The following is a 144,179-nucleotide window of genomic DNA, read 5'->3' on the forward strand; positions in this document are numbered from 1 at the left end:
ACAATAACATAAACCCATGTCACACCCTGGCCTGACCAACTAATTAACTAAAACACAAAATACTAAGACCAAGGCGTGACAGAACCCCCCCCTAAGGTGCGGACTCCCGGACGCACCTCAAAACCATAGGGAGGGTCCGGGTGGGCGTCTGTCCATGGTGGCGGTTCCGGCTCGGGACGTGGACCCCACTCCATTAATGTCATAGTTCCTCCCCTACGCGTCCTGGGATAATCCACCCTCGCCGCCGACCATGGCCTAGTAGTCCTCACCCAAAACCCCACTGGACTGAGGGGCAGCTCGAGACAGAGGGGCAGCTCGGGACAGAAGGGCAGCTCGAGACAGAGGGGCAGCTCGGGACAGAGGGGCAGCTTGGAACAGAGGAAGCCCAGCACTGAAAGGAAGCCCAGCACTGAAAGGATGCCCAGCACTGAGAGGAAGCCCAGCCAGATTGAATCCGGCAGATCCTGGCTGGCTGGCAGTTCTGGCAGATCCTGGCTGACTGGCGGATCTGGAAGAGTCTGGTTGACTGGCGGATCTGGAAGGGTCTGGTTGACTGGCAGATCTGGAAGAGTCTGGTTGACTGGCAGAACTGGAAGAGTTTGGTTGACTGGCAGATCTGGAAGACTAAACACACCCCTAATCAACCACAATCCCAATGCCTACAAAAACCCCAATACGACAACACAATAACATAAACCCATGTCACACCCTGGCCTGACCAACTAATTAACTAAAACACAAAATACTAAGACCAAGGCGTGACACTGTGTGTGCACCATTGCTGTGACTTCTGTTGCACATACAGATTCTCCCACTCATTTGCAGCAGAATTTAGTAGTAAAAGTTGCTAAATGCTATCAAAACCATAGAAACCCTCAGTGTCAAAACTCCCCAAAGGCAACCTGAAAAGTATCTCAATTTGTTGCTAATATCTCTTACCAATGGAGGGGTCTGAACTCACTAAATATAGCAACAAAGTCACAAAGAATTGGCAACACTGGTTGCATTTTTTTTCTCACGCTGTTGCTCCTACTGCACTAATCTGGTGAACACAGTTGGAGCTCTGCCCAAGCAAGACATTTGATTGTTTCCGATCGTGTTCTGATCCCTCTTTAACTGATTTCTGCCATGGCACTTCCCCAGGCTTCCTGTTTTAGGGAAGGACATGACCCCCCCACTTTCTGAAATTGTATATTTATCCCCCCCCCCCATTTTTATCATTCCACTGTGATACAAAATGTTGCGCCAGTGTGCTTTAGGACCATACAGATGCCTCAGAGTGGTCGGGTAGGCTGTTTTCTGGTTTCAGCCAAGTGGATTTAGGACCACACAGATCATGCTGACAGGCTGGCTATGTGAAGGCAAAGCCTCTGAAAGGCTGGCAAATAGGACAAGCACAGGATAGATGAACAGAAGCAGCTGCTGTCTGTGTTGTGCTTTTTCTCAGAGTTGTAAAAGCAAGCTGAGCAGAAACTGGCTACTCTTTAGTTGACTGATCTAGCTGGCAATGTAACTGCTGTTTAACTGAAAAAAAGTATGTATTCCCAGTGCTAGTACTAACTGACATGTTACGTGAACTACTAGCAGCTAGTAGCTACCACACCAGTTCAGCTCTAGCTAGCCTCTAGCTATCTGTCAGGTATAGCATTATCTAACAGCTGTTGTATGAATGGGAATGACTTGTAGCATTAAATGTATTTTTTAAAATTCCCTTATCAATCTACACACAATATCCCATAATGACAAAGCAAAAACAGGTTTTTAGAATACATTTTTTTTTAAACAAAAATAACTTATTGAGCTCAGGTGCATCCTGTTTCCATTGATCATCCTTGAGAAGTATCTACAACCATCTCTGCAGCACTCCACCAATCAGGCCTTTAAGGTAGAGTGATGGGACGGAAGCCGCCACACAGTAAAAGGCACATGATAGCCCACTTGGAGTTTGCCAAAAGGCACCTAAAGGACTCTCAGACCATTGTTTTATTTATAGGGGACAATGCACATTAATCAACATCAATATTACAATAATGCCACATCCATGTACAGTAAATGTGCCAGGGTTAGCCAAAAGCTCATTTGCACCCGTAGTCCCAGGGCAAGTAAGGGCAATTACACAGCCACAAGACAAATACTTACTAAAACAATACAAAATACAAATACATTACATCCAATAATATATAATTCTAACTTATTCATAATAGCACACTTATCAACTGTTGTCTTACATATGAGGAACCACAGATAGAGTTGAGCTATGTTTTCAATTATAATTTCAATGATCAGTGCAGCTTCTCAATGTAATGAACACAATGGGAGACAGGGAGCTGGTTTCAACCGCAGGGCGCAGCAGGTGTTTATTGTAAAGGACCACAGGAGGAGGCAGGTAGCTGGATCCAGGGGCAGGCAGAAGGTCATACACAAAGGGTCCAAAAAGGCAGCAGTACAGGCAAGGAAAAGTCTGGTAACGTCGTCCGGGAGACCAGGAAATACATTGATAACAGGAAATCCGATAAAGTACAGGCAGGGAATAGGCAAAAACTATCATACACAAGAGGCGTAAGTTACAGGGCAACCCCAGTGCTCCGACTAGCCGTGTGTCACAAAACAAACAATACCTCACAATGATGGGGTGCAAAGAACTGAACTAAATAGTATGTGATAATGACATACAGGTGTGTGAACAGGTGATCAGAATTCAGGTGATTGGGATCTGGAAAGTGGGCTGCGTTCAGGGTATCTAAGTGTTTGAGAGTGTGAGTTGGAAGCAGACGTTACACTCAAATCCATGGGTATTGCATTTCAGTATATTGTAGCTCTAACAGAGAAGGCCGATTGACCGAATTTACTGTGTTATCCTTGTTATCCTGGAGGTACTTTCCTTGAGAATGATATTCCGGCATAGGGGTGGAGGTGCAAGACCATGCAGGACCTTAAAGACAAGGCTTTCGTTTACATACTGCTTAAAGCTATCCAGACTGAATAAATTATGTTTGTGAATGATGTGACAATGGTGGTAACGGTTTGGTTTGTTATCAAAAATCTTAAGTGTTTGTTTGTAGAGTGATTCAATTGGTTTCAGACTAGTAGCTTCCGCTTGTGACCAGCATGTCAGACAATATCTCAGATGTGAGAAGATAATGGCATGCATATATAGTTTGGCGGCCTCCAGAGGAAGGTAAGGTCTTATAAACCTCAAGTTGAATAATCCAAACTTGACCGTGTTAACCACCTTCTTCACATGTTTCTTAAATGTCAAGTTGGAGTCCAAAATGCAGAGATGCATGAAATTAGACACAAAGTTTTAGGTTCTCCCCATTAACAAGAACAGCTTGTTGGGAAGAATCGATGGATTTCTTAGAGAAGTACATACAAACAGTCTTGTTGATAATTAAATGCAGGAAAGAATCAGTCATCCATACCTCGACTAGTCTCCCAGTCCCTGCCTAGTCTCCCTGCCACTGAAAAACATCCCCACAGCATGATGTTGCTACCACCATGCTTCACCGTAGGGATGGTGCCAGATTTCCCCCAGACATGACACTTGGCATTCAGGCCAAATAGTTCAATCTTGATTTCATCAGACCAGAGAATATTGTTTCTCATGGTCCGAGAGTCCTTTAGGTGCCTTTTGGCAAACTCCAAGCGGGCTGTCATGTGCTTTTTACCGAGGAGTGGCTTCCGTCTGGCCACTCTACCATAAAGGCCTGATTGGTGGAGTGCTGTAGAGATTGTTGTTCTCCCATCTCAAAAGAGACATTTTATTTATTTATACCCCTTTTTCTCCCCAATTTCGTGGTATCCAATTGGTAGTTAGTCTTATCTCATCACAGCAACTCCTGTACGGACTCGGGAAAGGCAAAGGTTGAGAACTGTGCATCCTCCGAAACACAACCCAGCCGAGCCGCACTGCTTCTTGACACAATGCCCGCCCAACCCGGAAGCCAGCCGCACCAATGTGTCGGAGGAAACACTGTACACCTGGCAACGTGTTAGCGTGCATTGCGCCCAGCCCGCTACAGGAGTCGCCAGAGCGCGAAGGTACAAGAACATCCCTGCCGGCCAAACCCTCCCCTAACCCGGATGATGCTGGGCCAATTGTGCGCCGCCCCATTGGTCTTCTGGTCGCGACCGGCTGGGACAGAGCCTGGACTCAAACCAGGATCTCTGGTGGCACAGCTAGCAGTGCGATGCAGTGCCTTAGACCACTGCGCCACTCAGGAGGCCCCCACAGAGGAACTCTTGAGCTCTGTCAGAGTGATCATTGGGTTCTTGGTCACCTCCTTGACCAAGGCCCTTCTCCCCTGATTGCTCTGTTTGGCCGGGGGCGGCCAGCTCTAGGAAGAATCTTGGTGGTTTCAAACTTCTTCCATTTAAGAATGATAGAGGCCGCTGTGTTCTTGTGGACCGTTTTCCAGATCTGTGCCTCGACATCCTGTCTCTGAGCTCTATGGACAATTCCTTCAACCTCATGGCTTGTTTTTTGCTCTGACATGCACTGTCAACTGTGGGACCTTATATAGGCAGGTGTGTGCCTTTCCATCTGACCAATCAACTGAATGTACCACAGGTAAAGTTGTAGAAACATCTTAAGGATGATCAATGAAACAGGATTTACCTGAGCTCAATTTTGAGTCGCATAGTAAAGGGCCTGAATACTTATGTAAATAAGATATTTCTGTTTTATATTTGTTATAAATGGCTGGATGGTCTGGCTGAAATTTTATATAAAGAATGTCTTAATAAAGCAAATCAAAAGTTAAGTCTTTGTATTTTTTTGTATTTTAAGAGTTATTCATTTGTTAGGCTATTTAAAGGTGCAACACAATATTGATTATTGAATTATCATTGATCTAGTTCAGTCTTATTAATCGCTTAGACATATTTAATAATCCCTCACCTTGCTTTATGACTGGGCAATTTTGCTTACTTTTTGTTGTTCTAAAAAAAGAGACTGCTTGAATGGCCATGGGTCATATTAGATTGTGTAGAAATGCAGGAAATGAGCTTTATATGCCCCAAAAATGGGAGGACCCCCAGACCCCTGCCAAGTTATGTCCCCCCCACTTCTAAAACTAAAGTTGCGCCCCTGCATTTCACCCTTGGATTTATTTGTGGTAATAGTAGGAGTGTCCTCTCTTCCAGTGTCGTACCACCCGTACCCCTTCTTCTCCTCTGTGTGCACTGATCCATAGTCCCGCCATCCATCGCTCATACAGTGCCTTGCGAAAGTATTCGGCCCCCTTGAACTTTGCGACCTTTTGCCACATTTCAGGCTTCAAACATAAAGATATAAAACTGTATTTTTTTGTGAAGAATCAACAACAAGTGGGACACAATCATGAAGTGGAATTTCCATGGACATTTATTGGATATTTCAAACTTTTTTAACAAATCAAAAACTGAAAAATTGGGCGTGCAAAATTATTCAGCCCCTTTACTTTCAGTGCAGCAAACTCTCTCCAGAAGTTCAGTGAGGATCTCTGAACGATCCAATGTTGACCTAAATGACTAATGATGATAAATACAATCCACCTGTGTGTAATAAAGTCTCCGTATAAATGCACCTGCACTGTGATAGTCTCAGAGGTCCGTTAAAAGCTCAGAGAGCATCATGAAGAACAAGGAACACACCAGGCAGGTCCGAGATACTGTTGTGAAGAAGCTTAAAGCCGGATTTGGATACAAAAAGATTTCCCAAGGTTTAAACATCCCAAGGAGCACTGTGCAAGTGATAATATTGAAATGGAAGGAGTATCAGACCACTGCAAATCTACCAAGACCTGGCCGTCCCTCTAAACTTTCAGCTCATACAAGGAGAAGACTGATCAGAGATGCAGCCAAGAGGCCCATGATCACTCTGGATGAACTGCAGAGATCTACAGCTGAGGTGGGAGACTCTGTCCATAGGACAACAATCAGTCGTATATTGCACAAATCTGGCCTTTATGGAAGAGTGGCAAGAAGAAAGCCATTTCTTAAAGATATCCATAAAAAGTGTTGTTTAAAGTTTGCCACAAGCCACCTGGGAGACACACCAAACATGTGGAAGAAGGTGCTCTGGTCAGATGAAACCAAAATTGAACTTTTTGGCAACAATGCAAAACGTTATGTTTGGCGTAAAAGCAACACAGCTCATCACGCTGAACACACCATCCCCACTGTCAAACATGGTGGTGGCAGCATCATGGTTTGGGCCTGCTTTTCTTCAGCAGGGACAGGGAAGATGGTTAAAATTGATGGGAAGATGGATGGAGCCAAATACAGGACCATTCTGGAAGAAAACCTGATGGAGTCTGCAAAAGACCTGAGACTGGGACGGAGATTTGTCTTCCAACAAGACAATGATCCAAAACATAAAGCAAAATCTACAATGGAATGGTTCAAAAATAAACATATCCAGGTGTTAGAATGGCCAAGTCAAAGTCCAGACCTGAATCCAATCGAGAATCTGTGGAAAGAACGGAAAACTGCTGTTCTCAAATGCTCTCCATCCAACCTCACTGAGCTCGAGCTGTTTTGCAAGGAGGAATGGGAAAAAATTTCAGTCTCTCGATGTGCAAAACTGATAGAGACATACCCCAAGCGACTTACAGCTGTAATCGCAGCAAAAGGTGGCGCTACAAAGTATTAATTTAAGGGGGCTGAATAATTTTGCACACCCAATTTTTCAGTTTTTGATTTGTTAAAAAAGTTTGAAATATCCAATAAATGTCGTTCCACATCATGATTGTGTCCCACTTGTTGTTGATTCTTCACAAAAAAATACAGTTTTATATCTTTATGTTTGAAGCCTGAAATGTGGCAAAAGGTCGCAAAGTTCAAGGGGGCCGAATACTTTCGCAAGGCATTGTACATGTGAACAATGACACTGAGAGAACAGGGACTCTCCTGTGACCAGCCTGCCATAATCTTGCCCTCTGCTGCCTTCCCCTAAACAATGGATCCTCTCTCTCTCTAATCCAACCATAATCTCCCAGTGATTAATGGTGATAAGCTTCACTATCCTCTCAAACACACACATACACCACAAAGACTCCTGAAGCCCGGAGGCATTTTTTCTACTGATGTATGTGTGTGCGCTTCCATAATTCTGTTATAGACAAGGGATCTACTGCATTACTGACCAGAGCGGGGGAACAAAGCACACAGTAAGCAGGCAGGCAGGCATCTCACAACTCAGATGCCACCAGCCTTGAACCTCTACAGGGAGATTCTTACACAAGATTATCCTGGCTCCATCTCACCATGCCAGCCAACAGCATTCACTTAGAGAAGAGAGAGAAAAGAGGAGAAAGCGAGAAAGAAAGGGGCTAATAAAGCTATGCATGTGCTTTTCCTGATGGCTTTAATGGTGAATGCAGGTCATAATTCACTTGCGGACACACACTGGCCCCAGAGCAATGTTTTAGTGCCTTTATGCCTGTCCTGACCCTCCATTGCGGCCAGCAATGGAGAGATATATGGACGTGCAGAGTGCTACAGTATGACCATAACATTGCCTTGCGTGCAGCAGGGTAGTGCATCATTATTATCATCACCTCTCTTAATGATTTTACCTTCCTACCATCCCCCTCTCTTTCCTTTCTTTGTCACCCTTTCTCTCCCAGGTTATCCTCTTTCTGTTTCACCTATGCTCTTTGTATCTCTCTATCTCCCTTTCCATTCCTTATCTCCCCCTCGCTCGCTCTCCCTCCCTCCTTCCCCCGCTCTCGACCCCCCCCCCTCCTCCTCTCTCTGGGGCACAGTAACTCACCTCAGATAGACATTTACACTATCTCTGCTTGGTGGATGGAGGCTGACAAATTGGGGATTGGAGCTGTGTTAAATTACTCCCTTGTCCTCCATAAGCGTGTGTCACAGGGTCAGAGCAGGGTGAGTTACTGCTTTAGAGTAATAACACACACGTGAGTGCTGGTCACACACATGCATGCTCACACACCACAGATCTGACACACACAAACACCCGCAACTCGCAGGTCAGACTCACACACGCACATATACACATAACTACAGTTCAAATGTCTGTACTACATATACACATCCATGCTGCAGGGAGTTAGATGTTTGTAGGCCGTGCAGAGTGCAGCGGGGGATGGGGAGATGATAAAGGAGGAGAGGGAGTGATGGAGATGTGATGACACCTACATTTCCAGTCAGATTATTCCACCTCCTCTCCCTCTCAAGCAGTATCAGTCTCTCCGTCTATGTGACCAGGCTAGTTAGGGAGAAGAGCGAGAATGACAGAGAGATGTGAGAAAGAGATGGAGAAGAGATGAAAATGACAGAAAGGGGGTAGAGGGAAAGGGGAGAAAACACTGAAGAGTTATGAGAATGACAGAGGGAGAGAGGATAATAGAGAGCTGAATGAATGACCAAGAAGAGTGGTAGAGAGGAAAATAGAGACAGAGATAAAAGTCCTTCATACTCTTTTGACTACCTTGTTTTATGCAGCACTGGTTATCAGGTTCATTCATTCCAATGGTTCAAATATCATTAATTTCAGTGACTGTATGAAATCATTTCTAATACATCGCTAAAGACTGACCATAGGGGAGGAGGACATTCATCAGCCCCTCCTCCTGCTTCTCCTCTGTTGTTTTCCTCCTCCTCCACCATCCCTAGCTCCACACGACCCTTCTGGTGTTGTCATTCACATATTTCCTTTTTGCCTCCCTAGTTTATTTCCTAAAGATCCCTTTACTGAGTAAGAGAAAGAAAGATTTTTTTTTTCCTTAAGTCTCTGTTGTCTTTCATCTAACAGACTATGAGACGGGAGGAAGAGAGAGAGAAAAAGTGGTGCAATGCACAGCATCACCATCGTGAACAAAAACAACAACAAAATCAAAAAGGAAACAAAAAGAGAGAAGCCAAAATAGGGGAGAGGGGCCATGATGACACATAACCTGCCAATGCAGGGCTGTTGTTGTTGTTGTTTTGATGTGATAAACCATTGTGTGAAGTTGTGTTCAGGTCAATCTCTGCCTGGGGTAATGCGCCACCCCTCTTTCTCGCTCCAACCCTCTCTATTTCTGTCTCCTCTTCACACTCTTATCATCACCTGTGAGTCAGGTGTTTAGTCGCAACGATAATATGTGATAGTGTGTTGAATGGACGTAGGTAGGGGGAAGGAAATTGCGCACACAAATACAGTGCCAGTCAAAAGTTTGGACATACCTACTCCTTCAAGGGTTTTTCTTTTTTTGTACTATTTTGTACATTGTAGAATAATAGTGAAGACATCAAAAACTATGAAATATGGAATCATGTAGTAATCAAAAAAGTGTTACAAAATTAAAAATATATTTGAGATTTGAGATTTTTCAAAGTAGACACCCTTTGCCTTGATGACAGCTTTGCACACTCTTGGCATTCTCTCAAACAGCTTCATGAGGTAGTCACCTGGAATGCATTTCAATTAACAGGTGTGCCTTATTAAAATTTAATTCGTGGAATTTTAGTCAATCAGTTGTGTTGTGAGAAAGTAGGGGTGGTATACACAAATCAAACTTTATTTGTCACATGCGCCAAATACAACAAGTGTAGACCTTACCGTGAAATGCTTATTTACAAGTAGATAGCTCTATTTTGTAAAAGACCAAGTCCATATTATGGCAAGAACAGCTCAACTAAGAAAAGAGAATCGAGAGTCCATCACTACTATAAAACTTCTTATGGCTGCAGGGGCAGTATTGAGTAGCTTGGATGAAAGGTGCCCAGAGTAAACGGCCTGCTCCTCAGTCCCAGTTGCTAATATATGCATATTATTATTAGTATTGGATAGCAAACACTCCGAAGTTTCTAAAACTGTTTGAATGATGTCTGTGAGTATAACAGAACTCATATGGCAGGCAAAAACCTGAGAAGAAATCCAAACAGGAAGTGGGAAATCTGAGGTTGGTCGATTTTCAACCCAGCCCCTATTGAATACACAGTGGGATATGGATCAAGTTGCACTTCCTACTTACTAGATGTCAACCGTCTTTAGAAACTTGAATGAGGCTGTTCTGGAGCCGGATGGGAGCTGTTTGAGTCAGTGGTCTGGCAGAGAGCCAGGGCCTGGTAACACGCATTTCACATGATAGCGATCTGCGTTCCATTGCTTCTCTACAGACAGGAATTCTCCGGGTGGAACGTTATTGAAGATTTATGATAAAAGCATTCCTAAAGATTGATTCTGTACTTAGTTTGACAAGTTTCTTGGACCTGTAATATAACTTTTTAAAGTTTTTGTCCGACATTCGGCTGGACCTGCACATGCGTTTGGATTTGTGTACTAAACGCGCTAACTCGCTTTTTCCGTAAAGTTTTTTGGAAATCTGACACAGCGGTTGCATTAAGGAGAGGTATATCTATATTTCCATGTCTAACAATTGTATTTATCAACATTTATAATGAGTATTTCTGTAAAATTATGTGGCTCTCTGCAATATCACCGGATGTTTTTGGAACTAGTGAACGTAACGCGCCAAGGATACTGAAATTTTGTTATATAACTATGAACTTTATCAAACAAAACATGCATGTATTGTATAACATAAAGTCCTATGAGTGTCATCTGATGAAGATCATCAAGGGTTAGTGATTCGTTTTATCTCTATTTGTGCTTTTTGTGACTCCTCTCTTTGGCTGGAAAAATGGCAGAATTTTTCTGTGAGTTGGTGGTGATCGTTTGGGGTGCTTTCACTGTAAAGCCTATTTGAAATCGGACACTGTGGTGGGATAAACAACAAGATTACCTTTAAAACGGTGTAAGATACATGTATGTTTGAGGAATTTTAATTTTGAGATGTCTGTTGTTTTGAATTTGGCGCCCTGCACTTTCACTGGCTGTTGTCATATCGTTCCCGTTAATGGGATTGCAGCCCTAAGAAGTTAAGACATGAAGGTCAGTCAATCCGGAAAATTTCAAGAACTTTGTGCAGTCGCAAAAACCATCAAGCACTATGATGAAACTGGCTCTCATAAGGACCGCCACAGGAAAGGAAGACCCAGAGTTACCTTCGCTTCAGAGGATGAGTTCATTAGAGTTAACTGCACCTCAGATTGCAGTCCAAATAAATGATTCAAGGAGTTCAAGTACATCTCAACATCAACTGTTCAGAGGAGGCTGCGTGAAACAGGCCCTCGTGGTCAAATTGCTGCAAGGAAACCACTACTAAAGGACACCAATAAGAAGTAGAGACTTGTTTGGGCCAAGAAACACGAGCAATGAACATTAGACTGGTGGAAATCTGTTCTTTGATCTGATTAGTCCAAATTTGAGATTTTTGGTTCCAACCACCATGACTTTGTGAGACGCAGAGTGGGTGAACGGATGATCTTCGCATGTATGGTTTCCACCATGAAGCATGGAAGAGGAGGTGTGATGGTGTGGAGTTGCTTTTCTGGTGCCACTGTCAGTGATTTATTTAGAATTCATGGCACACTTAACCAGCATGGCTACTACAGGATTCTGCAGCGATAAACCATCCCATCTGGTTTGTGCTTAGTGGGACTATCATTTGTTTTTCAACAGGACCCAAAACACACTTCCAGGCTGTGTATGGGCTATTTGACAAAGAAGGAGGGTGATGGAGTGATGCATCAGATGACCTGGCCCCCACAATCACCTGACCTCAACCCAATTGAGATGGTTTGGGATGAGTGAAGGAAAAGCAGCCAACAAGTGCTCAGCATATGTGGGAACTCCTTCAAGACTGTTGGAAAAGCATTCCTCATGAAGCTGGTAGTGAGAATGCCAAGAGTGTGCAAAGCTGTCATCAAGGCTAAGGGTGGCTACTTTAAAGAATATAAAATATATTTGGATTTGTTTAACACCTTTTTGTTTACTACATGATTCCATGTGAGTTATTTTATAGTGTTGATGTATTCACTAGTATTCTACAATGTAGAAAATTGTTTAAAAAATAAATAAATAAAAACCCTTGAATGAGTTGGCGTGTCCAAACTTTTGACTGGTACTGTACATTCGATCACATATGAATGTACAGAGCATTCGGAAGGTAATCAAACCCCTTCACTTTTTCCACATTTTGTTACGTTACAGCCTTGTTCTAAAATGGATTAAATACATGTTTTTCATTATCAATCTACACACAATACCCCATAAGGTCTATTATTATTTTCTTGATAATTTATTTAAAATAAATAACAGAAATACTTTATTTACATAAGTATTCAGACCCATTGCTATGAGACTTGAAATTGAGCTCAGGTGCATTCTGTTTCCATTGATCATCCTTGAGATGTTTTTAAAACTTGATTGGAGTCTACCTGTGGTAAATTCAATTGATTGGACATGATTTGGAAAGGCACGCAGCTGTCTATATAAGTTCCCACAGAAGGGTACCAATAAATGTATGCAGCATTGAAGGTTCCCAAGAACACAGTGGCCTCGTTCATTTTTAAACGGAAGAAGTTTGGAACCACCAAGACTCTTCCCAGAGTTGGCCGCCTGGCCAAACTGAGCAATTGGAGGAGAAGGGTCTTTGTCAGGGAGGTGACCAAGAACCCGATGGTCACACTGACAGAGCTCCAGAGTTCCTCTGTGGAGATGGGAGAACCTTACAAAAGGACAACCATCTCTGCAGCACTCCACTAATCAGGCCTTTATTGTAGAAATGCCAGACGGAAGCTCCTCCTCAGTAAAAGGCACATGAATGTCCTTGAGTGGACCAGCCAGATCCCGTACTTGAACCCGATTGAACATCTCTGGAGAGACATGAAAATAGCTGTGCAGCAACACTCCCCATCCAACCTGACAGAGCTTGAGAGGATCTGCAGAGAAGAATGGGAAACTTCCGAAATACAGGTGTGCCAAGCTTGTAGTGTCATAACCAAGAAGACTTGAGGTTGTAATCGCTGCAACAAAGACTGCAACAAAGACTTGGTGCTGCAACAAAGACTTGAGTAGAGGTTCTGAATATTTATGTAAATGTGATATTTCCGTTTTTGGGGGGCAAAAATGTGCAAAACCTGTTTTTGCTTTGTCATTATGGGGTACTGTAGGTAGATTGAGGGGGGGAAACTATTTAATCCATTTTAGAATAAGGCTGTAACATAACAAAATGTGGAAAAGTCAAGGGGTCTGAATACTTTCCGAATGCACTGCATATATGTGGCGTGCAATGCTGGTACGCTACCACAGTTGTGGGTCTGCACTGTAATTTGCCTTAATGATGTTGATAAAAGGAAATTAATAGGAGAGCTGCAGGAAAACACAACCACTCTGTGCCAGTGTGCTATTACAGCCATGACATCACCTCACGGCAGTAGTCACACACAAACACACAGAGGTATCATTTCACAGCCACTCAGTTATCTGGTCTCTCTGTCACGGATCCATCCCCACGAACCCAACTTCAATTAGTGTGGAGCAGAGGCAGGCATGTGTGTGTGCATGCCTCTCTGTCTGTCTGTCTGTCTGTCTGTCTGTCTGTCTGTCTGTCTGTCTGTCTGTCTGTCTGTCTGTCTGTCTGTCTGTCTGTCTGTCTGTCTGTCTGTCTGCGTGCGTATGTAAAGCAGAGCAGTCAATTTGCGGCAGCAGGAAAATAATCCTGCAGCAACAGGAAATTAAGTTTATAATGTGGATACAATTCATGGACATTTTTGTATGGTTTGATAAAAAAAATGTGAAAGAGACAGAGAGTCTATGCACATTTCTTGAAATTAATTGTTTGTGCTGTAGCAAGAGAAAATACACGTTTCCTATTCACATCTCATATGTTGCCTGACTACAATAATTTATCTTGATACGTTAATAAATACATGCTGTGTTCATTTGGGCATTGTTTACTTGCCTACACAACGTAGATGACAAACCCATAGTAAGTCAATGGGGCTAACTGGCAAGCTACTAGTACTGTTAGCTAGCCAGATAGCCACGAATAATTGACATTATCTTTCATAATATTAATGTTATGTAATTTTTGCCTGTTCAACTATCTGGTTAGCCTTATTATTACAATTTACATATAGCTAGCTGATAGTTAAAGTAAGTAAAAAATGTTGCTTTGTGTATATCTTGTTTTGTTAGCCCCTCTACATTGCCATTGTTGTCCTCCTGGCTGGAAGACGGTTTAGTGAATGGGTAAATCCATAGTAAGTCAATAGGGCTAGCCACGAAGAGTTGGTAGCTACCCACAAAACATGTACACCTACCTTGCATAACATCCGTTTTTAGGTTATTTTTGCCTGTTAATAACTTGCGAGCTCGCTAAATTATTACGATTTGCATATCTAGCTAATAATTATGTAGTAAAACTTTTGCTTTGTTGCCATTGTCCTGGCTAGAAGAGGGTTCAGTGAATGGGAGGTGAAGTGTGAGGTAATGCAGTAGGGGGAGTCGGAGTGGTTCTCAAATGTTATTTTATGCATTCTCCACACTCTCGTCCTCACAAGAATTTACTCAAGAGAACGTGGTCATAGAATGCACTCCGAGAGTGAGAGTGTAGTGCACGACAGTATGCACATTGAGAAATACCTAATGTTTGCAGTGGTTTGATGTAATGAGAGAGAGGAAAGACAGAGAAATAGAGAGTGGGATAAAGAAAAAATGCAAGAGATTAAGGGTTTATTCAGAAAGACGTAGTCTGAGCAGCTGACTGGCAAAGAGATTTCTACTTTTCAATTACATTCTAGCCTTACCTGTCGTTGTGGCTGGCGACATGATATTCTTGCTCTTCAGCTCCAAATTTACCATAACCATCGCAGTAGCCACCAGTTAGTAAGCATGCAAACTATTCAACAATGCAAGCAACTTTTCATCTAAAACATATTACACTTTTGTATAATGCAAGTGCAACCAAACCATATTACACTCTTTAATAATGCAACATTTTACATGCATGTGCCGACAAGTATAAGGTTTATTTTCTTGTTCGTACACACATTAAATTAGCTTGTAAGACAATAGCACAGGTAGCTACTGCTAGCTAGTAATGTTAGCATATCAAACATGAATGTTTGTCTCTCATACGAATATATGTCAGGAGTCCGACCGAGGGTGGCTTCCCTTCCCGGTCGGGTGGCGCTCGGTGCTCGTCGTCACCGGCCTATTAGCTGCCACTGATTGTCTTTCCTCCCCCTCCTTGTATGTTTATTGTTAGCACCTGTTCGTGAATCATTAGTTGGGCTTTATTAGACAGCCGGCCCGCCTGTTTCTTTGTGCGGGATTAATTATTGTGACCTTCGGTTATGGAGAAGAGGAACGTGTTTGTTCCTGATCGTGTATTCTGCTGTACTATTTTCGTCCCCCGTGTTTGGGGCATTTTGGTTTTGCGCACCCAGTGTTGCGTTAGTGCATTAAAGAGCACAGCTTTGCACTCTCTGTGTCCTGCGTCTGACTCCACAACCACGACACCCGGAGCGTTACAATATAAAAGTACAATGAAGTTATAATAGTGTCGTTCAGCTTAAAGTTACCTTGGAACAAACCAGGCTTCATTTCATCAACATCATGGAAGTAATTTATGAGGTATAGGCATATTGCAACTGAAAACGTTGATAATTCCCTGTGGAGTTGATCAACTTCTTGCTTGCATAGGTAGGTCGTATGGCTTTGTTTATGTGTATATTTCACATTATGTTGAGGTAAGAATCGGAGTATAATGATTGTATGGATATCAACCCCAAAACATGTTCATGTCATCCTCACCAATCAACTGCATATGCTGTTTAATATGACATGTAGCTTATTTGAAATAATGTGCACTTCTTACATTCATCTTTACATAATAAAAAACACTTTTCATTCAAATCCATATGGTTTGGTTTCAATACTTCAAAACCAAATGTTTAATTTTATTTAACATTTATTTAACTAGGCAAGTCAGTTAAGAACAATTCTTATTTACAATGACGGCCTACCGAAAAGCAAAAAGAATCCTACAAATCAAATCAAATTTTATTTGTCACATACACATGGTTAGCAGATGTTAATGCGAGTGTAGCGAAATGCTTGTGCTTCTAGTTCCGACAATGCAGTAATAACCAACAAGTAATCTAACTAACAATTCCTAATCTACTGTCTTATACCCAGTGTAAGGGGATAAAGAATATGTACATAAGGATATATGAATGAGTGATGGTACAGAGCAGCATAGGCAAGATACAGTAGATGGTATCGAGTACAGTATATACATGTGAGATGAGTATGTAAACAAAGTGGCATAGTTAAAGTGGCTAGTGATACATGTATTACATAAGGATGCAGTCGATGATATAGAGTACAGTATATAGGTATGCATATGAGATGAATAATGTAGGGTAAGTAACATGATATAAGGTAGCATTGTTTAAAGTGGCTAGTGATATATTTACAACATTTCCCATCAATTCCCATTATTAAAGTGGCTGGAGTTGAGTCAGTGTCAGTGTGTAGGCAGCAGCCACTCAATGTTAGTGGTGGCTGTTTAACAGTCTGATGGCCTTGAGATAGAAGCTGTTTTTCAGTCTCTCGGTCCCAGCTTTGATGCACCTGTACTGACCTCGCCTTCTGGATGATAGCGGGGTGAACAGGCAGTGGCTCGGTTGGTAGATGTCCTTGATGATCTTTATGGCCTTCCTGTAACATCGGGTGGTGTAGGTGTCCTGGAGGGCAGGTAGTTTGCCCCCGATGATGCGTTGTGCAGACCTCACTACCCTCTGGAGAGCCTTACGGTTGAGGGCGGAGCAGTTGCCGTACCAGGCGGTGATACAGCCCGCCAGGATGCTCTCGATTGTGCCTCTGTAGAAGTTTGTGAGTGCTTTTGGTGACAAGCCGAATTTCTTCAGCCTCCTGAGGTTGAAGAGGCGCTGCTGCGCCTTCTTCACGATGCTGTCTGTGTGAGTGGTTCAATTCAGTTTGTCTGTGATGTGTATGCCGAGGAACTTAAAACTTGCTACTCTCTCCACTACTGTTCCATCGATGTGGATAGGGGGGTGTTCCCTCTGCTGCTTCCTGAAGTCCACAATCATCTCCTTAGTTTTGTTGACGTTGAGTGTGAGGTTATTTTCCTGACACCACACTCCGAGGGTCTCGTCGTTGTTGGTAATCAAGCCTACCACTGTTGTGTCGTCCGCAAACTTGATGATTGAGTTGGAGGCGTGCGTGGCCACGCAGTCGTGGGTGAACAGGGAGTACAGGAGAGGGCTCAGAACGCACCCTTGTGGGGCCCCAGTGTTGAGGATCAGCGGGGAGGAGATGTTGTTACCTACCCTCACCACCTGGGGGCGGCCCGTCAGGAAGTCCAGTACCCAGTTGCACAGGGCGGGGTCGAGACCCAGGGTCTCGAGCTTGATGACGAGCTTGGAGGGTACTATGGTGTTGAATGCCGAGCTGTAGTCGATGAACAGCATTCTCACATAGGTATTCTTCTTGTCCAGATGGGTTAGGGCAGTGTGCAGTGTGGTTGAGATTGCATCGTCTGTGGACCTATTTGAGTGGTAAGCAAATTGGAGTGGGTCTAGGGAGTCAGGTAGGGTGGAGGTGATATGGTCCTTGACTAGTCTCTCAAAGAACTTCATGATGACAGAAGTGAGTGCTACGGGGCGGTAGTCATTTAGCTCAGTTACCTTAGCTTTCTTGGGAACAGGAACGATGGTGGCCCTCTTGAAGCATGTGGGAACAGCAGACTGGTATAGGGATTGATTGAATATGTCCGTAAAGACACCAGCCAGCTGGTCTGCGCATGCTCTGAGGGCGCGGCTGGGGATGCCGTCTGGGCCTGCAGCCTTGCGAGGGTTAACACGTTTAAATGTTTTACTCACCTCGGCTGCAGTGAAGGAGAGACCGCATTTTTCCGTTGCAGGCAGTGTCAGTGGCACTGTATTGTCCTCAAAGCGGGCAAAAAAGTTATTTAGTCTGCCTGGGAGCAAGACATCCTGGTCCGTGACTGGGCTGGATTTCTTCCTGTAGTCCGTGATTGACTGTAGACCCTGCCACATGCCTCTTGTGTCTGAGCCGTTGAATTGGGATTCTACTTTGTCTCTGTACTGACGCTTAGCTTGTTTGATAGCCTTACGGAGGGAATAGCTGCATTGTTTGTATTCAGTCATGTTACCAGACACCTTGCCCTGATTGAAAGCAGTGGTTCGCGCTTTCAGTTTCACACGAATGCTGCCATCAATCCAAGGTTTCTGGTTAGGGAATGTTTTAATCGTTGCTATGGGAACGACATCTTCAACGCATGTTCTAATGAACTCGCACACCGAATCAGCGTATTCGTCAATGTTGTTATTTGACGCAATACGAAACATGTCCCAGTCCACGTGATGGAAGCAGTCTTGGAGTGTGGAGTCAGCTTGGTCGGACCAGCGTTGGACAGACCTCAGCATGGGAGCTTCTTTTTTTTAGCTTTTGTCTGTAGGCGGGTATCAGCAAAATGGAGTTGTGGTCAGCTTTTCCGAAAGGGGGGCGGGGCAGGGCCTTATATGCGTCGCGGAAGTTAGAGTAACAGTGATCCAAGGTTTTTCCGCCCCTGGTTGCGCAATCGATATGCTGATAAAATTTAGGGAGTCTTGTTTTCAGATTAGCCTTGTTAAAATCCCCAACAACGATGAATGCAGCCTCTGGATAAATGGTTTCCAGTTTGCAAAGAGTTAAATAAAGTTCGTTCAGAGCCATCGATGTGTCTGCTTGGGGGGGGATATATACGGCTGTGATTATAATCAAAGAGAATTCTCTTGGTAGGTAATGCGGTCTACATTTGATTGAGAGGAATTCTAAATCAGGTGAACAGAAGGATTTGAGTTCCTGTATGTTTCTTTCATCGCACCATGCCTCGTTAGCCATAAGGCACACACCCCCACCCCTCTTCTTACCAGAAAGGTGTTTGTTTCTGTCGGCGCGATGCGTGGAGAAACCCGTTGGCTGCACCGCATCGGATAATAGCGTCTCTCCAGTGAGCCATGTTTCCGTGAAGCACAGAACGTTACAGTCTCTGATGTCCCTCTGGAATGCTACCCTTGCTCGGATTTCATCAACCTTGTTGTCAAGAGACTGGACATTGGCAAGAAGAATGCTGGGAAGTGGGGCACGATGTGCCCGTCTCCGTAGTCTGACCAGAAGACCGCTACGTTTCCCTCTTTTTCGGAGTTGTTTTTTGGGGTCGCTGCATGCGATCCATTCCGTTGTCCTGTTTGTAAGGCAGAACACAGGATCCGCGTCGCGAAAAACATATTCTTGGTCGTACTGATGGTGAGTTAACGCTGATCTTATATACAGTAGTTCTTCTCGGCTGTATGTAATGAAACCTAAGATGACCTGAGGTACTAATGTAAGAAATAACACGTAAAAAAACAAAAAACTGCATAGTTTCCTAGGAACGCGAAGCGAGGCGGCCATCTCTGTCGGCGCCGGAAGTACATAGGGAGGGATGGGGGCTGGGATTAAAAATATAGGACAAAGCACACATCAATACAAGAGAGACAACACAACACAATGTAAAGAGACCTAAGATGACAACGTAGCATGGCAGCAACACATGACAACACAGCATGGCAGCAACACATGACAACACAGCATGGTAGCAACACAATATGACAACAACATGGTAGTAACACAACATGGTAGCAGCACAAAACAGGGTACAAACATTGTTGGGCACAGACATCACACAAAGCAGCCACAACTGTCAGTAAGAGTGTCCATGATTGAGTCTTTGAATGAAGATATTTGAGATAAAACTGTCCAGTTTGAGTGTTTGTTGCAGCTCGTTCCAGTCGCTAGCTGCATCAAACTGAAAATATGAGCGACCCAGGGATGTGTGTGCTTTGGGGACATTTAACAGAATGTGACTGGCAGAACGGGTGTTGTATGTGGAGGATGCAGTAGATATCTCAGATAGGGGGGAGTGAGACCTAAGAGGGTTTTATAAATAAGCAACAATCAGTGGGTCTTGCGACGGGTATACAGAATTGACCAGTTTACAGAAAAATATAGAGTGCAGAGATGTGTCCTATAAGGAGCATTGGTGGCAAATCTGATGGCCAAATGGTTAAGAACATCTAGCTACTCGAGAGCACCCTTACCTGCCAATCTATAAATTACATCTCCATTAATCTAGCATGTGTAGGATGGTCATCTGAATCAGGATTAGTTTGGCAGCTGGGGTGAAAGAGGAGCGATTACGATAGAGGACACCAAGTCCAGATTGAACTTTAGCCTGCAGCTTTGATATGTGCTGAGAGAAGGACAGTGCACCGTCTAGCCATACTCCCAAGTACTTGTATGAGGTGACTTCCTCAAGCTCTAAACCCTCAGAGGTAGTAATCACACCTGTGGGGAGAGGGGCATTCTTCTTACCAAAACACATGACCTTTGTTTAGGAGGTGTTCAGAACAAGGTTAAGGGTAGAGAAAGCTTGTTGGACACTAAGAAAGCTTTGTTGTAGAGCGTTTTACACAAAATCCTGAGAGAGGCCAATTGAGTATAAGATGGTTTCATTTGCATATACCTGGATGAGAGAGCTTCCTACTCCTTGAGCTTTGTTGTTGATGTAAATTGAGAAGATCATGGGGCCTAGGATCGAACCTTGGGGTACACCCTTGGTGACAGGAAGTGGCTGAGACAGCAGATGTTCTGACTTTATACACTGCACTCTTTGAGAGAGGTAGTTAGCAAACCAGGCTAAAGACCCCTCAGAGACACCAATACTCCTTAGCCGGCCCACAAGAATGGAACGGTCAAGCATATCAAATTCTTTGGCCAAGTCAATGAAATAGCAGCACAACATTGCTTAGAATCAAGGGCAATGGTGACATCATTGAGGACCTTTAAGGTTGCAGTGACACATCCATAACCTGAACGGAAACTAGATTGCATACCAGAAGGAATCCTATAGACATCAAGAAATCAGTTGATTATTGACAAGTTTTTCCAACACTTTTGATAAACAGGGCAAAATAGAAATAGGCCTATAACAGTTAAGGACTAACCATGGCTGCTTTTCAAGCAATGGTAACCTCCCCAGAGAGGAGAGAGAGGTTAAAAAAGGTCAGAGATGGGCTTGGCGATTAAGTGGATTTCTAAAATATTCACCCACCGTGGTATTTTTGTTGCCTTACAACCTTGGGGATTGTATCATTTGATTTACACAACATGCCTACCACTTTGAAGATGCAAAATATTTCTTATTGTGAAACAAACAAGAATAAGACAAACTACTCACCCCCCCAAAGGCAATACTTTGTAGAGCCTGTTCACGCCTGACCGTGGAGAGCCCTTGGTTCTCTATGGTGTAGCAGGTCAGGGCGTGACGAGGGGGTGTTCTAGCTCAATATTTATATGTTGGTGTTTTGTATGGTTCCCAATTAGAGGCAGCTGGTAATCGTTGCCTCTAATTGGGGATCATATTTAGGTAGCCATTTTTCCCACCTTTGTTTGTGGGATATTGTTTTGTGTTTGTGCATGTGCATGTGCAGCACTACTTTCACGTTTAGTTATTGGGTCATTGTTTTTGTTTAAAGTTTCACCGTAATAAAGATGTGGACCCTCAATCACGCTGCGCCTTGTTCCGCTCATTAAGACGATCGTGACAGAATATCCCACCAAGCAAGGACCAAGCAGTGTGTGATGGAGGTAAAGGAGTTTTGGACCTGGAAAGAAGTTATGGGAGGTTGTGAGACCCTTCCTTAGAAGGAGACACCAGCTACAGGGCCGGAGTCCTCTGCGCCGGTGCCCGGTCCAGGCATGGTGTTCAGCCCGACGCCATGGCCGGAGCCTTCCTCTGCACCGGTGCCCAGTCCAGGCACGGCATCCAACCCTGCTCCAGGGCCGGACCCCTCCTCTTGGTCGGATCCGGGGTCTGGGGGGGATATGACCCGCACCGGAGCCGCCACCGACACTAGTCACCTCCCCTAAACCCCCCATTTGGGTTCAGGTTTTGCGTCCGGAGTCCGCACCTTTGGGGGGGTTACTGTCACGCCCTGACCATAGAGAGCCCTTGGTTCTCTATGGTGTTGTAGGTCAGGACGTGACTAGGTTCTCGCTCAATATTTCTATGTTGGTGTTTTGTATGGTTCCCAATTAGAGGCAGCTGATAATCGTTGCCTCTAATTGGGGATCATATTTAGGTAGCCATTTTTCACACCTGTGTTTGTGGGATATGGTTTTGTGTTTGTGCATCACTACATTCACAGTTCGTTATTGGTTTATTGTTTTTGTTTAAAGATTCACCGTAATAAAGATGTGGAACTTCAATCACGCTGCGCCTTGGTCCGCTCATTACGACGATCGTGACAGAGCCACCTTTTGCAGCAATTACAGCTGCAAGTCTCTTAGGGTATGTCTCTATAAGTTTGGCACATCTAGCCACTGGGATTTTTGCCCATTCTTCTGGGCAAAACTGCTCCAGCTCCTCCAATTTGGATGGGTTCCACTGGTGTACAGCAATCTTTAAGTCATACCACAGATTCTCAATTGGATTGAGGTCTGGGCTTTGACTAGGCCATTCCAAGACATTTAAATATTTCCCCTTAAACCACTCAAGTGTTGCTTTAGCAGTATGCTTAGGGTCATTGTCCTGCTGGAAGGTAAAACCTCCGTCAGAGTCTCAAATCTCCATTCAGGTGGACTTTATTTAATTAATTATGTGACTTCTGAAGGTAATTGGTTGTACCAGATCTCATTTTTGGAACAAGTAATGTTTTTCATTTCACTTCACCAATTTGGACTATTTTGTGTATGTCCATTACATCCAAATAAAAATAATTTTAAATTACAGGTTGTAATGCAACAAAATAGATAAAACGCCAAGGGGGGTGAATACTTTTGCAAGGTACTGTATAGGGGCAGCAACCTTAAAGACAAAAGGGTCTAAACCATCTGGGTCAGATTATCAAGTTTTGGGGTCAATTTTAAGGAGCTCCTTTAGCACCTCAGACTCAGTGACCGCTTGCAGGGAGAGACTTTGTAGCAGGGGAAAAAAAGGGAGGAGCATCGGAGATGGTCACATTAAAATGGGTGGGAGATGAGGAAATTAAGGCCGGGCAAGGAGGCATGGCTGAGTCAAATAGGAATACTGACTTAATGAAGTGGTGATTAAAGAGCTCAGCCATGTGCGTCTTGTCAAGAACAACCACATCATCAACTTTAAGGGACATGGGCAGCTGTGAGGAGGAGGGTTTATTCCCCAGGTCTTTTACCGTTTTCCAGAACTTATTGGGGTTAGACCCACAGAGAGAGAACTTAGGTTTTCCGGATCGCCTGAGTGCACTTATTTCTAATTTGCCTGAATGAGAGCCAGTCAGCCTGAGTATGAGTGTGCCGAGCCTTTCGCCAAATGCAAATCTTGAGATGAAGTAACTCTGCCAGATCACTCCAATGTGTTTGTTAACAATATCACTGAAGATATCAAAAAAGAAAGTTCAAGCTTCTTCGACAGAGTGTAGGGATCGCCCATGTCCCTCAAGCTGATTCTTTACCAATTTACAGAGGCCAGTTCATGAAGGAAGGCTTGCTCATCAAAGTTTTTTAGCAAGTATCTATGACAAATCAGGACAGGATATTTCACTGAGCAGCATTATGAACACAGGCTGTAAAACAGTTATCACTATGGTCATTACAGAAAACACCAGACTGATACCTATCAGGATTATTTGTGACAATAACATCGAGGAGAGTAGCCTTTTCTGGGTGTTTGGAGTCATACCTTGTAGGATTGGTAATAATCTGAGAAAGATTTAGGAAGTCCCATTGCTTTAGGACTTGGTCAGGTGGTTTAAGCATGTCCCAGTTTAGGTCACCAAATTCAGACTTAGTGTAAGGGGCCAGGAGAGAGCTTAGGGCAGGTAGGGTACAGGCCAGGGCTGATGGAGGACGATAACACCCCTCAACAGTCAATGAAAAGCTATTTGAAAGTTTTAATGCTTCAAACCATCAAATCAAATTGCTTGTGGACAGACTTTGTGGAGACAACAGAGCACTGTAGCTGATAAAGGTTATAGCCAGAAAGGTTGACATCAGTATTCAAAACACTTTTTCTTAATTAACCACATCTTAGTAATGACCAACACGTCTGGAATGGAGCTGTGAACCCACACTTTTAATTTATCAACTTTAGGTAATAAGCTTCTAGTGTGAACTTGCAGAAACCCCAGGCTTTTACGAGAGCAGAAATCAGTGAAACAGATATCAGAGCACAAGTCCGAATTGGGGCTAGCAACTGTAGATGGGCCAGGGTGTACATGCACATTTCCAGATATAATCAACAGTAATACAATCAAGGCACAGCAGAGGACAGGGAGAGCACTGCAGTGTTGATTTATGACATTTGAATGTGCATTAGATGGCAACAGGATCATATTATAGGGCAATTTCAACAGGTACCATGAATACCAAGCCAGCGAGAGGTGGTTAGAATAGGATGGTGGGCCAAAAGTCTGTGTAACCAATAGAGAGTCAGAGTCCCGAGTATGGGAACAGTAGGGTAAACAAGAACGTTCATAGCCAACAAGGTATGCAGGAGTCATGAGGCAAATAGCAAAATGCACAAAAAAAAAATAAAGACTTGGGGCTAGCCATTGTTCAGAGTCACTCGCCCCAACAGTGTCTGTGTGCTGGAAGCGATCGAAAGCTCGGTAGAAAGGGGGGAGGGTGGTGTTGGGGGTACCTGTACCAGACGGGGAGGGAGACAAGCCAGGGCAGACGGTGAACAGATCGCCAGGTGGAATCCAAGCAGCAGTGCAGCAGGCTGCAGAAGTGGGTGTCACACCCACTTGGGAGAAGCTTTATTTCTGGAGGCAGATTTCTTGTAGAAAATGCAAGTGGGTGGGCCTGAACAGCAGGAGGGTGCCTCAAGGCCTCTGGATTTGTGCCTCCTCCCATGTGTTGGGCTCAAAGGCTTCGACGCCTTTCACTTCACGCCACAGTGCTAAGTGAAGGTTATGCTGTGGGGGGTAGCATCTTGTATATATCCCTGCTGAAACGGTAGGTCCAGATAGTGACAAAAACAGATTGGTGTTGGTTAAATTGTGATTTTAATGAATGGAGTGAATTTAGAGCGGCAGTTTTTTTTCCTGTGAGTGTTGAGCATTTTTTTGCGGAGTGAACTGCTCCATGAGAGATGAGCGGGATTTCCAACTGCTCAACTCTGCTCACATGCTCTGTTCTAGACTAGAGTAACCAAATGTGACAAAGGCCTACATATTTTTAGCAGCTCTAGTATTGTATGGGTTTACTGTCATCTAGGATAAACTTGGGCCTGAAATGTAAATGGGGTCCCCTGAGAAACTGTAATTGTATCAAACAAATGAAGTGGTTATCAGTGGCGGTCGGTGCCGTTTAAGATGAGGGAGGATGATTATTTTTTTTATGAGCATGGCCTCGTTTCTATTACAGTATATTGGATGACTGTTATTCATATTCCATTCACCCTGTTCAATGTAACATCAATAGGTTTAGGCTACTACACGATACTCACATTTTCCCTATACTATTGTTTCTGTTGGACAAAATCAGGTATGTTTATCCACATTTTGTTCAGTTTGCTTCCATTTAAGAAATGTTTTTCAACAGAAATGGCGGAATGAATACACCCCTGATCGCATGCAAACATAGTTCACTTTCATAGCAGCCACATCCAAACAGCTCGTTGGATTCCTTCTTGCGTCTACACGCTCTCCTCCTCTCACCTTTTCCCTTCACTTGTGGACTTCAATGCACAACACATCAGCTGTCTGTGACCAGGCGAAAAAACGTTTCCAAGCCAACCTCATAAACGTTAGCCACTACACACAGCCTACATTGTTGTCACAGAATTAGCTAAAGTCTCATCATAGTCAACATATAAAATAGAATTAACACGTTAGTAAACCTGCTACAATCATGCAGTGCACTGTACAGTCAGTAAGCAGTTTACCAGTTACACCAGTGGACCCCGGTGGAAATACATTTGTAAAACCAAAAGCTTACGTTGACTTGGAAGTGTTCCTGTGTTGGATAGTCATAGCCAGCTAGCTAACATATAATGACTCTGTTTGAACCGGGTGTTTGAGTAGGCTAAACTCGCTAGCTGTTTTCGCCAGCTAAGTGAGTGGGCTCCCGAGTGGCAAATCAAATTTTATTTGTCACATACACATGGTTAGCAGATGTTAATGCGAGTGTAGTGAAATGCTTGTGCATCCAGTTCCGACAATGCAGTAATAGCCAACGAGTAATCTAACCTAACAATTCCACAACTACTACCTTATACACACAAGCGTAAAGGGATAAAGAATATGTACATAAGGATACATGAATGAGTGATGGTACAAAACGGCATAGGCAAGATGCAGTAGATGGTATAGAGTACAGTATATACATATGAGATGAGTAATGTAGGGTATATAAACATGAAGTGACATAGTTTAAAGTGGCTAGTGATACATGTATTCCATAAAGATGGCAAGATGCAGTAGATGATATAGAGTACAGTATATACATATACATATGAGATCAGTAATGTAGGGTATGTAAACATTATATTAAGTGGCATTGTTTAACTTCTTGAAACTCCCCATCCCGGATCCGGGTTTGTGACTAAAGCCTCAGGCTCATTAGCATAACGCAACGTTAACGAAATAAAATGAAAATAATGCGTCTGCTCTCAAGCTTAGCCTTTTCTTAACAACACTGTCATCTCAGATTTTCAAAATATGCTTTTGAACCATAGAAATTGACTAATTTGTGTAAGAGTATGCAAAGCTAGCATAGCATTTTGAGTAGCATTTAGCACGCAACATTTTCACAAAAACCAGATAACCAAATAAATAAAATCATTTACCTTTGAAGAGCTTCTGATGTTTTCAATGAGGAGACTCTCAGTTACATACCAAATGCGCAGTTTTTCCTGAAAGCGTCTGTGTGTAGGAGAAATCGTTCCGTTTTCTACATTGCGTCTGGCTACCGAAACGAACCGAAAATTCAGTCACCTACAACGTAAAACGTTTTCCGGATTAACTACATAATATCGACCGAAACATGGCAAACGTTGTTTGGAATCAATCCTCAAGGTGTTTTTTCACATATCTCTTCATTGATATGCAGTTCGTGGAAGCTTGCTTTCCTCTCTGTATCCCATGGAAAAATACTGGCAGGTGACTTTTGCGCACCAATTTCGGCGCAGGACACCGGGCGGACACCTGGTAAATGTGGTCTCTTATGGTCAATCTTCCAATGATCTGCCTACAAATACGTCACAATGCTGCAGACACCTTGGGGAAACGACAGAAAGGGCAGGCTCATTCCTCTCGCATTCACAGCCATATAAGGAGACAATGGAAAACAGAGCCTCAAAAATCCTTGTCATTTCCTGGATGCCATCTCATCTTGGTTTTGCCTGAAGCTCACGTTCTAGGGCACGCACAGAGAATATCTTGGTATTTCTGGACACGTCAGAGTGTTTTCTTTCGAATGCTATCAATTATATGCATAGTCGAGCATCTTTTTGTGACAAAATATCTTGTTTAAAACGGGAACGTTTTTCATCCAAAAATGAAATAGCGCCCCCATAGATGTAAGAGGTTAAAGTGGCCAGTGATACATTTTTTCCCATGAATTTCCATGGATTTCCATTATTAAAGTGGCTGGAGTTGAGTCAGTATGTTGACAGCAGCCACTCAATGTTAGTGGTGGTTGTTCAAACTTTTTTAACAAATCAAAAACTGAAAAATTGGGCGTGCAAAATTATTCAGCCCCTTTACTTTCAGTGCAGCAAACTCTCTCCAGAAATTCAGTGAGGATCTCTGAATGATCCAATGTTGACCTAAATGACTAATGATGATAAATACAATCCACCTGTGTGTAATCAAGTCTCTGTATAAATGCACCTGCACTGTGATAGTCTCAGAGGTCCGTTAAAAGCGCAGAGAGCATCATGAAGAACAAGGAACACACCAGGCAGGTCCGAGATACTGTTGTGAAGAAGTTTAAAGCCAGATTTGGATACAAAAAGATTTCCCAAGCTTTAAACATCCCAAGGAGCACTGTGCAAGCGATAATATTGAAATGGAAGGAGTATCAGACCACTGCAAATCTACCAAGACCTGGCCGTCCCTCTAAACTTTCAGCTCATACAAGGAGAAGACTGATCAGAGTTGCAGCCAAGAGGCCCATGATCACTCTGGATGAACTGCAGAGATCTACAGCTGAGGTGGGAGACTCTGTCCATAGGACAACAATCAGTCGTATATTGCACAAATCTGGCCTTTATGGAAGAGTGGCAAGAAGAAAGCCATTTCTTAAAGATAACCATAAAAAGTGTAGTTTAAAGTTTGCCACAAGCCACCTGGGAGACACACCAAACATGTGGAAGAAGGTGCTCTGGTCAGATGAAACCAAAATTGAACTTTTTGGCAACAATGCAAAACGTTATGTTTGGCGTAAAAGCAACACAGCTCATCACCCTGACCACACCATCCCCACTGTCAAACATGGTGGTGGCAGCATCATGGTCTGGGCCTGCTTTTCTTCAGCAGGGACAGGGAAGATGGTTAAAATTGATGGGAAGATGGATGGAGCCAAATACAGGACCATTCTGGAAGAAAACCTGATGGAGTCTGCAAAAGACCTGAGACTGGGACGGAGATTTGTCTTCCAACAAGACAATGATCCAAAACATAAAGCAAAATCTACAATGGAATGGTTCAAAAATAAACATATCCAGGTGTTAGAATGGCCAAGTCAAAGTCCAGACCTGAATCCAATCGAGAATCTGTGGAAAGAACTGAAAACTGCTGTTCACAAATGCTCTCCATTCAACCTCACTGAGCTCGAGCTGTTTTGCAAGGAGGAATGGGAAAAAATGTCAGTCTCTCGATGTGCAAAACTGATAGAGACATACCCCAAGCGACTTACAGCTGTAATCGCAGCAAAAGGTGCCGCTACAAAGTATTAACTTAAGGGGGCTGAATAATTTTGCACGCCCAATTTTTCAGTTTTTGATATGTTAAAAAAGTTTGAAATATCCAATAAATGTCGTTCCACTTCATGATTGTGTCCCACTTGTTGTTGATTCTTCACAAAAAAATACAGTTTTATATCTTTATGTTTGAAGCCTGAAATGTGGCAAAACGTCGTAAAGTTCAAGGGAGCCGAATAATTTCGCAAGGCACTGTACAGTGCTCAAAAAATTTAAGGGAACACTAAAATAACACATCCTAGATCTGAATGAAAGAAATATTCTTATTCAATACTTTTTTCTTTACATGAATGTGCTGACAACAAAATCACACAAAATGTATCAATGGAAATCAAATTTATCAACCCATGGAGGTCTGGATTTGGAGTCACACTCAAGATTAAAGTGGAAACCACACTACAGGCTGATCCAACTTTGATGTAATATCCTTAAAACAAGTCAAAATGAGGCTCAGTAGTGTGTGTGGCCTCCACGTGCCTGTATGACCTCCCTACAACGCCTTTTTTGAGCAGTGTATATAAGGCAATTCACTAGGGAGTTACGACAAGCAGTGAGCTGTTTTATATGGAAGCTTAAACCCGCCACCCCCCAAAAATTATACAATGAAATGCCTCATGATTTGTCAAATCGTGCACATTTAATCTGCGCTTCAGTTTGATCTACTGCAGCCTATAACAACCACAGCTGCCTGGTCAGGAGAAACTAAGAGGTAATTTAATGTATTTATAGCCTTAGCTATGCATGTAGTTATAGCCTAATATAGGCCCATTTATTTGTGTTCTGAGTAAATGTGAATGGGATCAAATTTGGTTTATATTCAAACTTCAGGTGGCTAACTTTTGATTTTGTTAATCCAAAATAATTATTAACTGGAATATATCAATCAACACGGTAGTGATGACATACTCTCTGAATACCCATACTTATGTCCTAAATAGTAGTATATTTGAGTATGTGGGGAAAAAATAAAGTTTAATAGTATGTGAAATTTTGAAAATCAATTATACTTTAAATGCCCGGATGTCATACGCATTTTGACTTTGACAACAGCTGATGTCGGGATGTGCTACCGAAATCAACGAATAGCGGGGAAAATGCAATCGCGAGTGATGCATTCTCAGTATGCGTTAAATGCCAATATGTTATACTAATTTTGGCTTTTCATTCATTAGAATTCGCTGCACACTTTTCGGGAATTTCACAGCCGCAATGCATTGGTAGGGGGGGGCTGCTAGTTGTGATAGATCTCTTCAATGAAACAACTTGAAAGATGGCGAATAGCGAAGATTCTGCGGTCGTGTTCAAATGTAAGTCATTTTTGTTCTCCTTAAAATGATCACTACCATTTATTCATAACGTTACAGCTTTGAAAACAGGTCTACAGCCTCCTGCTTTTAGCTAGTTATGTGCTTTAGAAGGACTAAAAGTTAGAACTGTTTGAACAGTAATGTTAGATACAAAGTTACTTGCACGCTGTTGAGCGACAACTTAATGTACTGAACAAAAATATAAACGCAACATGTAAAGTGCTGGTGCTGTGTTTCATGAACTGAAATAAAAGATCTCAGAAATATTCCGTAAGCACAAAAAGCTTATTGCTCTCCAATTTTGTGCACACATTTGTGTGCAAGATAATCCATCCACCTGACTGGTGTGGCATATCAAAAAGCTGATTAAGCAGCATGATCATTACACAGGTGCACCTTGTGTTGGGGACAATAAAAGGACACACAACACATTGCCTCAGATGTCTCAAGTTTTGAGGGAGCTTGCTATTGGCATGCTGACTGCAGGAATGTCCACCAGAGCTGTTGCCAGATTATTTAATGTTAATTACTCTACCATAAGCCATTTTAGAGAATTTGGCAGTACGTCCAACCGGCCTCAAATCCGCACACCTCGTGTAACCACGCCAGCCCAGGACCTCCACACCTCCACCTATGGGATTGTCTGAGACCAGCCACTCGAACGGCTTCCCGAGAACCCTGCTTACCTCCTCCGGAACGCTTCGCTGGAGAGTCAGGAACCTGTCGAGCATTTCTCTCCCTGATCTTTGTGCTGCTGCCCTCGTCCTTTTCCTCATACCATCTGTAAATAGTCCACCCAACTACCTCATCCCCATATTGTTATTTATGTTTTGCTCTTTTGCACCCCAGTATCTCTACTTGCACATTCATCTTCTGCACATCAATCACTCCAGTGTTTAATTGCTAAATTGTAATTATTTTGCAATTATGGCCTATTTATTGCCTTTACCTCCCTAATCTTACTAGATTTGCACACACTGTATATAGACTTTTCTATTTTCTCATTGACTGTACGTTTGTTTATCCCATGTGTAACTCAGTGTTGTTTGTGTTGCACTGCTTTGCTTTTGTGTTGCACTGCTCGCAGTTGTAATTGAGAACTTGTTCTCAACTGGCCTACCTGGTTAAATAAAGGTTAAATAAAAACATTATAAAAAGACCAGGTTCATCAGTAGGTACGAGTACTCTGGTGGGCCATATGGATAATTTTTCTTCTCCCCTTTCCTTCTCCCTTTCTCCGCTATCCCTCTCCTTGCCATCCTGCAGTGGAACGACCAGTCAAAATCTCTCCGTGTACTCATTGACTCTGGGGCCGATGAGAGTTTCATGGACACTACCCTGGTGTCAAAGCCGGGAATCCCCACTCAACCCCTCTCCATTCCCATGGACATTAGAGCACTGGATGGGCACTCTATAGGCAGAGTCACCCAAGATACAACTCCTATCAACCTGAGTGTCAGGGAACCAAAGTCAGACTATGCAGTTCATGCTCATCAAGTCTCCTCAGTTACCCGTGGTATTGGGGTTTTCATGGCTCCAGCATCACAATCCCCTCATTGACTGGACTGCTGGTGCTATCATGGACTGGAGCCCGTTCTGCCATGCTCATTGCGTGAAGTCCGCAGCCTGCCCCAGGACGTCTTCCTGTGGGCTCAGAAGAAGCCTTGAACCTCTCCACCATTCCCATGCAGTACCAGGACCTCCGGGAGGTTTTCAGCAAGGCCCGGGCCACTTCGCTTCCTCCACATCGACCCTATGACTGCGTGATCGACCTTCTCCCGGGCACCACACCTCCCCGGGGAATGCTGTATTCACTGTCGGGTCCGGAGACCAAGACTATGGACATGCACATTGAGGACTCCCTGGCTGCAGGGTGTATCCATTCTTCTGCCTCCCCTGCTGGGTTCTTCTTTGTGGAGAAGAGAGACAAAAGCCTCCGCCCGTGCATCGACTACTGGGGCCTCAATGACATCACTGTTAAGAACCGCTACCTGCTACCACTCCTCGCCTTGGCTTGCGAGCCACTCCAGGGGGCCACCATTTTCTTTAAGTTGGACCTCTGAATTGCTTACACTCTGGTGCGGATACGGGAAGGTGACAAATGGAAGACAGCCTTCAACACGGCTAGCAGACACAACGAATACCTGATGATGCCATTCAGTCTGACCAACGCTCCTGCTGCATTCCAGGCCCTGGTTAACTTGTTATGGCTGGGGGCAGTATTAGTAGTTGGATGAATAAGGTGCCCAGAGTAAACTCAGGTCCAGTTGCTAATATATGGATATTATTAGTAAATTTGGATAGAAAACAGTCTGAAGTTTCTAAAACTGTTTGAATGAGTATAACATAACTCATATGGCAGTCAAAAACCTGAGAAAAAATCCAACCAGGAAGTGGGAAATTTGAGGTTGTAGTTTTTCAACTCTTTGCAGTGTCTATGGGGTCAAGTTGCACTTCCTAAGGCTTCCACTAGATGTCAACAGACTTTAGAACCTTGTTTTATGCTTCTACTGTGAAGTGGGGGCGAATGAGAGGGGAATGAGTCAGAGGTCTGCCAGAGAGGCATGAGCTGACCACGCGCTTTCACGTGATAGTTAGCTTGCGTTTCATTGCAATTCTTCAGAAAAAGGAATTCTCCTGTTGGAACATTATTGAAGATTTATGTTAAAAACATCCTAAAGATTGATTCTATACATCGTTTGACATGTTTCTATGGACTGTAACGGATCTTTTTTACTTTTTGTCTGCACCTAGTGATCGCGCGTCATGAATTTGGATTACTGGGCTAAACGCGTGAACAAAAAGGAGATATTTGGACAAATGATGGACTTTACCGAACAAATTACACATTTATTGTCGAACTGGGATTCCTGGGAGTGCATTCTGATGAAGAATATCAAAAGTAAGTGAATATTTATAATGCTATTTCTGACTTCTGACTACACAACATGGTTGATATCTGTTTGGGTTGTTTTGGTCTCTGAGCGCTGTACTCAGATTATTGCATGGTGTGCATTTTCGGTAAAGCTTTTTTGAAATCTGACACAGCGGTTGCATTAAACTTCTTCTTATCTAAAGTTCCACGCATAACACTTTATCTTTTATCAATGTTTATTATGAGTATATCTGTAAATTAATGTGGCTCTCTGCAAAATCACCGGATGTTTTGGAACTACTGAACATAACGCGCCAATGTATTTTGAGATTTTTTATTGAACAAAACATACATGTATTGTGTAACATGAATTCCTATGAGTGTCATCTGATGTGGATCATAAAAGGTTATTGATTATTTTATCTTTCTGCTTTTTGTGACTTGGCTGGAAAAATGGCTGTGTTTTTCTGTGACTGGGCACTCACCTAACATAATCGTTTGGTGTGCTTTGGTCGTTACGCCTCTTTAAAATCGGACACTGTGGTGGGATTAACAAGAAGTGTATCTTGAAAATGGTGTAAAATACTTGTATGTTTGAGGAATTTCTAATTGAGATTTCTGTTGTTTTGAATTTGGCGCCCTGTACTTTCACTGGCTGTTGGTCCCCACACTTCTCTTTTCTTCTAGTACTCCTGATTTGTCAATTTGGTTTATCTGTGTTGTAATGTTCATACTATGCAATATTAGTTTCTATCTCAACGGTTACAGGGTCTAGTCTAGCTAGCTTACAGTGCACATAACCTGTTGGTGAAAGTAATGGTAAGCTCCACCCGTTACTGTTTCACTTTGGCACTCCAAGGTGAAATAAAGGATGTGACAGTCTAGCTCTCTAGAGAAAGTTTGCACAACTCTACTTTGCTCATGTTTTGGTGAATGCTCATGTAATGTTGAATTTGTTATGTTTTTTCAGGATCTACTTGATGGAGTGTGAGCTGGAGGGGCAGCTATCACCTGCATGGGTGGAAAATAAGTGGGAGAACCATAAGCAAAAATAGACGGTACGCTACTGTATGTTATCTTGACATTTATTGCTGTGCTATACTTGGCTAATAAAGTTACCCTTTTCTCTGAGAGCAACACTACTTTCCCATCTATTTCCTATGCTTCATTGGCACATTCAAGTGTGAAGATATACATGTTAGAACGGTGCAAGTATTCCAGAGAAATATACTGCAATTGGCATAACACCTTTTAACAGGCCTTTACATGTAGCTAGTATGTTTGATGCTGAAAGCTATCCTTTTCCATATTTTTCAGGAGTTGAAAGCTCCCCCCACCGGAGTCAGCACAGAGGGAGGGGAGGCCACAGCCACTCCATCACCCCACCGGTCATCTCCTCCCTCCCAGAAGGGTCCAGATGTGGATGTGGGAGAAGAGGTGATTGCCAGGGAGACACGCCTTATGTCCATTTTAGAGGCCCTGATTAAGAAGTAGTACTATGTATTTTGTATGTAGCTATTGATTTATTTTTATACTGTTTTCAATGAAGTCTTTTTTTTATCCCAAAGTGGATTTCTGTTTTCTCATTGAAAAGTGTTTGTTTGTAATAAACATTTATTGTTGTTGTGTTTTGCTTTCAATATTTCAACATTCAAAAATGTACTCGCAAATCTGAGCTATTGTTGCAAGTGCATGGTAACAATGAGATAAGTTGAAAGAAAAAATGAACCTGCACACTGCTCTTGCTAGTATCACTTTTTTATTGAAGCTTAAAGTTCCGGCTTCTTGGCCTTCGTCAGAGCTTTTTGCTCTACTAATATAAATAAACCATCTTTTTATAATAATAATTGATTACATTTCTATAGCGCTTTTGATAACAATCTCAAAGTGCATCAAAAGCAAAAAATAAACAAGCAATACATCATCAGTAGCCTAGTTGACTAGGGCAACCAAGAGAGGCCAGGTCTTTTGAGTGGATGCACTTTCCATAGATGCGTGGCTCCCGAGTGGCACAGTGGTCTAAGGCACTGCATCTCTGAGCAAGAGAAGTCACTACAGATACCGGGCTGTATCACAACCGGCCGTGATCGGGAGTCCCATAGGGCGGCGCACAATTGTCCCAGCGTCGTCCGGGTTAGGGGAGGGGAAGGCCGTCATTGTAAATAAGAATTTGATCTTAACCTCTTACACTTATGGTGGCGCTATTTCATTTTTGGAAGAAAAACGTTCCCGTTTTAAACAAGATATTTTGTCACAAAAAGATGCTCGACTATGCATATAATTGCTACTGTTCGAAAGAAAACACTCTGACGTGTCCAGAAATACAAATATCTTCTCTGTGCGTGCCCTTTAACGTGAGCTTCAGGCAAAACCAAGATGACTTGGCATCCAGGAAATGACAAGGATTTTTGAGGCTCTGTCTTTCATGATCTCCTTATAAGGCTGTGAACGCAAGAGGAATGAGTCTGCCCTTTCTGTCGTTTCCCCAAGGTGTCTGCAGCATTGTGACGTATTTGTAGGCAGATCGTTGGAAGATTGACCATAAGAGACCACATTTACCACGTGTCCGCCCGGTGTCCTGCGCCGAAATTGGTGCGCAAAAGTCACCTGCCAGTATTTTTCCATGGGGCACAGAGAGAGAAGCAAGCTTCCATGAACTGCATGTCAATGAAGAGATATGTGAAAAAACACCTTGAGGATTGATTCCAAACAACGTTTGCCATGTTTCGGTCGATATTATGTAGTTAATCCGGAAAAAGTTTCACGTTGTAGGTGACTGCATTTTCGGTTCGTTTCGGTAGCCAGGCGCAATGTAGAAAACGGAACGATTTCTCCTACACACAGACGCTTTCAGGAAACACTGCGCATTTGGTATGTGGCTGGGAGTCTCCTCATTGAAAACATCAGAAGCTCTTCAAAGGTAAATGATTTTATTTATTTGGTTATCTGGCTTTTGTGAAAATGTTGCGTGCTACATGCTACACAAAATGCTATGCTAGCTTTGCATACTCTTACACAAATTAGTCAATTTCTATGGTTCAAAAGCATATTTTGAAAATCTGAGATGACAGTGTTGTTAAGAAAAGGCTAAGCTTGAGAGCAAACGCATTATTTTAATTTTATTTGCGATTTTCAGAAATCGTTAACATTGCGTTATGCTAATGAGCCTGAGGCTTAGTCACAATCCCGGATCCGGGATGGGGAGTTTCAAGAGGTTGACTTGCCTAATTAAATAAAGGTTTAAAAAAAAGATGGAGAGGGACAGTTCATGGCTTGATCAGAGGAAGGTGGTTGTCACGATGTACCAAGGTGGGTGGAATCAGGCGCAGAGTGCAGGTTTCGGTGATTTGACAGTTTATTCTCCGATGCACAAAAGACGACGGTCAACCCAACACACAGGGTGAATAATCCAACACAGGATCATAATAGACCGGAGAATAAAATACAAGTACTCCACCAAACGACACGAAGACAAAACCAATCCCGCACAAAACAAGGGCGGGACAACCTACTACATATAAGGACACTAGTTAACTAAAATACACACAGGTGAAACCAATCAGACAAACGAAAAAGGGAGCGGTAGTGGCTTGTAGGACGGTGACGACGACCGCCGAGCACTGCCCAAACAGGCAGGAGAGCCAACCTCGGCGGAAGTCGTGACAGTGGTTGGGGAAATGGTTGATGAAGATCAAGTCTGGTGACCTTGTAGAGAGATAGCTACTCTGGGGACCAGCCCGAATTATGTAGCCACTGGACTTTTCAGTGGCTGATTCAAATCATCTGAAAAAAACATGCTCCAACTCGAAATTACAAGTCTAGAAATTTGGGCATCATCCTAGAGCTCCAATTTCTTTGATTTGAAGATTACAGACATTAAGATTTTTCCCAATCTGAGCTCATTTTGTTTCCAAATTCCCAGTTGTAATGTTAAAAACATTTGTTTTGTATGATCTACTATCAACATTGTACATTTTGGTGGTGGGGATGGGCTACCATAGTTTTACTTTTTTATTTTTTATATTTCACCTTTATTTAACCAGGCAGGCTAGTTGAGAACAAGTTCTCATTTGCAACTGTGACCTGGCCAAAATAAAGCATAGCAGTGTGAACAGACAACACAGTTACACATGGAGTAAACAATTAACAAGTCAATAACACAGTAGAAAAAAAAAAAAAGAGTCTATATACATTGTGTGCAAAAGGCATGCGGAGGTAGGTGAATAATTACAATTTTGCAGATTAACACTGGAGTGATAAATGATCAGATGGTCATGTACAGGTAGAGATATAGGTGTGCAAAAGAGCAGAAAAGTAAATAAAAACAGTATGGGGATGAGGTAGGTAAAAATGGGTGGGCTATTTACTTGGCTCAGTGCAGCCGGCAATTTCAGAATGTAACAGGCTGTTACTGCAACTTCAAGTAAAAACTCAATAAAACAAGTCTCAAATATTAGGAAAATGTCTGCACAAAATCTTATCTCTGCTATTACCATACTGTCGGAGAGTTGGGCCTAATGAGACAACTCTGTTCTCACTGCCCTGCTCGGAGGGGGGCAACTGTCGGGAGCATGTCAAGCATGCCACACAGAAGAAATATCAGCACGTGCAGAGAAGCATGAGATTGAACTTCACTCAACTTTATTGCTTTTCCCCCATTAGTTAACACTATCAACATTTCCCTTTACTGTGGGAATTGTGATCGAATCAACGCAATATTAGCCACTTTCAAGATGTCATGCCCTGTTCGAAATATATTATGTTTATTCTTCATTTATTTGGTCAGGCCAGGGTGTGACATGGGTTATTGTGGTGTGTTTTTGTCTTGGGGTTTTGTGGGATGTCTAGCATTAGTCTATGGCTGCCTGAGGCGGTTCTTAATCAGAGTCAGGTGATTATCGTTGTCTCTGATTGGGAACCATATTTAGGCAGCCATATTGTTTTGTGGGTGATTGTCCTTAGTGTCCTTGTTCCTATCTCTATGTTAGTTTACACTAGTATAGGCTGTTTCGGTTTTCGTTACGTTCTTTTTGTTTTTTGTAGTATTTGTATTGATTCGTGTTTTCAGTTTTTTCATTAAACATGGATCGCAATCTACACGCTGCATTTTGGTCCGACTCTCCTTCGCCTACAGAAAACCGTTACAGAATCACCCACCACAAACGGACCAAGCAACGTGTCAACAGGCATGAGCCACAGGAGAAACAGCGTAAAAAAGGACTTTTGGACTTGGGAGGAAATTCTCGACGGGAGAGGACCCTGGGCTAAACCCGGAGAATATTGCCGCCCAAAGAAGAACTGGAGGCGGAGAGAGCTGAGAGGCTTTGGTATGAGGAGAAGCAACAGCAGCAGCAGGAGCAACAATATCAGGACTACACTACTTGGGAGGAAATAGACAGGTGGGCGGTCGACCCAGGGAGAGTGCCGGAGCCCGCCTGGGATTCACTGGAGCAGTGCGAAGAGGGTTATAGGAGAATGGAGATGGCGAAGCAAGCACGGCGGCGTGGAAGGAAGCCTGAGAGTCAGCCCCAAAACTTTCTTGGGGGGGAACTCACAGGGAGTATGGCTACGCCAGGTAGGAGACCTGCGCAAACTTCCTGTGCTTACCGGGGGGCTAAAGAGCCCGGGCCGGCACCGTGTTATGCTATGGAGCGCACGGTGTCTCCAGTGCGGGTGCATAGCCCGGTGCGGTATATACCAGCTCCTCGTATTGGCGGGCTAGAGTGGGCATCGAGCCAGGTAAAGTTGGGCAGGCTCGGTCAGTGCGCCTGCACGGTCCGGTCTACCCAGTACCACCTCCACACCCCAGCCCTCCGGTGGCAGCTCCCCGCACCAGGCTTCCTGTGCGTGTCCTCGGCCAAGTACCACCAGTGCCAGCACCACGCATCAGACCTACTGTGCGCCTCGCCTCTCCTGCGCTGCCGGAGCCTCCCGCCTGTTCAGCGCTACCGGAGCCTTTCTCCTCTCCTGCGCTGCCGGAGCCTCCCGCCTGTTCAGCGCTGTCGGAGCCTTTCTCCTATCCTGCGCTGCTGGAGTCTCCCGCCTGTTTAGCGCAGCCCGAGCTGTCAGTCTGCATGGAGCAGCCACAGCTGTCAGTCTGCATGGAGCAGCTAGAGCTGTCAGTCTGCATGGAGCGGCCAGAGCTGTCAGTCTACATGGAGCAGCCAGAGCTGTCAGTTTGCATGGAGCAGCCTGAGCTGTCAGTCTGCAAGGAGCTGTCAGTCTGCAAGGAGCTGTCAGTCTGCATGGAGCTGCCAGTCTGCATGGAGCAGCCAGAGCTGTCAGTCTGCAAGAAGCCGCCAGAGCCGTCAGTCTACATGGAGCAGCCAGAGCCGCCAGTCTGCATGGAGCAGCCAGATCTGCCAGTCAGCCAGACTCTTCCAGATCCGCCAGTCAGCCAGACTCTTCCAGATCCGCCAGTCAGCCAGACTCTTCCAGATCCGCCAGTCAGCCAGACTCTTCCAGATCCGCCAGTCAGCCAGACTCTTCCAGATCCGCCAGTCAGCCAGACTCTTCCAGATCCGCCAGTCAGCCAGACTCTTCCAGATCCTCCAGTCAGCCAGACTCTTCCAGATCCGCCAGGATCTGCCAGAACCGTCAACCAGCCATGATCTGCCGGATCCAACTACCTGGCTGAGCTTCCTCTCAGTCCCGAGCTTCCCCTCTGTCCCGAGCTGCCCCTCTGTCCCGAGCTGCCCCTCTGTCCCGAGCTGACCCTCTGTCCCGAGCTGACCCTCTGTCCCGAGCTGACACTCAGTCCAGTGGGGTTCTGGGTGAGGACTACTAGGCCATGGTCGGTGGCGAAGGTGGACTATCCTAGGACGCGAGGAGGGGGGATTAAGACATTTATAGAGTGGGTTCCACGTCCCGCGCCGGAGCCGGAGCCGCCACCATGGACAGACGCCCACCTGGAGCCTCCCTATTGTTTTGATGTGCGCCCGGGAGTCCACACCTTAGGGGGGAGGTTCTGTCACGCCCTGGTCGAAATATATTATGTTTATTCTTCATTTATTCGGTCAGGCCAGGGTGTGACATGGGTTATTGTGGTGTGTTTTTGTCTTGGGGTTTTGTGGGATGTCTAGCGTTAGTCTATGGCTGCCTGAGGCGGTTCTTAATCAGAGTCAGGTGATTATCGTTGTCTCTGATTGGGAACCATATTTAGGCAGCCATATTTTTTGTGTGTTTCGTGGGTGATTGTCCTTAGTGTCCTTGTTCCTATCTCTGTGTTAGTTTACACTAGTATAGGCTGTTTCGGTTTTCGTTACGTTCTTTTTGTTTTTTGTAGTATTTGTATTGATTCGTGTTTTCCGTTTTTTCATTAAACATGGATCGCAATCTACACGCTGCATTTTGGTCCGACTCTCCTTCGCCTACAGAAAACCGTTACACAACATACTGAAACAAAATTAACTATGCAAGACTTAGTATTCAAAAAAATTATAAGAGATTTTGTTGTAGGCAGAACGCATCGGAATAGGATTCTATTGCATTGACATGCACGACTCAAGCACCTACTCTACAAAGACTGGTGCACCATAACCAATCAGTGCTACAGTAGGCCTATACGCAAATAGACCATTGTATGGATATGCCATTCACTTTGAGCTGGACTGTTTTTACAGCATCAGCGGTCGTGAGTAGATGCGCTTGTTTTGAGATCAAAGCGACAGCTACATGTAGCCCCATGTGCACATTTGTACATTTGTTCATATCCTTTGCTAGTTAGTGAGTTATTAGCCCAGTTATACACAATTTGTAGTCAGCAATGGGGGAGTGATTGATTCCTACAAGAGAACAAAACGTGTGCATTTCCAGACAGCAAGTCAGGTAAAGAGCTTTTTTTTTTTCTTAAATGGGAAGTGTTGTATTTTGAGACCGGCTTGAATAAGCTTAAGTAGCCAGCATGCAGAGGGTAGTATGCTCTGTCTGATTCTCTGTAATAATGGTATGGGAATTATAATGCATTTTATTTTGTAAAGTATTTATTTTGCATCAAACAACACAACATTTTCAGTCACCTCGTTGTCTGAAGGACAGGTGGAAAAACAGGTTCATGTAAAGCCCTGCATGCTTTTGGAATGTAGGCCTATATTGAACATTAAACATTTGGCTGCTACTGTAGGCTGAAAAATAGAACAGCTATTTCCATGTTAAAATGTTATTGGATGCATTTTCTCCATTGTTTTTGATGGAAGGCCACTCTGATTGGCCTACATTACAATAAAATTGCCACAGTGGCCTACTTGACCACTGTTAAAACTAACTTAAAGCAGGTACAGCCTCAGTGTTCACAGTGAACGTGTGCTGTAAGTTTGCACTCATCAGACCTGGAATTTGCTCAGTGATGAAAACAATTACAGGGAACACAGTTTAGTTCAATAGAAATGCCCTGAAGCTAACTCACCTCTGGCCTCATAGCTGAAAATACTGGCCTTTCTTAGTTAGCCAGCTGGAAACTTGACACCATAGAGATAAAAGTTTATATCCGACCGAAACCTTACCTTGAGGAGGTGGCAGGCATTGTGTGAGGGGTGGTCGGGGGGCTGCGTGATGGAGATTTGGGCTGACAAAGTGTTTAACATTACTACACCAAATATGTTCTCTACTTCCTCTTCTCCCCGTGATGCAATAATTATGGAAAAGTACCCATCCCAAGTCTCAGATGTCCGAGTGTACTTAAGGTTTTATTAATAGTAATTATTAATAACCAATATATTCCCTATTCATTCTGCTTTTCTAATTTCTAATAACCAATAAATGGCACATTCACGTATAGTTGTACATTTGAATACATTTTATAATCCTATGTGCATTTTCAGTAAACCCAAAACATGTCACTTCTGGAACCAGTAGAGTGTGGAGCTTCACCAAGGTTTATTTACATGCGCACCTTTTGTTATACAAACTAGATTACAATTCAAAATGGAATACACAGGAAAAATACCCACTAACATCAACATCGTCGAGAATAAGCGAGTGTACTACAGGGGTCAAAGAGCAGAGATCATAGGTGACAGCATGGAAGGTGAGGGGCGGGGCAAACAATGTGCAGAAGGTTCTAGGATCAAGAAGAGCTTTGAAGAACGGGGGGCTCGTGTCAAGACTAAAAGAGTAACTAGTGGCACTTCTGTCTTTTTATTCTGGACATGGAGGTAATTATTATTATTATATTTAACCTTTATTTAACTAGGCAAGTCAGTTAAGAACAAATTCTTATTTACAATGATGGCCTACCCCGGCCAAACGCGGTGCTAATTGTGCACCTTTCCATGCGACTCCCAATCACGGCCAGATGTGATACAGCCTGATAATACTGTGTGTGGATGGCATGCGCCATCATTATGGGGCTAAACGCAGTAGCAAAGAATGCATTTGTGGAATATCTGTTCCGGGCTGACTGGGTTCTTTCTCCCCTTCTCTGTCTGTCTGTACACTATAATACAGGGGTATTTCTAAAAGGGTTAAGGTGCAGTGAAGAGTCAGAAGTTCTAGGTTTGTTGGAAGTCACAGATTCCAGAAAACAATGGGGTTAGAAGATTTCAAGTTTAGGGGATCTACTGGGACTCAGGGATTCTCCCCATATTGAGAGAGCTGAGTGCACCACTGGTGTAGAACTTCAGTGAAGGGGTGGGGGCTGAAAAGAAGCAGTTAGGGGTCATGCACTACATTTCGGGTAGCACTGCTACAGTAGATCACCTACCCAGCCATACACAAGCACTCCTCTGCCTCAGCCTCCGGGTGACGGATATACATACACACGTTTGTTTGTACACTGTTTTACAGGACAGCCAGGCCAGGGCAACCCTCTGATTAACTACCCCAGACACAGAAGGGGTACCAGCGGCCCAGATGCTGCTACAATGATGGTTTCCTGGTTCAACAAAAGCATTGCTAACACTATTTTTTTATTTTATCTTTATTTTACTAGGCAAAGTCAGTTAAGAACAAATTCTTATTTTCAATGACGGCCTAGGAATAGTGGGTTAACTGCCTGTTCAGGGGCAGAACGACAGATTTGTACCTTGTCAGCTCGGGGATTTGAATTTGCAACCTTGCGGTTACTAGTCCAACGCTCTAACCACTAGGCTACCCTGCCGCCCCAGGGTAGCCTAGTGGTAGTGTCTTCCCTCCCACCCGGCAAGTAATGTAAAGTTTTTTCTTCAACTCTACCTTTCCGAGGCATCACAAAAAACCAAGGGTCAAGTACTACATGAGTATATAAGGACATAGACTGAGTATATATATATGCATTTCACACAATTCATTATGCATAAATACAGTACATGCATACAGAGGGGTGCTGTATGCGCCATGAAGGATAACGAAGGATAACATATCCTTGTGAGATAAACATCAATAATTGAGATAAAAGTCCAGTCACACACACATGAACACAGATACAGGAGAGACCTGTAGGAGCACCAGGTGTGTCTGTGAGGGGTGTGGGTGTGCGCGCATCATGAATTCCACATGAGAAGAAAAAACTACGATGACAAAAAATTAAACGACAGGACCAAGTGAAGATTTTCCTCTTGAAAGGTCATAGTTCACAGGTTACAGGTTCACAACACAAGCATTATTTTTTTTGCCAACAAAGGACATGTTGTTGCGTGTCCTACCATGGAGATGTGACCTGGGGTAATGTTAGGTATGGGCTAGCTCCCTCTTCCCCCTGAGTGATGGTATATGCAGATACTAACATGCCCCTCAAGCCCACAGTGAAACAACAAGCAGAGCAAAAACATATATCCCTGCTCTTATTTTTTTATTTTTCGCTATATGTGTGTGTTGTGAATTTGGCTGCCAGTATCACCTACATGTACATGTTTCAAGTAATTTGGCAATATACACAGATAGCTTATGGTTTTGCTCAAGAAAAACAAAATGGTTGCCAGGGGGGGTGGAGCCTGACTGTACAACCTCCTGGCCTCTCAGCGCCACCCTGCTGTTGCTACTTCTAAGGCTACGGCTCAGCAGGCCGCGTAGGTAAAACGCACAGATTGCTAGAGCCTGGACTCAAACACTGTTTACATCATAGCACCTGTTATGGTGTGTAAATGTACACAACGCAAGAACATAGGTATTCATTTTGGCTACATATGCTGTCTACACGTCCTGGATACAACCTTCCAATTAGCTAAGAAATAACGGCTAAACTCCCCCCTCCTCCTCGGCTCTTCCTTCAACTTGAAGCTTCCACTACAGTGTACTTTACATAGATCCATGACAGATTATTTATTCAATTTTCCTTTTTTTTACAGTTACAAAGTCTGAAGTTTACATACACTTCGGTTGGAGTCATTAAAACTTGTTTTTCAGCTACTCCACAAATTTCTTGTTAACAAACTATAGCTTTGGCAAGTCGGTCAGGACATCTACTTTGTGCATGACACAAGTAATTTTTCTAACAATTGTTTACAGACAAATTATTCCACTTATAATTCACTGTATCACAATACCAGTGGGTCAGAAGTTTACATACACTAATTTGACTGTGCCTTAAACAGCTTGGAAAATTCCAGAAAATTATGTCATGGCTTTAGAAGCTTCTGATAGGCTAATTTACATCAATTGGAGGTGTACCTGTGGATGTATTGGAAGGCATACCTTCAAACTCAGTGCCTCTTTGCTTGACATTATGGGAAAATCAAAATAAATCAGCCAAGACCTCAGAATTTGTTTTTTGTAGACCTCCACATCTCTGGTTCATCCTTAGGAGTAATTCCCAAATGCCTAAAGGTACCACGCTCATCGGTACAAACAATAGTGCGCAAGTATAAACACCAGGGGACCACGCAGCCGTCATACCGCTCAGGAAGGAGATTACGTCTCCTAGATGAGCGTAATTTGGTGCGGAAAATGCAAATCAATCTCAGAGCAACAGCAAACCTTGTGAAGATACTGGAGGAAACAGGTACAAAAGTATCTATATCCACAGTAAAACAAGTCCTATATCGACTTAACCTAAAAGCCCGCTCAGAAAGGAAGAAGCCACTGCTCCAAAAGCGCCATAAAAAAGCCAGACTACGGTTTGCAACTGCACATGGGGACAAAGTTCATACTTTTTGGAGAGATGTCCTCAGGTCTGATGAAACAAATATAGAACTGTTTAGCCATAATGACCATCGTTATGTTTGGAGGAAAAGGGGGAGGCTTGCAAGCCGAAGAACAACATCCCAACCGTGAACGACGGGGGTGGCAGCATCATGTTGTGGGGGTGCTTTGCTGCAGGAGGGACTGGGGCACTTCACAAAATGGATGGCATCATGAGGAAGTAAAATTATGTGGATATATTGAAGCAACATCTCAAAACATCAGTCAGGAAGTTAAAGCTTGGTCGCAAATGGGTCTTCCAAATGGACAGTGACCCCAAGCATACTTCCAAAGTTGTGGCAAAATGGCTTAAGGACAACAAGTCAAGGTATTGGAATGGCCATCACAAAGCCCTGACCTCAATCCCATAGAACAGTTAAAAAAACATTTATTTTTTAACCTTTATTTAACTAGGTAAGTCAGTTAATAAAATATTCTTATTTTAAATGACGGCCTAGGAACAGTTTGTGGGCAGAACTGAAAAAACGTGTGATAGCAAGGAGGCCCACAAACCTGACTCAGTTACACAAGATCTGTCAGGAGGAATGGGCCAAAATTCACCCAACTTATTGTGAGAAGCTTGTGGAAGGCTGCCTGAAACATTTGACCCAAGTTAAACAATTTAAAGGCAATGCTACCAAATACTAATTGAGTGTATGTAAATTTCTGACCCACTGGGAATGTGATGAAAGAAATAAAAGCTGAAATAAATCATTCTCTCTACTATTATTCTGACATTTCACATTCTTAAAATTAAGTGGTGATCCTAACTGATCCTAACAATCAGGAATTGTGAAAAACTGAGTTTAAATGTATTTGCCTAAGGCGTATTTAAACTTCCGACTTCAACTGTAGATACACACAAACAATTACCAATCTATCTGTATAGTATTTGGCTAAGGATAATTGTACATCATTATAATTTGTATTATAAGTCATTTTAAAACTGGAACTAATCAATCAAACTCATGTAAAACAACAAAACCTGAAGTGCATGGCGTTATGTTTATGTCAACATCGTTCCTAAGGGGCTATGGAGTCTTGTCATTTTGGGAGGTGTGTGTGTGTGTGTACCGTGTGTGTGTTGTCGCTATTTTAAATGCAGATATTGTCTCCTTCCTTCAATTGAATCAATACTTTTTTATACAAACAGGTGTGGTGCAGATACAGTGATGATGATAAAACAGGAATTTAAAACAAAAATTAAAAAAATCACTGAGTGAAAACAGAGGGAAGATGTTCAAGGTAACTCACCCCAGAAACCACTATTAGATTTCACACAACATTACTTTTGTTTTTGTTTAACTATTTTCATCTTTCAAACAGGAATTACTTCACTGTACATTACAACCTTGCTTGCCACATTTCCTGTTTTCCCATCCCAAAATCCCTTCAAATCATAAACAAAACAGTCTCTCTCTCTCTGAAATCTTTCCAATTAATTTTGTCCCGACTGGTATTTTCTCAAAAGAAGATTGCATAATTCTGAGATGAGCTTGTTGTGAAGATTTTACATAGTTTATTTTTTATTTGTTTGTTTTGCAGAAGGCTTTGAGTAACTGACAGTAGCATCTTGTGAGTCTGTGTCTTTGAAATCATTCATGGTTGGTCAGAGTGGGAGCAAAAGTAGGTTTCTCTAGAGGAGGTCTTGTGTAAACAGAGGGTTTTTATTCCACGTTGTGCTGATGGCAGGTTTGGCAAAAAGGACATTTTGTGTCTGATCTTCTCATGCTTTACAGTTGGGACCTGGAGAGAGGGAGATATGGGAAATGACATCAGATCTGAGTGAATGGGATGAATTTATAATCATAATTCAAAATCAGATTATTACCCAGCAAAAAATGTCCACATTGGCACTACAGTGCCTTGCGAAAGTATTTGGCCCCCTTGAACTTTGCGACCTTTCGCCACATTTCAGGCTTCAAACATAAAGATATAAAACTGTATTTTTTTGTGAAGAATCAACAACAAGTGGGACACAATCATGAAGTGGAACGACATTTATTGGATATTTCAAACTTTAACAATTCAAAAACTGAAAAATTGGGCGTGCAAAATTATTCAGCCCCCTTAAGTTAATACTTTGTAGCGCCACCTTTTGCTGCGATTAGAGCTGCAAGTCGCTTGGGGTATGTCTCTATCAGTTTTGCACATTGAGAGACTGAAAATTTTTCCCATTGCTCCTTGCAAAACAGCTCGAGCTCAGTGAGGTTGGATGGAGAGCATTTGTGAACAGCAGTTTTCAGTTCTTTCCACAGATTCTCGATTGGATTCAGGTCTGGACTTTGACTTGGCCATTCTAACACCTGGATATGTTTATTTTTGAACCATTCCATTGTAGATTTTGCTTTATGTTTTGGATCATTGTCTTGTTGGAAGACAAATCTCCGTCCCAGTCTCAGGTCTTTTGCAGACTCCATCAGGTTTTCTTCCAGAATGGTCCTGTATTTGGCTCCATCCATCTTCCCATCAATTTTAACCATCTTCCCTGTCCCTGCTGAAAAAAAGCAGGCCCAAACCATGATGCTGCCACCACCATGTTTGACACTGGGTATGGTGTGTTCAGGGTGATGAGCTGTTTTGCTTTTACGCCAAACATAACGTTTTGCAATGTTGCCAAAAAGTTCAATTTTGATTTCATCTGACCAGAGCACCTTCTTCCACATGTTTGGTGTGTCTCCCAGGTGGCTTGTGGCAAACTTTAAATGACACTTTTTATGGATATCTTTAAGAAATGGCTTTCTTCTTGCCACTCTTCCATAAAGGCCAGATTTGTGCAATATACGACTGATTGTTGTCCTATGGACAGAGTCTCCCACCTCAGCTGTAGATCTCTGCAGTTCATCCAGAGTGATCATGGGCCTCTTGGCTGCACCTCTGATCAGTCTTCTCCTTGTATGAGCTGATAGTTTAGAGGGACGGCCAGGTCTTGGTAGATTTGCAGTGGTCTTATACTCCTTCCATTTCAATATTATCGCTTGCACAGTGTTCCTTGGGATGTTTAAAGCTTGGGAAATCTTTTTGTATCCAAATCCGGCTTTAAACTTCTTCACAACAGTTTCTCGGACCTGCCTGGTGTGTTCCTTGTTCTTCATGATGCTCTCTGCGCTTTTAACGGACCTCTGAGACTATCACAGTGCAGGTGCATTTATACGGAGACTTGATTACACACAGGTGGATTGTATTTATCATCATTAGTCATTTAGGTCAACATTGGATCATTCAGAGATCCTCACTGAACTTCTGGAGAGAGTTTGCTGCACTGAAAGTAAAGGGGCTGAATAATTTTGCACGCCCAATTTTTCAGTTTTTGATTTGTTAAAAAAGTTTGAAATATCCAATAAATGTCGTTCCACTTCATGATTGTGTCCCACTTGTTGTTGATTCTTCACAAAAAAATGCAGTTTTATATCTTTATGTTTGAAGCCTGAAATGTGGCAAAAGGTCGCAAAGTTCAAGGGGGCCGAATACTTTCGCAAGGCACTGTATGTGGGCCCAAATATTGGCCCCATGTACATTTCTTGTGGACAGACTATGTAAACATAAATGGTACCGTAGATAAAGGGTGTTGTAAAGAGAGCGAATGGAGCTTTTCGTTCCAGTTCCGATACTTGTTCTACCTCTTCTCTTAACACGTATGGACCCAGAACTTAATTCAGTGTCTGACCAATTACGCAAGACTTCCCAAATTGGGCCAATGCGCCTTTGCTCATTGGCTCCATGTTGGCCCCCAAGGCATTTGCCCAGTGTGGCCCAGTGTGGATGGCCCATATCTGGTGAAGGCACCCCTCACTTTACCTGAAGTAAGCCCATCTGTTCCCAGAAAACATGTCTAAATTGGCACAATGTGGGCCCAAAACAGGCATAAATATTGGCCTGCCGATGCACTTGTTCTATTTAAAAGGAATTTATTAAATTATAATTTATTTATTACAATTTAATAACTGTGTGGGCTAGCCTGTGTTGGGCTGGTGTGGTCTAGCCTGTTCCCACCACCGAATACCCTGGGCCAATGGGGTGGTTTTTGCTGACTAACTGTAATCCAAGTGACACAGTCCAAAATTACTTTCAAGCAACATGACAAATCGATATACATGCTTTCACTATTCTCTGCTAGACAGCTAGACAGCTAGAGACAGACAGAAAATCACATATTCTCTCTCTCTGGCACTAATGGCAGTCCCAGATGTACACAGACAGTGACATGGACTCTGACCTACTCCGCCACCTCCAGAGCGAACCCCCCTCTCAGCCAGGGACCCAGTTCTGAGGTCCCTGCTTGGTACTGGTGAAGCTGCTAAGGTTGGTTCCGTTCAGGTTGGCCAGAGACTCAAAGTTAAAGTCCAGGCCATCTGCGTCCATCAGCTCATTTCTGATGATGGACTCCATGTCACACTCCAGGCTCCCGTTAAACATGTCCAAGTCCAGGTCAGTGGGAAAGCGGTCGGGGCCTAGCGAGCAGATCCCACCACTGCCACCAGCGCTCCTGTTCAGGAAGAGAGACGAATCAATCTGCATCATAGAGGATCCGTTTGATCCAAGTCTCAGTGGAGAGTGCAGGAGCTGCTGCTTGGCGTTAGCCTCGTTGTTCAGGCTCAGACCCCCGTTCAGGGTCCTGAGGGAGCCCTGGTTGTGGTTGTGAGGGTGCAAGAGACCTCCCTGCCCTCCCTGTCCAGCAACCATGGTCCCAAAGGACATCATGGGGTCGCTGCAGAGCATGAGGCCTCGCCGGGAGTTCTGGGAGATGACAGCGGCGGCGCTGGCCTGTGACATCAGCGGATCGGACTGGGTCATCATGACGTCGCTGTGGCTATGGCCCTCTGAGTTGAGCAGGTCCTGCAAGGTCTGGCTGCCGAAGCGGGAGATGCAGGAGAAGGATGTCTGCTTATTCTCCTGGATGGTCTGCATGGGGGCGGGCCGCAGGGAGGAACCCGCTGCGAGGGGCCCGAAGATGGAATTATTGTAGCCGCCGCTGCTTGCACCATTAGAGGGGGATGCAGCGGAGGGAGAGGCGGCTGAGGAGGTGGAGCCCAGCCCGGCAGGCTTGGAGCCAAAGCTGAACCCGGTGGATCCTCTCTGAGTGGTCGGTCCGGTTGGGTTGGGGGCCAGAGTAATGTTATCCAGCAGCTCATCCATCAGGTCATCCGCCAGCCCGTCGTTCAGGTTCATGGTTCCTGCCAGGTCTGCCAAGCGAGGCAGCTCTGCGGGTACTGCCTTCCCATTGGGTGTGGGAGCGTTCCCGGGCGACAGCGCCCTGCCAGGGCTGGAGTATAGCATGGGCGACAGCGGCGGTTCATCGTCCGGCACCTCGTCCAGCTCTGGGTTGGCTAGGATGGGCGAAAGGCGCCCGCTCAGCGTGCTGGCGTTGGAGTTGGTGCGTGAGCGGAAGTCTGTCCAGGCATCCAGGTCCTCACTGCTCCGTGATGTGGGGCTGCCTGGCCACTTGGAAAGCCCTGAGGGGCTGTCTCCGCCCCCCTCGCCTGCCGCCACTGCCTGGAGGGCCGCCTTCTTCTTGGCTGCACGACCGCGGGCAGACTTGGTGTACTTGTTGCTGTTGTCCATGGAGACAGCACGGCGCCGGGGGGCCTTCCCCCCTTTTCCTCCCTCCGGGTTTATCATCCACCAGGAACTCTTTCCCGTTCCCTCATTCTGGACACGGATGAAACGACTGTGGAGGGAGAGGTTGTGTCGGATGGAGTTCTGTCAGAGAGATTGAAAAGAAAGAGCGAGACAGAGAGAGAGAGAGAGAGAGAGTTAGAGAGTCCACTACAGTGCTCAAAATCATTGAAAAGTAATTAAGCAAACAATGCATGTAATCATTATGGAGTATTCATGTTATTTTTCATTTTTCCATCAATGATTGTATGAATCATGTTAATTAAGTCCAGGAACATTGATTTATAAACCACCCATTGAGTTTGTACTCAATGTTCTTTGAGATGAGCGCTGCTAGAAGAATAAAGCTTAGACTGTTCATTCCCTGCTGAATGGAACGCCACAGATAGCAACACATGAATAACATGCGGCAACAATTAGCGTTGATGTTCCTATTGTAGTGTGTGCATGTACACACACACACACACACACACACACACACACACACACACACACACACACACACACACACACACACACACACACACACACACACACACACACACACACACACACACACACACACACACACACACACGGCACTCCCGCCACGACATTGCGTAACAGGCAGGTTTTGAAGTGTGCGTGTGTACTTGGCAGGGGTATTGTGAGTCATCGCTGGTGTGTATTGATCTGAGACAAGCTCCTTCATGCTCAGAACAGAGTTGGGAGACACACAGCAGGTTGTGTTATTCATCATCAAATATTCAAACAGTTTGTTTTCATAGCAGGGATAAGCCTACATCAGGGATGGGCAACTGGCACCCTGTGGACCAATACAATTTTTTTTATAATATATTTTTTTAAACTCAGCAAACATTTTTTAGATTGGTAAATTAGTCTAGCGGCAAGCTATCTAGACTTAGTAAGCATGGTTCGAAATACTGACCGGGGTGGGGACCATTGATCATCAGCTATCATATTAAAAACAGCAAACATTTTCCTCCACCCTATAACAAAATATGTAGAATTGCAGGAAATTAGCTGTAAAACGGCAACATTTTCTCTCCACCCCATGGCAAATGGAGTAGAATTACATGAAATTAACTTTAAAAATGTAAATGTTCTTTGCTGTCATGAGGGAGGCCGCTAAAATGTTTTGCTCACAAGATTATGATTTCATAATGGTACCAGTAAAATTAAAGGCACCATAATACCATACCACTCACAGAATCCACATGTCCATCGCAGCACACACACACACACAGAAAATAACACCCATCTATCCGTGGCCATGTGGACGCTTCAGCTGACATTTTTTTATATATATACATATATATATATATATATATTTACCTTTATTTAACTAGGCAAATCAGTTAAGAACAAATTCTTCTTTTCAATGACGGCCTAGGAACAGTGGGTTAACTGCCTGTTCAGGGGCAGAACGACAGATTTGTACCTTGTAAGCTCGGGGATATGAACTTGCAACCTTTCAGTTACTAGTCCAATGCTCTAACCACTAGGCTACATGCTTTCATATACAGTACCATGGCCCATTTATGATGGAGTAATGAACACACACTCTCTAACCTCACATATCATCGCCGGACAAGGGAAGACTGTAAGACAAGGGAAGACTGTAAGAACAAAGCTCCAGACTACTGGTCTATTGGTTACATCCTCTACACACAGGATGAATGGACATAACTACTTAATAATGTGTGTTATCTGTGGCTTAAACATAGAGTGATGGCTGTGCATGGTTACTCCACAAACAGTAAGTTTTATACCAAACATGTTTCAACACGCAAAAATCTTTGTAATTTTACTGATTATGAATAGGGAGGCAACCCAAAAGAACTGACCACATTAAGGTACTGCAATGGATACTCATCCATGCCTCTTTCCAGTTTCTTTCCAAACATATGGTTCTCTATGGGCCCTGAGAGAGACTGGGCTTTGATATGTGACCCGTTTCAGGAAACTAGGCGTATGTCGCAAGTCACGATTTTACAGGAGAGCCATTTGAACGTTTACATTTGATTTTCAAATCAAAATGCATTTTTTGGCAGAAATGCCTTCTGGAACATGTGAACTTTCATGTGCCTTAATAACAAACTTGTATGCCATCTGTAAATGGAGAAAACACCCGATTACAGATCACCAGATTACATCTTCAAACTAAGGGCAACCGTGACATGGCATCCGTGACAGGGAGACGCATCCATCACGCATGATGATGTATACGGGTAAGATAGCTAGCTACATTTTCAGATATTACACATTTCTAATTTTGACAGAAAGTGGTTTCATTTCAAGCTAAATTGAACTGTTAGCTAGCAAGCTAACGTTAGCTGGTTGGCTCCCTAGCTTAAGTTACGTTGATGATGTTATTATTCATATCCCAGAACCATTTGATGGTTAGAGCCTAATGTTAGCTAGCTACATGTCTTAACTTCTCTGGCCAAAAGCCAGGGAAAATGCAGAGCGCCAAATTCAAATAAATGACTATAAAAATCAAACTTTCATTAAATCACACATGCACACAACGCTACACTTGTTGTGAATCCAGCCAACATGTAAGATTTCAAAAATGCTTTTTGGTGAAAGCAAACAATGCTATTATCTGAGGATAGCACCTCAATAAACAAAGAGAGAAACCATATTTCAACCCTGCAGGCGCGACACAAAATGCAGACAAGTCCCATAAACATCACAAATGGTCCTTTCGTTTGATTAATTCCGTCGATATACAGTGGGGCAAAAAAGTATTTAGTCAGCCACCAATTGTGCAAGTTCTCCCACTTAAAAATATGAGGCCTGTAATTTTCATCATAGGTACACTTCAACTATGACAGACAAAATGAGAAGAAAAAAATCCAGAAAATCCCATTGTAGGATTTTTAATAAATGTATTTGCAAATTATGGTGGAAAATAAGTATTTGGTCACCTACAAACAAGCAAGATTTCTGGCTCCCACAGACCTGTAACTTCTTCTTTAAGAGGCTCCTCTGTCCTCCACTCGTTACCTGTATTAATGGCACCTGTTTGAACTTATCAGTATAAAAGACACCTGTCCACAACCTCAAACAGTCACACTCCAAACTCCACTATGGCCAAAGAGCTGTCAAAGGAAACCAGAAACAAAATTGTAGACCTGCACCAGGCTGGGAAGACTGAATCTGCAATAGGTAAGCAGCTTGGTTTGAAGAAATCAACTGTGGGAGCAATTATTAGGAAATGGAAGACATATACAAGAACACTGATAATCTCCCTCGATCTGGAGCTCCATGCAAGATCTCACCCCATGGGGTCAAAATGATCACAAGAACAGTGAGCAAAAATCCCAGAACCACACGGGGGGACCTAGTGAATGACCTGCAGAGAGCTAGGACAAAAGTAGCAAAGCCTACCTTCAGTAACACACTACGCTGCAGGGGACTCAAATCCTGCAGTGCCAGACGTGTCCACCTGCTTAAGCCAGTACATGTCCAGGCCCGTCTGAAGTTTGCTAGAGAGCATTTGGATGATCCAGATGAAGATTGGGAGAATGTCATATGGTCAGATGAAACTAAAATAGAGCTTTTTGGTGAGTTGCATCCAAAGGACACCAAACCTACTGTGAAGCATGGGGGTGGAAACATCATGCTTTGGGGCTGTTTTTCTGCAAAGGAACCAGGACGACTGATCCGTGTAAAGGAAAGAATGAATGGGGCCATGTATCGTGAGATTTTGAGTGAAAACCTCCTTCCATCAGCAAGGGCATTGAAGATGAAATGTGGCTGGGTCTTTCAGCATGACAATGATCCCAAAAACACTGCCCGGGCAACAAATGAGTGGCTTTGTAAGAAGCATTTCAAGGTCCTGGAGTGGCCTAGCCAGTCTCCAGATCTCAACCCATAGAAAATCTTTGGAGGGAGTTGAAAGTCCATGTTGCCCAGCAACAGCCCCAAAACATCACTGCTCTAGAGGAGATCTGCATGGAGGAATGGGCCAAAATAACAGCAACAGTGTGTGAAAACCTTGTGAAGACTTACAGAAAACGTTTGACCTCTGTCATTGCCAACAAAGGGTATATAACAAAGTATTGAGATAAACTTTTGTTATTGACCAAATACAGTGCCTTGCGAAAGTATTCGGCCCCCTTGAACTTTGCGACCTTTTGCCACATTTCAGTCTTCAAACATAAAGATATAAAACTGTATTTTTTTGTGAAGAATCAACAACAAGTGGGACACAATCATGAAGTGGAACGACATTTATTGGATATTTCAAACTTTTTTAACAAATCAAAAACTGAAAAATTGGGCGTGCAAAATTATTCAGCCCCTTTACTTTCAGTGCAGCAAACTCTCTCCAGAAGTTCAGTGAGGATCTCTGAATGATCCAATGTTGACCTAAATGACTAATGATGATAAATACAATCCACCTGTGTGTAATCAAGTCTCCGTATAAATGCACCTGCACTGTGATAGTCTCAGAGGTCCGTTAAAAGCGCAGAGAGCATCATGAAGAACAAGGAACACACCAGGTAGGTCCGAGATACTGTTGTGAAGAAGTTTAAAGCCGGATTTGGATACAAAAGATTTCCCAAGCCTTTAAACATCCCAAGGAGCACTGTGCAAGCGATAATATTGAAATGGAAGGAGTATCAGACCACTGCAAATCTACCAAGACCTGGCTGTCCCTCTAAACTTTCATCTCATACAAGGAGAAGACTGATCAGAGATGCAGCCAAGAGGCCCATGATCACTCTGGATGAACTGCAGAGATCTACAGCTGAGGTGGGAGACTCTGTCCATAGGACAACAATCAGTCAATATATTGCACAAATCTGGCCTTTATCTGGCCTTTAATCTGGCCTTTATGGAAGAGTGGCAAGAAGAAAGCCATTTCTTAAAGATATCCATAAAAAGTGTCGTTTAAAGTTTGCCACAAGCCACCTGGGAGACACACCAAACATGTGGAAGAAGGTGCTCTGGTCAGATGAAACCAAAATTGAACTTTTTGGCAACAATGCAAAACGTTATGTTTGGCGTAAAAGCAACACAGCTCATCACCCTGAACACACCATACCCACTGTCAAACATGGTGGTGGCAGCATCATGGTTTGGGCCTGCTTTTCTTCAGCAGGGACAGGGAAGATGGTTAAAATTGATGGGAAGATGGATGGAGCCAAATACAGGACCATTCTGGAAGAAAACCTGATGGAGTCTGCAAAAGACCTGAGACTGGGACGGAGATTTGTCTTCCAACAAGACAATGATCCAAAACATAAAGCAAAATCTACAATGGAATGGTTCAAAAATAAACATATCCAGGTGTTAGAATGGCCAAGTCAAAGTCCAGACCTGAATCCAATCGAGAATCTGTGGAAAGAACTGAAAACTGCTGTTCACAAATGCTCTCCATCCAACCTCACTGAGCTTGAGCTGTTTTGCAAGGAGGAATGGGAAAATATTTCAGTCTCTCGATGTGCAAAACTGATAGAGACATACCCCAAGCGACTTACAGCTGTAATCGCAGCAAAAGGTGGCGCTACAAAGTATTAACTTAAGGGGGCTGAATAATTTTGCACGCCCAATTTTTTTCAGTTTTTGATTTGTTAAAAAAGTTTGAAATATCCAATAAATGTTGTTCCACTTCATGATTGTGTCCCACTTGTTGTTGATTCTGCACAAAGAAAATACAGTTTTATATCTTTATGTTTGAAGCCTGAAATGTGGCAAAAGGTCGCAAAGTTCAAGGGCGCCGAATACTTTCGCAAGGCACTGTACTTATTTTCCACCATATTTTGCAAATAAATTCATTAAAAATCCTACAATGTGATTTTCTGGATTTCTTTTCTCATTTTGTCTGTCATAGTTGAAGTGTACCTATGATGAAAATTACAGGCCTCTCATCTTTTTAAGTGGGAGAACTTGCACAATTTGCACAATTTGTGGCTGACTAAATACTGACTAAATACTAAATACTGCCCCGTCACCAAGAAGTTAAGCTAAAGTGTACAACACTCGTTGAATATGGCCGGTGTCAGTAAAAGTCAGCAAAAAAGCGTAATGAAATTGTTGCCAGCAGAGCTTGTTAGGCTGTTTTCATGTTATCCAGAGGTAAACAAATGTATTTTATTTTACCTTTATCTAACTAGGCAAGTCAGTTAAGAACATATTTTTATTTTCAATGACGGCCTAGGAACAGTGGGTTAACTACCTGTTCAGGGGCAGAACGACAGATTTGTACCTTGTCAGCTCGGGCATTTGAACTTGCAACCTTTCGGTTACTTGTCCAACGCTCTAACCATCGGTCAGAGCGTCAAGTGTGCGCTCCGATGAGCAAAATGAGATGGGTGGGGCTAAAGCTTAAGCGGGTGTGAACCATGCAGAATGGTTGTAGACAAAGAAGGGCTCTCACTAGATACCAAAACATTCAAAGGCCATTTTCTCAAAAGTGAGTTTACAAGTTTATCAATTTCAAAGCAGAATTACTTTTCCATTGTTCCTCAAAAATTCAGTGCAAAATATACCATTTTGTAGCCGTGAGTCTCTACATTTATCCAATGTACAAAACACAATTTCAAATTTTGCTACATAAGACCAAATCCAGGTGGTGAGTCATATATCCATAGATATAAACAACCCAAACACCATCCAAAACATACATTTTTTTCACATTATATCTTTGCATGTTTTTTCTCTGCCCCAAAACAGAACAGATTATTGGGTTTGAATCAGACAGCCAAAGTTTTTTTTTTGTGTGAGAATCCAAATATTGTTTTTCCCAACCAATCTCCTCTTTCCCTTCCTCTCTTACAGTGCAGCGAAAACATAGATTGGATTGTTATTCTGTTCGGAAAAATAGGAGTGTGTAACGTTGCCTTTGAGAGTTGAGGGCAATAGCAGTACTGAGTATGCTTTAAATGCCAGGATGTCATATTAATTTTGGCTTTATTGCTCATTGCTTCATCTAGTAGAATACATTGCACACTATTGAAGAAGATAATTCTCTTTTCACACCCACGTGTTTTTGACAAACGAACGAATAGCAGGGAACAAGCACGATTGCGCATTAGATGACGCCTTCTCAGTATGGATGAGTGGTAGGTTGACATTTGTTTCTTACTGCACACATTTTTACTAAACGGTAAGTTCTCAATAGTATGTACTATTAGTACACAGTATGTTGTTTTACTAAGTAGTAGGCAAGACTTCGGCCACGGTGTGTATATGTGTATGTGCGTGTAGGTCTGTCCTATGAAGTAAGATGAGGCGAGATACCAAGGAAACCAGTGTTTACAGGCAGCCAGGCAGCCAGCCAGCCAGCCAGGCAGTATCACCAGAGGTTTGACGTAAGGCTGCTTTATTACAGCAGCTAAAAACAAATAGCCCCAGAACATACACACTCCCACACTAAGTGTTTACAGCTGCTATGAGCTAAATGAATGAAGGAAGAACGCTTAAAGAATTCTTGAAATAACTAGATACATCAAATTATAAAGAGGGGAGGGTGTGAGCAGAGAGGGGGATAACATCAATGGAGGGAGCGAGCGAGAGGGAGGGAGAGTGAGCAAGTGAGGGAGGAAAAGAGAGGGAACAAAGTGAATGGAATCTCTGAGGTTCTCTCCCCCTGTAAACATATATCTGCCAGCTCCTGACACTTAATACATTCTCACTCCTTCTCTCCCTTCTTCCCTCGCTTTCTCCACTCCTCCCTCTCTCTGCCAACACTGGAACTCTTTAATATTTCCTCTATTTCCCCCCCCCCTCTCTTTTCCGTACCACTAAAAAGTAATTGTTAAGAGAGGGTATAATATGTGTATGTAAGTGCGTGGTTTGTGTGTGTGTCTGTGTGCTTGCGACACTGCAGCGAGAGTACAGTATACGTACTACACTTGCTCCTCTGGGTTATTCCCAAAGCCCATTAAGAAAAATTAGACAGTCGCTCTGATTCATATCTCTCTCTCTCTAACTCTTTGTCTCTCTCTTTCTTTCTTATAAACACACGTACAAACACACACACCTAAACTATCTACACAAATACACCCTTTATCCCTACTACTGACACGACGCATAAATACAATGTATGACTGCACATGTACACATAATGCTAACAAACACTCATGGCCTTGAACACACACACAGCTCTCTACAACATCTCCTCAGTTGTCATCTCGTCCCAGTTGTCATCTTGTCCCCTTCTACGCCTGTTCAGTAGCTAATGTTTAACTGAAAAAATTCTTATGCATTTATGTATGTATGCATGTATGTATGTATGTAGACAACAGCTGCAGCCAGAGCTCTGGAGCACAGAGGACTTTTTGTCCATCAGCAACATGTGGGAACAATTAATCACTGTCAGCAACCACGCTAGGAATCCACACATACGCACACACACACCATTTTTAAGAGGCTTGTATGAAATAGTAATATTATAGTAATACTGAGCTCTACAGTCTTTACCACTAGGAGTTGTTTAAGTTGGTTTCATCACCCAGCTAAGCCTCATATATCACTGTAGACTGACAGGAGAGCCTGGGTCATTCTGGCCTCATATGTGACTTGGAAGAAAAGGATGAGCGGTCTGTCCTGTCCTAAATCTCTCTACACCTCCCCACCTATCCAGTATTCTAAACCCCCCCACCTCTCCTTCTCCTCCCCTGCTCCTCCCCTGCTTTACTGGTTCAAAGCAAGCCTGAACCATGCCACAGGGGGAAGTGCTCTCTTTCGTAAAAGACCTGCCCTACCCTCCAAGGTTATGTAACACATGCACACACAGACTGAAAGCTCTTCACACCCTGTATAGCAGGAAGTGTCCAGGTCGTGAGGTGAACATCAGGCTGGGAGGCTGGGCGGGGTCAAAGGTAAGAGTGCACTGAGGTCGTTGGTAACTCCTCTTACACCATTACTTCGCCTCCAGACCTGCTCTGTCAGCACTGATTGCTTGGGTTCAGTGACCTGAGCCTTACAACTCTGGGTGTACTTTACCCCCCTTGCGTCACCGGACGGACGCCATCCATCCGTCCGTCCTGCCTGCCTGCCTCAGTTTGTATGATGGCAATTTGCAAATACTCCAGAATGTTATGAGTGAGCGATCAGAGGAATTGCAAATGAACTGAATCCCCAGAAAACATTTCCACTGCATTTAAGCCCTGCCACATAAGGACCAGCTAATATCATGTCAGTGATTCTCTCGTTAACACAGGTGTGAGTGTTGATGAGGACAAGGCTGGAGATCACTCCGTCATGCTGATTGAGTTTGAATAACATACTGGAAGCTTCAAAAGGAGGGTGGTGCTTAGAATCATTGTTCTTCCTCTGTCAACCAAGGTTACCTGCAAGGAAACGTGCCGTCATCATTGCTTTGCACAAAAAGGGCTTCATAGGCAAGGATATTGCTGCCAGTAAGATTGCACCTAAATCAACCATTTATCGGATTATCAAGAACTTCAAGGAGAGCGGTTCAATTGTTGTGAAGAAGGCTTCAGGGCGCCCAAGAAGGTTCAGCAAGCGCCAGGACCGTCTCCTAAAGTTGATTCAGCTGCGGGATCGGGGCATCACCAGTACAGAGCTTGCTCAGGAATGGCAGCATGCAGGTGTGAGTGCATCTGCACGCACAGTAAGGCAAAGACTTTTGGACGATGGCCTGGTGTCAAGAAGGGCAGCAAAGAAGCCACTTCTCTCCAGAAAAAACATCAGGGATAGACTGATCTTCTACAAAAGGTACAGGGACTCAGCATTGGACTGCTGAGGACTGGGGTAAAGTCATTTTCACTGATGAATCCCCTTTCCGATTGTTTGGGGCATTCGGAAAAAAGCTTTTCATGTGTGGGGTTTCTTATCATCCAAAGGAGTGGGCTCACTCACAATTTTGCCTAGGAACACAGCCATGAATAAAGAATGGTACCAACACATCCTCTGAGAGCAACTTCTCCCAACCATCCAGGAATAGTTTGGTGATGAACAATGCCTTTTCCAGCATGATGGAGCACCTTGCGATTTGGCAAAAGTGATAACTAAGTGGCTTGGGGAACAAGACATCGATATTTTGTGTCCATGGCCAGGAAACTCCCCAGACCTTAATCCCATTGAGAACTTGTGGTAAATCCTCAAGAGGCAGGTGGACAAACAAAAACCCATGAATTCTGACAAACTCCAAGCATTGATTATGCAAGAATGGGCTGCCATCAGTCAGGATTTGGCCCATAGGTTAATTGACAGCATGCCAGGGCGGATTGCAGAGGTATTGAAAAAGAAGGGTCAAAACTGCAAATATTGACTCTTTGCATCAACTTCATGTAATTGTCAATAAAAGCCTTAGACACTTATGAAATGCTGTAATTATACTTCAGTATTCCATAGTAACGTGACAAAAATATCTAAAGACACTGAAGCAGCAAATTTTGTGGAAATTAATATGTGTCATTCTCAAAACTTTGGGCCACGACTGTATAAGGAGAGAGAGAGATACAGGACTGGTCCTCTTAGGTCTGCAGGCTAACAACAAAAAACAAAAGAGGGAGAGAGGACTAACTGTATGTTCTTGAGGAGATACGAGAGAGACAGAAAGAGGGAGAGAGGGCTAACTGTACTTTCTTGAGAAGATGCGAGAGAGACAGAAAGAGGGAGAGAGGACTAACTGTATGTTCTTGAGGAGATACGAGAGAGACAGAAAGAGGGAGAGGGCTAACTGTACTTTCTTGAGAAGATGCGAGAGAGACAGAAAGAGCGAGAGAGGGCTAACTGTACATTCTTGAGAAGATGCAAGAGAGACAGAAAGAGGGAGAGAGGGCTAACTACGTTCTTGAGAAGATGCGAGAGAGACAGAAAGAGGGAGAGAGGAATAACTGTACGTTTTTGACACGAGGTGGATTATAAATAAACTACAGGCCAGGCGCTGATACAGAGGACAGGAGAGTTAGGACAAAGTTATTTATATTGTAACCCTCCATGCACACACACACACACACTACACACTACACACACTACTCCCAATTCCAGCTGCCCTGAGTTCTGGAGAGTGAAGAGAACATTCCATTCCATTCAACCAAACGTGCTCTCTCCCATCCTGGGCTGGGCATCGCTCCACTTATTTGTGTGTGTGTGTGTGTGTGTGTGTATAAACTGTACATGGATCAAGAGGTCAGGATTGTGAAAGTGGTCACACTCTATTCTGGCATTCTCCTTATTTTCTCTCTCTCCCTCTCGCTCGTTCTCTGTACATTGCATTTACATTTGACTAATATACTACTGTCATAACGTTGGCCTGGGGGTAGGTTTATGACAGTCATAAATACCTCTTCCCCCTTTTTCCTCTCTCTACCCTACTGATGTGACATTTGAAAATCCCTTGGTTAACTGAGATTCTGGCAACATAATAAGGTGGGGTGAAATGAACTATATTCTGGTAATCCGACCAATTGAACATATTCGGTGGTACTTAATGAATATGATGTCAGTTCGGTTGTCATCTGAGACATTCTCATCGATGGATGATAGGATGACAAACTCTACAGTGGAAAGTCTACACATCAGAGTTATCGGATTGACATGGAATTGTTGTTCAATTGAAATGTTTGAATATAAAATTATTGGTGAAAAGATTAAATGTAATTTTAGCTTCCAAATGAGAGATTTGGGCTTTCATAAGTTTAGGGCTCTGCTCAATCAGTGGTCCGCCCCTGTGAAGAGACATGGGTTATAAAACTTTTCAGACACACTTTTCTCGCTCTACTATATAAAGCCTTGACGAAAATGTAACCTCCTGTTTCAAGTACGTGAGGTCTGCAGCCTCTGCGTTAAAAGGACTAACATGTTAACTACAGAACTAATCCAACCTCAGCGTGAGCTTTGGTTGCTAATGGTATTATGAACTTTGAACTCTTATTCACAACAGAAGTAATACCTCCTCGACGTTGAGTTAGCAACAGCAGCTGGAAACGCGGGCTAGGAAAGAACAGACAGAGTATTCCGTCTACCACACAACAACGTTACTACAGCATATTACGTTGACCACCAGAGACATTCTTCAAAGGATAAAGGACTCCGTTTGGCAACACGGCCTTCCATTTACCACCAATCTACCGAAGCGCAGCTTAGAGTAAATATTTATTGCATTTATCTTTTCCAAATGGGCGGTTATTTAGAATGTATAAGATACTGTATTTACGATAGCACAGCTTCTCCCTTTGTCCCTCAGTCTTCCCGCTCTTTCACTCAAACCCAGCCCCCTTTCATTTGTGTAACCAGCTGTCATATCTGTTCCGCCCGCCAGGGACTTTTTCCTTTATGACGTAATTTGTAATCAAGGTATGATTAATTCTTTGTATATGTAATTCTGTGTGATTAGTTAGGTATTTAGTAAATAAATAATTAACCCCAATTTTGTATTGCTGATTCAATTTGTTAGCCAGGGTTCGTGAAACTTTCAGATGAGACTGAATTAAGGTGACGATTAATATTGACTGCTATTGATGTAAAATATTACTAGGTCTTTAAGAGTTTATTCGGAAGATAACAGCTCTATAAATATTATTTTGTGGTGCCCTGACTCTCTTAATTAATTACATTTACATGATTAGCTCAATCAGGTAATATTCATTACGGAGAAAGGATTTTATAGAATAGCATGTCATATCACTTAATCCGGCATAGCCAAAGACACGACACTACATTCACACAACAATAGTCCAACCCACAAATAAGCCCATACGACATAATGTACACATGAACAGGAAACTCTCAAATTGTCTACAGGTCTCTGTCACTCCAACAGGGTGGGCTCCTTTCTCTTTTCACAGTCCACAGGACATGATCCTTTAAGAATCATGGATCATCATGGATCATTCTCCTGCCACACAGTCATACACACACACACACACACACACACACACACACACACACACACCATTCATCCCGCCCTGAGCTCAGTTTTGCATAAGGCCACATGCTCAAAGACCATGTTTACCCTCCGTTTCCTCCAATCAGGCTTGCCCTGAGAGGGGGTGTTGGCTGATCAAGCCCACCTTATCTAACCAATCAGAGCCCTAAAAATCAGGCATGGTCTGTCACATTGTCCTGGTGGCCCTCCTGTAGGTCAGTGTGTTTCATGATCCCAGTCACCTCGTTGCTGAAAACGTGCTTGACTTATGCTGTCGTGAGTTACTGCATACACCCACACATGCATAAACAGAAATATCTACAGTGTGTGAATGTGTTCACAACATACACAGCACAGTAAACATACAGACCGTATGAAACAAAAAGCTCCCTTACTTTAGATCCGTTCTGTATAGATCCCTTCTGTATAGAGTCTCAAATCTACCCAAAGCTGAGAGAATCAGCTCCCCTCAGCAGTAAAGAACATAACACACGGTATCCTGTGCGTTCATTCGTGTACGGCTCAGTATAGTTCTCTATGGGACGTTACAGTTGGCCTTGCTGTGCTTTACCACCAGAGTTCCCGACAGAACGTCCCACAGCCAAGGCCCTACCTCGCTTGCCAAGAACACACACAAGCAAGCATGCACGCAAGGATGGAAGCACGCACGCACTCACACACACACACACACACACACTCACACACACACACAAGGCTGCAGATCAACTCCACAGATAGATAGAGAGAGACAGAGAGAAAGAGAGAGGGGAGAGAGAGAGAGAGAGCAAAGCGAGAGAGGGGAGAGAAAGACAGAAAGAGGCAGACCAACAGACACGTGCACCAAAACAAACAGATGGCTTGCTTCAGATGTAGAAAGACTCGAACAAAGATATATTTATTCTGTCTCTGGAACAGTATGTCTCTATTATGAGGCTCATCCAACGGTTCTCTCAGCACGATCTGCTCAGTGGCCATCCACAACTCCCACCGTGTTTAAACAAGTCAATAGAGAGCGGTATTTAAAGTCTGATGTGTGTAGGGTGTGCCACCTCCAGATCTAGCACCATGGTGTGAGCTGATGGTGTGAGTATACAGCCTGTCCTGTTTACTAACCATCACACCATCTATTTCAACATTTCACATCTAAAAATAGAGAGCTCGATCAGAGTGCAAGTCAGCCTGGGTAATCATGTGATGGCCCTGGCCTATGAGTGAATCAAGAACACACACGTACAGACTGAGACAGAGAACATACTGGTCTAGAGAGAGAATGATAAACTACGTGAATAAATGCACTAACAAAAACAATAGGGAAGTCCATCAGAGGCACGCGGTCTCGGGAGTGTCACACACACACACACACACACACACACACACACACACACACACACACACACACACACACACACACACACACACACGTGTAATTGGACTTTTCCACATGGATGGTTGATTAATGAGATCTGTGGAGCGTGTTTTGTGTGTGTGTGTGTGTGTGTGTGTGTGTGTGTGTGTGCTCTGCAGATTCAGAGAAGCATGATGCCTACATGATTACTGTCCCATATGAGAGAGGGAGATGTAGATAGAGGGGAGAGAAGCAGAACATTTCATATTAGGAAAGAAAGGGGGTGAGGTTTCTGAAAGGAAAGAGGGAGGGAGAGGAAGGGGAGAGAGAGGAGGTCCTACAGCACATCTCAGGGGGAGAGGGAGAGAAAAGAAGAGTAGGAGAGAGTTGTACAGTTTGTCTAGTCAGGAGAGAGGGCCTCTACCATTGAGGGAGAAAATGAATGTGGAAGAATACAAGGAGAAATGAGGAAATGCAGAGGTCAAAGAAGCGAGTCTGTCTGTGGGAGGGAAGGAAGGAGGGAGTGTTTAGAGGTTTACTACCACTATAAACACTGCTCTGCCCTGGCTGTTTCACACATCTGTGTGCGCCCCCTCCCTAAATACTCTCCTTTCCCCGTACCCCCGCAATGCTTCTGATTTCCTAACCGCTTCCCGAAAACGACAGCATTCCACCCCCCTCTGTGTCCTCTCATTTTTTCAACCATTCCCGGATATTAGGCCTTGTTAATGCCATCTCCCCCATCCACACACACATACTAAAACATACACAGCCACACACACAGTTAAAATATACAGCCTCAGTCACACACACACACACAGTTCCGCAACAGTGCCATTCTCTGACCCCCTCTCTGCATTTCAGCACGTACTTTCCATTCATCTTCATTATGTCCCCCTCCCTGATTTATCCCTCCCTGTGTGTGTTTGTGGTCTTGTTCTTCTATCCTTATGGGGACCTGAAATCCCCAAAAGTCCCAACAGAGATAGTAAAGCAAGGAAAATTCTATCCCATAGGGCCATTCCCTTCCCCCACAAGGATAGAAAAACAAGTTTCTGTGACATTGAGGTGTACGGACTCTTTGATACTGTGTTTCCATAACACACTCCCCTCTCACCTACATCAAGTGCTTTCTTTGTCCAGGTCAGATGGAAGGGTAGCAACAGCTGAAGTAAGGTATGCTAATGTTGGGTGCAGTTCAGTTAAATGACCTATATAACCTCCAGTTAGCTAGTACTGGAGGCAGTAGGCCAGCACTCCTCAGTTTAGTTGTCTCAGTATTTAAAACATTAATAAATCTCTATGTACACCAATATGTATTTGACTGGTGGTAAGTGTAGCTCCAGTGTGTAGGAGGATGCAGTCTTTGACATAACATGTAGTGTATGCGTTTGACTGGGAGCGGTGTAGTGCGTGTGTTTAGGGGCTTGGGGTGTGTTCCTCTGATGCTTTAGCCGTGCTGGAGGCTGGAGGACCAGCTCATCTGGTAGAGATTAGTCTGGGGGCCCCTAGCTAGCTATCCTCCTGGGGCTCCGCTCTACTGTTACTGGGCCTGGTTCAGTCTAAAAACATCCTGGACGTACAGAGTACACAAGCTACAGCAACACACACAAACTGAGAGACGCGCACAGCTTTTTCAGGAACATGGTAAAGATATTATATGAATGAGAGGTTACCATAACTAAAAAAAGTGCTGTCCTTGTTATCTGGTAGTTTTCATTCTTGCCCACACCTAATGGCTCATAGAATAATTAACTATGTGAATGAGTTTCATCATATTTATTTGATGCACACTCAGGTTTGACTGGTCTGAGGCTTACTCTGTACATGTGAAATGTCACAGCTGTAATGTTAATAAGGGATACATCTAGCAGATACCCATAGACTTCCAGTCATTTCACTAACGCATTGGCTAACATTCACTAGCATTGGCTCACGAATCTACCTCTTTCTTCATACTAGACACAGAGACATAAACATGGTATCCACGAGTTCATCTGACTCTGGGGAAGAGTTGAACAAAGATATTGCCAAAGCCAGGGAAAAAATCCCTTTAAGTGTCAGTAAGGGTCACTGATGGCTGACTGGTTCAGTTGATCTCAAACATGCCTGACTCTGACCTACATTCACCCCCTGCACAAGAACTTTCTGCTCCGTTTCAGTGTGTGTGTGTGCAAAGGCTCAATGTGTGCTGAGCTCAGCATTTTCAGGCCTGTCAGTTTCATTCCTCCCCCACACACACCAGCTGAGCAGCTGCAGGGGAGAGGGAAAACTTTGCAACAGCGAGCCTTTATCAGCAACACCCACGCACACATACAGCATTGTACATCCACGGCATTGTACATGCATACACACACATATATCCCGTTACTGTCCAAGCAACAGTGGGCCTTTTCCTTAGTTCCTAGGCTACACCCTTCTGAGAGGGTCACATGATTTCCTGTTCTACTGTGACCGAGTGCAGCGCGGTGAGGTGACTGTGGCTATTCTATTCTTTTCCCAATTCCTCACCCCCTTTATCTCCATCCAACCCCCCTATTTTCTCCTCTCTCCCACCTATCTCCATATCACTCACTTCCTTCACCCTCGGTTCCATTCATTCACTCTCCTGCGTCCTAACTCCTCTCTTCTCCTCCCCCCTCTCTCCTGTGGCTATGTGACTGAATCAGTAGGAGATGAAGGACAAGCTTCTCTCTAAGAGACCCAGTCTTAGAAGCAAAGCTATTGTTCCACGACTCCATGACCTACTTCAGTACTACATACAGTGTGTATGCGTATGTGTGTAGGCTATAAGGATCCATTTGCGTGTGAGCATATGTCTGTGTGTGTGTGTGTGTGTGTGTGTGTGTGTGTGTGTGTGTGTGTGTGTTAGAGAGAGTCTTAGCTAAGCTTATTAATCACTGCCACATGACGGCAGAGAAAGCCATGTATTCCTGTTGTCGCTCCACTCTGCTAAGTCAGCTTATATCTGCACGTCTCTCCCTTCATCACTCCATCCCGCTCTCCTGTCCTCTCTTTTTATAATCACTCCACTTCTACAGCCCACACAGATGCTACTAGACTCCATATTTATTGTTACTGCACAATGTCTATTTATTTTTTCACTATCTATTGCACAATCCCCCGGCACATGTAAATATCCTATTTTTATTCATTGGGCTTTTATTGTTATTTCATTGCACTTTGTACTCCATGTATATCATGTGTATATGACAAATAAACAAACTTGAACTTGATGTGTGCGAGTTTGTTTGAGAAAGGGTGCGTGTGTGTTAGTGTGTATCCCAAGGGAACTGTATTTGTCCCTCTTCACCCACACACTGAACTTAATAACTCCTTGGTAGAAGGGCTAAATGAGGGGTTATTCTGTCACTCTGTTCCCCAGGATTGAGAAGCTTAGCCGGGGACACGGGAGGCCCTCTCCTCCATCCCTCTCTTAGTCCCTGCTCTCTCAGGCACTCACAGCTTAGTGACACTCTGTGTCATACAAGACAAAACACACACACACACACACACACACACACACAACTTACTGTTCATAGTTATTATGAAACCCCGGCACATACATACACACACCACATATGGCTACACATGCGTTCCTGAACACACAGGCCCACACACACATAGGCAGGCCCACACACACATAGGCAGGCCCACACACACATAGGCAGGCCCACACACACATAGGCAGGCCCACACACACATAGGCAGGCCCACACACACATAGGCAGGCCCACACACACTGCTGCCCCCTCCCTCCCTCCAGTAGAGCTCTTTTCCCCATACACAGCACTTTGTCTTTATATTGGCCCTCTATTAATAGACTGTATGGATCACATTGCCACTAGCAGCTTCCCTACTACCCCTCCTTTCCTCTACTCCAATCTGCATCCATCGTCGATAGCAAACAGGGCAGGCAGAGGTATTAAGGTTGTGCAAGTTTTATTTTCTGTTAAATAAAATATTTTTTTAAATAAAAAAATTGGCCCACACACACACACACACACACAGAGAGAGAGAGAAAGGCAGAGTGAGTTAAGAGAAGGTAAGGACAGAGAGTAAGGACATTAGTCTACAGTGAGAGACAAAGGGATGGATAAAGGAGTAGAGAAATCCAGAATTATTAAGTTTGAGCCCTATTATTCTCATTGCCTGTACACACACACACACACACACACACACACACACACACACACACACACACACACACACACACACACACACACACACACACACACACACACACACACACGTGACTCTGAAAAGCTTTGAGGCTCAGTGAGTCTCACAGAGGTGTGTGCGAAGGCCTCGTAAACCGGAGACTGAAAAGAAAGAGTGTAAAAAGAGAGAAAGAAAGCACCGACAAGCTTTTTGACTGAGAGAAGGCTTTACAGACAACAGCTTCTGATAGGTAGGAGCATGGACCAGTAACCGAAAGGTTGCTGGATCGAATCCCCGATCTGACAAGGTAAAAATCTGCCCCTGAGCATGGCGATGAGCAGGCATCCCCCCGCACCTCTGATTCAGAGGGGTTGGGTTAAATGCAGAAGACGCATTTCAGCTGAATGGATGGAACTGACTAGGTATCCCCCTTTCCCTTTCAACATAGACTTTGTTGCTGGACGGGTAACCCCTGAGTAAAATGGTAACCCCTGAGTAAACTTTTGGTTGTCCAGAGTAAAAGGTTGCCGTCTGGCCCGGTTGTATTTTACAGTAAACTGGGTCACTCTCTGGCTGACTAATAAACTGAGTGTGTAAAGCCAGGATAAAGTTACCTGGCGCTAAGTGTGTGTGTGCCTGCCAGCCTACTGAAAAATACAATGCCAGCCACACTGGGGGAGGGGTCTGTCTCTGTGTGTGTGCGCGTGTTAGTGCGAACGACTCAGACAGGCAGGAATGTACTGTACTACATTGGGAAGGGGGAGGCATTTCATATGAAGTGAGTGTAATGTACGAGGCTAAATGAGGGTCTTTTTTTTTGACTACCATGGGTACTGCCTAGGGACCCGGAGCTGAGTAGGGCAAGTGTGTGTGTGTGTGTGTGTGTGTGGTAGAAGGAGTAGAGGTAGTAAGGAGAATTTGGGTTAGTGTGAATAATTCAGCTCCCAAAGCTTAGCAGTACAGCAGGCAGCAGCCATGAACAGTCAGTCTACCAACTCCTTCTCAGGCACTTCACAAGAGGAGGGGACTGTGCCATAAGGGGGGCAGGGAGTAAAAACGCCATGAAGACCATCTGGATGTTGCTGATTGGAGGAGGCAAAAGAAATCCCTGTGTACAGAATGTGGGAGAATGGATGTTTTACATTTTTTTCTTTAACCTTTATTTAACTAGGCAAGTCAGTTAAGATTTTTTTTAAATTTACAATGACATCCTACCAAAAGGCAAAAGGCCTCCTGCAGGGGAGGCTGGGATTAAAAAATATATATATATAAAATATAAATATAGGACAAAACACACATCACGACAAGAGAGACAACACAACACTACATAAAGGCAGCAACACATGACAACACAGCATGGTAGCAACACAACAAAACAACATGGTAGCAACACAAAACATGGTAGAAAGATTATTGGGCACAGACAACAGCACAAAGGGCAAGAAGGTAGAGACAACAATACATCACACAAAGCAGTCACACAACTGTCAGTAAGAGTATACATGATTATGTTTTGTATGAAGAGATTTGAGATAAAACTGTCCAGTTTGAGTGTTTGTTGCAGTTTGTTCCAGTCGCAAGCTGCAGTGAACTGAACAAAGGAGTGACCCAGGGATGTGTGTATTTTGGGATCTTTAACAGAATGTGACTGGCAGAACGTGTGTTGTATGTGGAGGATGAGGGCTGCAGTAGATATCTCAGATAGGGGGGGTGAGGCCTAAGAGGGTTTTATAAATAAGCATCAACCAGTGCATTTTGCGACGGGTATACAGAGATGACCAGTTTACAGAGGATTATAGAGTGCAGTGATGTGTCCGATAAGGAGCATTGGTGGTAAATCTGATGGCCGAATGGTAAAGAACATCTAGCCACTCGAGAGCACCCTTACCTGCTGATCTATAAATTATGTCTCCATAATCTAGCATGGGTAGGATGGTCATCTGAATCAGGGTTAGATTGGCAGCTGAGGTGAAAGAGGTACTTTTATGGTACAAGTACTTGTATGGTACAAGTACTTGTATGGTACAAGTACTTGTATGAGGTGACTACCTCAAGCTCTAAACCCTCTAAAGCTCTAAACCCTCAGAGGTAGTAATCACACCTGTTGGGGGGCGGCATTCTTCTTACCAAACCACATGACCTTTGTTTTGGAGGTGTTCAGTACAAGGTTATGGGTAGGGAACGCTTGTTGGACACTAAGAACACTTTGTTGTAGAGCATTTAACACAACATTCAGGGAGGGGCCAGCTGAGAATAAGACTGTATCGTCTGCATATAAATGGATGAGAGAGCTTCCTACTGCCTGAGCTATGATGTTGATGTAATTTGACAAGAGCGTGGGGCCTAGGATCTAGCCTTAGGGTACGCCCTTGGTGACAAGCAGTGGCTGAGACAGCAGATTTTCGGACTTTATACACTGCACTCTTCGACAGAGGTAGTTAGCAAACAAGGCCAAAGACCCCTCAGAGACACCGATACTCCTTAGCTGGCTCACAATAATGGGATGGTCTACAGTATCAAAAGCTTTGGCCAAGTCAATAAAAATAGCAGCACAACATTGCTTAGAATCAAGGGCAATGGTGACATCATTGAGGACCTTTAAGGTTGCAGTGACACATCCATAACCTGAGCGGAAACCAGATTGCATATGCGAGAGAATACTATAGAGATCACGAAAGCCAGTCAGTTGATTTTTCCAACACTTGATAAACAGGGCAAAATAGAAATAGGCATATAACAGTTTGATCGGCTTGATCTTAAATAAAGGACGAACCGTGGCTGCCTTCCAAGCAATGGGAACGTCCCCAGAAAGGAGAGAGAGGTTAAAAAGGTCAGAGATAGACTTGGCGATGATAGGGGCAGCAACCATAAAGAAGAAAGGGTCTAAAGCATCTGACCCAGTTTATGGAGCTCCTTTAGCACCTCGGACTCAGTGACTGCCTGCAGGGAGAAACTTTGTAGCAGGGCAGGGGAAAGAGAGGGAGAAGCGTCGGGGATAGTCGCATTAGAAGGGGTGGGTGATGAGGAAATGTTGGAAGGGCAAGGAGGCATGGCTGAGTCAAATAGGAATCCTGACTTAAGGAAGTGGTGATTAAAGAGCTCAGCCAAGTGCTGCTTGTCAGTAACAACCACATCATCAACATTAAGGGACATGGGTAGCTGTGAGGAGGAGGGTTTATTCTCCAGGTCTTTAACCATTTCCAGAAGTTCTTGGGATTAGACCCACAGAGAGAGAACTGATCCTTAAAGTAACTAACTTTGGCCTTCCGGATAGCCGGAGTGCACTTATTTCTCAATTGCCTGAACGAGGGCCAGTCAGCCTGAGTGTGTGTGCTGAGCCTTTTGCCAAATGCAATTCTTGAGGTGGAGTAACTCTGCAAGATCACGGTCAAACCAGGGGCTAAACCTGTTTTTAATTCTCATTTTCTTGATGGGGACGTGTTTAACAATACCACTGAAAATATCAAAAAAGAATGTCCAAGCATCTTCGACAGAGCTGATTCTATACCAATTTACAGAGGCCAGGTCATGAAGGAAGGCTTGCTCATTAATGTTTTTTAGCAAGCGTCTATGACAAATCAGGACAGGTCGTTTCACTGAGCAGCCATTACAATGGACCCAAAATATCGATGTTTTGTTCCCCAAGCTACTTAGTTATCACTTTTGCCAAATGGCAAGGTGCTCCATCATGCTGGAAAAGGCATTGTTCATCACCAAACTGTTCCTGGATGGTTGGGAGAAGTTTCTCTCTGAGGATGTGTTGGTACCATTCATTATTCATGGCTGTGTTCTTAGGCAAAATTGTGAGTGAGCCCACTCCCTTGGATGAGAAGTAACCCCACACATGAATGGTCTCAGGATGCTTTACTGTTGGCATTGACACAGGACTGATGGTAGCGCTCACCTCGTCTTCCCCGGGCAAGCTTTTTTCCGGATGCCCCAAAATTTTCAGAAAGGGGATTCATCAGAGAAAATGACTTCACCCCAGTCCTCAGCAGTCCAATGCTGAGTCCCTGTACCTTTTCAGAATATCAGTCTGTCCCTGATGTTTTACCTGGAGAGAAGTGGCTTCTTTCCTGCCCTTCTTGACACCAGGCCATCCTTCAAAAGTCTTCACCTCACTGTGTGTGCAGATGCACTCACACTTGCCTGCTGCCATTCCTGAGCAAGCTCTGTACTGGTGGTGCCCCGATCCCGCAGCTGAATAAACTTTAGGAGACTGTCCTGGCGCTTGCTGGACTTTCCTGGGCGCCTTGAAGCCTTCTTCACAACAATTGAACCTCTCCCCTTGAAGTTCTTGATGATCCAATTAATGGTTGATTTAGGTGCAATCTTATTGGCAGCAATATCCTTGCCAGTCAAGCCCTTTTGTGCAAAGCAATGATGACAGCACACATTTCCTTGCAGGTAACCATGATTGACAGAGGAAGAACAATGATTCCAAGCACCACCCTCCTTTTGAAGCTTCCAGTCTGTTATTCGAACTCAATCAGCATGACAGAGTGATCTCCAGCCTTGTACATCACATGGCAACAAGATCATATTGTACAGCAATTTCATCAGGTAAGATGAATACAACGCCGGGGAGAGGTGGTTAGAATAGGATAGGAGTCCAAAAGTCTGTAGGATGTAGAGTTTAAGGAAACATAACAAGCTGCTCTCCCTCTCTCTCTTCTTCTGCTCTCTCCATTCTCAAAGGTATCTCATTCTATGCCCCTCTGCTTTCCTCTTTCAAGGGCTGCCCTTCTCCTCTACCTCTCTCCCACTCTGACAGAGAACGTCCACTGCAGTTCCTATAGTGTTAAACAGTCTATAGTTTTCTCCAGTGATGTTCAGATTGCTGTGTGTGTGACAGACTGACTGACACACTGTACTATTGCACCCAGCAGTGCAGCAGGGCACAGCACATTGTGTCATTACCCTCCCCCTCCTTCCCTTTACTTCACTCTCCTCCTCCTTCCTCTCTTCTCTTAACCCCCTTCTTCTTTCCCCCTTTCCTCCTTTTGCCTCAGTCTCTCTTACCTCAGTTTAAAAAACGACGAAGCTGGAACGCAGCCAATTAACACAACAGGCCAGTTCACAGAGCCATGCAGAGGAATGGAGGAAGGGGAGAGAGAGGGGGAACAAGAGAGAAGCAGAGCTTACATAGCTACACACTGACCTACATACGTTTCCACCCAGCTGATTGAGTCTTACGCTGAAGCCTCCGGCCAATCATGGGCGGGGAGAGAGTGCCGGCCAGCCAATTGCGTGGGCCGTTCTCCACGGAGCTCTCACTGTCTCCGGAGTCTGTATAGTTTTCAGTAATCACACACGGAGAAAGAGTAAGAGAGTGCGAAGGAGAGCTCTACAGATGAAAGAGGCAGGAAAAAGAAAGAGTGAGGGGAAGGAGAGGGAGCAGTGGACAGAGAGGGGAAAAAAGAGACCTGGGAAGCTCAATGTGGCCCAGACAGACAAATATAAACAGATATTCCTCTCTCTTTCCCTCTCTCTCCTACGGCACTAGTGAGACTGGCTGCAGACAGACAGATGAGGGCTAATTCGAGCTAATGCTAAAGAGTGCATTACCACCCTATATCTGTCCCTGTTCCTTTCCCTGCCCACAGACGAAGCTAAGTCTAGCCTTTTCTGGCCTAGCACAGTCTGTGTCCTGACCTCCCTGGGTCTTAGAGCTTTAACATGGGCCTTGAAGATCATTACGACACCCCAAAAATATCAACTATTAAAAGAATGAGCCAAGAACAGTTTGGGCTCTCATTAAAAGTTAGTTAACATGGGTTCATGTACAGTATGATGACAATGTGGTTTGGTTGGTTCCAATCCGAAGACATACCATACATTGGTTTCTCCGCATCTATTTCTAGACCTTTCTGAGTGTGCGTATGAGTGTTTGTGTATATCTGTGTACAGTCAATGGGTACAGTAAACAGGTTATGGCGTGTGCGTGCAGACTGTTTTCATCCAGCTTGTTACATGACAAGGCTGTCTGTGTTTGGTGTTCAAAGTAAGCTGAGACTGACAACAGAAACTTCTGACTCATCTCACTGTGCATACACAGAGACAGAGAGAGAGAGAGAGAGAAACAGAGAGAGAGAGGGAGAAACAGAGAGAGAGAGAGAGAGAGAGAGAGAGAGAGAGAGAGAGAGAGAGACAGAGAGAAAGAGAGAGAATTGCAGACAGACACTGTACACAGATCAGTCAGCATAGAGCACACATCAAACAGCATGCTGGCTTGTCTCTGGATGGCATGGCACACTCTCTACACAGTACCCACACAAACTCCTGAATGTTGTGAAACCACCACAAGACAGACGGGTACGGACGGTACTCAAAAGTCACACTGGGGCCCATCAGAGGTGGCACTATCACCTAATAACATCACTTCATTCAGTCTGTCTCTCTTTGTCTAGGCTATTTCCCTCTTTCCTTTGCCATGCCATCCCTCTGTCTGCCATTGTACAAATGTTTCTTTCTTACATGCTCTCCATCATATTTCCCAAACAAAATATTTCATTGTTATTTACTAAAACCACGAATAACACTAAAACCAACCTCCCTTTAAGCAGAAGCATCCTGTAATACCACTAAAACCAACTTCCCTTTAAGCAGAGGCATCCTGTAATACCACTAAAACCAACCTCCCTTTAAGCAGAAGCATCCTGTAAAACCACTAAAACCAACCTCCCTTTAAGCAGAGGCATCCTGTAATTGAAGCTGAATGAGATTGCAGATAAATAAAGAGAACCATCACAATGATAGAGTGACAGACAGGACCAACAGTTTGTTGATGAAGCTAGTGTGCTGCTAGTTGAATAGGAGAGATTTCATCTGGCTCGGCAGGGCAGGGGCTCCTCTGGCACGATATCTTGTTCTGTTCCCCTTTCCATTTACAAAGAAAAAAACAGGTCTCTTTCTGCCGCAGCTACAAAAAAGGCACAAAAGTCGTATAAGAAACGGGTGAGAAAAACAAACAGAAGGAAGGGGAGAAAGTGAGGGAGGGAGGGAGCAAAAGGCCCACTAACCCATATTTAAAATGAGACTACACTAACTGTTGCAGTAAAGAGCTCTCCATCAGGACTAACAACAATACACTATGCCACTGTGTATTGCCACTACCACTTTGCAAGTGCCAGCTTCTGTATCATGGTAAAAAAAAAAAAACACATCACCACCGACCGACCGACCGACCGACAGAGCTGGTCACATCAGAGTCCATTAGAGAAGCCTTGGTATTACCGGGACAGTGGACAAGCTGGCCTAACAGGCTCCGTGTCTGGGTAGAACAACGTCCAATGTGACTTGGGGCTCTGGATCAATTTCATGCCCCCATAAGCAATGCACACACACTGTGTGTGTGTGCGCGCTACTGCTCCATTGGTAGCACTGGTGCTCTCAACTTCAAAAAGTTAAGAGCACCACATGAAATTTAGGAGACCCAGTAATAATTGTTTTACTTGATTGAGATACAGCCTATATGAATTCTATCTACTTTTGAAGCACATGTTGTGCCCTAGAAACTGTCTCTAAAAACATCAGGTTTGTGATGAGGACATGCAAGATACCTGTCATTCATTCACATCTATGATCATTGATTTCCTGAAGAAGCTATCTTTTTTTCCTTTATTTCTGTGCCCCCAAATGTTTAAATATACTGGAAAAGTTACCAGATTGTTAGCTAGCTAGCCAATGAGGTAACATGACTGAACAAAGTTTAAACAAATGGTTATCAACGTCGACGTGCGAGTGTTTTAGACCTGCCCACAGCATGGTTTATGCAGTAGCGGTGCGTGGGTAAAATCATTGGGGAAGCCAAGCTAGGGAAAAAAAGACAAGTTATAATCTGTGTGTTGTAATAATTGCCTTGTAACCTGTTAGTTCATATGCCTTGCCACCGTGATATATATGCCTATGGCTGAGACAATAAGAAGACACAACGGCAGAAAAAATTCAAACACACCTTTGTTTCATCACAGAGCAACATCTGTCCAGTGGAGTCCACAAAGCATTTAACAAACAGTTACATGGCCTCCCAGTTGCGGCCGGGCGCGAACCCAGTCTCTGGTGGCACAGCTAGCACTGCAATGCAGTGCACTAGACCACTGCGGCACAATTGGCTTAGCGTCGGCCGGGTTAGGGAGAGCTTGTCCGGTAGGGATATCCTTGTCTCATCGTGCACCAGCGACTCCTGTGGCAGGCCGGGCACAGTGCACGCTAACCAGGTCGCCAGGTGCACGGTGTTTCCTCTGACACATTGGTGCGGCTGGCTTCCGGGTTGGATGCGCGCTATGTTAAAGAAGCAGTGCGGCTTGGCTTGGTTTGGGTTGTGTTTCGGAGGACGCATGGCTTTCGACCTTCGTCTCTCCCGAGCCCTTATGAGAGTTGTAGCGATGAGACAAGCTTGTAACTACTAACAATGCCCTCATCAGACCACACACACAGCATTGTAACCCAATGCCGCTGTCAGAGAGAGAGAGGAGGGTGGAAGTGAGACAAAGCAATTATTTTCTGTGATTAGATGGCAGCAAAGACATGTCTCCTGTCATTAAAGTATATTTTTCCCTCACACTCTCGCTCTCTCTCGTACACACACACACACTCTCCCTTCCCTTTCTCTCCCTTGGCTGGGTAATGGCAGCTAGGTGGAGTGGTGTACATCGTAGAGACAGGCTCGGAAGAAAACAAATAAACATTTTAAAACCCAGACTCATAGTGGCAAGACAAATTCTAAAATGGTAACTTAAATTGACTCAAGGACTAGGCATTGCTGGAACGTCGGCGTGTGAGTATGTGTCTGTGTGTGTGTGTGTGTGTGTGTGTACCAGGGGGCTATTTGGGGCCCACGCAGTAAGTGCCACTATTGGGTTAAACTCCAGATATTAAGCCCACCCTATACTAGTGTTAAGTTCGCCAACAAAAAAAGTTATGAAAATATTAAATCAAACAACTATTTTTATTTGGCAATTCATGAGATGTTAACTGACTAAATAGACCCAGGAAAAAAAAAACATTTTGGTTGATGGAAATGAGACCAGACGTTTGGAGCCACTTTACCTAAAGTGTCAATTCAAACAAGACTGAATGCAATGTTTCCACGGTAGATGACAGTGTTTGTACCCTCAATATGACGGGGAAAAATATTACCTACCTCAAGAGACATCTGAAAGCACATCATCCCAAAATACAGTGCATTCAGAAAGTATTCAGACTCCTTGACTCTTTCCAAATTTTGTTACGTTACAGCCTTATTCATCAATCTACACACAATACCCAATAATGACAAAGCAAAAACAGGTTGACATTGTTGCAAATCTATAAAAAAAATTAAAAACTTAAATATCATATTTACATAATTATTCAGACCCTTTACTCGGTACTTGGTTCAAAATCAAATCAAATTTTATTGGTCACATACACATGGTTAGCAGATGTTAATGAGAGTGTAGCAAAATGCTTGTGCTTCTAGTTCCGACCATGCAGTAATATCTAACAAATTCACAACAACTACCTTATACTCACAAATGTAAAGGGACGAATAAGAATATGTACATATAAATATATGAATGAGCGATGGCCGTGCGGTAGATGGTATAGCATACAGTATATACATGTGAGATGAGTAATGTAGGATATGTAAACATTATTAAAGTGGCATTTTTTAAAGTGACTAATGATACCTTTATTAAATACATTTTTTAACCTCTTACACTTATGGTGGCGCTATTTCATTTTTGGAAGAAAAACGTTCCCGTTTTAAACAAGATATTTTGTCACAAAAAGATGCTCGACTATGCATATAATTGCTACTGTTCGAAAGAAAACACTCTGACGTGTCCAGAAATACAAATATCTTCTCTGTGCGTGCCCTTTAACGTGAGCTTCAGGCAAAACCAAGATGACTTGGCATCCAGGAAATGACAAGGATTTTTGAGGCTCTGTCTTTCATGATCTCCTTATAAGGCTGTGAACGCAAGAGGAATGAGTCTGCCCTTTCTGTCGTTTCCCCAAGGTGTCTGCAGCATTGTGACGTATTTGTAGGCAGATCGTTGGAAGATTGACCATAAGAGACCACATTTACCACGTGTCCGCCCGGTGTCCTGCGCCGAAATTGGTGCGCAAAAGTCACCTGCCAGTATTTTTCCATGGGGCACAGAGAGAGAAGCAAGCTTCCATGAACTGCATGTCAATGAAGAGATATGTGAAAAAACACCTTGAGGATTGATTCCAAACAACGTTTGCCATGTTTCGGTCGATATTATGTAGTTAATCCGGAAAAAGTTTCACGTTGTAGGTGACTGCATTTTCGGTTCGTTTCGGTAGCCAGGCGCAATGTAGAAAACGGAACGATTTCTCCTACACACAGACGCTTTCAGGAAACACTGCGCATTTGGTATGTGGCTGGGAGTCTCCTCATTGAAAACATCAGAAGCTCTTCAAAGGTAAATGATTTTATTTATTTGGTTATCTGGCTTTTGTGAAAATGTTGCGTGCTACATGCTACACAAAATGCTATGCTAGCTTTGCATACTCTTACACAAATTAGTCAATTTCTATGGTTCAAAAGCATATTTTGAAAATCTGAGATGACAGTGTTGTTAAGAAAAGGCTAAGCTTGAGAGCAAACGCATTATTTTAATTTTATTTGCGATTTTCAGAAATCGTTAACGTTGCGTTATGCTAATGAGCCTGAGGCTTAGTCACAATCCCGGATCCGGGATGGGGAGTTTCAAGAGGTTAAAGAGGCCAGAGATTTGAGTCTGTATGTTGGCAGCAGCCTCTCTGTGTTAGTGATTGGCTGTTGAACAGTCTGATGGGCTTGAGATAGAAGCTGTTTTTCAGTCTCTTGGGTCCCAGCTTTGATGCACCTGTACTGACCTCGCCTTCTGGATGATAGTGGGGTGAACAGGCAGTGGCTCAGGTGGTTGTTGTCCTTGATGATCTTTTTGGCCTTCCTGTGACATCGGGTGCTGTAGGTGTCCTGGAGGGCAGATAGACTGTGGGCAGGTAGACTGTGATGAAGCACCTTTGGCAGCGATTACAGCCTCGAGTCTTCTTGGGTATGACGCTACAAGCTGTATTTGGGGAGTTTCTCCAATTCTTGTCTGCATATCCTCTCAAGCTCTGTCAGGTTGGATGGGGAGCGTCGCTGCACAGCTATTTTCAGGTCTCTCCAGAGATGTTCGATCGGCCTCTGGTTTGGCCACTCAAGGACATTAGACTTGTCCCGAAGACACTCCTGTGTTGTCTTGGCTATGTGCTTAGGGTCGTTGTCCTGATGGAAGGTGAACCTTCGCCCCAGCCCAAGGTCCTAAGAGCTCTGGAGCAGGTATTCATCAAGGATCTCTCTGTACTTTGCTCTGTTCATCTTGACTAGTCTCCCAGTCCCTGCTACTGAAAAACATCCCCACTGCATGATGCTGCCACCATCATTACACAACAAGTTGGAAATCTCAAATTCATCGAGTGGTTTGGAAGGAATCAGTGACCGTGGCTGTGTGGTTCCAAATCTGGGATTAAGGGGCTCTCTTCAAAATGTAAATTGATAAACATTCAACATTGGACATGCTGTCAATGAAGCATGATTTGGTTATAATAGTTATATTGACTAACGTTAAGTCTGTCCTAGCTTGCTCATTGTCTTAATCGAAATTACGGATGGCCTCTTATCCACTTGTCGTCCCCTTATGCTGTAGTTTGTACATCTCAATTGTCATTAGAAACCACATTTGTTTAAGCAAGTCAGGCATATCAGCTGTTTATTTACAAGGCAGTAAATGAGGCTAAATGAACTGTTTTGCTGCCAGACAAGGCTCCGCTGATAGCCAGGTGTAGCAGTGTTAAGGTGTTGGTAGAGCTTTATGTAGGCCCTAACAGTTTGTGGGCATTGTTTGTCACCGTTATAGTGCAATTAATGTATTGTTTAGTGTTGTGTAGTGGCTTTGCTGGCATTTATTCCACTTGCATTTTTTTTTTTGTCCCACCAAGATTTACATGCTAAAATAACCACTGGATTACAGTATAGCTACAGTATGTCAAGGGGTGTGTTTTTTAATCTGCTGCAGAGTAATGCCAATTTGGCTGTTAGGAAGACAAACATGCGATAGGATGTTAGGCAGAAAAATATGCTGGTAGGACACGTGCACATGGAAGTCAGTGATTTCTGTTTACTATAGGTTAATGAGGCAATACAAAATGTGATGTAACGGGCCTAACGAGTGACTGCATCACAGTGTTGTGGCGTCACTACAGCCTGGGGTCCGACCGTAATGCACTAGAGGGTAGTGCGTACGGCCCAGTACATCACTGGGGGCAAGCTTCCTACCATCTAGGACCTATATACTAGGCAGTGTCAGAGGAAGGCCGAAAAAAATTGTCAGGACTCCAGACAGCCAAGTCATAGACTGTTCTCTCTGCTACTGCACAGCAAGCAGTACCGGAGAGCCAAGTCTAGGACCAAAAGTCCCCTTAACAGCAGCCATAAGACTGATGAACAATTAATCAAATGGCCACCCGGACTATTTACATTGACACCCCTCCTCCCATTTGTTTTTAATACTGCTGCAACTCGCTGTTTATTATCTATGCATAGTCACTTTACCCCAACCTACATGTACAAATTACCTCAACTAACCTGTACCCCTGCACATCGACTCAGTACCGGTACCCCCTGTATATAGCCTAGTTATAGTTACTTTTTATTATTTTTTACTTTAGTTTATTTGGTCAATATTTTCTTAACTCTTTCTTGAACTGCATTGCTGGTTAAGGACATGTAAGTAAGCATTTCACGGTCTACAACCTGTTGTATTCGGTGCATGTGACAAATAAAGTTTGATTTGAATTGATCCCAGACTGTGTCAAAACTGTCTGTGACCAGGAGTCCCATAGGCTGGTGCACAATTGGCCCAGCGTCGTCCGGGTTTGGCCAGCAGGCCGACTTCGGTCGTCAGTAGAACGTTTTTTCATCTGACACATTGGTGCAGCTGGCTTCCGAGTTAAGTGAGTGGGTGTTGAAACTCCCCATCCCGGATCCGGGATCGTGAATAAAGCCTCAGGCTCATTAGCATAATGCAACGTTAACGATTTCTGAAAATCGCAAATAAAATGAAAATAATGTGCCTGCTCTCAAGCTTAGCCTTTTCTTAACAACACTGTCATCTCAGATTTTCAAAATATGCTTTTGAACCATAGCAATTCACTAATTTGTGTAAGAGTATGCAAAGCTAGCTTAGCATTTTGAGTAGCATTTAGCACGCAACATTTTCACAAAAACCAGATAAAGGTAAATGATTTTATTTATTTGGTTGAGCTTTGGATGTTTTTAATGAGGAGACTCTCAGTTACATAGCAAATGTTCAGTTTTTCCTGAAAGAATCTTTGTGTAGGAGAAATCACTCCGTTTTGTACATCACATTCGGCTACCGAAACGAACCGAAAATTCAGTCACCAACAACGTCAAACTTTTTCCGAATTAACTCCATAATATCGACCGAAACATGGCAAACGTTGTTTGGAATCAATCCTCAAGGTGTTTTTTCACATATCTCTTCATTGATATATCATTCGTGGAAGCCTGCTTTCTTCTCTGAATTCCATGGAAAAATACTTGCAGCTGAGGTTTGCGCACCAATTTCGGCGCAGGACACCGGGCGGACACCTGGTAAATGTGGTCTCTTATGGTCAATCTTCCAATGATATGCATACAAATACGTCACAATGCTGCAGACACCTTGGGGAAACGACAGAAAGGGCAGGCTCATTCCTCTCGCATTCACAGCCATATAAGGAGACAATGGAAAACGGAGCCTCAAAAATCCTGCTCATTTCATGGATGCCGTTTCATCTTGATTTTACCTGTAGCTCACGTTCTAGGGCACGCACAGAGAATATCTTTGCAGTTCTGGAAACGTTTAGAGTGTTTTCTTTCCAAAGCTACCAATTATATGCATAGTCGAGCATCTTTTTGTGACAAAATATTGCGCTTAAAACGGGCACGTCTTTTTATCCAAAAATGAAATAGCGCCCCCATAGCATCAAGAGGTTAAGAAGCGTGGCTTCGTGGGTCATGTTTTGGAGCCTCTCGTGAGGCTATTGGGGAGTTGCATAGATGAGACAAGATCGTTATCACAAAATTTGGGGAGAAAAAGGGGGTAAAAATGACAACAACAAAAAAACAAAAAATGGTGATGTGACTAAAATGTAAGGGCATTTAGTTGACTAAAATGGCTGACAGTTTTTGTCATTTTGACAATAACGAGACTAAATCCTAATACAAATTTAGACGTAATGATGTTTTAGTCAAAATGACTAAGACTAAATCTAAAGAGAGTTCAATACCCATGCCAAACCATTCATTCTACCCCCCATATTCCCCCTCCTCCAAACCCGTTTTAAACACCAGCACCCACCAGTCTGTGTGTAATTAATCAAATATGAGAATATGCCTGTCTAAGTGAAGCACTGGGGTGAGGACCACAGGAGTGGACCAGGAAAGTAGAGGAGCGGAACAGAGTCGACCTCAGCATTGCGTGACTTGTGCACATCACACTGCAGAGAGTTACATCACTCCAGACCAGGGATTTAAAATGACACATTATTCAGACCATCACCATGGCGCCACAGACTCACATTACACAGACGCTACTTAGAGAACTGGGAGGGAGGGGGGTGGCGAAAGAGGTAGAGCGAGAGAGAGAGAGAGATCATAGCCAGAGCTTGTGTGAAAACACAAACACACACACAGTGACAGGTTCAGAGGGGAAGGTAGTAATTTGAGGGTCATTAAAGAAGCCTGTGCTTCTCCTCACGGTAGGCCATGGTCTCTATCCTGCTCCTTCCCAGTAACACTTCCTGTTAAGCACTGCTTATTTCCAGTTTCATATAAACAAACCAGCTAGGGGTGGACTGTATAGTCTCCAAGACATATGTAAACGGGGTGAATTGGGTCTCACTTGGGTCAACTGTTTGAGATGCACCATTTTTACAATAGGGCCCTGTGCTGCCGTAACCAAAATTAAGATGCATTCCCAAAATGCATCTGTGTGTGTGTGTGTGTGTGTCTCCAGTGACGTAAACCTGGCACACACACACTAAGGTTTTCCACCTGCGTGTGCCAGTCTAACCACATCCCTGTCTTTAGTGTAATCAGTGTGTAAGGCATGATGGGAGTGATTGTTAGTGAGATCCTATCTGAAGCTTGGCTCCTCCACAGAGCACAGAGGGAACACACACACACACACTATTGCCATCCATTTTAGGAATGCATCTTAATTTTGGTCGAGAGCAACAACAACAAAAAGATGGAACCGAGTCATGGAGATTAACAATGGGAGAGTAGTGCAAATACAGAGAGCTGTAGGAGATTTTTCTTCATTTATTAGAGGCTACAGCAGACTTCAGGGGCTCTGCTTGTAGTGAGGAGAAGTGCTATGGGGGACAACTTGTTTTTGCTCACTTCACTGTTTTACATCCAGCCAAATGAGGGGGCTAGCAGTGTGTGTGTGTGTGTGTGTGTGTGTGTGTGTGTGTGTGTGTGTGTGTGTGTGTGTGTGTGTGTGTGTGTGTGTGTGTGTGTGTGTGTGTGTGTGAGAGAGAAAGAGTGAGAGCGAGTGATAATGAGTGAGCAAATGAGAAAAGGGGAGAGAGAGAGACTGAGAGCGAGAGCGAGGGTACACTTTCCCTTCAGCCAAGAACATGCTCTTAAAAATGTATACAGTGATCTGAATTAATCCAGAGAATGATTGAGACGCAGCTTTGAACAGAGCAGATCAGAAGAGTGTGACATGGGTTAGAGTAGAGAGGATAGGGAACATTGGCCTGACGACTCACACGAAATTATTCATCTTGTTCTGTCATTTGCTACATACTTTGGTCTGAGACTACCATCATTGAAATCATTTGTGGTTACGAGGGGTACGAGGGGCGTTGTACAAAACAAAGTAATCAGCAATTGGATCATCTATAACCAATGATGACATTTCAAACCACCGCTTTACCCACGTGTGTTCTGGCCCAACCCATCAGTTTCTTGACCAATCAGACTACCCCGAATGTGTTCGCATTTGTTGAAGGGGGGTCAGGGAGGTACTCAGCTCCAGACCCATTGTGGAGAATAAACTAAAGTACGAGGGAGTGGTTTTAAGCTGGAGAAAGGAGTCTGGGTAGCCAGGCAAGGGGAAATTACTGCACTGAACAGTGAAAAATTACACTTTAATGCGCCCTCGTCAGTCAGTTCAAATTGCACCAAATCAGGGGGTACTCACATGCACTGTACACAAAGAGCGAGCAAGAAAGAGAGAGAGGTATCAAACGGTCAGCTCTGTAAATGTCAAGCCCTCTCACTACCTGACCTGTCAATTGGAACATCAGTAAGATCATTGTCCCCGCCCCTCTTCAGCCATACACCATCACAACAACACAATGACATTATAGGCCTACTCTGCTACAGAAACAGTCATTAACATAGATGTAAACTATCAACTGGTAATGTAACATGCAGCTTGTCCCTGGGGCAGACGGCACCATTGATTAGAATGTGAAATAGAAAGTGGGTCTGTAATATAGATGCAGGCACACTGTTCAGACTGTGACACTATTCAGAAGAGAAGGAGAAAGAAAGAAGCCCTGGAGCAAATGGTTCCTATAAACGAGTGCCCCTAACCCCCCAAACACCCAGAGTCCCTTGTATTGGGGGTCATTGCCAAAGGGCAGCTGTAATACAGCAATTTGGAACAAAGCTTGTTAAATGTACTCTCCTCTCCCTCCTCCTTTATTTATTTTGCTTTAGGAGTCTTTACGAAGTTTCGTGGATGGTGCTCCATCAGCCAGGGCGCATGCACATGCAAATCCTATTTGTTTCAAACTAGGGGTTGCTTACATTTTTCTTACAACCTCGTTATACCTATACTAGTGTCCCATATCGTTGGTGGTTCTATGCTGCTGATCTTATAGAAGCCATGACAATATGCTATCAACGTGTCACATTCCTAAATCACCACAGTGGCATTGTATTTCAATGCCTTTCAATAGAATAGACATTCATTGTTATTGCCTGTTTCTATGACTCCAGAATTAAATCCATCAGCCTGTCTTTTGTACACAAACACTGACAGTAAAGGGGTGCTGTCAGCACTATAACAACCTCCAAAGCATTCTCCCGTCCCATCTTCACAGAAAGACATCTGATAAAGGCCTAATGGCTTTTGTTCATCCCCTTCTTCCATTTTTCTCCCTCCCTCTATCCCTCCCTCCCCAAGTGACATCCTCTCCCCTATCTTGATAGGAGCACTAATAATTTTGGGGCTGGAGGATCCACACATACACCATGGAGACGGAAGGGAAGTCCATTAAAATGATAATCACCATCTATCTCTGCTGGTTTATTGGGGTACGTTTTCATATACTGCCCCCTGACCAAATGGAGGTTGGAGGTGAGATGGGATGCAGTCTATGACAGACATTACTGCAATAACACAGCAATAAATGACTGTGACAAATGAATGGATGAGTTATTGTTTAATTGTACTTCAAGAATGATGTTCCCTCCAGCTTAATACAGCACACACACACAAACTAATCCTAGAAAGTGGAACCTAGGTGAGTGTGTGCGTGAGGTGTTTTCAAGAAAATTAACATGTGTCTGGAATGTACTACACAGTGCATATGTAATAACTGGAACATTGGGGGGGGATTTCATTCAAATACATGTGTGTATATATGTGAGTTTTTAATGCATGTGTTTATTTAGCAACAGTGTATGTACAGTGGCTTGCGAAAGTATTCACCCCCTTGGCATTTTTCCTATTTTGTTTCCTTACAACCTGGAATAAAATAGATTTTTGGGGGGGGGGGTGTATCATTTGGATTTACACAACATGCCTACCACTTTGAAGACGCAAAATATTTTTACAGCTGCAAGTCTCTTGGGGTATGTTTCTATAAGCTTGGCACATCTAGCCACTGGGATTTTTGCCCATTCTTCAAGGCAAAACTGCTCCATCTCCTTCAAGTTTGATGTGTTCTGCTGGTGTACAGCAGTCTTTAAGTCATACCACAGATTCTCAATTGGATTGGGTGTGGGCTTTGACTAGGCCATTCCAAGACATTTAAACACTTCCCCTTAAACAACTTGAGTGTTGTTTCAGCAGTATGCTTATTGTCATTTTCCTGCTGGAAGGTGAACCTCCTTCCCAGTCTCAAATCTCTGGAAGAATGAAACAGGTTTCCCTCAAGAATTTCCCTGTATTTAGCATCATTCCTTCAATTCTGACCAGTTTCCCAGTCCCTGCCGATGAAAAATATCCCCAAAACATGATGCTGCCACCACCATGCTTCACTGTGGGGATGTTATGCTCGGGGTGATGAGAGGTGTTGGGTTTGTGCTAGACATAGCATTTTCCTTGATGGCCAAAAAGCTCAATTTTCTTCCATATGTTTGGGGAGTCTCCCACAATGCCTTTTGGCAAACACCAAACATGTTTGAACTCCACTCTCCACTGTGGAGCTTTGCAGCTCTTTCTTGGTTATCTTTGGTCTCTTTGTTGCCTCTTTGATTAATGCCCTCCTTGCCTGGTCCATGAATTTTGGTGGGCGACCCTCTCTTGGCAGGTTTGTTGTGGTGCCATATTCTTTAAATGTTTTAATAATGGATTTAAATGGTGCTCCGTGGGATGTTCAAAGTTTTGGGATATTTTTTTAGATCCCAACCCTGATCTGCACTTCTCCACAACTTTGTCCCTGATGTGTTTGGCGAGCTCCTTGGTCTTCATGGTCCCGCCTGCTTGGTGGTGCCCCTTGCTTAACCTCTCTAGGGCTAGCGTCCCATCTGGCCAACATCCAGTGAGGTTGCAGAGCGCCAAATTCAAGCATACCTAGCCCAGAACATAGCCCAGTTGACAAATTATTATAAACAGTAACCAGCCAAGCAGAAGCGTTACAAAACTCAGAAATAGAGATAAAATTAATCCCTTACCTTTGATGATCTTCATATGGTGACAATCAGAAGAAATTCATTTACTCAATAAATGTTCCTTTCGATGAAGTCTCTTTATATCCAAAAACCTCCGTTTTGTTAGCGCGTTTTCTTCAGTAATCCACAGGCTCAAACTCAGTCAAAACAATCAGACAAAAAAAATCCAAATTGTATCCGTAAAGTTCATAGAAACATGTCAAACGATGTTTATGTTCAATCCTCAGGTTGTTTTTTTATCCTAAATTATCTATAATATTTCAACCGGACAATAACTTTGTCAATATAAAAAGGTAAACAAGAAATGCACATGTGCCTGAAAAAAATTCTGCGACACGTTAGGGTCCACTCATTCACACTGGTCTTTACTCCCTCATTTATGAGAATACAAGCCTGAAACGATTTCTAAAGACGAGCGACATCTAGTGGAAGGCATAGGAACTGCAAATGGAGTCCTAAGTCAATGGATACTGTAATGGCATTGAATAGAAAACTACAAAACCAAAAAAAACTACTTCCTGAATGGATTTTTCTCAGGTTTTTGCCTGCTAAATCAGTTCTGTTATACACACAGACACTTTTTTTAACAGTTTTGGAAACTTTAGAGTGTTTCCTATCCAAATCTACCAGTTATATGCATATAATATATTCTAGGCCCGAGTAGCAGGCCGTTTAAATGGGCATGCTTTTCATCCAAAATTCCGAATGCTGCCCCCGATCATGTGACAAATCATGTGACACTTTTCCATAATTTTTAATTTTTACTTTTTTGAAAAAAGTTTATTTTTTTTCATTTCACTTCACCAATTTGGACTATTTTCTGTATGTCCATTACATGAAATCCAAATAAAAATCCATTTAAATTACAGGTTGTATTGCAACAAAATAGGAAAAAAGCCAAGGGGGATGAAAACTTTTGCAAGGCACTGCATGCATGGATGCGTGTGTATGTATGTATGTATATGTTTATCTCCCTGCTCCGCATCAGTGACATAACTGAGCCTGAGAATGGGCCTCTGCTCTGCAGCTGTTGAGGGGGTCTAGACTCTGAGCTGCCTGACTGCTTGTTGCATCAGGCTTAAGTAACATAGGGGCCCAAAGTTCACTGGAGCAGCGCTAGGAACACAGACACACACACACACACACTTTAACCACACACAGTCACATGTACACACAGAGAAAAAGGCACACACACACACACACACTTACCTGTGCTTCAGGCATGTTTACAGGCCCTATTTTGGTCTCTCTCGCTCTCCCTTTGTTCTGCCATACCATAGCTACACTTAGCACACATTTCAACAGCAGCTTCAAACTTCGTGAAGTACCTCAACTCCTCCATGAAGTTGAAAGGAGACTAGAGGTTTTGAAATTAAACTCCGACTTGCTATGCATGATACATTAAACATGGAAATTCTTAAACCTTTACTGTTGTCTATTGCTGCATGCCTTTCTTTTGTTTGCTGAAATCCATACTTTATCAAATACAACCACCAACTGTTTCCTTGTTGAGATTCAATTGGCACATGCACATTCGTGCTGAGTTGACATCTTAGAGCAACAACAATGAAGAAACAGTTGGTGGTTGTATTTGATTAAAAAAAATAAAGTATGGATTTCAGCACAGCGACTTCAAGGAGTCAGAGGTTCATAAAAAAAAAACTCTAGTCTGTGATCAACTCCATGGAGGAGTTGAGTTATTTGGCAACTCCAAACTAGACCTCTCCCTCCAGACAGGAGTTACATTCCCTGTGGAGCAACCATGGTCTACCCTGGAATTGTTAGCAACAAAGACTGACTTTCAGTGGCGATTTTAGCAAGTACATCTTGGTGGGGCAAACTCCCCAAAAATATACGTGGGATACATGCCAGCAAAGCCACTACACAACACAAAACAATACATGAATTGCACCATAACGGTGACAAACAATGCCCACAAGTTTCTAGATCCTACATAAAGCTGTCCCAACAGCAGAGCTTTCTTTTCAGCACCATGGAATGAATGCTTACCACCACTACACCTGGTTATCAGCGGAGCCTTACCTGGGAGCAAAACAGTTCATTCAGCCTCATTTACCGCCATAGCTGACTTGCTTAAAACTTCTTCAGGGTTGGTGGGTGAACTGCGGGACAGTTAGGCTAATGCGATTAGCATGAGTTTGTAAGTAACTAAAAAAATTCCAAGGACATAGACATATGTGATATTGGCAGAAAGCTTAAATTCTTGTAAACCTAACCGCACTGTCCAATTTACATTCGCAATTACGGTGAATAACATGCTAATGTTTGAGGAGAGTGCACAGTTTTGAACATGAAAAGTTACTAATAAACACATTAGGCACGTTTGGGTAGTCTTGATTTTGAACAGAAATACAATGGTTCATTAGATCAGTATAAAAATTTGCGCGTGCACTACTGCCATCTACTGGCTAAAATCTAAATTGCACCTGGCATGGAATAATACATTAAGGCCTTTCTCTCGATTTTCAAAGATACCATTGATACCAAGAGGTACCAAATGATAACAAGAGGTACCATTTTTTTTTTACAGTTTTTTTTTCTCTGAATTATCTTATACCAGATCTAATGTCTAATGTGGTTTCTACTAACAATTGAGATGTACAAACTATGACATAAGGGAATGAGAGGAGAAGAGGCAATCCTTAATTTTGATTAAGAGCAAGCTAAGACTGACGTAGTCAATATAACTATTTGTTCAGCACTTTTGAAACGTACAGCAACAGATATCAGAACAAGGGTCGTTCTTACAGTATTCTTCCTGTACACCAAGTCAGTACCGAAGGATAAGTAAAGGGAGCATATAAGCAGACAATGAAAGCTCTTACTATATTCAATGATGACATTTCTCTAAAACAGGCTATAGACTACATGTGCACCACAAAGTCAGAACAGTAGGCTGAATTATGAGGGGGAAAGGGACCAAATGGGCTACTAACAGGTTACTACATGACATACACTTAGTATTACTTTCTTAGCTACAGTATACACATCTCCCTGGCATATTCCATCATTAATGCAGCAGTATACAATACATTTTGGTGAGACAAAACCGCGACTTGTCGGTGAAAGTACTTTTTGCCAGTCCTGTCTGGTCCAGCAACTGTGGCTTTGTGCCCATAGGCGACGTTGTTGCCGGTGATGTCTGGTGAGGACCTGCCTTACAACAGGCCTACAAGCCCTCAGTCCAGCCTCTCTCAGCATATTGCAGACAGTCTGAGTGCTGGTGGAAGGATTGTATGTTCTTGGTGTAACTCTGGCAGTTGTTGTTGCCATCATGTACCTGTCCTGCAGGGGTGATGTTCGGATGTACCGATCCTGTGCAGATGTTGTTACACGTGGTCTGCCACAGCGAGTACGATCAGCTGTCCTTCCTGTAGCGCTGTCTTAGGCGTCTCACAGTGTGGATATTGCAATTTATTGCCCTGGCCACATCTGCAGTCCTCATGCCTACTTGCAGCATGCCGAAGGCACATTCATGCAGATGAGCAGGGACCCTGGGGATCTTTATTTTGGTGTTTTTCAGAGTCAGTAGAAAGGCCTCTTTAGAGTCCTAAGTGTACATAACTGTGACCTTAATTGCCAACCGTCTATAAGCTGTTAGAGTCTTAACGACCGTTTCACAGGTGCATGTTCATTAATTGTTTATGGTTCATTGAACAAGCATGGGAAACAGTGTTTAAACTCTATACAATGAAGATCTGTGAAGTTATTTAGATTTTTACGAATTATCTTTGAAAGACACGGTCCTGAAAAAGGGACGTTTATTTTTTTGCAGAGTTTATATATTTTTCTATTGATTGCAAACTGATTTGTGACATGTATTGATTTAAAATAACATGAAAAACAGGCAACAGGTGGGGCTCAAAACATGACCGACGGGTAGTCACTGCTGAATTTTTACATTTCCCAAACTACTCAGAACTGTGTTCAGTGAAAGATGGATGATCTACATGACTGCACTAAATGTGATTGATTATCTACATCAGGGGTCTCCAACAGGTCAACCACGAGCTACCAGTAGGTCACCTATGAGTAGCTTGCCAAACAATTCCAAAAGTACATGCAATTTGTCATGTGTTCCATACCAAACTGTCATAAACAAATCTCACAAGTAAGCTCTCCACAATGAATTTCAATAGAAAACTTTTAAAAATAGACAAGATCCTGGAGAGGTAAATACCTGTCTATTTATGGAAAAATTGCCCTGATTAACTCCTTAGTCATATATCAGTTTACTCACATACTTATGGCGCTGCCTACTCCTGATTATTCCTTTTTCAAATCATATGAGCAAAAAAATATGTTGCTTTATTTGGAACTCTAAACCAGGAAAATCAAATGAGCCTATCTATATAATGAATATGAATTGGGTGGGTTGAGATTATTAAATATAAAAGCACTAAACCTCTCTCTAAAAGCTTCACTTAATCAAAAGTTTTACCCTAAATGGTTGTTGGCGAATAATCAGAATTAGTTGGTAACATAGATAAGATGTTTTATATTCATTATATGCTTGTGAGTTACTTCTCATCAGAATGTTTATTTTAGTATAATACTGTTCGCCATTTGCAGTCATCTGTTCTCTGTCAGTACTAAGTTACTTGGGCCGCAGAGAGGGGAGAGGTCAAGCGTGTATCTCTAGGCTCCACAATGTCTGCCCAATATAAAGGATCTGGCGGAGGAATAAAAATAGCATAAATAGGAAAGTATTCCAGTTTGATTTGAGGACCAGGATGTTGACAACTGTGCCATACAGATTGCAAAATAGTTGGGACAAGATTTTTGATGTACCAATTCCATGGTACAGGGTCTATGAGTTGATATATAACACAATGCAAGATTCAAGACTTTGTGCTTTTCAGCTAAAATTATTATATTGAATTCGTGCCACCAACAAAATGTTGACTATTTGGGGCATAAAATCATCGAAACTCTGCAGATTTTGTTATGAGGATACAGAATCAATAGACCATTTATTTTGGTATTGCCCCCAGGTAGCCTGTTTCTGGTCTCAGGTTCAGGAATGGCTGAAAATGCATAGCATTGATCTAAAATTTACCCTAGAAATAGGAGATCTGGAGAGACCGGGTCATTCAATTACTCTTAGTGAAAATATTTATCTTCAACTCGCAATCTGTGGATTCTTTTCGAATAGGATAGACATTGTACGTTAAACATCACAGCATAGTTGAAAGATACAGTGCCTTGCGAAAGTATTCGGCCCCCTTGAACTTTGCGACCTTTTGCCACATTTCAGGCTTCAAACAAAGATATAAAACTGTATTTTTTTGTGAAGAATCAACAACAAGTGGGACACAATCATGAAGTGGAACGACATTTATTGGATATTTCAAACTTTAAAAATTCAAAAACTGAAAAAAATTGGGCGTGCAAAATTATTCAGCCCCCTTAAGTTAATACTTTGTAGCGCCACCTTTTGCTGCGATTACAGCTGTAAGTCGCTTGGGGTATGTCTCTATCAGTTTTGCACATCGAGAGACTGACATTTTTTCCCATTCCTCCTTGCAAAACAGCTCGAGCTCAGTGAGGTTGGATGGAGAGCATTTGTGAACAGCAGTTTTCAGTTCTTTCCACAGATTCTCGATTGGATTCAGGTCTGGACTTTGACTTGACCATTCTAACACCTGGATATGTTTATTTTTGAACCATTCCATTGTAGATTTTGCTTTATGTTTTGGATCATTGTCTTGTTGGAAGACAAATCTCCATCCCAGTCTCAGGTCTTTTGCAGACTCCATCAGGTTTTCTTCCAGAATGGTCCTGTATTTGGCTCCATCCATCTTCCCATCAATTTTAACCATCTTCCCTGTCCCTGCTGAAGAAAAGCAGGCCCAAACCATGATGCTGCCACCACCATGTTTGACACTGGGTATGGTGTGTTCAGGGTGATGAGCTGTGTTGCTTTTACGCCAAACATAACGTTTTGCATTGTTGCCAAAAAGTTCAATTTTGGTTTCATCTGACCAGAGCACCTTCTTCCACATGTTTGGTGTGTCTCCTAGGTGGCTTGTGGCTAACTTTAAACGACACCTTTTATGGATATCATTAAGAAATGGCTTTCTTCTTGCCACTCTTCCATAAAGGCCAGATTTGTGCAATATACAACTGATTGTTGTCCTATGGACAGAGTCTCCCACCTCAGCTGTAGATCTCTGCAGTTCATCCAGAGTGATCATGGGCCTCTTGGCTGCATCTCTGATCAGTCTTCTCCTTGTATGAGCTGAAAGTTTAGAGGGACGGCCAGGTCTTGGTAGATTTGCAGTGGTCTGATACTCCTTCCATTTCAATATTATCGCTTGCACAGTGCTCCTTGGGATGTTTAAAGCTTGGGAAATCTTTTTGTATCCAAATCCGGCTTTAAACTTCTTCACAACAGTATCGGACCTGCCGGGTGTGTTCCTTGTTCTTCATGATGCTCTCTGCGCTTTTAACGGACCTCTGAGACTATCACAGTGCAGGTGCATTTATACAGAGACTTGATTACACACAGGTGGATTGTATTTATCATCATTAGTCATTTAGGTCAACATTGGATCATTCAGAGATCCTCACTGAACTTCTGGAGAGAGTTTGCTGCACTGAAAGTAAAGGGGCTGAATAATTTTGCACGCCCAATTTTTCAGTTTTTGATTTGTTAAAAAAGTTTGAAATATCCAAAAATGTCGTTCCACTTCATGATTGTGTCCCACTTGTTGTTGATTCTTCACAAAAAAATACAGTTTTATATCTTTATGTTTGAAGCCTGATATGTGGCAAAAGGTCGCAAAGTTCAAGGGGGCCGAATACTTTCGCAAGGCACTGTATATGGTGCAGAGAAATCTGAAGAGGGGGGCCAGCAGAGATAGGTGGGATGGGCAGAGGGAAGCTGAGGGTTGGGATGTGGAATTGGAGACAAGTGGGAGCGGAGTTGCTGTGCGGGAGATAGAATGATGGTCAAAGATTTTTTTAAATAAAGTCAAAATAAAACATAATAAAAAGTATGTTTGAATGACAGTGTATTTACAACTAATGCCGGTTTGCCTGAGGCGGATGCCGTGCAGGTGTTTGTACACATGCATATACACACACTATCATTCAAATAAACGCATACTAGAACACACACATACATGTAATAGTGCCAGACACGCAGACAAAACATATAAAGTAGGCATTGCTGTTATGATTTTTATGTTATTTTTTATTTCTATATATATATGCATTGTTTGCGGTGTTCTCCTGTATTTTTCTTTGTTCTCTTTAGTTCATTTTCTTGGTTGTTGGTGCATTGGGGTGGGGGGGTTCTTGGGGATGGGGAATGGAACTAATTGTATCTTATTTTTATTTTTATTCTTGGGGGTGGGGGGGTTGTGGGAGGAGTCTCAAATGGTTGAGGGACAGCTATTGGGGAACTGTGAGGGGGATCTTGGAGGGTTCATGTTCATGTTTTTTGACCTGGTGGGAGATCTGTCAACGTGCCCTTGAGCAGGGCATTGACCCTGGATGCTTCTGTGTGTCGCTCTGAATGGGAGTCTATTGGATGACTGGTGTGATGTAGTTGTTGAGCGGCTTCACTGCAAGCATATTTTATGTTTTGGATATTCAAAAAAAAATAATCTCTAAAACAATCTCACAAGAATCCAACACCGCATGCTCCAACACCGCATGCTCACAAACAACTGACATTATACCACCCCTGCTTAGCCACTATTGGCTTAAAAAGCCAAACTTAACACAATATTTGCCAATTAATTTCCAGCAATATCACCACTCCATGTGTAGCCAGTTGATGTGATAACAGTCTTGTGGGTTGACAGAAATACTTTCCCCAAAACCTTCTCAATTCAATGTTAACTGCAAGGTAGGCTTACCTGGCAGAGGTACTGTATTCATGAGTAAGTATATAATTTGTATCTATTATTTGCTATTAGCAGACTTTGTGACATGAGCAGCAGCAGTACAGAACCATCGCTAGACCAGCACATTCTTCACTCCCTAGACCCACAATTAAATGGCCAAATGCCAAATTAAAGGGGAATTATATTGAAAAATAAATATGTTTGTTTTCTGTCAGACCAGCACATTCCTCAATAGATACAACCTATAACAAAATATATTCAGATCTGATTTAACCATCGACATGGAATTTCATTTTTCCTCTATGAACAAATGTAATTTTGAGAGCGAAAAAAAATACAAACAACCTAATACCAGGAAAAATAAAACTGAGAAAACAGAATTTTGGAAAATATTAAAAACCCCCCAAAAATCACAGATTTTAAATTGGCCCCCTTAGTGTTGTTTATTAAGCCTTCTTTTTTACCGGGTATATTAACAGAAAACATAGTGCACTACTTTCTCTTGTACACAAAGAATGGAAGAGGAGAGGAAGAGAAGAATGCGCCTACTTGAAAGCTAGAAAAAAAAAGTGACATACATTTTTTTTAAAGTAGCTCTCATGCTAGAAAATGTTGGAGAACCCTAATCTACATAATGCAAATGTGTTTTTTGGCACTCTATTTGCCTATGCATGTGTCAAGAGCCTTGAATGGGAAAATGTATAATTGATTTCCTTCATAAGACATGACCCAGAGTCTGCTGAGTGACGTCATTCAGTGAGATGAGAGAAACCAACAGGGATTATTAGGATCTGCTGACCAAATCTACTCAACAAAGCCAGCTCTCCCATCTGACCTGTATGAAACCTAAGACGACAAACTAACCACTCTGTCCTGGACCCCAACTGACAGTGAAATCACAAACTGAACGCGGGTGAAAACACCATGGTTGCCTTGTTGAACACCTGTCACTAAAGCTGGTCTTTAGTTTCATTGGATGTTTTCCTAATGCTAGTAGCCATTACATGTTGATACCTTAAAGCTGGTGTCGTTGGTTGTCTTATATTGAACTACATTGTCCTGGCCGGCTGATTGATCTGTGTGATTGAAAAGCAAAATTACAGAACTATAAAAGGCATAGCCATGGGGGATCATGTAGTAACGACATCTGTCCATGCATCCTGCCTCTTCCAGTTTTTTTTATGTCCACTGAAACATGAGTACCCTACCCACCAGGCCCTCCAAGCCCAATATTCCATGAGCTGCACATAGACCTACTCCAGCTGCCCCCTTTGCCGCCTGAGCACAGATAACTCATCCCCTCGTGAGAATATATGGCCTTTTCGGTCAACGAGGCAAGTTCCACGGGCCCCCGACACCGTGAGTTGTCCCATCCCTCGGCACTTTGCGACCATAGCGTCCCCTTTGAAGGTAGTCTTACCCCAGGCTGTTCACCCGAGCCCGCAGCATTCCAAGTCGTTATGTAATTCCCCAACTGCAGTTTTAACAACATCGATAGTAGGCCTACAGTAGCCTACCTGACCCAGAGGTTCGCAGGCATTAGCCTAAGATGTACAAAACAAATATATAAATAACATTTTGAACTGACTGTCTGGCTGGAGCTGGTGCCATTGACGTTGATGGCCATGGAAGTGGCATGTTGTTCCTCTTTGTCGTCCTCTTCCTCTGGTATAATGTCAGTGTCGTTGCTCTCTGGTTTCCCAGCATTGGGCTCGGGTCGGGGCAATGGTCAGGTGCACAATCATGTTTTGTTCTTTACTCTTAAAATGTTGATTAATTGTAGGACTGTACAGTCTAATGATTTATGGAGCCTAATTGTATCAATCTCTATGCGTCGTAAACTCATTTGATTAAAGTCTCTCTAAATAAGCTACAGACAGTCCGGACTCACTTGCTGAAACAAAGTTTCGTGTTGTTTTTTGTTTTTCTCAATTCCAAATGCGGGAAATAGAGAGAGAGAGAATGACAGCGTGTGTGTATGTTTATAAACAAAGCCAGGGAACATCCAAAAGCACAAACTCGCTAGACATGTGTTTCTTGTTATTGTTTTTGTTTTGATGACAGGGGAAGGGAGGAAGGGGGAATGAATGAGGAGATGAGGAAAATGTTTGTGCTTACCTTCCACCCAGCTGAGCTGTTACTGTCACCTTTGTCTTTGAAGTACGGCACACATCTCACCATCCACTCATAAATCTGAGACAGAGTCAATCTCTTGTCTGGCGTGCTGCTTATGGCTTTGGTTATCAGGTCAGCATATGAGAGATTCCCCCACGCGTTTCTGCGCGACGAGGACTTCCGTGCAGTCTGCGCCCCCGGGCTGCTGGTGCTGACTGTGCCAGAAGTGGCCGTGGGGGACTGGGAGGGGAGCGGGGAGCCTCCATTTTCCTGTCTGGACAGCAGTCCTTCGGCCGTAGGGCTGTTGCTGTTCTGGTCGTCTGCTCCCAGGCTGGAGCTGGAGCTGGTGCCATTGACGTTGATGGCCATGGAAGTGGCATGTTGTTCCTCTTCATCATCGTCTTCCTCAGGTATAACGTCAGTGTCGTTGCTCTCTGGTTTGCCAGAATTGGACTCGGGTCGGGGCAACGGCCATGTGCACGATCGTGGCCGTTTTTGTGGCTCGAAGTCTGGGTCTATGGCCACGTCCAACTCAGTGTGAATGCTGGGGGCTGGAACCTCGGCCATCTCTCCTTCAGTCACTTGCACGTCCCTGCTGCCCGCTGATAAGGTCAGTAGATAAGTAGTGGAGAGTTGTCAAATTTGCATTCCATGAATGCGTGCCCCCGCCTTTGTGCTATTCCAGACCAGCAGTCCCCAAGGGTCACTATCAACTCTGCGTGAATTGAGAAAGTCCTCTAGTAGCAAAAAAAAAGCACCGCTATGCTGATCAGGATATATTTTAATCGTATTACTCGTGGACCATTATACATGTCTTAGCACCATAACTATTAAAAGATGACTATTCTCCCTCCATATGCAAGCCACAGCGACTTTACATTTGACAATCGCAACAGTTCAAAACGGGTTGCTGCATATTCCTAGTATTTCTCCTCGCCTGCATATTCGTCGTATTTCTCCTCGCCTGGAGCAATGTTGATAACAACAGTACAATAACTACAGTTCGTTCACGAGTAATCTACTGTGTAGCGCGAGTTTGTTCATCAATGAGCGGATTGCACATTCCTACCTTGCGCGTTCAAGATCAAATCGAGCATTGATGCAAGGCAAGTGAATACACCAATTTGAACCTCTTCGTCAATAGACACGGAGAACCTGGTAAAACGTCATCACACTGAAGCTGTCCGCCACGGATAAAAGCGTACAGTCACTGCGCGCTATGGTGATGGAAGCGATTAATTCCTGCATAGTCCTATCCCTCCTGTCATTGCTGCCATCTTGCCAAATTCCCTTTCACTCTCAAGTCCCTTTTAAAATGAGACTGGATACAAGAACGCTGCGTATTGTTGTCAGTGAGGATCGAAAAACGAAAAAGAACGGAAATTCGAATGCGATCTCCGTTTCTCAAAAGTCGCCTTTACTGACGAACGCAGCTCAGTTGGTATGGAAAACGAAACGCCACATCATACTCGCTGTTACAGTAGGCCCGATCTCTTCTGCTGCACACATACACACATATCTATCTACTGAGCACATTCCGTCATGTGACAGCCCGCAACAAGCTCAAAGTTATACAGCAACAGCAGCAATAGTGGTGGCTAGATAAGACTAACGTTACCACTGTAAAGGCCACCCCTTCCGCCTTTTAAAGAGACACCCTCCAAGATACAGTAGCCTATGTGCGCGCAGGCATATCCAGGCAAGCAGTTTGTGGAAGGGACACATGTCCTGGCATGTTGAGGGATCGAGAAATAGACAGACGGATCATAAAAATATTATTGTACAATGATAAGAACACAAAGAAATTAAACGGTGGATAGAGGACATTTAAATTGAATTCCAAATAATTATATTGCTCCTTTTGGAAATATAATTCATAGACTAATGAGAAAGGCTACATTATGACAATAATTGTTAAGGTATGGTTGACATATGTAGCATTATTTCCACTTCCGTTGTGGTGCACTGTTAGAATGTAACAACTGACATAGGCCTACACATATGTAACAATGTAGGCATATGCAAGTAGGTGTTTGTTTTCCTTGTGTTGGGTATTAGCCTATACTTCATTCATAACCTAAATGACATGCATTCGACCAAATATTATAAAGAAATAGTGACGTCTTTAAGTCAAATTAAGTAATTTTATTTTAATGACAGTATCTTTAAACCTTTAATCCGTGAGCATGGGTGTCAAACCAGGTCGACCTCTTCAAACACATGACGTCATTCATAATGAAGAGATAAGGTAATAAATGCTATGGTTATCTGTCCTGTATGTGATACTTCGGAGTGATTGCCCCTCCTCTCCCACCTCCAAGACTGTACCAAAACCGTACCAAAACACCAGCATTAGTCAGCCTCCATACGTCTTTGTTCCAGAGAAGATGTTGTGTAAAGTGCACGTCCACCTTGCAGGGACACGCGCTCTCGATTTATGTACAGGAATGCGCGCATTCCACCTGTGCGCAGTATTCATCAATTAATTATTGGAACGGATGGCATTGATTAGGAATGGATAACAATCCTATATACTAAATCAGACAAAACACACACATCCTGCAAGGTATTGGTTGTGTTATGGCTTTGAATTTTACATGTAAAACATCAACACTATTTCATTTATAATTAGCAGTTTGGTGCCTGCAGTTAGCTACTGCAGTGGAGGGTTAAAGACACACTCCAGCTATATTTGAACCTTTCCTGTTGAAAAACAATATCCCAAGTATAAATACAGTAATGTACATCCACTCAAGGGTAAGAAAAATACAATTTAAGCAAAATAGTGTTTTTTAGACAACTGCAAACTTCAAGGAGTATGGCATTCAAGGAGTTAGTCTGATGCTCTTATGTCATCGGCCTCCCCCCTTGCTTGCGAGAAGGGCACTGACCCAACTTGGTACACTGTCTTTGGGCATCAGAGAGAGGAAAGAGACACAGGAGGTGGATGAATGAATGCTTCTGTAGGCTGTTCTAAGAGAAGAGAGAGAGAAAGAGAAAGAAAACAGGTGGAGAGATAGGTCAACACAGGTGGAGAGATAGGTCAACACAGGTGGAGAGATAGGTCAACACAGGTGGAGAGATAGGTCAACACAAGGTCAACACAGGTGGAGAGATAGGTCAACACAGGTGGAGAGATAGATCAACACAGGTGGAGAGATAGGTCAACACAGGTGGAGAGATAGGTCAACACAGGTGGAGAGATAGGTCAACACAGGTGGAGAGATAGGTCAACACAGGTGGAGAGATAGGTCAACACAGGTGGAGAGATAGGTCAACACAGGTGGAGAGATAGATCAACACAGGTGGAGAGATAGGTCAACACAGGTGGAGAGATAGATCAACACAGGTGGAGAGATAGATCAACACAGGTGGAGAGATAGGTCAGTGACAGAGTTGCCCACCCGGGGTGTATTCAAAATGAACACATCACAGCAATGTCAGATGTGTTGCCTATTAATGTGAGGCTGTGTCATTTATTTCAGGCCAAGTACATGTATACTGTAGCTGTTTTAAGTACTTAGTTTCATTCTTTCCTGTCACTTCTATCCCCCTTCACCTAAGATGCATACAACAAGACTCGCGGCTCGCTGCAAAGGCTCGCGGCGAAATGTTTGTTTTCAACAGAGTTTGTTCAACGTTTTTGAGGGTGGGGGCCACAAAAAAACGGAACTCATCATGAGGGTGCCACAGTGGCTCGTGGGTCCCCCACCTTGCGAGCAAAACATTTTAGTGGTCCCCCTCATGATTTCCTGCAATTCTACACATTTTACCATAAGGTGGAGGCAAATATTTGCAGTTTTTAATATAATTAGCCCCACCGCGGTCGATAAATCGACCATCCTTACTGTAAGATTAGATAGCTGGCCGCTAGACTAACTTACCAATTAGCTGATATTGTCAAGTTCTGACCTTTATTTCCTTTGTTTTGTCATTATTTAGTATGGTCAGGGCGTGAGTTGGGGTGGGCAGTCTATGTTTGTTTTTCTATGATTTGGGTATTTCTATGTTTCGGCCTAGTATGGTTCTCAATCAGAGGCAGGTGTCATTAGGTAGCCTGGGTTTCACTGTGTGTTTGTGGGTGATTGTTCCTGTCTCTGTGTTTGGTTTCACCAGATAGGCTGTTTAGGTTATCTCACGTTTACTGTTTTTGTTAGTTTATTCATGTATAGTGTATTTATTAAAGTACCATGAATCTCCTTCAAGTAAAGAAAACCGTTACAGATATGGGCTAATTAAGTGACTGCTGATGCTCAACCACATTTAGAAATGGCACCTTGTGTATTATATTATTCTAACTCTCAATAGTAAATTGAGACCCCAACTGACTTCTCAAAAAAACACCATTTTTTAAAAATGTGTCCGCAGGCCAACAAAAGAGGCCGCAAGTTGCCCACCCCTGGTCTACAGGGTACTGTAGGTGTACAGCAGGGGCCTACGCACTTAAAACAGCTATATTAGTGACTCTTTCTCCACCCCTGTGTGACACCCACCCTTTTATCTTGTCCCCTACTACAGTCAGTGGCTAGTGTAATGTTGCATACACAAAAGAGGGCTACCATTTATGTTTCTGCCTGATGTTTTCCCAAACATTGTAATGCTCTGATTGGATTAGAGCCCTCGGAATAGACCGTGATTTATTTTCCCTTAATTGAGAGTTATGGTGGAATAGACAGCTAACAAACTGACAGTAACACACCAAGACACAAACACATGCACACCGAAGGGGCATGCGCACACACACACACATACACACAATTCCAGTGGCCTCTAGATATGTACCAGGGAGCTGGCACAAATACGATGATCATATGATCATAACGTTCCCAAACACTACACAGTAAACACACTTTAAAACTCAATGTACTACACTGCATTAATACTGTGACATTAATTGCACACAATTTTATACCAGGTGGCTCAGACTACAGGAGTCTTGAGGGCAGGAAGCCAAAATTGCGTGTGGTTATGTAGGTGTACTGGGCACTTCACTGATACTGCTTCACGAAGACAAGGTAGGTTGGCCCATGCTGGACAGGCTATTGTGCGCTAACAGGATGACATCATTAGAAGCAATAATAACTAATCTTTGTCATCACTTACCCATCATTTGCTGCCATCTTGTGGTAGAAATGTATAAAGTCAGCCCAGCATTTCAGTCGGTTTCTCTCTTCAGCTCGTTCAAGCCATGCCTGCCATTTGAATGAACCCGGAGGCATCCAACACATCTAACATAAAATAAAAAGTAAAAGTCAGGGGCATAGCCAGAAATGTGTATGTCAATTTTTCATAATACATTTGCATTTGACATTTTAGTCATTTAGCAGATGCTCTTATCCAGAGTGACTTACAGTTACCAGTCACAACCACATATCACGGGCATAGAAAGTACATTTCTTCTCATTAAAGTAGCTATCATTAGAGTCAGAGCTAGAAGGGGGGGGGGGGGTCAAGATGAGGAAGAGGATTATTTAAGTTAAAGTTAGATGAGGTAGTAATAAAAAATGTGTATTTAATGTATTTCTTTTGCTCAATCTGATTGGGTGGGCCTGGCAGGGCATTCCTATGCACCTGAGTTAAGTAATACCATGTTTTGCCTTTGCAGTTTCATCCCTAAAAAGGCACAAGACCCATTTCTTTTCACCTTTAGTTTATTAAACAGTAGGCGCATATAAATTACCTTTGGCATTTTTACATGGCAGATGGCTGGTTACATAAAGTAACAGCAGACACAGTAAGTCCATTGTTTATTTTCCAGTGGCACAATTCAATTCCTACCACAAGGGGGTGGTAGTTATCCACTAAGAATGACACTTTTCCATCCCTTCAGCTCTCACCGATGTGGGTTGTCCCTCATTCTGCTCAGTTTAGCTAAGTATACGTCCCTCTGTTTTAGGAAGATTAATAGTGGGCTTGAATGAGTTTCTCTTGTTTCCCTGTCAGTTTCTTTTTAGGTACGTGAGGGGGATGTCGGTAAATAAAGCCGATTTATGGTCATTCTGGAGTCTGCTTTGCCGCACTGCATTTACTGTGATGTGGCATCTGCATCATTCTTCTTGTGCTTCGCGGAGCAGGGCTGTTGTGAAGGACATTTTCATTGAGTTTCTGTTTATACAGGGACACACCACCCACTCCTACAGTTAACCAATCATTTGGAGCCCTCCACATTATTACAACATTTGGGAGGTGCACGACAATGCAATACGGACCTTGATTTGGCAGCGAAAGCCTCTGGAGGCACTGCAATTGTGTCACACGCGGACCGCATTTTCAAGTCTAACATAAATCATCTTTTAAAATCTGTTAAACTGACCACCTATGGTGGAATTTTCTAAATGATGCATAATATTTTATACTACCCTCAAAGTAAATTTAAATTTCAAAACTATAAGTCCCATAATGGAGTGTCCCTCGACTGAAAATTCCCCTAATGCCCACCTGAAATGTTGGAACCCTTGCTGTACACTGGATAAAGCCTATGAAGTAGTAGACATTGATTGCTATATTGCATTTCGTGTTAGTATAAACTCCAATAGTCCCTTTTATGACACTCAATATTTCTTACTCTTGGAGAGGTAAAAACTGTGGGATTCAGATAAAGGTGTCAAAAACAATTTGACTACTACAGAGCCTAGATACAGCCGACCAAAACCCCCAGATATTTAAAATATATATATATATGTTTTTCACAATAAATCTTTTATTTTTTTTAATCAGGGGGTGGGGGTCTCCACATTTGTCCCCACGTTGGGGAATTGTAACAAAGACGCAGGGAGTCAGGAAGCAGGTGCAGATGGTGAGTTTAAACATGGAGCATTACAAAACAAGAGAACCCTCACGTGGGCAGCGTTCCACACCTCTGTGAGCCGGAACTACTCGTCAACTGCAGGGGCCTCGGTCTGGCTTGGAGTCCACGGAGCCAGGGCCGGCTGATATCCCAGGTTACCCTGGAAGGGAGTCAGCCCGGGGGATGAGTGAAGGATTTCTTGCCGTATTCCGCCAAAGGAAGAAACCGGGCCCACTCCCCCTGCCTTTCCTGGCAGTGACTCCTTAGGAACCTCCCCAGCTCCTGATTGGTCCTTTCCTCCTGCCCAACAGGAACCAACTTTGCTGTGATGCTAAACCTACAGGGGATACAAATGAAAGTGACCAATGAGTTGTACACACTTCAATGTTTTCAGTTTGTGAGTGTGTGATATGCGGATATAGAAAAGTTTAAATAGATATTTACACAGAAAACATTTTGAAACAATAATAGCTTTGTTGACACTGCTATGTTGATCTGAGCTTTGCTGACTTGACTTTCAGCTGTCACAGATGCACCTTCCACAACTTCACTCGTCGACTTTCGCCTACATTCGGTTTCGTTAAGCTTACTGCTCGAACACACCCGTAGACTGAGGGCTTGTGTGTGGCCACTTTGACAAGAGGGACAAGTTGTGTATTCGGCAGGGCACTAGGCGATACTCCTTTGGCTGTCTGAAAAGCACTTTAGTTCTTACCTCCCTGACTGAATGTCTGTTGTGAGGAGTTTTGGCTCATCACGTTATACTCCAGTCTAAAGGTGTAGATTTGATTGATCGCTCCTGTACCAATTGTCTGTGTTTTTAAGGTATTTGGACTTGTTTTATTGTACTTCAGCCTGAAAGAGAATGTGTAGTTGGTTACCTGTCCCCTCTATGTGTTTTCAGGTCTTTAGAAGTAATTTACTGCGATCCTCACTTTGTGTGTGCTGTGTTAATGCGGTCCCTTTGGGTCCAGTACATCTCCGTCTGCATCTCGGTCAGTCTGGACTGAGATGGTCCTCTGAAACGTAAATATCTCCTCCTCTGCTGTGAACAGAGACAGGCAGTCCCCCACATCCTACAAACAGGACCACAGAACAGAGTCATTAACAGAACCACAATCTCAAACAGTGGGGTTAACCATTACCAAAACCCCAAACAGTGGGGTAAACCATTACCAAAAACAATCGGGTTGACATAAACATTACCAAAAACAATCGGGTTGACACAAACATTACCGCCGGGTTTAACACAAACACAGCCACAAACAGAGGGGTTTACAGCACAACAACAGAGATGTTTATATCAAGGATTGTGTTTGTGGTCATGTTGTGGTCATGTTGTGGTTGGACCGTGGTCCACCCCGCTCAGAACCAGGACGTCGAGTAGCAGGCGTTTGCGGTCGTCCTTCCTCCCTCCAGAGAAGCCTCAGCCAACACCACCACCCTCACCTGGGACAGAGGGACAATGGAATCGTAACAACACTAAGAATTGCAATGAATCAGTGACACCTGCTGTGGGAGAGTGTGGATTTATAAAATGACAGGGAATGCTGTACGGTACTTTCACAACAATACAGTACACCACAGTACAAATGTTGCTGTTTTAGAGCTCAGAAATTCTTAAAAGACGGGACAATCTCTATTTTTTTCGACAAATATTTGTCTTCATATTTACTAAATTTGATAGACCAAAATATCAGCTATCATACCATGTAAAGGAACAACCTAATTTTTTATTTTATAAAATGAAACTAACTGGACACCATCAGACACCATAAAATTATTGTGCAACAAGTGTTTATTGGCCTTGATTGTTTTGTACTAACATTATATGTAATACAGATCTCCAAACCTATTTTGTTTTGTTTTCTAGCACTATTAAATGCTCCAGGGCTAATTTCGTTAGCATTTCTACATATTTTTATAGATTTAGAACATAAAACAACATTAATAAAGCAAACATTATCCATTAGGTCTAGCACAGCAAATACTTAAATTATTTAAGCATATGTTGCAGAACAGTGATTAAAATATTGTTCCGAATATTGACCAAAAACGGTTGACTCCATCAGTGACGGAGTTGACAAGCCACTGATGGAGGTGACAACAGATACTCAAAACAGACATTTTTTGTCTCTAAAAATAAAACATCAAATACAAACATTTGGAAAATATGGAAAATGATTAATTAGAAAATTCCCAATAAAAACATTTACCATTCTATCAGATCTTTCAGCACGCTGATGGCGTTGACGTTAGACAAAAATCTGACGGAGTTGATGTTTTTGTCACACCCTGATCTGTTTCACCTGTCTTTGTGCTTGTTTCCACCCCCCACCAGGTGTCTCCCATCTCCCCCCATTATCCCCTGTGTATTTCTACCTGCGTGTTCTGTTTGTCTGTTGCCAGTTTGTCTTATCCAGGCAAGTCCTACATTACCAGCGTGTTTTGTTGTTTCCTGTGCTCTAGTTTTTGTTTTCCTAGTCTTCCCAGTTCTGACCTTCCTGACTGTCCTGACCCTGATCCTGCCTGCCGTCCTGTACCTGCTTGACTCTGATTTGGATTACAACTCTTTGCCTGCCCCTTGTCCTTTAATAAATTCTGAGACTCGTACTATCCGCCTGCTGTGTCTGCATCTGGGTCTTAGCCTGAGCCTTGATAGTTTTACAGAGTTGACAAAAATTGAATTTTTATTCTTCATTCAAGTGGTATAAACAGTAGCAATTGAGTTTTTCTCAGATGATTTATGACTCTAAATTCTTGCGGGCGCTGCTTCAGGGTGGGCATGGGGAAGTGACGGATAAACACTCGGCCATCTTGAGGTAGTGACTGGCATCCACTGGCTGGAACATACAGAGACAGGGATAATAAGCATAAACACATACAGATGCGTGCATGAGTTTACTATCAACACACTCACATACGTTTAGTACAAGATTTCTGTAACCTTTGTGAAGGTTGTATTTTGCCAGTATTGGGCTTTAACCCTGACCACGGGGTGCAACCCCCCAGTACATTTTCTCTGAGTGGAGTAGAACGGGGAACAAGAGATGAAGGCTTGGCCCTGTAACGGTTCTTCACAAATACATTGTACTACCCAATGTGTGTCATGCTATGGGAGGGTTGTATCTGTCACACACGTGCACACACAATTTTAATTATTTTTGTTTCTGTGTACACTCATACACTAGACTGTGGTATGACTTGGTGAAAAAGCAGCTATTGATGTTAATAACGGTCCCACTCACGCATGCATAAGAGTATATAGAAACACTTAAAGGCCAATGCTATTCTCTGCTCAACAACAACTGTCAACAATAGCCTGTAGTCATTGACATTGAAAAGAGAACAGAGGAATTATAATAGAAATGGAATGGTTAGGAGGCGGGAGCATGGTCGAGAGAAGGGGGAACAAGAATGAGGAAGAAAAAAAAGAGGTAGGCACAAACTGAAGGACACAGAATGAGGCAGAAAAAGAGAGAAAAAGTACAATGAGTGGATGAGATGAGGACAGAGAGAGAAGGGGGAAGTGAGGGCAAAAAGAGAGAAAGAATAAGAAAAAATAAAGACATATGGTTAGAAAGAGAAAAGGTAGTAGAGAGTAGTCAACAAATGGAGAAGAGAGAGATACAACAACAAATAGGAGAGAGAATGGAGTTGGGAGAAAGAGAGAAAGAAAGGCTGCCGAGTGGCGCGGTGGTCTAAGGCACAGCATCTCAGTGCTAGAGGTGTCACTACAGACATCCTGGTTCTATTCCAGGCTGTATCACAACCGGCCCTGCTTGGGAGTCCCATAGGGTGGCGCACATTTTTTAAACGTTTTTTATTTCACCTTTATTTAACCAGGTAGGCCAGCTGAGAACAAGTTCTCATTTACAACTGCGACCTGGCCAAGATAAAGATAAAGCCCAGCGTCGTCCGGGTTCAGTGTAGCCGTCATTGTAAATAAGAATATGTTCTTAACTGACTTGCCTAGTTAAATAAAGGTTCTATAAAAATAAACATTCAATTAAGAAAGGAAGAGAGATAGAGAGTGATGAGAAAGAGTGACGAGAAAGAGTAATAGACATAGAGAGCAGATTGTTATGTAAGAGGGAAACGTGGCGGTCTTCTGGTCAGACTACGGAGACGGGCACATCGTGCCCCACTTCCTAGCATTCTTCTTGTCAATGTCCAGTCTCTTGACAACAAGGTTGATGAAATCCGAGCAAGGGTAGCATTCCAGAGGGACATCAGAGACTGTAACCTTCTGTGCTTCACGGAAACATGGCTCACTGGAGAGACGCTATCCGAAGCGGTGCAGCCAACGGGTTTCTCCACGCATCGCGCCGACAGAAACAAACACCTTTCTGGTAAGAAGAGGGGTGGGGGTGTATGCCTTATGGCTAACGAGGCATGGTGCGATGAAAGAAACATACAGGAACTCAAATCCTTCTGTTCACCTGATTTAGAATTCCTCACAATCAAATGTAGACCGCATTATCTACCAAGAGAATTCTCTTCGATTATAATCACAGCCGTATATATCCCCCCCAAGCAGACACATCGATGGCTCTGAACGAACTTTATTTAACTCTTTGCAAACTGGAAACCATTTATCCGGAGGCTGCATTCATTGTTGTTGGGGATTTTAACAAGGCTAATCTGAAAACAAGACTCCTAAATTTTATCAGCATATCGATTGCGCAACCAGGGCGGAAAAACCTTGGATCACTGTTACTCTAACTTCCTCGACGCATATAAGGCCCTGCCCCGCCCCCCTTTCGGAAAAGCTGACCACGACTCCATTTTGATGATACCTGCCTACAGACAAAAGCTAAAAAAAGAAGCTCCCACGCTGAGGTCTGTCCAACGCTGATCCGACCAAGCTGACTCCACACTCCAAGACTGCTTCCATCACGTGGACTGGGACATGTTTCGTATTGCGTCAAATAACAACATTGACGAATACACTGATTCGGTGTGCGAGTTCATTAGAACGTGCGTTGAAGATGTCGTTCCCATAGCAACGATTAAAACATTCCCTAACCAGAAACCTTGGATTGATGGCAGCATTCGCGTGAAACTGAAAGCGCGAACCACTGCTTTCAATCAGGGCAAGGTGTCTGGTAACATGACTGAATACAAACAATGCAGCTATTCCCTCCGTAAGGCTATCAAACAAGCTAAGCGTCAGTACAGAGACAAAGTAGAATCCCAATTCAAACACAAGAGGCATGTGGCAGGGTCTACAGTCAATCACGGACTACAGGAAGAAATCCAGCCCAGTCACGGACCAGGATGTCTTGCTCCCAGGCAGACTAAATAACTTTTTTGCCCGCTTTGAGGACAATACAGTGCCACTGACACTGCCTGCAACGGAAAAATGCGGTCTCTCTTTCACTGCAGCCGAGGTGAGTAAAACATTTAAACGTGTTAACCCTCGCAAGGCTGCAGGCCCAGACGGCATCCCCAGCCGCGCCCTCAGAGTATGCGCAGACCAGCTGGCTGGTGTGTTTACGGACATATTCAATCAATCCCTATACCAGTCTGCTGTTCCCACATGCTTCAAGAGGGCCACCATTGTTCCTGTTCCCAAGAAAGCTAAGGCAACTGAGCTAAACGACTACCGCCCCGTAGCACTCACTTCCGTCATCATGAAGTGCTTTGAGAGACTAGTCAAGGACCATATCACCTCCACCCTACCTGACACCCTAGACCCACTCCAATTTGCTTACCGCCCAAATAGGTCCACAGACGATGCAATCTCAACCACACTGCACACTGCCCTAACCCATCTGGACAAGAGGAATACCTATGTGAGAATGCTGTTCATCGACTACAGCTCGGCATTCAACACCATAGTAACCTCCAAGCTCGTCATCAAGCTCGAGACCCTGGGTCTCGACCCCGCCCTGTGCAACTGGGTACTGGACTTCCTGACGGGCCGCCCCCAGGTGGTGAGGGTAGGTAACAACATCTCCTCCCCGCTGATCCTCAACACTGGGGCCCCACAAGGGTGCGTTCTGAGCCCTCTCCTGTACTCCCTGTTCACCCACGACTGCCTGGCCACGCACGCCTCCAACTCAATCATCAAGTTTGCGGACGACACAACAGTGGTAGGCTTGATTACCAACAACGACGAGACGGCCTACAGGGAGGAGGTGAGGGCCCTCGGAGTGTGGTGTCAGGAAAATAACCTCACACTCAACGTCAACAAAACTAAGGAGATGATTGTGGACTTCAGGAAACAGCAGAGGGAACACCCCCCTATCCACATCGATGGAACAGTAGTGGAGAGAGTAGCAAGTTTTAAGTTCCTCGGCATACACATCACAGACAAACTGAATTGGTCCACTCACACAGACAGCATCGTGAAGAAGGCGCAGCAGCGCCTCTTCAACCTCAGGAGGCTGAAGAAATTCGGCTTGTCACCAAAAGCACTCACAAACTTCTACAGATGCACAATCGAGAGCATCATGGCGGTCTGTATCACCGCCTGGTACGGCAACTGCTCCGCCCTCAACCGTAAGGCTCTCCAGAGGGTAGTGAGGTCTGCACAACGCATCACCGGGGGCAAACTACCTGCCCTCCAGGACACCTACACCACCCGATGTTACAGGAAGGCCATAAAGATCATCAAGGACATCAACCACCCGAGCCACTGCCTGTTCACCCCGCTATCATCCAGAAGGCGAGGTCAGTACAGGTGCATCAAAGCTGGGACCGAGAGACTGAAAAACAGCTTCTATCTCAAGGCCATCAGACTGTTAAACAGCAACCACTAACATTGAGTGGCTGCTGCCAACACACTGACACTGACTCAACTCCAGCCACTTTAATAATGGGAATTGATGGGAAATGATGTAAATATATCACTAGCCACTTTAAACAATGCTACCTTATATCATGTTACTTACCATACATTATTCATCTCATATGCATACGTATATACTGTACTCTATATCATCGACTGCATCCTTATGTAATACATGTATCACTAGCCACTTTAACTATGCCACTTTGTTTACATACTCATCTCATATGTATATACTATACTCGATACCATCTACTGTATCTTGCCTATGCTGCTCTGTACCATCACTCATTCATATATCCTTATGTACATATTCTTTATCCCCTTACACTGTGTATAAGACAGTAGTTTAGGAATTTTTAGTTAGATTACTTGTTGGTTATTACTGCATTGTCGGAACTAGAAGCACAAGCATTTCGCTACACTCGCATTAACATCTGCTAACCATGTGTATGTGACAAATACAATTTGATTTGATTTGATTTGAACTTACTCGATCACACAGTAGTTTGAAGGAACAGTCTGCGATATTTCCACAGTGCCCTGCACCTTTAGAACCCTGGGACTTGTTACTACGGAAACACACACATGCACACACTCTTGAATTGATACATTTACCTAATATATAGCATTATAGCTGTTAATAAACAGAAATAACAATAGCCACTACTTTAGCCTTAAAACTTCTTTGAGATAGGGGGCAGCATTTTCACTTTTGGATGAATAGCGTTCCCAGAGTAAACTACCTCCTACTCAGTCACAGATGCTAATACTGTATATGCATATTATTATTAGTATTAGTATTGGATAGAAAACACTCTGATGTTTCTTAAACTGTTTGAATGATGTCTGTGAATATAACAGAACTCATATGGCAGGCAAAAAGCTGAGAAAAAATCCAAACAGGAAGTGGGAAATCTGAGGTTTGTAGTTTTTGAACTCAGCCCCTATTGAATACACAGTGGGATAAGGGATATTTTGCACTTCCTAAGACTTCCACTAGATGTCAACCGTCTTTAGAACTTTGTTTCAGGCTTCTACTGTGAAGGGGGGCCGGATGAGAGGGGATTGAGCCAGAGCTCTGGCAGCAGCCTCGATCTCAGTCATGCACGTTCACATGAGAGGAAACTCCCGTTCCTTTGCTTTTCTACAGACAATGGAATTCTCAGTTTGGAACATTATTGAACATTTATGATAAAAACATCCTAAAGAATGATTCTATACTTAGTTTGACAAGTTTCTACGACCTGTAATATGACTTTTTGAACTTTTCTTTCGGCTGGAACAGAACGCGCCTTCGGATTTGTTTACCAAATCCGCGCTAACAAAAGAAGCTATTTGGATGGATTGCTGGACTTTATGAAACAAGTCATGGAACTGGTTCCTGGGAGTGCATTCTGATGAAGATCATCAAAGGTAAGTGGATATTAATAATGCTATTTCTGACTAATGTTGGCTGTGCAACATGGCGGATATTTATTTTGACTGGTTTGGCCTCTGAGCGCCGTACTCAGATTATGCTTTTTCCGTAGTTTAAAAAAAATCTGACACAGCGGTTGCATTTCACACATTAACAAGTCCAATACAGCAAACTAAGATAAACTTCTTGTTAATCTACCCATCGTGTCCGATTTCAAAAAGGCTTTACAGCGAAAGCACAACATATGATTATGTTAGGTCAGAGCCTAGAACAAGAACACACAGCCATTTTTCCAGCCAAGGATAGGAGTCACAAAAAGCAGAAATATAGATAAAATTAATCACTAACCTTTCATTGGCCGACAGCGGAACCCCAGTCCTAGACAGGTGAATATCACTGCCCCTACTCTACACCCTCCTTTACTTTACTGCGCACACACACACACACACACACACACACACACACACACACACACACACACACACACACACACACACACACACACACACACACACACACACAGAGAAAGGAGAGAGAAAGAGGCGGATAATAAAATATGAAATGAATAAGGCTGAAATGGCCACATCAAACGGCGGCGAGGAGGGAGAAGGAGCTTTTCACTCCAACTCCAAAGAACGGGATGTTAGGCTTTAAACACAAACCTTAGCCTGTGAATACAAGGCGGAATGAGTCTATCTGTGTGTTCTAACTCTTGTTCAGGTTAAGAGGGTTGCGATGTGTTTTATTTGCATACACTGAAAGACGAAGGCACTTCAAATCTCCTGATCACCAATGAGCACCAATGAGTTATTCATACTCTCTGTGTGTGTGTGTGTGTGTGTGTGTGTGTGTGTGTGTGTGTGTGTGTGTGTGTGTGTGTGTGTGTGTGTGTGTGTGTGTGTGTGTGTGTGTGTGTGTGTGTGTGTGTGTGTACAGGCAATGAGAATAATAGGGCTCAAACTTAATAATTCTGGATTTCTCTACTCCTTTATCCATCCCGTTGTCTCTCACTGTAGACTAGTGTCCTTACTCTCTGTCCTTACCTTCTCTTAACTCACTCTGCCTTTCTCTGTCTCTTCTCTTCTCTATCTTCTGTTGCCTCTCTCACATTGTATGCAAAGTTGCAGAACAGTTGTGTGTGTGTTTTGTTAGGTTGATGTAAAAGTATCCTAGCTGCCATCACTCTGTGTACTTTGTACTCAGGGATTGTGTAAATGGGAGGTGTGTGTGTGACTCCATGGATAGACAGCTCATGAGAACCTCTCGTGTTCAAAGTGCGGTGCATCCACTCAGCACTGATCCTTCAAGTTGCGAGGGGGGAGAGGTTAGGGACACGTGAAAACAGCAAACTCCCACAATCACCATCATAGAGGGGCACCGGGGCTTAGAGTGAGTGAATGTGTGTGTGACCTCCATACTGTCCAACACAAGGCAATAGATGTACAGAGTGAAGGGAAAAGAAAGCACACACGTCCAAGCATACATACGTACGCACACACATGTATTAAACACACTCATGTACGCACGCAGGCCCAATCACACGCTCTTACATATAGTAGAGGTTCCCTGCTGTCTTCTCTAGTCGACCCCAGAGTCTAAGCCCATGGGCAGGCAATATTCTAACACACAGAAAAACAAAACACATTGATGTGGACAAAACAACCTCGCCAAAATCAATGTGTGTTTGTTTGTAAGGGGGTTAAGAAGAGAGAAGGTTGTGTGTAAGGGGGTTAAGAAGAAAGAGGGGTGTGTGTAAGGGGGTTAAGAATAGAGAGGGTTGTGTGTAAGGGGGTTAAGAAGAGAGAGGGTAGTGTGTAAGGGGCTGAGAGGGTTGTGTGTAAGCGAGAGCGATAGAGTGAGAGGTGGACAACAACATTACCACAGAAGGGTGACACAGGAAACTGAGGCTGATACAAATATGGCAGGTAAGCACAAATGTCTGTACTAACTTGTTTTGCAGAAGGAATTTTGTCATGTTTCATTTGTCTTATTTATCTAGCTGATCTGCCATCCATTCTGCAGAGTTCAAGCTTTCCCAGCCAGTATAAAGCGTCAACAGGATACATGTCAGCGAGTGTGACAAACTATAATCATCATTTCGTCCATTCTCAGAAAAAAAACAAGAAAAGAAAAACATATATCATCAAACGATCCAAGCGATCGCAATGCTAGGCAAATCAGTATTCAATGACAGCTCGGAGCAAATTATGAAATCAGTGAATTTGTGCCACGGGTCTTGAGCTCTGGGATAATTAGCAATCACCACAAAGCAAGGGGACGGAAATACTCCATTCTTCTCTCTCCGCTGTCAACTTCTTAACTACGCGCCTGCTCACACGAACAGGGTTCCCACTCTGAGCCAATTGGTTGAATCAGGCTTAATAACAACCTGACAAACTTACCATTCCCCGCGCACAAAAGGGACATGTCATTTCATCAACCTAGCCGCGACCTCGCCACGCAGTGCCACAGCCGACAGGTAAATAATTCCTCCACCATAACACCTTGACGATGCATCAACCGCCACGTAACATCACAACCGAATGCTAATCTTTTCTTCTCTCGCTCTCTCCTTTTTATGTATCTTTGATTTGTCTGTACTTTAGACGCCTGAGCTCCAAGGTGGCCCGCCACACACACACACGAACGCAGGCAGACAGTAACACACACACAGTAAAACATGCACACAAGCAGACAGACGTATAACTAATACTCAAAGCAGCTCTTGAAGGAAAAGAGAAAGAAAATAAGAGCGAGAAAGACAGAGAGGGGGGAAGAGAGACATGAAGGGAACACAGTCAGTTATTTATAATCAAATGAGGAGGAGGCCTTGTGGGTTATTAGATGATTACCGTCTTGAGGGGTTTGATAAGTTCTCACTCCTTCCTCGCAGATTTCATCCACCCATGTACTCTACCCTTTTCTACACCCTGCCCCCCCCCACATGGTAGGATGTTCCTCTCCACACTACTTCTCCACACAACCTTATCCCCAATTACAAACTATCATATACCATACTGTCCTCTAACTGAAAATCCTACACCACATTCTGAACATCCCTTTCCAATAAACAGGTAGTAATCCAGTCACTGTCAAGATAGCTGGCTACCGGTCAAAGAGCACTATTGCTTGCTTGTTTTCTCACAGAGTCATGACAGACATGAGATTCAGAGTCTCTTTGGAGACACATGTAGCACATTTAACACATGTAGGTCCAATCATGTCATTGTCCAAGCTGTCCACTGCTCTCTCTCTGGACAGCTGTTTAGCATAAAAACAGAGTTTTTTTTCCTTCTGTTGCTCGCTCCTCAAAAAGTTGCTTTTGAGTTTTTCAAAGAGCGCGGTACCATTGAGAGGCAACAAAAGCCAAGGATAGCTGACTACTGCGGCTTGATGAAGTCCACTCCCTCATTACCAATCGCAGGAAACATTTGATGCTTTTTTTGGGGGCCCAGAGAATTGACCAGGTCTCAATGAACATGGGGTGGGAAGGCTGAAAAAGAGATGGGGGGGGGTGTAAAGGTTGTTGTCCATTCATCCATTTGTGTCATACAGCCTGTGTAGAGGGAGAGAAGAAAAGGGAGGGATAGATGGTTTGGGAAAAAGAAAGAGAGTAAAGAGAAAGCTTAAAACAGTGCTTTTATGCTGGCCCGTCCTGGACGACTCTTCTGACATCAAAGTATTTTCACTAACTGGGGAGTGGGGCGTGTGTGTGTGTGTGGGGGGGGTGTATTCAGTCCAAGTGAGGCTACATGGAGGGAAATGACAATGTGAGCACCCTAATTACACCTAATGATCTAGTCCCTTAAAGTGTGACTGCCTTGGGTCCTGGGTGGTTTGTTCCCCAGGGTCGTTCTCACAACCTCCCCCTGCCTCGGCTGGTCCTCTTGGGAAAATATCTTTGAGCGCAGGGTGACCCAGGACACCACTGGACCCCCCAGCTCCCCTTCTCCAGACCCCCAACCCCCAGCTGGAGCCTCCCTTTCGTACCCCCCACGACATGCAACTGCATGGTTAGGGGGTGTCCCAACTGCACCTGGCCACTCGGGGCGCCACTAAAGCTCCAGAGAGGAGCAGACACTCATAGCAGTAGTCCTATAAGATGGAGAAATGGAGGAAGGGAGGAAGAGAGAGACTGGAATGAAAAAACTGTGTGAAATGGAAGGAGAGAGAAATTAAATTAGGTGAAAATGGGAAAAGAGGAAAAAAGAGAGATGTGATGACGAGAGATGCGAAGAGTGTAAAACCCCAGGGCTGTACAACTAATATTGTAGGGACAAAAAACAAAGACAGAATGTCAGTCAGAAAAGAAAAGGCAAAAAAAAAAAAAGACCATTACATTTCACCAATAGAATGTCAATGAAAGCAACAAATGCAAGGCTATTTCTATCCCATTGCATTGCATTAGAAAACACATGATTTGTACTCTCATTGTTGTGAAAATAAAACCCGAGGCACAAGGATCATTATTGTTAGGTAACTAAATGCCGGAGGGACAATAGCAGTCATCAAACATCAATTTTCATTTACTGGGAACTCGTGGGCTAGCGACTCTTCAAACTCTCTACGTAGGTCCTCAATAGACGAAAGGCCTTCACTAGATATGAACACAACCATTTCAGTCCTTCATTTTCCCTTGGAGCAGAGCACTCTGCAACTGTGCACTTTTATTTATTACATTTTCCCTTTTTATTTACAAAACAGTACTGGCTACCATAGCAATCAGCCACCACAAAGGACAGAAGACAGAGGTTTTATAAAGGTTATCATATTTTTCTGCCACCAACAGAAGGAGGGAAATAAATCCTGACCTTCAGCCTGCAGAGAGGGGCCACAGAGGGAGAGAAAGTAAGATGGGGGAGAAGGAGGATAAAGAGGGGTTGAGGGAAAGAGAAGGAGGAGGGATATAGGAAAAGGGACTGGGGGAGAGGGACAGAGGGAGAGGATGAGAGAGGACGGGGATCCCGAGAAAGAAAGAAGAAGGAAGAAGAGAACGTTGGAGGGAGTGTAGCGTATCTGTAGCCTTTGAGTGCTAAGAGCAGAAGGAGGCTAGCGAGGGGAGCGGCGGCCTCGATAGGGTAGCTAGCCGGAGGCAGAGACAGGGTGGTTTGGGTGGCTTGGCAGGGTGGTTCAAGGGTCAATTTTCACAACCTGACTAATTCACAACTCTCACTCGTCCTCCCCTCTTCACCTTGACCACACACACACACACACACACACACACACTGACTCTACATCCAAAGTGTCAGACGGATGGAATCATTTAAGGGTTATTCACTGGAGGCAAGGAACCACACCCATCACACCCCACCACCCCTGGCTAACTTAGCAGGATGACCACTGTGTGGAGGGAAGCCCCCTTCATGTTCCTAGACCATCATTGGAAATAAGAATTTGTTCTTAACTGGCTTGCTTAGTTAAATAAATGTAAAATAAAATAAATCAATAAATTGTGTGTGTTCTAGCACCCAAGTAACCCTCAGATTCAGAAGAGGGGTCCATGCCCTAATGTTTAACTACTATTTACAACCTTTGGAAAAAGGGTTCCAAAAGGGTTCTTTGGCCACACCCATTGGAGCTCTGTAAAAAGGATTCTACATGGAACTCAAAAAGGCTAGTCCTGGAACCAGAAAGGGTTCTTCAAACGGTTAGGCTATGGGGACATCTAAAAAGCCCTTTTAGGTTCTAGATAGCACCTTTTTTCTAAGAGTGTAGGTGAATGCCTATGAAAAGTGGAAGAATGTTTTCCTGCTCTCCTCTCCTGCAAAATGCAACATTATTTTGCAATTATTTATTATCATAGACACTACAACACCTCACAATTATCTCTGGTGTTGCCAGGATAATGGTTCTACCTGCTTACAATAATGCTATTAAATTGCAAAGTAGTTTTGGAGCATCGCTAGCTTCCATCCATGGTACTGTCCCCCACCCCACCCCCCTCCTCACCCGCCTCACCCCCTCCCTCACCCTTTTCTCTCCTCACTTTGAAATGCAAGCAGGCTGGTTCATTCCCTCCGCTCGCTCGCTTGCCCATTTTCCATTCACACAGCCAGCGTTCGCCCTCTTCCTATCTCTCGGTTTCTCTCTCTTACCCACCCCACTCCCCCTCGCTCTCTCTGTGTCCGTTTGAGTCTTTCACCATCACCAGGTATGACCAAAGACAGCTTTGTGACACCGTGTGTGACACTGTGTGCTTCTCAGGTAGAAAACCCATTTTAAAAAAAGACACAGCGACAGAGGTGTGTGTATGAGGTTGTGAGGTGGTGGGTACGTTTATGAATAAATTACAAAGAGGAGCGAAGAGGGGATGACTTAGTCTTCACCTTCAACGCGTCGATGAAAGGTAGGAAGGTGTCCCTCTGAAGTCCGTTTTTGTACAGATCTGAAAGGAGAGGAAGGCGCTGTGTTAGCGCTGCAGTTTAGCCCCCTAATAATGTCACTCTTCCGACCAAAGATAGGCACATAAATTGTCTATTGATGAAGTAAAGGATGGGTGGGGATGCAGGACAAAAGGGCAGAGGAAAAATTGATTTCTTTACCGGCAGCAGCAGCTAGCAGCAGCAACATAAAATGTATTACATTCTCAAACAATGGTGGCGGGAGAAAGGACTCTCGCTTTTTCAGCTCAGACAGTGTCCACAGACTCCCGTGAATAGATTTTCCAATTAGCTCGGCTGGAACAAATTACATCTGAAGTAGCATCCCTGAGAGACAGAAAAAAACACAGAAATACACACACACACACACACACGTTGGATTCACCATCCAAGTGGGGACCATAAAATGTATTCCCATTCAAAATCCGATTTTCCCTAACCCTAACCCTAAAATAGCATTTTTTTCTTTTGGGGATGGCGAAATGTCCCAACTTGTCAGAATTGTCCTTGTTTTAACTATCCTTTTGATAGTAAAGTTACATAGTAAAGACCACACACACACACACACACACACACATGCAAACAAGCAGGTGTTGTTGTTGTTGATGTCTGGTTAAAGCTCACAGAAGTAGCAGCTGACAATGTCGTAAGACTTTACACGTTGTTAAAATAACTTCTTAGTGTAGAGAACAGCGGTTAGATCTATACTACACATAACAATGTGTGTTGTGAGGAGGCTCTTCAAGTGACACTCCTATCAACGTGGTAATTGTTTCCCAATGGAAAAAGTCAAGCAACACAATAAAGCGAGGTACTTTCTTTATATTCTTGTGGATGAAAATCATACAGCCCATATCTATCAATCCATGTTGTATGTGAGATGTAACATTCGATCACATTGAAATGTATGGTGGTCTGGCCGACAACGGGCTTGAGAGGCAAGCAGCCTCTAACCTAGAGTCACCATGGTCACCACAATCTCTAGTTTGTCAACCCTGAAATTAAGCATTCAGCCTGTCCTTTTCTACCTAAACATCCATTAACACTAGATCATCAAAAAGGACAGGCTGACAGCGCGACAACTGCTCTGCTCTAGCTTTGCAACAGCAAACAAAAACAAGAGCGTGCTGGGGAGCGTAGCACATAATTTCTAAACAAGCTCCCCTTCAATCATATAAACCACTTCAGCTGTGCTTGATGGCCTAGCCGCCATCTATCAACCACATAGCCCACTTTAGCTGTGTTTGATAGCTTAGCGACATCTATCAACCACATAACCCACTTTAGTTGCTTTTGATAGCCTAGCTAGCGCCATCTAATGTGGAGATCAATAAAGGAGGAATCCTTTCCTTTCATGTCAGGTTGTCTCTGAGGGCTTAGTGTTCCATTAGCCGTCTAATTAAAAAACAAACAAGCGTCTCTTTCGAGTTTGCGTGGTCCGATGCTTTGTTCTTAATGACTGGTAAATGTCAGACAAGCTTAGCTTTGTATTTGAGATAGAGAGAACGATCTTGGTTGCCATCAACTCAAAACCCACTCGAGCAACGAGACATTGACGACGTTAGCCCTGAGATGAGGAGAGAGCCAACGTCATGTTTTTATGTCTCCCTCCACTCTTACTTCCTCCCTCGCTCCTTCTCTTTCTGCACCTTGCTCACTTAGTATTAAATGTAACGCCACTACCCTGACAAAACGACAGCGGTAGAATCAACAAAGGCATAATGAGACTAAGAGAAAGAGAGGATGGATGGAGCAAGAGGGAGGGAGAGAGAGATTAAAGAGTTTACATGGCTCATGCATCAGATCATTTTATCCTGGGAGGGAGCAGTTCAACATCAGTTCAACAAACAGAAAGAGGACTAGTTCATCCAGATTCCCACTAGATATCACAGCCACAAAGTCTCTCCCTCAGTGTCATCATTAGTTCAGTAGAGAGAAAACATTTTGGAACAGAATGAAACGGGGAGTAACTTTTTCCATAAGAACACAGCATTTCATTTTCTGTTGCCAAACGTTTTGCTACAGTGCACTGCTGAACACGACCCAATCTATTGACAGGCTCACTGACCTCATCTGGCTGCCATTCAGACAGGACTTACATCTCTTCAATATCAGCTTATTACTGTAACTGAATCCAAAGGATCAAATATGCATCCACATGATAAGGCACTATAACAGATATCTGATATCCTCCAGAAACAGTGAAAGTGAGAGAAACAGTTGTGAGTATAATTGAAAAACACAATAGAGGGGGCTATATAAAGGAGGAAGTTGAGCTTGACACGATGTGAAGTGAACAGGTTGTACTGGATGTGAATTGGAGAGGGACGTACTGTAGCATGTGTGACTTTGTTCAACAGCATAATAGGAGGAACAAGAGAGCTACATTGCTATATAAACTGTAAATGGTGTAATGTAAATACATATAGCTTAATATCATTGCTCTGTTTGCGAGGAAGGCTTTATTGCAATTGCATTGTATTGTGTAGCATACAGTGGCAAAAAAAGTACAGTATGTGAACCCTTTGGAAATACCTGTATTTCTGCATGAATTGGTCATAAAATGTGATCTGATCTTCACCTAGGTCACAACAATAGACAAGCAGAGTCTGCTTAAACTAATAACTCACAAAGAATTACACGTTCTAATGTCTTTATTGAACATACAGTGTAAACATTCACAGTGCAGGGTGGGAAAAGTATGTGAACCCTTGGATTTAATAAATAGTCTCTATGGGGGTGCCACAGGGTTCAATTCTTGGATCGACTATCTTCTCTGTATACATCAATGATGTCGCTCTTGCTGCTGGTGAGTCTCTGATCCACCGCTACGCAGACGACACCATTCTGTATACTTCTGGCACTTCTTTGGACACTGTGTTAATTAACTTCTTTGATATAGGGGGCGCTCTTTTAATTTTTGGATAAAAAAACTTTCCCGTTTTAAACAAGATATTTTGTCACAAAAAGATGCTCGACTATGCATATAATTGACAGCTTTGGAAAGACAACACGCTGACGTTTCCAAAACTGCAAAGATATTGTCTGTGAGTGTCCCAGAACTAATGCTACAGGCGAAACCAAGATTAAATTTCATACAGGAAATGCGCCAGATTTTGAATGCGCTGTGTTCCAATGTCTCGTTATATGGCTGTGGATGCGCCAGGAATGAGCCTACAATTTCTGTCATTTCCCCAAGGTGTCTGCAGCATTGTGACGTATTTGTAGGCATATCATTGGAAGATTGACCATAAGAGACTACATTTACCAGGTGTCCGCTTGGGGTCCTCTGTCGAAATTATTGCGCAATCTCCAGCTGCGTCCGCTTTTTCATTAGGTTCAGAGGAGAAAGGCAACTGCCACGAATGATTTATTATCGAATAGATATGTGAAAAACACCTTGAGGATTGATTCTAAACAACGTTTGCAATGTTTCTGTCGATATTATGGAGTTAATTTGTAAAAAAGTTTGGCGTTGTAATGACTGAATTTTCGGGGGGTTTTCTTAGCCAAACTTGATGAACAAAACGGAGCGATTTCTCCTACACAAATAATATTTTTGGAAAAACTGAACATTTACAATCTAACTGAGAGTCTCCTCATTGAAAACATCCGAAGTTCTTCAAAGGTAAATGATTTTATTTGAATGCTTTTCTTGTTTTTGTGAAAATGTTGCCTGCTGAATGCTAGGCTTAATGCTATGCTAGCTATTAGTACTCTTACATAAATGCTTGTGTAGCTATGGTTGAAAAGCATATTTTGAAAATCTGAGATGACACTATTGTTGACAAAAGGCTAAGCTTGTGAGCCAATATATTTATTTCATTTCATTTGCGATTTTCATGAATAGTTAACGTTGCGTTATGCTAATGAGCTTGAGGCTATGATTATGCTCCCGGATACGGGATTGCTCGACGCTAGAGGTTAACAACCCTCCATGCAAGCTTCAATGCCATACAACTCTCCTTCCGTGGCCTCCAATTGCTCTTAAATACAAGTAAAACTAAATGCATGCTCTTCAACCGATCGCTGCCTGCATCTGCCCGCCTGTCCAACATCACTACTCTGGACGGCTCTGACTTAGAATACGTGGACAACTACAAATACCTAGGTGTCTGGTTAGACTGTAAACTCTCCTTCCAGACCCACATCAAACATCTCCAATCCAAAGTTAAATCTAGAATTGGCTTCCTATTTCGCGACAAAGCATCCTTCACTCATGCTGCCAAACATACCCTTGTAAAACTGACCATCCTACCAATCCTCGACTTCGGCGGTGTCATTTACAAAATAGCCTCCAATACCCTACTCAACAAATTGGATGCAGTCTATCACAGTGCCATCCGTTTTGTCACCAAAGCCCCATATACTACCCACCATTGCGACTTGTACGCTCTCGTTGGCTGGCCCTCGCTTCATACTCTTCGCCAAATCCACTGGCTCCATGTCATCTACAAGACCCTGCTAGATAAAGTCCCACCTTATCTCAGCTTGCTGGTCACCATAGCATCACCCACCTGTAGCACGCGCTCCAGCAGGTATATCTCTCTAGTCACCCCCAAAACCAATTCTTTCTTTGGCCGCCTCTCCTTCCAGTTCTCTGCTGCCAATGACTGGAACGAACTACAAAAATCTCTGAAACTGGAAACACTTATCTCCCTCACTAGCTTTAAGCACCAGCTGCCAGAGCAGCTCACAGATTACTGCACCTGTACATAGACCACCTATAATTTAGCCCAAACAACTACCTCTTTCCCTACTGTATTTATTTTATTTATTTATTTTGCTCCTTTGCACCCCATTATTTTTATTTCTACTTTGCACATTCTTCCACTGCAAATCCACCATTCCAGTGTTTTACTTGCTATATTGTATTTACTTTGCCACCATGGCCTTTTTTTGCCTTTACCTCCCTTATCTCACCTCATTTGCTCACATCATATATAGACTTGTATAACTCTGTGTCGTTGTATGTGTCGAACTGCTTTGCTTTATCTTGGCCAGGTCACAATTGTAAATGAGAACTTGTTCTCAACTTGCCTACCTGGTTAAATAAAGGTGAAATAAAAAAATAAATAAAAATAACTGGTTGACCCTCCTTTGGCAGCAATAACCTCAACCAAACATTTTCTGTAGTTGCGGATCAAACCTGCACAGCGGTCAGGAGGAATTTTGGACCATTCCTCTTTACAAAACTGTTTCAGTACAGCAATATTCTATTGTGAACTGCTCTCTTGAGGTCATACCACAGCATCTCAATTGGGTTGATGTCAGGAGTCTGACAGACACTCCAGAAAGCACATTTTCTTCTGTTGAAGCCATTCTGTTGTTAATTTACTTCTGTGTTTTGGGTCGTTCTCCTGTTGCATCACCCAACTTTTGTTGAGCTTCAACTGGCGGACAGATAGCCTAACATTCTCCTGCAAAATGTCTTGATAAACTTGGTAATTCATTTGTCTGTCGATGACAGCAAGCTGTCCAGGCCCTGAGGCAGTAAAGCAGCCCCAAACCATGATGCTGCCTCAGGCATACTTTACAATTGGGATGAGGTTTTGATGTTGGTGTGCTGTGCCTTTTTCTCTCCACACATAGTGTTGTGTGCTCCTTCCAACCATTTCAACTGTAGTTTATCTGTCCACAGAATATTTTGCCAGTAGCGCTGTAGAAGACCCAGGTGCACTTTTGCAAACTCCAGACGTGCAGCAATGTTTTTTTTGGACAGCAGAGGCATCTTCCGTGGTGTCCTCCCATGAACACCATTCTTGTTTAGTGTTTTATGTATCGTAGACTCATCAACAGAGATGTTAGCATGTTCCAGAGATTTCTGTAAGTCTTTAGCTGATACTCTAGGATTCTTCTTAACCTCATTGAGCATTCGGCTCTGTGCTCTTGCAGAAACCTTTGCAGGACGGCCACTCCTAGGGAGAGTAGCAACAGTGCTGAACTTTCTCCATTTACAGACAATTTTTCTTACTGTGGACTGATGAACATCAAGGCTTTTAGAGATACTTTTGTAACCTTTTCCAGCTTTATGCAAGTCAACGATTCTTAATCTTAGGTCTTCTGAGGTCTATTTTGTTTGAGGCATGGTTCACATCAGGCAATGCTCTTATGAAAAGCAAACAAAAAATATGTGAGTGTTATTGATAGGGCAATGCAGCTCTAACCAACATCTCCAATCTCGTCTCATTGATTGGACTCCAGGTTAGCTGACTCCAGACTCCAATTATCTTTCGGAGAAGTCATTAGCCTAGGGGTTCACATACTTTTCCAAACTACACTGGGATTGTTTAAATGATGTACTCAATATAGACAAGAAAAAAGCAATAATTTGTATGTTATTAGTTTAAGCACACTATGTTTGTCTATTGTTGTGACAACAATAGACAAACATAGTGTGCTTAAACTAATAACATACAAATTATTGCTTTTTTCTTGTCTATATTGAGTACATAATAAACAACTATATTTGATGACCAATTTATGCAGAAATCCAGGTAATTCCAAAGGGTTCAAATACTTTTTCTTGCCACTGTATCACGCTGTATCATTTAAAAATATATATATATATTTCACCTTTATTTAACCAATGTCACATCTGCTCCTGCCACACCCCTTAATGGACATCCGGTGTCTTCTTGACCTTCAGCCATTCCCCCAGTGCACTCTCTCTCTCCCTCTCCCTCTCCCTCTCTCTTTCTGTGTGTGTGATTGTATGGTTGGAGACAGGTGTGCTGGAGTCAGAGCAGATCCCCACCAGCGGCAACCCGTTCCAAAATCAAGACCTCTACAAATACTCCTGCCACTTCTACTCTGCCAGATTGTAATCTCCGTTCAGTCAGTCATGCTTCTAGCTATTTGTTATTATTTAAGATCCTGTATCCTGCTGTGCCTGTTTCCCTGCCTGACGCTGTTTATACTCTCACTGCAGTTTTTCCACTCTGACTCTGGTTCCTGTCTCCTGTTCCACATCTCACCACCCTGCTACCCTATTCTGGACTCACCACACCACCACTCCATTGGATTCCCCTCCGGATCTGTTTATCCTGTCCCAACCCAGCTCACTCGAACCTCAGCCTCCACATCTGTTTTCCTACAAATCATCCAAGCTTCCCCGGATCTGCACTCCATCTCTCCCTGTGTTGCAATAAATATCTTGGTTCATTCATCCCTGTTTCCGGGTCTGAGTCTGTTCTTGGGCTCCCCTGTGCTGCTCCGCCTAACAACCAGGTAGGCCAGTTGAGAACAAGCTCTCATTTACAACTGTGACCTGGCCAAGATAAAGCAAAGCAGTGTGACACAAACAACACAGTTACACATGGAAAAAACAAACGCACAATCAATAACACAATAGAAAAAATCTATATACAGTGTGTGCAAATGAGGTAAGATTAGGGAGGTAAGGTAATAAATTGGCCGTACTGGCGACGTAATTAAGATTTAGCAATTAAACAATGGAGTGAAAGATGTGCAGAAGATGAATGCGCAAGTAGAGATACAGGTGTGCAAAGGAGGAAAAATAATAATATGGGGATGAGATAGTTGGATGGGCTATTTACAGATGGGCTATGTACAGGTGCAATGATCTGTGATTTAGTGAGGGTGATATGAGTCTCAAGCTTCAATGATTTTTGCAATTCATTCCAGTCATTAGCAGCAGAGAACTGGAAGGAAAGGTATACAAAGGAGGAATTGGCTTTGGGGGTGACCAGTGAAATATATCTGCTGGAGTGGGTGCTACTATGGTGAACGGTGAGCTGAGATAAGGCAGGGCTTTACCCAGCAAAGACTTACAGATGACTTGGAGCCAGTGGGCTTGTCTATGAATATGAAGTGAGGGCCAGCCAACGAGAGCAAACAGGTCGCAGTGGTGGTAATATATGGGGCTTTAGTGACAAAACGGATGGCACTGTAATAGACTGCATCCAATTTGCTGAGTAGAGTGTTGGAGGCAATTTTGTAAATGACATTGCCTAAGTCAAGGATCAGTGGGATAGTCAGTTTTACGAGGGTAAGTTTGGCAGCATGAGTGAAGGATGCTTTGTTTTGAAATAGGAAGCCAATTCTAGATTTAACTTTGTATTGGAGATGCTTAATGTGAAGGATAGGTTACAGTCTAACCAGACACCTAGGTATTTGTAGTTGTCCACATATTCTAAGTCACAACCGTCCAGAGTACTGACGCTGGACGGGAGGGCAGGTGTAGGCAGCAATCCGTTGAAGAGCATGCATTTAGTTTTACTTGCATTTAAGAGCAGCCACGGAAGGAGAGTTGTATGGCATTGAAGCTCTTCTGGAGGTTAGTTAACACAGTGTTCAAAGAAGGGCCAGTTGTATACAGAATGGTGTCGTCTGCGTAGAGGTGGATCAGAGAATCACCAGCAGCAAGCTCGACATCATTGATGTATACAGAGAAAATAGTTGTCCCGAGAATTGAACCCTGTGGCATCCACATAGAGACTACCAAAGGTACAGACAACAGGCCCTCCAATTTAACGCACTGAATTCTGAAGGAGAAGAACCAGACGAGGAAGTCATTTGAGAAACCAAGGCTGTTGAGTCTGCCAATAAGAATGCAGTGATTGACGGAGTCGAAAGTCTTAGCCAGGTCAATGAAGACGGCTGCACAGTACTGTCTTTTATCGATGGAGGTTATGATATCGTTTAGGACCTTGAGCATGGCTGAGGTGCACCCATGACCAGCTCTGAAACCAGATGGCATAGCGGAGAAGGTACGGTGGGAATCGAAATGGTCGGTGATCGTGTTTGTTAACATGGCTTTCGAAGACCTTAGAAAGGCAGGGTAGGATAGATATAGGTTTGTGACAGTTTGGGTCTAGAGTGTCTCCCCCTTTGAAGAGGGGGATGACCGCAGCAGCTTTTCAATCTTTAGGGATCTCAGACAATACGTAAGAGAGGTTGAACAGGCTTGTAAAGGGGTTGCAACTATTGTGGTAGATCATTTTAGAAAGAGAGGGTCCAGATTGTCTAGCCAAACTGATTTGTGGGGTTCCAGATTTTGCAGCTCTTTCAGAACATCAGCCATTCTGGATTTGGGTGAAGGAGACATTGGGAAGTCTTCGGCAAGTTGCTGTGGGGTGTGCAGAGCTGTTGACCGGGGTAGGGGTTACCAGGTCAAGTCTGGAGAGAACCAAGGGCTATATCTGTTCTTAGTTCTAGATTGTTTGAATGGGGTGTGCTTATTTAAGATGGTGAGGAAAGCACCTTTAAAGAATAACCAGGCATCCTCTACTGGTGGAATGAGGTCAATATCCTTCTAGGATACCAGGGCCAGGTCGATAAGAAAGGCCGGCTCGCTGAAGTGTTTTAAGGAGCGTTTGGCAGTGACGAGGGGTGGTCGTTTGACCGTGGACCCATTACGGACGCAGGCAGTGATCGCTGAGATCCTGGTTGAAGACAGCAGAGGTGTATTTAGAGGGCAGATTGGTCAGGATGATATCTATGAGGGTGCACGTGTTTATGGATTTAGTGTTGTACCTGGTAGGTTCCTTGATAATTTGTGTGAGATTGAGGGCATCTAGCTTAGATTGTAGGGCGGTCGGGGTGTTAAGCATATCCCAGTTTAGGTCACCTAACAGTACACACTGAAGATAAATGGGGGGCAAGTAATTCACATATGGTGTCCTGGCCACATCTGGGGGCTGAGGGGGATCTATAGCAAACAGTTATTTCTGGAAAGGTGTTTTTTTTAAAGTAGAAGCTCAAACTGTTTGGGCATAGACCTGGATGGCATGACATAACTCTAAAGGCTATCTTTGCAGTAGATTGCAACTCCACCCTCTTTGGCAGTTCTATCTTGGCAGAATATGTTGTAGTTGGGGATGGACATTTCTGAATTTTTGGTGGCCTTCCTAAGCCAGGATTCATACATGGCTAGGACATCAGGGTTGGTGGAGTGTGCTAAAGCATTGAATTAAACAAATTTATGGAGGAGGCTTCTGATGCTAACATGCATGACATCAAGGCTTTTACGGCTACAGATGTCAACAAATGAGAGTGCCTGGGGAATAGCAGTGGAACTGGGGGCTACAGGACCTGGGTTAACCTCCTCATTACTAGAGAAACAGAGGAGGAGTAGGATAAGGGTACGGCTAAAGGCTATACAAACTGGTCATCTAGTGCGTTGACAGAGAATAAAAGGAGCAGACAATAGTATTGTAGGATGTGAATAAAGTGGAGGTACACCTAGGCGTTGAGTGATGATGAGAGAGGTTTCGCATCTGGAGTCACCAGTTAAGCCAGGTAAGGTTGTGTGGGGTGGGACAAAAGAGCTATCTAAGGCATTTTGAGCAGGACTGAGGGTTCTACAGTGAAGTGAAACAATAAGAACTAGCAAAGACATTGGTAGACAAGGCATATTGACATTAGGGAGGTATAAAGCAATCACAGGTGTTTATCAGGAGAACTAAGACAGATTAATCTGTCGAGGACACAGGTTCCGCTAACATAATCCCCCCCCAACATTCCACTGAAAAGGCAGCGCGGGAAATTAAAACATATTTTTTTGAAATATTTAACCATCACACATTAAGTCCAATAAACAGATTAAGTATAAACATCTTGTTAATCTACCCATCGTGTCCGATTTTTAAAATGTTTTACAATGAAAATACAACATATATTTATGTTAGATCACCAACAAATCCAAAAAAACACAGCCATTTTTGCCAGCCAAAGATAGAGTCAAAAAAGCTGAATTAGAGATAAAATGAATCACTAACCTTTGATAATCTTCATCAGATGACACTCATATGACATCATGTTACAAAATACATGTATGTTTTTTTTCTCGATAATATGCATATTGATATCCACAAATCTAGGTTTACATTGGCGCCATGTTCAGAAATGCCGGAGTAATTACAGAGAGCTACGTCAGATAACAGAAATACTCATCATTAACTTTGACGAAAGATACATGTTTTACATATAATTAAAGCTACACTGGTTCTTAATGCAACCACCGTTTTTTTAAACGTTACGAAAAAAGCATACCATGCAATAATCTGAGATGGCGCTCAGAAGTAAATATATTTCTCTGCCACGTTGGAGTCTACAGAAGTATGAAATTACATCATAAATATTCGCTTACCTTTGATGATCTTTCATCAGAATGCAGTGCAAGGAATCCTAGTTCCGCAATAAATCGTTGTTTTGTTCCATAATCTCCATTACTAGTGTCCAATTAGCTACTTTTGCTGGCATGTTTAGTTCACATGTCCAAAAGCTGGCCGTGGTCCAGGCAAACTCGGACGAAAACTTCAAAAAGTTATATTCCAGGTGGAATAAACTGGTCAAACCAAGCAGAGAATCAATCTTCAGGATGTTATTATCATATATATCCAAGAACGTTCCAACCGGAGCATTTGTTTTTGTTCATCCTTGGGATCAATTTCCAAACACCTGAAGGTACCACGTTCATCTGTACAAACAATAGTACGAAAGTATAAACAACATGGGACCACGCAGCCATCATACCGATCAGGAAGGAGACGCGTTCTGTCTCCTAGAGATGAACGTTTTTTTACAATTTTTTATTTAACCTTTATTTAACCAGGTAGGCTAGTTGAGAACAAGTTCTCATTTGCAACTGTGACCTGGCCAAGATAAAGCATAGCAGTGTGAACAGACAACAACACAGAGTTACACATGGAGTAAAAAATAAACAATAAACAAATCAATAACTTAGTAGAAAAAAAATAATCTATATATATTGTGTGCAAAAGGCATAAGGAGGTACGCAATAAATAGGCCATAGGAGTGAATAATTACAATTTAGCAGATTAACACTGGAGTGATAAATGATCAGATGAACATCTGCAGGTAGAGATACTGGTGTGCAAAAGAGCAGAAAAGTAAATAAAATATAAACAGTATGGGGATGAGGTAGGTAAATTGGGTGGGCTATATACCGGACTATGTACAGCTGCAGCGATCGGTTAGCTGCTCAGATAGCAGATGTTTAAAGTTGGTGAGAGAGATAAGTCTTCAACTTCAGAGATTTTTGCAATTCGTTCCAGTCGCAGGCAGCAGAGAACTGGAAGGAAAGGCGGCCAAATGAGGTTTTGGCTTTAGGAATGATCAGTGAGATACACCTGCTGGAGCGCGTGCTATGGGTAGGTGTTGAAATTGTGACCAGTGAACTGAGATAAGGTGGAGCTTTACCTAGCATAGACTTGTAGATGACCTGGAGCTAGTGGGTCTGGCGATGAACATGACGAGGGCCAGCCGACTAGAGCATACAGGTCGCAGTGGTGGGTGGTATAAGGTGCTTTAGTAAGAAAACAGATGGCACTGTGATAAACTGCAAACAGTTTGCTGAGTAGAGTATTGGAAACTATTTTGTAGATAACATCGCCGAACTCGAGGATCGGTAGGATAGTCAGTTTTACTAGGGTAAGTTTTGCGGCTTTGTTGCGAAATAGAAAGCCGACTAGATTTGATTTTGAATTGGAGATGTTTGATATGAGTCTGGAAGGAGAGTTTGCAGTCTTGCCAGACACCTAGGTACTTATAGATGTCCACATATTCTAGGTTGGAACCATCCAGGGTGGTGATGCTAGTCGGGCGTGCGGGTGCAGGCAGCGAACGGTTGAAAAGCATGCATTTGTTTTTACTAGCGTTTAAGAGTAGTTGGAGGCCACGGAAGGAGTGTTGTATGGCATTGAAGCTTGTTTTGAGGTTCGATAGCACATTGTCCAAGGAATGGCCAGAAGTATACAGAATGGTGTCGTCTGCTTAGAGGTGGATCAGGGAATCGCCCACAGCAAGAGCAACATCATTGATATATACAGAGAAAAGAGTCGGCCCGAGAATTGAACCCTGTGGTACCCCCATAGAGACTGCCAGAGGACTGGACAACATGCCCACCGATTTGACACACTGAACTCTGTATGCAAAGTAGTTGGTGAACCAGGCAAGGCAGTCATTAGAAAAACTGAGGCTACTGAGTCTGCCGATAAGAATATGGTGATTGACAGAGTCAAAAGCCTTGGCCAGGTCGATGAAGACGGCTGCACAGTATTGCCTTTTATCGATGGTGGTTATGATGTCCTTTAGTACCTTGAGCGTGGCTGAGGTGCCCCCGTGACCGGCTCGGAAATCGTATTGGGTCCAGGGTGTCTCCCCCTTTGAAGAGGGGGATGACCGTGGCAGCTTTCCAATCCTTGGGGATCTCAGATGATACGAAGGAGAGGTTGAACAGGCTGGTAATAGGGGTTGCGACAATGGCGGTGGACAGTTTCAGAAATAGAGGGTCCAGATTGTCAAGCCCAGCTGATTTGTATGGGTCCAGGTTTTCCAGCTCTTTCAGAACATCTGCTATCTGGATTTAGGTAAAGGAGAAGCTGGGGAGACGTGGGCGAGTAGCTGCGGGGGGGGCGGAGCTGTTGACCGAGGTTGGAGTAGCCAGGAGGAAGGCATGGCCAGCCGTTGAGAAATGCTTGTTGAAGTTTTCGATTATCACGGATATATCGGTGGTGACTGTGTTACCTAGCCTCAGTGCAGTGGGCAGCTGGGAGGAGGTGCTCTTGTTCTCCATGGACTTTACAGTGTCCCATAACCTTTTGGAGTTAGAGCTACAGGATGCAAATGTCTGCTTGAAAAAGCTGGCCTTTGCTTTCCTGACTGACTGCGTGTATTGGTTCCTGTCTTCCCTGAACAGTTGCATATCGCGGGGACTATTCGATGCTATTGCAGTCCGCCACAGGATGTTTTTGTGCTGGTCGAGGGCAGTCAGTTCTGGAGTGAACCAAGGGCTATATCTGTTCTCAGTTCTGCATTTTTTGAACGGAGCATGCTTGTCTAAGATGGTGAGGAAGTTACTTTTAAAGAATGACCAGGCATCCTCAACTGACGGGATGAGGTCAATATCCTTCCAGGATACCTGGGCCTGGTCGATTAGAAAGGTCTGCTCGCAGAAGTGTTTTAGGGAGCGTTTGACAGTGATGAGGGGTGGTTTGACCGCGGACCCGTATCGGATACAGGCAATGAGGCAGTGATCGCTGAGATCCTGATTGAAGACAGCAGAGGTGTATTTGGAGGGCAAGTTGGTCAGGATAATATCAATTAGGGTGGCCATGTTTACGGATTTAGGGTTGTACCTGGTGGGTTCCTTGATGATTTGTGTGAGATTGAGGGCATCTAGCTTAGATTGTAGGACTGCCAGGTTGTTAAGCATATCACAGTTTAGGTCACCTAACAGAACAAACTCTGAAGCTAGATGGGGGGCGATCAATTCACAGATGGTGTCCAGGGCACAGCTGTGAGCTGAAGGGTAGCAGACAGCAACAGTGAGAGACTTAGTTCTGTAGAGATTCATTTTTAAAATTAGAAGTTCGAACTGTTTGGGCATAGACCTGGTAAGTATGACAGAACTTTGCAGGCAATCTCTGCAGTAGATTGCAACTCCTCCCCCTTTGGCAGTTCTATCTTGACGGTTGTAGTGTTATAGTTGGGTATAGTTGGGTGTTATAGTTGGAAATCTCCAAATTTTTGGTGGCCTTCCTAAGCCAGGATTCAGACATGGCAAGGACATCAGGGTTAGCAGAGTGTGCTAAAGCAGTGAGTAAAACAAACTGAGGGAGGAGTCTTCTGATGTTGACATGCATGAAACCAAGGCTTTTTCGATCACAGAAGTCAACAAATGAGGGTGTCTGGGGACATGCAGGGCCTGGGTTTATCTCCACATCACCCGAGGAACAGAGGAGGATTAGGATGAGGGTGCGGCTAAAGGCTATCAAAACTGGTCGCCTAGAGCGTTGGGGACAAGGAATAAAAGGAGCAGATTTATAGGTGTTGGAGAATATATTCAGGGCATAATGTGCAGACAGCTGTACGGTGGGGTGCGGGTACAGCGGAGGTAAGCCCAGGCACTGGGTGATGATAAGAGAGGTTGTATCTCTGGACATGCTGGTTATAATGGGTGAGGTCACCGCATGTGTGCGAGGTGGGACAAAGGAGGTATCAGAGGTGTAAGGAGTGGAACTAGGGGCTCCATTGTAAACTAAAACAATGATAACTAACCTGAACAACAGTATACAAGGCATATTGATATTTGAGAGAGACATACAGCAAGGCATAAAGTAATCGCAGGTCTTGAATGGGAGAGCTTGCTAAAACAACCACAGCTCGTCAGCTAACACAACAACAGCAGGTGAAATGGTGAAATGGCGATGACTAGGCAGAGAGGGTCGGATTAACTACACACAGAGCCCGAGTTCGCGGCTGGGGCCGACAGATAAAACATAAATAAACAGAATGGAGTACCGTGATTAATGGACAGTCCAGCAGGCATCAGCTATGTAGCCAAGTGATGATAGTGTCCAGGGGGCAGCAGTAGATGGAACAGGGAAGCCGCCACTACGCTAGCACGCGGGCGACACTGGTGGTTTAAAGTTAGTAGCCCGGGGGTGGTCTGCTCAGACGGAGGCCAGTTGAAGACACAGCAGAGTATTCGTCGGCAGAGTCGTCGTGGTGGTGCGGCGGGGGGCCGTGTCGACAGAGAATCCAAGCCAGATGGCGAAAGAGGCATTGCAGAATTTAGTTTGCTAGCAGGGAGATGTGCCTGGCTCAGGGAGATGTGCCTGGCGTTAGCCAAGGTCCAGAGTTTACAGCAAGGATCCGGTGGAGTATTGGGCTCTAGCTGTGTATGAGTGGGGTTCGGGTGAACAGCTGAGTAGGCCAGGAGGTGGGCCTCAGGGATAGCTTCGGCACTGGGTGATCTTCTGTGAAGATCCGGCGTTGTTGTGGAGAGACAGTTTGATATTGGTAGACTGGCGAGTATTATCCAGGCTAAAAACAGGGCTGGCTGTGCAGAAGGTAAAAGCCGCTAGCAGTGGCTAATAATGACTAAACAGCGTGTAGCTAATTAGCTGGTTAGCTTCTGGATGTTCTTGAATGTATTCTAAAATTAAAAATAATAGAGATTCCATATCACATTGGGTGAGGCAGGTTACCGGAAGGTAACCTCAGACAGTTAGCAGGCCTGTGCTAACAAGCTAACAGTTAGTAGGCCGGGGCTAAACAAGCTAGCAGTTAGTAGACCAGGGCAGGCTAGCAGTTATCAGGCCGGGTTAACAAGCAAGCAGATAGCAGGGGCTAGAAAGTTAGCCTTTGGGGGAAATCGTGCGGTGACGTCAATAGACCGGTCATGGAATTAGTAGGATTCCAAGTAGCTCTAGGTAGCTAGCAGGCCTAGCTGGTTAGCATAATGGGCCTTCGGCGGGCGTCGCGCATGAGGGCCTGTTGGAGTCCTCGGGCAGATTATGTCAGTATTCCAGTCCTAAGGGATCTGCGGAGTGCGATGCCCCGTACCGGCTGTAGAGGGGGTCTGGATATTGTAGCCCAGGAGTATGCTTCGGTGGTAGCACAGGAGCTCTGGCCGGGCTAGCTTCAAGCTAAGTGGATGGAAACGCTAGCCAGGAGTAGTTATCCGGGGTTGCGGTTAGCTAGTTGTGAAGATCCAGATGAAAATGTTCAGTTTGCTGTGGGAATCTGGGGATAAAAATAATAGGTCCGTTATGCTCTGGTTAGAGTCACGTTGTTCAAACTGGTGAGAGCTATTCGAGCTGAAGGTTAACTGATGACCGCTGGCAATGGTTTGCTGACTGATAGCTGGATAGCTTCAGTTGAGGGATTCCAGATCCAAAGTAAATATAGATACTTTAGGGGAAAAAAAGCAGATCCACGCTACATTGGGTGAGGCGGGTTGCAGGAGAGTATTTAGATGTTGAGGTTTAGCAAAATATTTTAAAAGATATGCGAAGAAAAATATGTAAAAAACAATATATACAAGGGACACGACAGGACAAAGACATCTGACTGCTGCGCCACCTTGGATTAAGTCTTTGGTACTTTGGTGCGAAAAGTGAAAATCAGTCCCAGAACAACAGCAAAGGACCATGTGAAGATGCTGGAGGAAACAGGTACAAATTATCTTTATCCACAGTAAAAAGAGTCCTCTAATTGACATAACCTGAAAGGCCACTCGGCAAGTAAGAAGCCACTGCTCCAAAACTGCCATAAAAAAAACAGACTGGTTGCAACTGCACATGGGGACAAAGATCATACTTTTTGGAGAAATGTCCTCTGGTCTGGTGAAACAAACATAGAACTGTTTGGCCATAATGACCATCTTTATGTTTGGAGGAAAAAGGGGGAGGCTTGCAAGCCGAATAATACCATCCCAACCGTGAAGCACGGGGGTGGCAGCATCATGTTGTGGCGGTGCTTTGCTGCAGGAGGGACTGGTGAACTTCACAAAATAGATGGCATCATGAGGAAGTAAAATTATGTGGATATATTGAAGCAACATCTCAAGACATCAGTCAGGAAGTTAAAGCTTGGTCGCAAATGGGTCTTCCAAATGGACAATGACCCCAAGCATACTTCCAAATTCGTGGCAAAATGGCTTAAGGACAACAAAGTCAATGTATTCTGTTCTGTTATAATCTCTACCCGGCACAGCCAGAAGAGGACTGGCCACCCCACATAGCCTGGTTCCTCTCTTGGTTTCTTCCTAGGTTTTGGGCTTTCTAGGGAGTTTTTCCTAACCACCGTGCTTCTACACCTGCATTGCTTGCTGTTTGGGGTTTTAGGCTGGGTTTCTGTACAGCACTTTGAGATATCAGCTGATGTACGAAGGGCTATATAAATAAAAATAAATAAAAAAATAAATAAAGTATTGGTATTGGCCATCACGAAGCCCTAACCTCAACCCTTTAGAAAATGTGTGGCAGAATTGAAAAATCGTGTGCGAGCAAGGATGCCTACAAACCTGACTCAGTTACCCCAGCTCTGTTTGGAGGAATGGGCCAACATTCACCCAACTTATTGTGGGAAGCTTGTGGAAGGCTGCTTGAAACGTTTGACCCAAGTTAAACAATATAAAGGCAATGTTAACAAATACTAAATGAGTGTATGTAATCTTCTGACCCACTGGGAATGTGATGAAAGAAATAAAAGCTGAAATACATCATTCTCTATAATATTATTCTGACATTTCACGTTCTTAAAATAAAGTGGTGATCCTAACTGACATAAGACAGGGAATATTTACTAGGATTAAATGTCAGGAATTGTGAACAACTGAGTTTAAATGTATTTGGCTAAGGTGTATGTAAACTTCCGACTCGAGCTCGAGGCGAGCTCAAGGCTAGTTGGTGCTTGCTTCGGGATAGAGGAGTTAGCTAACAGTAGCCACTCATTTGCAGCTAGGTAGCTGCGATGATCCGGTGTAATGATCCAGAGCGTGAAAGTGAAATTAAGATATACATGAAAAAGACTGGCTATTTACATTGGATAAGACACGGGATAAGACAACGACAAACACACACGTCCTACTGCTACTCCATCTTGGATCATAAATCAACTTTTAGTTGATTAGCTTGAACACATGGTTACAATATACTCTATTCCATTCTAAAAGATAACAGAGAGGTGAACTCTCAATTCATATAATGCACTTGCATATTTTAAGCATCCTATCAAGTCAATTGACCAAGTAGTTAACATAAATCATCACTACGTAGAATTGCAGGATTTTCTTTGGTGTGGTGTATTCATGAATCTCAATAAACTATAACCTAAATGCATTATTACCTCCAACTTGTCCCAATTCACATTTTCAGTTGCCCACCCTGACATACCAAGCTAGAACAGGCCCTGCATCTCAACTAATAGCCAATTTAGGCTAAATATCCCAAGCAGGGCTACAGCAACTTCCAGAGAGGGTTAGCCTCCTCGGACATTGCGGTGGCCGCTCTGGTTCGGCAGAACGGTGTTGCCATAGCCAAGAGGGGGTCAGTACACACAGTGAATTTAGATTGTTTTTCCGTGTTCTGATTGGCCAAAATGGTCAAGCCTTCGACAGGCCTCCGCAGTGCCCACACATAGCCTATATAGTTCTTCATCATTCTCGCCACTGCCGAAGAGAAGACAATGAAAAAACCACCATTTACCTACCTCTAGGCAGCTATACATATTTATTTGGTTTGTCATTGTAGACAGTTGCTATGGTGCCCTAGCAGCAGCCTAAGCAGAGAGCTCTTGTATATTTTGTAAATATTGTTTTGTGGCATTTTTTTTTCCTAAAATATTTTTTTTAAAGAATGAACAATTAAGATAGCTAATATAATTAGAATCCACCACAATGTTAAGACTGAAGCTGGCAAGTCATTTGTTTGTTTGGCTAGCTAGCTAATGTTTGGCTGGCTAGCTAATTACCTAGTTAGATAAAGGTTAAATAAATAAAGCAATTTAAAGTGGGTGCTTCATTTTGGTAGTAGTGAAGGAGTAGCTAGCTAGTTACCTACTACAGAGTCCATAGACAGCAAGAAACCTTGATGAGACCGCACTTCCTGCCTGCCTACAGACTTTCTTTCCCTGCTTGACCACCTCCATCAAATGACCACTCAAGCCATGAACTTTCTAATGACTGTCCATCTCATGATGTTGTTTTTTCGTGTGCTTTGAAGAGCTGAGATTCTTTGAAAAGCGCTTTATAAGTTGAATAATAATAATAATAATAATGTATTATACTATATTGTGTTTCATGGAATTTTAGTGGTAATTAAAATATATATATAATTTATCAAAATACATTTTGCAAAAATAATTTTACCAGCTCCATGTATTCTCAAATTGAAAGGGAGAGCCGCTCCTGTTTGTGTGTGTGTTTGTTGGTCATGGTCACACACACACACACACACACACACACACACACACACACACACACACACACACACACACACACACACACACACACACACACACACACACACACAAAACCATCATCAACAATCCCTCGAGGTTGAGGATGATCACTTCTTCACAGGTTTTTTGGGTGGCGTGCTTGTTGTGGATCCTGCTGTAGGCCGATAGTGGAGCCACAGTAGTCGCCAGGTGGATCTGTTTATGGAGTGGAGTTCCCAGTTTGTGTTTATGTTGCATTTTCTAGGTTCGATTTCAAGGTGTCTTTTTATCTTGTCTTTTGTCCTCCTTGTTACCCCTCTGCCGGTTGGTCGCAGATCAGTTGTTTGGGCAACCTTGAGTCACGCTCGCACACCCCACTACACCTGACTGCAAATGGTCACAAAGCAGATTTCTGTTGAGGATAAGTAGCTAAGCCAACGTGGTGAAGCTGAGCTAGTCAATTAAACAGACTGAGTGAAGATAACGCCAATGAAAGCGAGAGACCGAGAGAACGAGAGAATGAGACAGAAAGAAAAGAAAAACTAAAAATGTAAGCAATATGAATTCGAACAGGGGCCACAATGGCAAACAAAGCAACTCCACAGATGGCCGCACACAGGTGTGTGAAGTGTGTGTGATTGTGTATGATGGATGTCACTTTGTGAAGAGGGCCCTGACAGCATTATTGTCCATGAGCTGCTGCTGGCCCACGCAAGTACTCTACAGTCATTATCTATTAGCACTATGGAACAGCTGCCCTTTCCAGCTCCAACACCGAAAACTGCATGACAGTACAGTGAATCAATCAACGCATCATGTCAAGAGGACATTGACAAACATATGAGCAACTGATTGAATGACTATCTTGCCAAAGAGTAAAACTGTACTGTATTTCCATTCCCCCCAATATCTCTATGATCATTATAATCCATCTCCTTGGTCAAATCCACTCTAATGTATTTAATTAGGAATGAAGGAGTGCATGTAGAGATTTACAGTAGGATTGATGAACTTGTTGTGGATAAAATGAAGAGTATTCCTTTCATCTTATGGTCCCCCCCTCCTTTACCGTCCCTCTCTTTTCCTCTCTTTTACTTCTCTGGTTTCATACAAACACTTATGACTGTCATACCCACAGCAGAAGCTGCCTTTCTTAGCCTGGAGTGTCTTCCGCTTTCGCATGCTAACCCCTCTGACCTCTGCCAATAGTACATTAGCATCTCAGCTAAAGCCTTGATTTTGCTACAGGGCAGCAAGAGGCACTCTCCTTACAGCAAATTAAGGTGTGTCTGTGTGTGTGTTACATCCACATAAAGCGAAGGTGCTGGGCCCTATATACTCACTGAATAGGCCTAATTTCCTCCAGCCGCTGTTTTTTATTTTCATTTCAAAAGAATCATCTAATTATAACCTTTTATCAAACCTGTATTTGTTTATTCATGGGCCCTAAATACACCGCACACTCCAAGGGCTGATTTTGATTGCTGAATATGAAGAGAGAGAGAGAGAAAGGTTTCCAAGAGAAAAGGGGGGGCATACAGCACTTGTGCAACAAAAATTTGGTGCGACCGCCACCGTAACCGCTGTCGATATTTAAATGAGCATCCAATTACGCTAGCGGGGAGTCAGTTTACTGCAACATCGCACTTGGGTGCCAAATTAAGCTTCTTTTGATCTTACACCCCTTTACGTACACAACAACACAACCTATAAGTAAATTTCACAAATAGGCCTCACTGACTGGGGGTCTGAGACAATGAAAGCCTGAAGCGCTTTCTTCCCACTCTCTCACTCTTCTGTCTCTCTTCTCAGTCTCTTTCGCTCCATCTCTCCATCCCTCTCTCCATCTCAGGCCTCCTTCTCAATGGACAGTATTCATTAGGGAGACTTGGAGGGGGGCAAAAGTGGGGAAGGCTACAAATTACTGATAATGGCGCGGTGCTAATGAAGAGAATGCACAAATGTCATTAGCATTTAAGAGGATAAGATCCATCTGACCTGCTGCCGCCGCCAGTTGCTTTCCAGTGCCACTCACTTAAGGAAGCAGGAGAGTGAGACTGATACCCAGATAGCCTCATTTGCATGGCTGAGTGGTGGAGGATGCTGATTGGTATGGACCCTCAACCACCCCACCTTGTTCCCCCCTCCTTCCCTCCCTCTCGCCATCCTCTTGTTTATGCATCACAAACAATGTCACACATGTGCATTGTCCATATTCGCTGGTAGCAACTGTCGACAAGCAAAGAAAGCAAGAGAAGAGAGAGAGAGAGAGGAGCTGCATGTGCGGCAGTTTAAAATGTGAAAAGGCAGAACAAAAGGAGATGCTCTTGATCCACACAGATGCACCCTGAGAGTGATTAGAGAGACAGTGCCTATGGTGACCTTTGACACCCCATCCCCCATAAGGATGAATGAAAGTAATAGTCTTATTTTCACTCACTGAGAAGCAAGGCTATATGTCTCTCAATGTAGATGGAACCCAGCTAGCATGTCAAGGAGCTAAAGAGCAGAGTTGTGATCTTATTTGTCCCAGTCAATAAATCATTACTGTTAGAATTGTTGGGAAGGCAACAGCAGTTATTTCAATGCTTTTAAGAGGTGCACATGATCCACAGTGATCTGTAAGTACAACCCCCACCTGTGGACGTCAGGCCCTCATACCACCCTCATGGAGTCTGTTTCTGCCCATTTGAGCAGACACATGCACATTTGTGGCCTGCTGGAGGTCATTTTGCAGGGCTCTGGCAGTGCTCCTCCTGATCCTCCTTGCACAAAGGACACGAGTTTTGTTTTCCCTCGAGCGCGTTGTTTGGAGATTCATCTGGGCCAATTTTGTATTGGTGGACTATGTGTACAGATCTCTACATTAAACACGCTTCTCAAAGAAAATCCCTGCTCTCCTGCGCCTGACTCCTACGCCTCTCACCGAGACGCACTTTATCACAGTTTCCTTTATTTTTTTGAGCAGTGTATGTTCCACACGCAGTAACAACCATAGTGAAGAGCACAAAAGCACAACATGTTACTAGTGCAAGATGGCAGTTAACGTTAACTTCTTGAAACTCCCAATCCCGGATCCGGGATCGTGACTAAAGCCTCAGGCTCATTAGCATAACGCAACGTTAACGATTTCTGAAAATCGCAAATAAAATTAAAATAATGCGTTTGCTCTCAAGCTTAGCCTTTTCTTAACAACACTGTCATCTCAGATTTTCAAAATATGCTTTTGAACAATAGAAATTGACTAATTTGTGTAAGAGTATGCAAAGCTAGCATAGCATTTTGTGTAGCATGTAGCACGCAACATTTTCACAAAAGCCAGATAACCAAATAAATAAAATCATTAACTTTGAAGAGCTTCGGATGTTTTCAATGAGGAGACTCTCAGTTACATAGCAAATGTGCAGTTTTTCAAAAAAATATTATTTGTGTAGGACAAATCGCTCCGTTTTGTTCACGTTTGGCTATGAAAAAACCCTGTATACAGTTATAGCCTGAAGCTCATTAGCATAATGTCACGTTAACGATTTCTGAAAATCGCAAATAAAATGAAAATAATGCATCTGCTCTCAAGCTTAGCCTTTTCTTAACAACACTGTAATCTCAGATTTTCAAAATATGCTTTTGAACCATAGAAATTGACTAATTTGTGTAAGAGTATGCAAAGCTAGCAATGCATTTTGAATAACATGTAGCACGCAACATTTTCACAAAAACCAGATAACCAAATAAATAAAATCATTTACCTTTGAAGAGCTTCTGATGTTTTCAATGAGGAGACTCTCAGTTACACACCAAATGCGCAGTGTTTCCTGAAAGCGTCTGTGTGTAGGAGAAATCGTTCCGTTTTCTACATTGCGCCTGGCTACTGAAACGAACCGAAAATGCAGTCACCTACAACGTAAAACTTTTTCCGGATTAACTACATAATATCGACCGAAACATGGCAAACGTTGTTTGGAATCAGTCCTCAAGGTGTTTTTTCACATATCTCTTCATTGACATGCAGTTCGTGGAAGCTTGCTTTACTCTCTGTATTGTTTGGAAAAATACTGGCAGGTGACTTTTGCGCACCAATTTCGGCGCTGGACACCGGGCGGACACGTGGTAAATGTGGTCTCTTATGGTCAATCTTCCAATGATCTGTCTACAAATACGTCACAATGCTGCAGACACCTTGGGTAAACGACAGAAAGGGCAGACTCATTCCTCTTGCGTTCACAGCCATATAAGGAGATCATGACAAACAGAGCCTCAAAAATCCTTGTCATTTCCTGGATGCCATCTCATCTTGGTTTTGCCTGAAGCTCACGTTAAAGGGCACGCACAGAGAAGATCTTTGTATTTCTGGACACGTCAGAGTGTTTTCTTTCGAACAGTAGCAATTATATGCATAGTCGAGCATCTTTTTGTGACAAAATATCTTGTTTAAAACGGGAACGTTTTTCATCCAAAAATGAAATTGCGCCCCTAGAGTTCCAACAGGTTAAATTGGGAAATCTACAATTTCATAAGATTGATGCTTTGAAACCTGCGTCGTTAATGCTGTTGCATGGGGAGGGTGAATCGCATACATGTGACCCAGATCAAATTACTCCAAAACCTAGACCTGATTTGCAAGAGACAGCATTGGAATTGGGAAAAATATGATATACAGATGGCTCTAGTTACATGAACGCAGAAGAGAATAGAGTAACGGGGTAGGCTGTGTGCGGTATGCATTTGGAGTAGCTCATGATTTCGACACATTGTGGTCACATCGGGGCATGTTAACTCTTGAAACTCCCCATCCCGGATCCGGGATCGTGACTAAAGCCTCAGGCTCATTAGCATAACGCAACGTTAACGATTTCTGAAAATCGCAAATAAAATGAAAATAATGTGCCTACTCTCAAGCTTAACCTTTTCTTAACAACACTGTCATCTCAGATTTTCAAAATATGCTTTTGAACCATAGCAATTGACTAATTTGTGTAAGAGTATGCTAAGCTAGC

At 43.4% G+C, this 144,179-nt stretch overlaps 1 protein-coding gene across 3 annotated transcripts; it reads right to left on the bottom strand.

Annotated features, from left to right (window-relative positions):
• Nucleotides 1-41,914: 41,914 nt before the first annotated feature.
• LOC135505752 (forkhead box protein O3-like) lies at nt 41,915-99,715 on the bottom strand. 3 transcript variants are annotated; one of them, XM_064924847.1, is made up of 4 exons: nt 99,563-99,715; nt 98,093-98,804; nt 49,372-50,855; nt 41,915-46,901 (listed from the first exon to the last, which is right to left on the bottom strand). In XM_064924847.1, the coding sequence occupies exons 2-3, from the start codon at nt 98,654-98,656 to the stop codon at nt 49,404-49,406; spliced, it is 2,016 nt and encodes a 671-aa protein (XP_064780919.1). In that variant the 5' UTR covers nt 98,657-98,804; nt 99,563-99,715; the 3' UTR covers nt 41,915-46,901; nt 49,372-49,403. The 3 variants fall into 3 exon arrangements, with proteins under 3 accessions (XP_064780919.1, XP_064780920.1, XP_064780918.1); XM_064924848.1 differs by having other exon boundaries at nt 49,376-50,855; nt 98,093-99,715; XM_064924846.1 differs by having other exon boundaries at nt 98,093-99,715.
• Nucleotides 99,716-144,179: the final 44,464 nt, after the last annotated feature.

The sequence above is a fragment of the Oncorhynchus masou genome, chromosome 19 (genome assembly GCF_036934945.1).
Source record: "Oncorhynchus masou masou isolate Uvic2021 chromosome 19, UVic_Omas_1.1, whole genome shotgun sequence".
Lineage (NCBI taxonomy): Eukaryota > Metazoa > Chordata > Actinopteri > Salmoniformes > Salmonidae > Oncorhynchus > Oncorhynchus masou.

Coding starts and splice junctions, on each gene's coding strand:
- LOC135505752 (XM_064924847.1), bottom strand. CDS start 98,656: ATGGCCGAGGTTCCAGCCCCCAGCATTCACACTGAGTTGGACGTGGCC. Junction 50,856..98,092: donor ACAGCTCAGCTGGGTGGAAG/GTAAGCACAAAC, acceptor TCTCTCTGACAG/AACTCCATCCGACACAACCT.